Source organism: Dendrobates tinctorius, unplaced genomic scaffold (genome assembly GCF_039654945.1).
Source record: "Dendrobates tinctorius isolate UK_male_01 unplaced genomic scaffold, ASM3965494v1 ptg000107l, whole genome shotgun sequence".
Lineage (NCBI taxonomy): Eukaryota > Metazoa > Chordata > Amphibia > Anura > Dendrobatidae > Dendrobates > Dendrobates tinctorius.
The window spans coordinates 23,273,459-23,402,500 of NW_027361775.1; the positions used below are offsets into that span (position 1 = coordinate 23,273,459).

The window sequence follows — 129,042 nt, forward strand, 5'->3', positions numbered from 1 at the left end:
GAGCCACAGATTATCTAGATGATCAAATTTGGGATATATTGGACATACTTAATACTACTGTTGCTGTCCAAAATCAACTTATTATAGTCACTAATCAACATCCTATAGTGCTGGACTACTTAACAGCAGCGCAAGGTGGTATGTGTCAGGTCATTGGACCGGCTTGCTGTCATTATATAGATCCTAACAGTACTATGAAGTTAAGGTTAAAGTTAGAAGACATTCAAAGACTCAGAGATCAATATGATAAAGACAATGATCGTAATAAGGACAGTTGGTGGTCAGACACCTTCTCCTTTCTCAATCCAGCCAATTGGTTTAAGGGAATTGGGGTCTGGATAGCTGGGATCTTAAAGAGCTTATTACACATTGCTACCTGTATCCTTGTTGTACATGTGATACTAAAACTTGTTCTTTGGTGTATTTCTGTATTTATTAGGAAATTCTGCACTAAGCCAGATAATGATGATACCAAAGGTGTCGTTGCCCCTGCTCTTCTCTGCACCGATCTTAAAAGGCTACTTGATGAAGATGTTGAAGCCAAGCACATGGCTACCTACAAAAGATCCCCACCACCGTCATCAAAAATTGTTATTCGTAAATTGTAGTATACAGGGGGGACGGGGGCGCCACGACCTGCCATGACTGGTAACACGGCATCAGTCATGTGAAGACCAGTACCCCTCAAGCTGTTAGCTTGGGATAGCACCTCTGATGCTGCATATGTGTTATCAAAATTTATCTATGGGGGAATTGTGAAGGACAGTATTCAGATGCACAGGACATCTTGTTCTCCGGGATCCATTTTTTGTGCTTGCGACGCCATTTTGCTGTTTACGAGTTAAATTTTGTAACTTAACTAGATGAAAGTTCACGGCTGTTATGAAACCAGACTGTTCCAGCTTGTACAAGATATGAGATATGAGATGAGACCCTAAAAGAATGTGCTATTGTTCTATATTCTACGTCATGCAGCTAGGGGCATATTCTGATTTTCTTGCAATACTATTGGCTTAAATGTATTACGATTCTATTGGTAGCTGTATACTTTGCATAATTAAGCAGAATGCTATGTAATGTGAGATTCAGTAAAGGGGCTCAGTGATCTGCCTCGATCCTCCCGTACAGAGACCCCCGTCTCCGTGTGGTCATTCCCAGTTGCTAGCAACGCCCTGTGAATTAATTTGGAAATCACTGGATCAACCGTGAAGGGTTAATTTAGCCCTACCTCAACAAGACAATGTTTTTTGTTGACCCTAATGAAGCCATGGAGGAGGTGAAGTGCACCTCCTGAGCCTCTTCTCCGGCCACTTGATTTCAATTTCATGGTTTTTGTAATTTTTTCTAGTTGATAGCCATGTTACATCTCTGTTTATATATACCTGCATGACTAATCTTTCGGTTTCCACATAATGCACGTTGTTTGTTATTTTTTACTGCATTATGATTATGGGAGGTCTTAGTCGAGATACTGTTATATGTTTATTGTAGTTTCTCTATTGCTTGTGAGTTTGTTGGGGGGGTGGGGGGTGGGCTCTTCCTCCCTAGGCACGATTTTTTTTTTTCTGGGTGTTAGGGTTTGTTTGCTGGGACCGACCTTTTCCCAGTTCTTTCCTCTCTGATAATAAGGCCCCGTCACACACAAGGCCCCCCTGCCGAGTATCGCTGATCGTGCTCGAACATCCTGGGCCATTTTTTGATCATTGGTCTCCCGCTGGCCAGCGCGCATCACTGTGTGTTAGCGAGAGACCAACAATCAGCGACGCTGGGAGCTGGTTTCCAATGTAAACAGCGGGTATCTAAGAGCCGCACGGCTCTTGAATACCCGCTGTTTACATTGGATACCAGCTTGCTCGCTGGTCCTAATCTCTGGTAGGTCTGTCTATGTGACAGCTCAATAGTGATCAGCTAACTATGTCGCAGCGATCCCATCCACGTCGGATCGTTGGTGGGATCGCTGGGACATTGATGCGTATAACGGGGCCTTTACTCTTTCAAGGCTTAAATGTGGCATCGGCTAATAAGGCTGACTCTAATACTGTAGCTCCTCACATTAATGTAGACTCTCTCAAATTGTTATCTTGGAACATGGCTCGGCTCAATATTCCGGTGAAACGCAGGAAAGTTTTAGACCATGTTACCCGTATACGCCCACACATTGTGCTTTTGCAGGAAACTCACTGGATTCGTGGAAAACATCCTCCACTCCATAACAAGCATTACCCGGACTACATAGAGGCCTCTTTTTCAAGGAAGAAAAGTAGGGTTGCCGTACTGTTCCATAGAGACCTTGAATACTCCATTCAAGATGTGGTATGAGAAAAGGCGGGACGATATTTGCTGATTAGGATCCTTGCTGAGCAGAGGGAATACTGCCTTATTAATGTTTACGCACCTAATGCGGCTAGCCCTTCTTTTTTTCTATGCTTGTAGATGTCATCCATAGCTGGCATCATACTAATATTCTATTAGGTGGGGATTTAAATGCTCTTCATGATATCTTTTTAGATAGGTCTACTCCACATCCCTTCACATCCCTCTCCTCTATTGGAATGATTCCCATCTTATTAGATAGGCTTGACTTATTGGATTCCTGGAGATGCTGCCATCCTACGGAAAAAGAATATACGTTTTACTCTAGGTTTCCCGATGTACACACTCGCATTCATTACTGGCTGACATCTACCCTTCTTTTTTTATCTTTAAAATCGGTTGAGATTCTTCCAATGGTTATTTCAGATCCCTCTCCTGTCCTACTTACCCTAGACCTTCCCACAAGGAAAACTTTCTCCTTTCGTTGGCGTTTTCCCTCATATCTTTATACGTCGGATGATTTAAAAAATTGCTTGACTGGCTGGTGGGGACTGACTGTTATACTGAATAACCCCGTCTTCTTTTGAATCTTTCAAGCTACACTTTCTGGATATTGTTATGTCCTTCTTTGTCTTTATATGCTATGTATGGTACTGATTCTTATCTTGTTTGTAGACGGTTATAAATAAATATAAAAAAAAAATTAAAAATAGAAAGGGACTATCAAATAAAATGTACTTGTTATATTTTAAATTAGATATAAGCAAATAGATGCAATGCAAATAACATTTGTGCTTGTAGTGCGTCAGAAATAACAAAAATTGTGCTATTAAGACAAATCAACCAATTCACAGTCACACAGACTCTTCAGATCCTGCACCTCCCTATCATATAGATATGTATATTATAACTCACAGACTGAGTCTACCATTCCCGGTTTCTATGTTATTCAGAGCTGCAGTAGCACACCACACTTTTGTTGAGGCCTTTCCATTCCTTCTGTAATGATGAGCTGTGCTTCCTGACCTCTTATAACAAGGCTGTAAACCCTTAAATTACCACTGCTTTCCCTGCTTTTATCTACTATAGTGCCTGTCATAGTCCGTCCTGATTGGCTGCGGTACACCATGCGATGTAAGGCATTATGGGGTAGACCGAATCAGATGTCAAGTGAGCCTGCCATTTGGCTGACGACAGTTTTTTGCGATACGTGCAAAATGATTAGCAAATTCACTGGGACCTGTGAAATTCAAGAAATGTGACACAAAGTCGATCATCTCTACTATTAAAATATGCTGCATAAAGAAACAACTAACTGTCCCTTAAAAAATAAATAATTTAAAATCCACATAGACAAACTAACCAAATACAGATTTACTGTAGAGCCAGTTAAACATAATTATGACTATGCTGGTTCTATTAAACAATTTCTGCCAGAGTATTCTAAGGTAACTTTTGTGGTCAGATATTGCAGAAAATCAAACTAACATTTCACAGATAAAAGGTAAAAATTAGAAATTGGCACATCAAAAAGTAAAGTGGACCACTAGATGGCACCAAGTCCACATAGCTAAGCATTATTCATTTACCTAGTTTTTATACTTGATTCTTTTGCTCACTGTTGGACTAATATATACAGCTCTGGCAAAAATTAAGAGACAACTGTACAGTTATATAAAAATCAGCTTCTACATGTCTGACAGCCATTCCATCCCAGTGTCAGTTAAATTCCAACCAGAGAAAAAAGACCAAGCAAAGAATGGCCTGCACACCAATTAAATCTGATAACACATAATAACAGTAGAAAAATGCTTCCCCTGATGAAGCTGCTTTAAGCAAGTGATACGCGTGGGGTTGCTCCTCACACCCCTGCTCCATGTCTTCAGCCCTGTGTTAGCTTTATTTTGGATGCCTATGGGCATTATTCCCTTGGCTATCCACAGACTTCATGGGTGCCTGGCCATCCACCAGCACATCATCTGGCAATATTGAGCTGGCTTTCAGGGTTTTTGCTCATTAGGTGGTTCAGTGAGTATGTAGCTACAACTTCTCTTACATTTTAACAGCCTTATTTGTTTGCAGGCTCCTGAATTGTGGTCCTGGAAAGTTTGTACATTGTGCTGATATATAGGAATCAATTTGGAGACTACATATGTCTCAGAAAAAACTCTGCACACATGGTGTATTGTGATGGCTTTTCATTGTCTGTACTCTTAATGATACAAAAAGGGCTCTATACCTATTATGGCTGTATGTGATTATTATATGCAGGGGTGTTAGATGGACTTCCTTTGTCCTTTTTAATTGTTTTTAACACGTGTGTTGTGTTTTCCAATAAAGCATTTTTCTACGGTTATTATGTGTTATCATATTTCATTGGTGTGCAGGCCATTCTTTGCTTGGTCTTTTTTCTCTTACATTTCATGGTTCTCTCCATGCAAGGCTTTTGCACCCTCATATATAGAACCCATTGATTGTTTGGTGCACTCCACACCTTTTTATATAACATAAATTCCAACCAGAGGACACCTCATTCTACTTAATTTGCTTCTGATTAGGTGATCACCTGAATCAAATCTTATTTAACGAAGGAAAGTATAAATACCCTGCTGTGCTGTTCACAATCCTCTTACAATAGGACAAGCTGGATGGCAAAACAAGTACTTGTAATATCCCAAAAAGTAATAGGAATGAAAAAATGATTTTTAACCATGCCAAAGGAGTTGAAAAGAAAAGTCTTGAGTGAGGAAAAGAAGGGCTTAATGCTGGCTACTAGCAGTGGGATACAGTGAGCATCATGCTGCCTCCATCCTAAAAATTTCTAAGATGGCAGTCCATTACAACAAGGTCAAGCAGCAGACATTGGAGACAACAAAGCTGCAGACCAGCAGAGGTCGAAAACGACTCTCCACTGACCGGGATGACCGTCATCTTATTCGAATGTCACTCAGCAACGGCAGAATGACATCAAGTGACCTACAAAAGGAATGGCAAATGGCAGCTGGGGTGAAGTGCACAGTAAGAACAGTTCATAACAGCCTCCTAGAGGCAGGGCTCAAGTCATGAAAAGCTAGAAAAAAGCCTTTCATCAATGAGAAGCAAAGGAGAGCCAGGCTGAAGTTTGCCAAAGACCGTAAGGATTGGACCATAGAGGACTGGAGTAAGGTAATCTTCTCTGATAAGTCTAATTTTCAGATTTGCTCAACACCTGGTCGTCTAATTGTTAGAACTCGACCTGGAGAAGTGTACAAGCCACAGAGTCTTGCACCCACTGTGAAATTTGGTTGAGCATCGGTGATGATCTGGGGATGCTTCAGCAAGGCTGGAATGGGGCAGGTTATTCTTTGCGAAGGACGTATGAATCAAGCTGCATACAAGCTTAACCTGGAAAAACATCTGATTCCTTCTGCTCAGGCAATGTTCCCCAACTCTGAGGACTGTTTTTTCCAGCAGGACAATGCACCATGCCACACAGCTAGGTCAATGAATGTGTGGATGAAGGGCCACCACATCAAATCCCTGTCAGGCCAGCCCAATCTCCTGACCTGAACCCCATTGAAAACCTCTGGAATGTAATCAAGAAGAAGATGGATAGTCACAAGCCATCAAACAAAGAAGAACTGCTTAAATTTTTGTACCAGGAGTGGCATAAGGTCACTCAAAAGCAGTGTAAAAGACTGGTGGAAAGCATGCCAAGACGCATGAAAGCTGTTTTTAAAAATCATGGTTATTCCACAAAATACTGATTTTTGATCTCTTCCTGAGATAAAACATTAGTATTGTTTTTTTTCCCAATGATTATGAACTTGTTTTCTTAGCATTATTTGAGGTCTGCAAGCACTGCATTTTTTTGTTATTTTGACCATTTCTCATTTTTTGAAAATAAACACAAAGTTTAGTGCTTCGAAATTCGAAGACATGTTGTCAGTAGTTTATAGAATAAAAGAGCAATTTGCATTTTACTCAAAAATATACCTAATAAAGAGAAAAATCAGTCAAACTGAAAATTTTGCAGACAGAGGAGCCTCTTATAGAAGAAGTTACAGGTTTGTGAGAGCCAGAAATCTTGCATGTTTTTAGGTGACCAAATACTTATTTTCCACCATAAGTTGCAAAATAAATCTTGCCAAATAAGACAAGGTGATTTTCTGGATTTGCTTCTCATTTTGACTCTCATAGTTGTGGTCTACCTATGATGTCAATTACAGGCCTCTCTCATCTTTTTAAGTAGGAGAACTTGCACAATTGGTGGCTGACTAAATAATTTTTTTTCCCCACTGTATACGTGTATATACACAGTACCAGTCACAGGCTTGTACACACCGGTTCATGCAATGGTTTTCCTTGCTCTTATTGGGATGTGATTCAAACTGAATGCATCGAAACCACATGAGGGGACACATATGGACATAAGCTGGAATATGTGTTACACCTTAGCGTGCTTTCACACGTTCATTGGTCTCGTTGGGGCTTACGTCAGAACCCCCCGCAAAGCGGGATTCAGGCATATACGCAGACAGAGCCATAGACTATGATGATGCTGACAAAGTGAACGTGTTCTCTGTTGCGCATCATTTTCAGGCATGCAAACCTACTGGAGGTGGAAACTCTGACTTAGCGAAAACCAAGCCTGCATCTTTCCTGGCAGATGATGGCTGATTTAATCAGCCATCACATGCCTCTAACAGCCCCGGGTGGAGCAGAGCTACGTCCACGGTTATTAAACTAAAGCCTGTGCCGCTGCTGTAATAGTGCACAGTGCCAGCTGGCACATTCCCTGAGTTTTTCCAGCAAGACGGTGCACCACCACATTATGGGTGTCAGGTCCGAACATTCTACAAGGAATCTGCCCCCTTTAGACTAGCATTTCTTCTGCGGTGTTGCTATCAGTGTGTCAAGAGTGGGAGAAGAGGGTTGCATTGACAATCCAACACAATAGGCAGCACTTTGAATACTTTTATAAGTGGTCATAAACTTGTAAATAACTCAAGAATAAAGTTACGTTAAAACCATGCACACCATTATTTTTCTTGTGAAATTCTAAATAAAGTTTGATTTGTCACTTGACCCTCTTCCCATTGGAAAAAATAAAGTTGAATCCAAAATGGCCGACTTCAAAATGGCCACCATGCTCACCACCCATCTTGAAAAGTTTCCCCCCTCCCATACACTATATCACCAACCATTCCCATTTTATTTAGGAGTATCCATATAAATGTCCCACCCTGTACATTAGCTGAAATAGACTGAATAAAACACTATCTTTTGTGTAGAAGCATCTAATGAGCATGTGTAGAGGTCAGTGTGAACAGAAAGTCATTTGTTGATGAGAAATTTCCTTTAACGACAATGCTACCAAATTCTAACCTTCTCACCCACTGGAATTGTGAAGAAAAATGAAAAAGGAAATACATTTCATATTTTTTAAATATAATTGACCACAAAGAGGTAATGTGTACTAGGATTAAATGCCAAGAACTGGGAAAAACTCAGTTTTAATGAATGTGTATAAGGTATATGTAAACTTATGACTTAACCTGTAGATAAAGGTAGGTAGGTATACTATGCTTCTACATACAGAAACATTGCTTGAAGCCCATATGCCACAATTAGAGTTGGTACAAATCTATTCACAGAACCAGTCCATCGGCCACATCATTAATCTATGGTCACTTGATGAAAACCCTGAGAACTCCTTTCTACCTCCTGGCAATTGTCAAAACCTAACATAAAAACAAAATGAGCAAATACCCAGGAGTAAAAAAAATAAATAACAACAGTGCATGATAATAATATAGGGAAGTAGGTTAAAATAATTTTGAAAAAAAACCTTAAAAACCATCTCACCACATCATGGGGACCCACCCTCTTTGGGACGGCCCTAACTTCTAGCATTAAAACCTTACTGTGTATCCAATGACGTAAATATGGATAAGTGCTGAGAATAATCAAGACCCCAACTAATGGACATCGAGCAATGAGCAGCTATATTAATGTAATGTTCAGCTCAAATAAAAGGGAGGCCACCCTTTTACATCATTAGACACATGGTAAGGTTTTAATACAAGAGGTTAGGACCATCCCTAATAGGGTAACCGTGATGTGGTGGGATGGCTTTTACGTTTTTTAATCAAAATTATGTTAACCAAGCACCCTATATTATTCTCATGCACTATTGTTATTTATTTAATTATATATTTTAGTTTATTGCTGTTGGTTTTTGCTCCTGACAATTGTGGCTCCTCTTTTTAATTAGCCAGCTTGACACAATCTCACATGTACTAATCAAAAAAGAGTTGGGGATGCCATCAGGTGAGAAGAGGCCATTCTCAGGTCTCACATTCAGTGGCCACAGATTACTGTCATGGCCAATGTACCAGATTCTGCAAATTACATGAACTCTAGCTGCAATGCGAAACAGGGCTCCCAAAGCACATACCATGAACATGAATAATAAGCATTTCTTCTTATGTAACAGAGGGCCTTTCAGCTGAATTAGGCACAGCCTCCTGGTTGATATTGCTACAACCCTGCCTTCTGCACCTTGCTGTCATGTACACAAGCTATGGCACAACGGTCTCAAGCTTTAATTATTTCAAGTCTAAAAAAGGCGACTAGATTGTAGGAGGGCGAACAAGTGAAACATTTCCAAATCTTTCCTTTGTTTCTAGCTACTTCAGAATTTGAAGGTTGAATGGTGCCAAAGTCTGTGGAAGTGTGGGAGGTGGGTGGTGGAGATACATGCAATATGCCACACAGGACAACTCATGATACTCATATATGGTACTGAGGGAGCTGAGTGTGTGGAACTGGCATGTGACCTCTGTGTAGGCTGCATTGGGATATTATTTAGACTCTCTATGTTGGTAATAGTAGTCTTTATATAGTCCTTCTTAATTTCAGTATGGCAGTATAGTCCTTGTGTGGTGGTAAAATATGAAAATGATTTGATGGGATGTGATGGTAGAGAGTCGTGTTCGTATATTGGTATTTAATCAGCATGTAGCAATAATATTTGGTCATCTCATGGTGTATTCAAGAGTCAAGGTACTGTCACACTTAGCGATGTACCAGCGATCCCGACCAGCGATATGACGCGGTCAGGATCGCTGGTACATCGCTAAGTGGTCGCTAGTGAGCTGCCACACAGGCAGATCTCACCAGCGACATCGCTGGGGACGGGGGTCGCTACTTACCTGTCACACTAGGCGATCCTGCGTCCTCCCGCCCGGCTCCACGCTCGTCACTCGTCTCTCCACAGGAAGCGCCGCAGGAAGCTGACGACGAGAAGCGGTCCTAAACGCTCTCGCGCGATCAGCGATAACCAGGGGGGAGCGGGTCGTAGGTAAGTATCAGACATAGCGATATTGCTAGCAATATCGCTATAACGTCACAAGTTATAGCGATATTGCTAGCGATATCACTTAGTGTGACAGTACCTTTACAGTGGGGAAAGAAAGTATTTATTCAGCCACCAATTGTGCAAGTTCTCCCACTTAAAAAGATAAGAGAGACCTGTAATTGACATCATAGGTAGACCACAACTATGAAAGTCAAAATAAGAAAACAAATCCAGAAAATCACCTTGTCTGATTTGGCAAGATTTATTTTGCAAATTATGGCGGAAAATAAGTATTTGGTCACCTAAAAACATGCAAGATTTCTGGCTCTCACAGACCTTCTTTAAGAGGCTCCTCTAGCCTCCACTCATTATCTGTAGTAATGGCACCTGTTTGAACTTGTTATCAGTATAAAAGACAACTGTTCACAGCCTCAAAAAGTCACACTCCAAACTCCACTATGGTGAAGACCAAAGAGCTGTCGAAGGACACCAAAAACAGAATTGTAGCCTTGCATCAGGCTGGGAAGACTGAATCTGCAATAGGAAGCAGCTTGGTGTGATGAAATCAACTGTGGGAGCAATAATAAGAATTTGGAAGAAATAAAAGGCCTGATAATCTCCCTCGATCTGGGGCTCCAAGCAAGATCTTACACCATGGGGTAAAAATTATCACAAGAAAGGTGAGCAAAAATCCCAGGAACTCACAGGGGACCTAGTGAATGACCTGCATAGAGCTAGGACCACCGTAACGAAGGCTACTATTAGTATCACACTACACCGCCAGGGACACAGATCCTTCAGTGCCAGATGTGTCCCCCTGCTTAAGCCAGTACAAGTCCGGGCACGTCTGAAGTTTTGCTAGAGAGCATTTGGATTATCCAGAAGAGAACTGGGAGAATGTTAAATGGTCTGATGAAACCAAAGTAGAACTGTTTGTTAGAAACAAAACTCATCATGTTTGGAGGAGACAGAATGCTGAGTTGCATCCAAAGAACACCATACCTACTGTGAAGCAGGGGGTGGCAACATAATGCTTTGGGGCGGTTTCTCTGCAAAGGGACCAGGACAACTGATCGTTGTGCATGAAACAATGAATGGGGCCATGTATCGTGAGATTTTGAGTGCAAACAACCTTCCATCAGCAAGGACATTGAAGATAAAACATGGATGGGTCTTTCAGCATAATAACGATCCCAAGCATACCGCCAGGGCAAGGAAGGAGTGGCTTCCTAAGAAGCATATGAAGGTCCCACTGCACGGATCATGCAGTGCTGTAAGGAGTATGAAGGTGAAGCAGAAGTCCAGCGAGGGTGATATCCATAAAAAAAAAATGATATTTGAAAGGGGAGCAAGATCGCACTAAATATCAGAAAAGAAGCAACAAAGATGAGCTCACCTCCTCTCCAGTCCCACCGTGCGGATCATGCAGTGCTGCAAGTAATATGAAGTTGAAGCAGAAGTCCAGCGAGGGTGATATCCATAAAGAAACAAATGATATTTGAGAGGAGAGCAAGATCGCACTAAATATCAAAAAAGAAGCAACAAAGATCAGCTCACCTCCGCTCCAGTCCCACCGCGTGGATCATGCAGTGCTGCAAGTAGTATGAAGGTGAAGCAGAAGCCCAGCGAGGGTCATATCCATAAAAAAAACAAATGATATTTGAGAGGGGAGCAAGATAGTCCTAAATATCTTAAAAGAAGCAACAAAGATTAGCTCACCTCCTCTCCAGTCCCACTGCGTGGATCATGCAGTGCTGCAAGTAGTATGAAGATGACGCAGAAGTCCAGCAAGGGTGATATCCATAAAAAAACAAATGATATTGGAAAGGGGAGCAAGATCGCACTAAATATCAAAAAAGAAGCAACAAAGATCAGCTCACCTCCACTCCAGTCCCACGGCATGGATCATGCAGTGCTGCAAGTAGTATGAAGTTGAAACAGAAGTTCAGTGAGGGTGAAATCCATAAAAAAACAAATGATTTTTGAGAGGGGAGCAAGATCGCACTAAATATCAAAAAAAGAAGCAACAAAGATCAGCTGACCTTCTCTCCAGTCCCACAGCGTGGAACATGCAGTGCTGGAAGTAGGATGAAGGTGAAGCAGAAGTCCAGCGAGGGTGATATCCATAAAAAAACAAATGATATTTGAGAGGGGAGCAATATCGCACTAAATATCAAAAAAGAAGCAAAAAAGATCAGCTCACTTCCTCTCCAGTCCCACTGCAAGGATCATGCAGTGCTGCAAGTAGTATGAAGGTGAAGCAGAAGTCCAGCGAGGGTGATATCCATAAAAAAACAAATTAAATTTGAGCAGGGAGCAAGATCGCACTAAATATCAAAAAAGAAGCAACAAGGATCAGCTCACCTCCTCTCCAGTCCCACCGCGCAGATCATGCAGTGCTGCAAGTAGTAGGAAGGTGAAGCAGAATTCCAGCGAGGGTGATATCCATAAAAAAACAAATGATATTTAAGAGGGGAGCAAGATCGCAGTAAATATAAAAAAATAAGCAATAAAGATCAGTTCAACTGCTTTCCAGTCCCACCGCGCGGATCATGCAGTGCTGCAAGTAGTATGAAGGTGAAGCAGAAGTCCAGCGAGCGTGATATCCATAAAATAAATAAATGAAATTTGAGAGGGGAGCAAGATCGCACTAAATATCAAAAAATGAGCAACAAAGATCAGCTCACCTCCTTTCCAGTCCCACCGCGTGGATCATGCATTGCTGCAATTTGTATGAAGGTGTAGTAGAAGTCCAGCGAGGGTGATATCCATGAAAAAAAAGCAAATGATATTTCAGAGGGGAGTAAGATCGCACTAAATATCAAAAAAGAATCAACAAAGATCAGCTCACCTCCTCTCCAGTCCCACCGCGCGGATCATGCAATGATGCAAGTAGTATGAAGATGAAGCAGAAGTCCAGCGAGGGTGATATCCATAAAAAAAACATGGATTTTTGTGAGCAGTCACCGTAAAATCCTTTTCTCCGAGACGCTCATTGGGGGACACAGGTACTGTGGGTGTATGCTACCGCCATCTGGAGGCTGACACTAGGCAAACAACACAAGGTTAGCTCCTCCCCCGCCGTATACACCCTCGCCCTGATTGCGGGCGGAAGCCAGTTTAGTGTAAAAGCAGTAGGAGAACAACAACAATCAGCCTTAATGCAGTAAACAATATGTCTGGCAAGGGACCACCCTGATACTTATGAAAAAAGACACATTAATTTAATAAACATGAGCCAACCGGCTAACAGGGTGGGTGCTGTGTCCCCCAATGAGCGTCTCGGAGAAAAGGATTTTACGGTGAGTACTCACAAAAATCCATGTTTCTCCTTCATTTCATTGGGGGACACAGGTACTGTGTGACGTCCTAAAGCATTCCCTGGGTGGGAGATTGACTCACCGATCCCAGATGCATGCACCTCTTTTGTTCAAAGGTGCGCCACTGCTGCTTGGAGTATCGTTCTACCCAGGCTCGCATCCGCCGAAGCCTGAGTATGGATACTGTAATGTTTAGCAAACGTGTGCAGGCTGGACCAGGTTGCTGCCTTGCATACCTGTTCCGCCGAGGCCTGATGCCGAAGCACCCAAGAGGCGCCCATCGCCCGAGTAGAATGCGCTTTGATCCCTGCTGGAACTGACGCTCCTCTGATATGATAGGCCTCCTGAATAGTTAAACGGATCCATCTGGCTATGGTCGCCTTTGAGGCCGCGAGCCCTCTCCTGCGCCCCTTAGGGAGCACGAACAGCGTATCCGTCTGGCGGAAAGGTGCCATCCACGAGACGTACCTGAGTGCTCTCACTAGGTCTAAGGTGTGAAGCGCTTTCTCTACGCAATGCATCGGTGCCGGACAGAATGAAGGCAAGACAATATCCTCATTGATGTGAAAAGAGGACACCACCTTCGGAAGAAAGGGGTGAGCTGGTCTAAGCACCACCTTATCCTTGTGGAAAATGAGAAAAGGTGCTCGGCAAGATAGGGCCACCAACTCCGAAACTCGCCTAACGGAGGTAATGGCTACCAAAAATACCACCTTCCAAGAAAGGAACGATAAGGAAATATCCTGCAGCGGCTCGAAGGGCGCTTCCTGCAGAACCCTCAGGACCAGGTTAAGATCCCAGGTGTCCATCGGCGCCTTATAGGGGGGTACTAGATGAGAGACTCCCTGGATGAAGGTCTTTACCTGCATATTAGTAGCAATCTTTCGCTGGAACAGGACGGACAGTGCCGATATCTGTCTCCTAAGGGAGCTCGGGGCCCATCAGGGCCAGTCTGGTGCCAGCAGAATTGCTGGGATCCCCTCTGCTTTGATCTTCCTGATGGCCCTTAGAAGCAATGGCAACGAAGGAAACAAGTATGGAAGGCGAAACTGGTTCCATGGTAAGGCCAACGCATCCACCCCGAACGCTCGTGGGTCTCGTGACCGAGCGACGAACACAGGCACCTTGGCGTTCGTTCTGGACGCCATCAGGTCCACATCCGGTGTTCCCCACCGTTGGCAAATTTGCTGGAAGACCTCGGGGTGCAGGGCCCATTCCCCAGCCACGACCTCTTGTCGGCTGAGGAAGTCCGCTGCCCAATTTTCTATGCCTGGGATGTAGACTGCCGAAGTTATCGACTGGTTCTTCTCGGCCCAATGAAGCACCTGTGCTATCTCGCGCATGGTTGCCCTGCTGTGCGTGCCCCCCTGATGATTTACGTAAGCCACAGCCGTGGCGTTGTCTGACTGTATCCGAATGGACTGTCCTGCTAGGAGGTACTGGAAATGCTGCAGCACCTGCCAGATCGCTCGTATTTCCAACAAGTTTATCGAAAGACGAGCTTCCTGTTGCGACCACTGGCCTTGTGCTGTGTGGTGGCGAAAAACCGCTCCCCAGCCGAGGAGACTGGCATCGGTCGTGACCACTAGCCAGTGGTCTGGGGGAAACAGCTTCCCCTGAAGAAGGGAGGATCTGGTCATCCACCACTCCAGCGATTGCCTGACCTGAGAGGATATCCGGCACCGCTGATCGAGGGTGAACAGATTCTTGTCCCAGGCTGACAAGAGCGCGTGCTGTAGGGGTCGAAGATGAAATTGAGCAAACGGAATTGCTTCCATTGCTGCCACCATCTTCCCCAGTATCCTCATCCCAAACCGAATGGTGTGAGGGACCGGCTGCTGGAGCTTCAGGACTCCCTGTCGGAGCGCTAGGGCCTTGTTTTGAGGGAGACTTACCAACCCTTGGGAGGTATCGAAGACCAGTCCTAGAAAAACAATCCTCCGAGCTGGGACCAGAGATGATTTCTTCCTGCTGACCAACCAACCTAAGCGGGAGAGTGTATCCAGTGCAATGCTGACATTCTCCTTGCACGCCCGAAAGGAGGGACCCTTCACCAAGAGGTCATCTAAATATGGCAAGACGACTATGCCCCTCGAGTGTAAGACGGCCATCACAACTGCCATTACCTTCGTGAACACTCTGGGGGCTGTGGCTATCCCGAATGGGAGTGCTGCGAATTGAAAATGTCGCCCCTTGATGGCGAACCGAAGAAACTTTTGATGCGGAGGAAAAATGGGAACGTGCAGGTAGGTATCCTGAATGTCAATCGAGGCTAAGTACTCTCCCTGCTCCATGGCTGATATAACAGAACGGAGAGATTCCATCCTGAAATGTTTGACTCTGATGAACCTGTTTAAGAGCTTCAGGTCCAAAACTAGATATGGCGAAAAAGGAGCAGGCGGCCCCCCACCCTGCTGCTGTCACCTACCAAAGGCTCTGAGTCATTTGGCTGAGGGTCTCTGGGCCCTGGCTCCTCTCGACCTGGGCTGGCGAGTGCGCATCCTTCCCACCGGAATGGGTCTATATGAGACCTGTTGCTCCCTATCCTGGTTGAAGCAAGGTGGGCCGGTCGAACTGGCTGCTGCCATCCATCCGGTGTTGCGAAAAGCTCGAAAATGTGTCGGGACCTGACGAAAAGGCTGTTTCGCCTTTTGCTGCGGGAGGAAGCTACTTTTCCCTCCTGTCGCATTGGAGATGAGCCGATCCAACTTCTCCCCCGAACAGGTGGCCTCCCTGATAGGGCAAGGAAGTCAAGGACTTCTTGGAAATTGAATCGGCTCGCCAAGTTCTCAACCAGAGGGCTCTCCTAATGGCTATCGCGTTAGCGGCCGCAAATGCTGCACAATTAGCCGCATCCAAAGACGCATTAATTAAGTAGTCTCTAGCCATAGCAATCTGACTTGCGACCTCAGACACCTCCGCAGGTAGTCCTCTATCCTGCAAGGCGTTATTCAAAGACTCTGACCATGACATCATGGCCTTGGCTACCCACGTCGCCGCGAACGAAGGGGCAAGCGCCGAACCTGATGCCTCAAAAACTGATCACGCCAAACCCTCTATGAGCTGATCTGTGGGGTCCTTAATGGACGAGCCGCTAGGCACCGACAACAAGGACTTCGAAGCCAGACGTGACACTGGCGGGTCCACCACTGGGGATTCTGCCCATTTCTTACAGAGTTCCGGGGAAAATGGGTATCTCGCCTCTATAGGTTTCTGACCTGAGAAACGCTTTTCTGGGCGTTCTCTGTGGCGCTGCACTATATCCTCAAATTCTGGGTGAATGCCAAATACTCTATGCGGGTGCTTGGCCCGCTTAAAGGCTACCTTATGGTTCGCGGCCAAGGTAGCATCATCTTCAATCCCCAGGGTTTGATTGACTGCTTCAATGAGGCTGTCCACTGTCTCCCGGCATCCCGGGGTATCTAGATCAAGTGGCTCGTCTGAGTCACGATCCAAACTCTGCCTGCTCCCGCTCGCTGGTGGAAGGGAGCGTGATGCTGAACTACCCGATGCCGAGGCACCGGATAAGCCGGGAGACCTCGTATGGGTTCGTTTCCTTCGCCTCTGTCTGGCATGGGAACGGCCCCTGCAGGCCGAAGGTTCCTGTGAGGTGGAGGACCCTTCCCAGATAAGCGAGCCACTATCCTTGCCTTCCTTTGGGGCCTGAAGGGACTCGATCGCCTTTGTAAGTGAAGCCATAAACTGGGATAATGATAGCGCCCATTCCAGAGGATTCGTTTCTCTGGATTCAGTCGCCGAGGGAGGCTCCTGGGCGCGTTCGGAGTCGCAGGCCTCGCACACTTTGGCGCTCTGCGCTCGTGGAAACGGGGCCTTACAAGAAGTGCATGCAGCGTAGAGAAAAGTGTGCGTCTTCCCTTTCCCGGCCATATTGAGCCTGCTAGGCGTTTTATATATCCAAACCAAAAAAAAAATGCTTTTTTTTTCCCTTCCTATATGGGAAGGGAGGGGTGGGGGAGGAGAGGCCCCCTTGCTGTTTTAGCGGCCTCCGCAGCCTGCACTTACCCGATCTATGCCCCCCGACTGCGTGCCCGATCTGCTGTGTCTCTGTGGGGTAAGCCGACCTCTTTCCTGGTCGCAGCCTACCCCGCACTAAAGCCAGGGCCTGGCTTTATCCGGCGCCTGCCCAGCGCTCCAAGGGGTGGGCCACCAGAAGTGACGCATCGCGCCGAGGGTGGTACTTCCGCCGCGGCCTACACCGGCAAAAAGCCAGGGGCTCAATTTTTCCCCCACCGCCAGCGGTGCTGCAGCGGCGACGACTACTGTCTGCCGCCCCGCGGCGCCGCGCGACGCAGGGGCGGCGGCGGTGATGGCGCGCCGCGGCCTAACAGTGGCAAAAAAGCCGGGGGCTAAATTTTTCTCCCCCGCCCGCGGCGCCTTGACGCAAGAACCGCCTCTTCCTCTGGATACGAGGCCCTAGGGAGACGCACACCGCTGCCTGCCGCTGCTGCCCAGGAGCCCCCTGCACGCCCGTACCTTGAGCTGAAAACAGGATCCAGGTAGGCCCTTTAGGGCGGACAACCAGGGAGCGGGGGCTGGTGAGGGGATCCTGGACGGGGCAGGAACCATAACTCCGTCCAGCTTCAGTCGAGGAGAGGGACCTTCCGCCTACTTGCAGCACCTTCGTCTTGTGTTGGTGGAGCAGTGGGGGCCGCTCGGACCGTCTTGTGCCTCTGAATAGCCCAAAGTTTCTCTACCTAGGGGTGGTCAGGGCTAGGTCCGGCATCATGTCCCATGTCGCGGGAAAGGATACGTGGAGACGACACTCACACGTGCTCGCCCGTTGATGGTTTGGGGAAATCGGACCCTTTCAATAGGATCCGTTGCCCCTGTCTCCTCTTCTTAGAAAAAATAAAGAAAAGAAAATAAAAAAGTTCTGGGGAAAATGCCCAGATTTGTCCCACGTCGCGGGAAAGGATACGTGGAGACGACACTCACACGTGCTCGCCCGTTGATGGTTTGGGGAAATCGGACCCTTTCAATAGGATCCGTTGCCCCGGTCTGCCCCTCCAGCGAGGGTGATAGTCATAAAAAACAAATGATGTTTCAGAGGGGAGCAAGATCGCACTAAATATCAAAAAAGAAGCAACAAAGATCAGCTCACCTCCTCTCCAGACCCACTGCACGGATCATGCAGTGCTGGAAGCAGTATGAAGGTGAAGCAGAAGTCCAGGGAGGGTGATAGCCATAAAAAAGCAAATTATATTTGAGAGGGGAGCAAGATCGCACTAAATATAAAAAAAGAAGCAACAAAAATCAGCTCACCTCCTCTCTAGCCCCACCGCGTGGATCATGCAGTGCTGGAAGCAGTATGAAGGTGAAGCAGAAGTCCATCGAGGGTGATAGCCATAAAAAAACAAATTATATTTGAGAGGGGAGCAAGATCGCACTAAATATCAAAACAGAAGCAACAAAGATCAGCTCACCTCCTCTCCAGTAACACCACGCGGATCATGCAGTGCTGGAAGCAGTATGAAGGTGAAGCAGAAGTCCAGCGAGGGTGATAGCCATAAAAAAAAATGATATTTGAGAGGGGTGCAAGATCGCACTAAATATCAAAAAAGAAGCAATAAAGATCAGCTCACCTTCTCTCCAGTCCCACCGCACGGATCATGCAGTGCTGGAAGTAGTATAAAGGTAAAGCAGAAGTCCAGCGAGGGTGATATCCATAAAAAAAAAAAATGATATTTGAGAGGGGAGCAAGATCGCACTAAATGTAAAAAAAGAAGCAACAAAGATCAGCTCACCTCCTCTCCAGTCCCACCGCACAGATCATGCAGTGCTGCAAGTAGTATGAAGGTGAAGCAGAGATGCAGCGAGGGTGATAGCCATAAAAAACAAATGATATTTGAGAGGGGAGCAATATTGCACTACATATCAAAAAAGAAGCAAAAGATCAGCTCACCTCCTCTCCAGTCCCACCGCACGAATCATGCAGTGCTGCAAGAAGTATGAAGGTGAAGCAGAAGTCCAGTGAGGGTGATATCCATAATAAAAACAAACGATATTTGAGAGGGGAGAAAGAGCGCACTAAATATAAAAAAAGGAAGAAACAAAGATCAGCTCACCTCCTTTCCAGTCCCACTGCATGGATCATCCAGTGCTGCAGGTAGTATGAAGGTGAAGCAGAAGTCCAGAGAGGGTGATATGCATAAAAAAAATAAATGATATTTAAGAGGGGAGCAAGATTGCACTAAATATCAAAAAAGAAGCAACAAAGATCAGCTCACCTCCTCTCCAGTCCCACCGCACGGATCATGCAATGATGCAAGTAGTATAAAGATGAAGCAAAAGTCCAGCGAGGGTGATATCCATAAAAAAACAAATGATATTTGAAATGGGAGTGAAATAATTTTCATGTGTAAATAATATGATAACAATTTGTCCTCAAGCCCCCGTCACACATAGCGATCTCGCTGGCGAGATCGCTGCTGAGTCACAAGTTTTGTGACGCAACAGCGATCTCATCAGCGAGATCGCTGTGTGTGACACTGACCAGCGACCGGCCCCCCTGCCAGTTATCGCTGATCGTCCTGGAATAGCCAGGACTTTTTTTGATCGCTGGTCTCCCGCTGGCCAGCACGCATCGCTGCGTGTGACAGGCGGGAGACCAGCGATCAGCGCGCTGGTAACTAAGGTAAACGCAGGGTTTCCAAGCACCGTGCGGTGGTTAGAAACCCGATGTGTACCTTAGTTACCAGCACGCTGATGCAGGGAGCTGGTAACCAAGGTACACATCGGGTTTCTAAGTAACGCACGCCGCTTAGAAACCCGATGTGTACCTTAGTTACCAGCTCCCTGCATCAGCGCGCTGGTAACTAACGTACACAGCGACACTGTGCGCTCGGCATCACTGGTGCTGATCGCTGGTGAAGCGGTCTGTTTGACAGCTCACCAGCGATCATGTAGCGACTCACCAGCGATCCTGACAAGTTGATATCGTTGTCGGGATCGCTGGTGAGTCGCTATGTGTGACGGGGCCCTCAGAGACATATAATTCTTCAGCTACAGCTGGATGTGATTCATAAGGCTTTAAATATGGCCTTTATATATGTCTAAAATAAAACTGGATTATATAATGGGATCTGTGTTTTTGATGAAGGATTTTGGATTCTTTCCTTCAAAGCAGGGCCGGACTGGGACAAAAAATCAGCCCTCCCACACAAATTCCACCAGCCCACAAACTATAACACTCCTCACCCCGAGCAGTAAATTTTGCTTTACTTTGTCGTGCCCCTCACTCTCCTAAAAGGAGATATTTGACGAGCCACATGTGAATGGTGCCACAGTGCGTATGATCGACCACAGCTGCATTTACATGATGCTCTACAGAGCTCTGATTTTCAGGATAATGGGCGTCCCAGCAGTCAGATCTCCAGCAATTGGAAAGTTATCCCCTATCCAGAGGAGAGCGGATTACTTGGGATAATCCATTTAAACAGGTTTTCCAATATTTTGTTTTTATTTGGCCATAGTAATATTGGAAATAATAAACCAATATTGACCCTCCCAAAGTCCAATGTTGCCTCTTTGACAACTAGACAGGAGAAGTGGTACTGTGCAGTGCATACAGGGCTGGCTCCAGGTTTCTCGAGGCCCCGGGTGAAAGTCTCAGTGAGCCCCTTTAACACGTACCACAATTCATAATGCACAGATACAGCAGAGAAATATAGGTATACAATGCCAAAGATTTCACTTCTTACATTACATGAGTGATAACTATTGTACAATAGGTCAGAAACAAGACAGTATATTGCTCCATACAGAATAATGAGCCCCATATAATGCTCCATGCAGAATAATGAGCCCCATATAATGCTCCATACAGAATGAGCCCCATAGAATGCTCCATGCAGAATAATGAGCCCCATATAATGCTCCATACAGAATAATGAGCCCCATATATTGCTCCATGCAGAATAATGAGCCCCATATAATGCTCCATACAGAATGAGCCCCATAGAATGCTCCATACAAAATAATGAGCCCCGATATAATGCTCCATACAGAGTAATGAGCCCCATATAATTCTCCATACAGAATAATGAGCCTCATATAATGCTCCATACAGTATTATGGGTACCACATAGTGCTCCATACAGTATAATGAGCCCCATATATTGCTCCATACAGAATAATGAGCCCCATATATTGCTCCATACAGAATAATGAGCCCTATACAATGCTCCATCTACTATATAATTGTCTAATTCTGTCTGTCTCTCTGTTTGTAACGGAAATCTCGTGTAGCTAATTGGTCGCGACCAATCAGTGACAGGTGCAGTCTTGTCGTGAATTGGCGTAGAATTCAAACGACGCACACAACTGCTACCGTTGGGAGATCTGCGGCTGCGGAAGTATCCTGACCGGCGCTAGTGATCTCGCCCAGTGTGAGACGCAGCAGTGACAAGGCCCCCGCTGTGAGATCGCCGATCGTGGTGGATCATCTTGAACCATCTTTTGAACGTCGGTCTCCAGTTGGCCAGCATGCATCGGTGTTAAACTACATATATATTCTAGAATACCCGATGCGTTACAATCAGGCCATCATCTAGTACAGAATAATGATCCCCGTATATTGCTTCATGCAGTATAATGAGCCCCATATAATGCTCCAAACACTATAATGAGCCCCATATAATGTTCCAAACACTATAATGAGCCCCATATAAAGTTCCAAACAGTATAATGAGCCCCATAAAATACTCCAAACAGTATAGTGAGCCCCATACCTTGCTCCATACAGAATAGGTCCCATATAATGCTCCATACAGAATATGGTGGGGCCCATATAATGCTCCAATATATGAAGGGCCCTGTATATTGCTCCAAACTCCAAATAGAATGGGCCCCATATAATGCTCTATACAGTATATGATGGACCCTATATATTGCTCCAAACAGAATTTGCCACATATAATGCTCCATATATAATGGGCCCCATATGATCATCTATATATATAATGGGCCTCATATGATGCCCCATATATAATGGGCTCCATATATAATGGGGCCCATATGATGCTCCGTATAGAATGGGCCCCATATGATGCTCCATATAAATGGGTCGCATGTGATGCTCCATATATAATGGGCTCCGTATTATGCTCCATGCATAATGTTCCCCATAAAATGCTCCAGTTTATGATGGGCCCCATATATTGCTCAAAAGATAAAATAAAAACTGAAATCCTCACCTCTCCTCGCTGGCCGCTGCTCTGCTCCGGACTCCTCAGCTTCTACGCCTTCTGGCTCTCTGCACTGTGACTGTTTAGACAGAGGGCGCACAGACGTGATGTCACCGCACCCTCTGACATAAAACGTCACAGTCAGAAGACGCCGAAGCGGAGGAGCGGGAAGAGGTAAGTATCGCAAGTGCTGGGGACCTGAGCATGCGGGGAGAGGTGGACTCATTATTAGCCCATGTGGCAACATTTCAGTTCCACAGCAGAGAAAGAATGTTATTGCCACAAGGGCTAAGAAAGAGTATATAGTGTAGAGATGTGCCAGTGTATATAGTGTGGATTCCACACTACTGTACCATACACTGCTAATAGGAGGCTAGCATGGCAGGCTACTGTACCATACACTGCTAATGGGAGGCTAGAATGGAAGGATACTGTACCATAGGCTAGCATGGCAGGCTACTGTACCATACACTGCTAATGGGAGGCTAGCATGGCAGGCTACTGTAAAATACACTGCTAATAGGAGGCTAGCATGGCAGGCTACTGTACCGAACACTGCTAATGGGAGGCTACCATGGCAGGCTACTGAAACATACACTGCTAATGGGAGACTAGCATGGCAGAGTACTGTACAGCGACGGTCTGGGATCTGGGTGAGTCAGAGTGAGAGTGAATGAAAGTGTAATATTCCCCCAGAAACACGTTAAATTAAAACACATCAGCCCCAGCACATGTAATAAAGGTGCTGTGGCCCGGGGCCTGGGCTGGTGTATATACAGGTGCTGGGCTGCAGTGAGGCTGGTGAAGTATATACAGGTGCTGGGCTCAGTGGGCTGGTGATGAGATGTATATACAGGTGCTGGGCTCAGTGGGCTGGTGATGAGATATATATACAGGTGCTGGGCTCAGTGGGTTGGTGATGAGATGTATATACAGGTGCTGGGCTCGGTGGGTTGGTGATGAGATGTATATACAGGTGCTGGGCTCAGTGGGCTGGTGATGAGATGTATATACAGGTGCTGGGCTCAGTGCGCTGGTGATGAGATGTATATACAGGTGCTGGGCACAGTGCGCTGGTGCGCTGGCGGCCCTCATCAGCTTGTGTGTGCATGTGGCTGCGGCACCGTCAGTGTGTGCAAGCAGGAGAGTGCGCGCACACAGCGCCTTCTGTCACAAGATTGAAAGGGCCGTCGAGGCAGTCTGACGCTGGTCGGTGCCAGCGACAGAGCAGCTTTTTTTTTTTTTTTTGCTTCCTGCGCTACTTACCACCAGCCCCAGCCAGGGATCCGCTCCTCTCCATGGCCAATGATGGACCCCCCTCAGCTCAGAGCTCTTCATCCTCCCCCCATCTCAGGGTTCTGGGTGAGTCCCAAGATGGAAACTTTGCTTTCTGTATGTACAGCACTTGCAGTGCCACCTGTATACTGTATACAGACTGCTGTGTATGCATTACATAGGTGATACTGGCTGCTAAGGCTACTTTCACACTTGCGTTTTTTTGTGCTGCATTTTTTGCGCACACAAACGCATAAAAAAACATACAAACACTGCGTTTTTTTGCAGCATTTTCGTGCGCATGAAGCAAAAAAACGCAGAGTTTGTATGCGTTTGCATGCGTTTTAAATGCGTTTGCATTTTTTGCACAGTGTTTGTCTTCACCAAAAAAAAAACTAGATAACAATCTTGCAACACACACCACCAATGGGACATCAGTGGCGGTGTGGTATGGTAATACATAGACCCTGTCTACATCCGTATTCTTCACATTTGCTTGATTTTTCTCGTGTCAACATGGATCTGCGCTGGAAGAGTTTTCACGTCAACTTGGATTTGGACATCACGATGGCTAGGGCATATGCAGTTGCTTGCCATGAACAAAGGAAGAGGAGAGATACAGCGAAGACGGCAGCGGCGGCGCTTGTGGATACATCCGATTGTTGAACTCCGGGAGAGCCGTGGGGCGTACCACACCCTCTACAGCGAGCTACAGGCAAACCCAGATAAAGTTACAGATTTTATCCGGATGTCCCAAGAAAGCTTCAGGGATTTGCTTGCTCGTGTCCAAGAATCCATCCGGAGAAAGGACACAGAGCTCTGTCGTGCGATTCCTCCTGAGGAACGGCTCCTGGTCACATTACGATACGTAATAATTAAAAACCAAGGGAGTGTGGCTGCTTTTTTTTTTTTAACATGTACTATTCAAAACCTGGCCTAATTATTTTTCGTGAATGTACGAATTTTTTATTTTATTGTGTTAAAAAAACATATACAGAAATATTAATCTTTCTTCTTTCTCTGTTTCACAGATTCCTGGTGACTGGAGAGACCCTATCTTCACTACACTTGCAGTACCGTATTGGAATCTCCACCTTGTCTGGAATTGTTGCGGACACCTGCCGGGCTCTCTGGAACGTTCTTTGTCCAGAATTTATGCCCCTGCCCAAAGCTGAAAAGTGGATGGAAATTGCTGATAAATTCTGGACAGTCTGCAATTTCCCCAACTGTTTGGGAGCTGTTGATGGTAAACACATACGTATCATCAAACCCAAAAGAACTGGATCAGAGTACTATAATTACAAAAAGTACTTTTCAACAGTACTCATGGCCATTGCAGATGCCGGGTGTATGTTTGTAGCAGTGGACAATGGAGCATTTGGCCATGGTAATGCCTCCCATGCTTTTAAAAACTCAGACATGGGCTGGAGGTTGTATGGCAACCAATTTAATTTCCCTATGCCACGGCCTCTTCCCCCCACCGAAGCTCCGCCACTGCCCTTTGTAATGGTTGGGGATGAGGCTTTTCAAATGTGCGCAAACCTACTGAAGCCCTACTCCAGCCGTGACTTGGACCACACCAAAAAAATCTTTAATTACAGGTTGACCAGGGCCAGAAGAACTGTAGAGTGTGCTTTTGGGATTCTTGTCTCCAGATGGCGAATTCTCGGCACAGCCATTAATCTTTAACTTGAAACAGTGGATGAGGTGGTGAAGGCGTGTGCGGTTCTACTTCATTTTGTGATAGCTAAAGAGCACCCGACCTTTGAACTCGATGCTGCTCCTAACCCATTGCCTGAATTCACTCAGCACCCTCTCAGGTCTTCCGTTGAAGTTGGCCAAATGAGGGACCAATTTGCGGCCTACTTTATCTCTGATGTAGGACGGGTGCACTGGCAAGATGAAATGGTGTAAAAATGTTTTCGTTTGTGTTTGTTAATAAAAAACCTATTTTGATACCTGTACCGAGTGCACTATGTCTTTTTACACTCCAATAAAATAAACAACTTCCCATGTATACCTGTGAATTCATGATGTTCTCACACCTGGGCAGATAAATACACATACGAGTTAAACTGCAGCATTGCTAGTCTGCGTGAAATATATTGGTACGTAAGCGACGCTGCAGGTTAAACATCATATGTGTATTCACCTGCCCATGATTGATAAATAGTTATGATACTAGGCCTGGGTATTGGCCATATGAGGTGTATTTTACCAATCAGTTGGTTCAACACACACTTAGTAAGAGTATGTTGTTAATTACAAGGTATATCTATAATCCCCCTGGCCTAGTATCACAATAAGTGAAATGAGGATGGTAAAAACAGCCCATCCTCAAAACACTTTTTATGACACCTTGAAAAGTTTAAGGCGCATTGTGTGTACGGCGCAGTGTGTGTAGGTGGCGCAAAAAATATTAATCAAACTTTGTTATGGTAAACCAGAAATTTAAATTTATTTTTAAACAAAAAAGTTATAACAAACTTTATTTTTTTAGGCGTTTGGTGGCAGATGGTTGCAAGTTGGGGGTGTGCAGTGATGAACAGCTTATAGTGGATGAAGGTGTTCTAGGGGAAGGGGAAACAAAACTTGTGGGGGAAGGGAGGCCAGTGATGGGAATGGAGCTAGACACACTAGGAGGAGAGGACAGAGGATCAGTGACAGTGGTCCTAACTGTTTTTTGTCTCCTTAAACTGGCCTGCCTGGACCTCCTTGAGCCCAATACTTGCCTTGATTGTTGGCCCCGCCTGGAACTTGGGGCAAATAAGGAATGTGGGTCCCCCGTCTGCTGCTGTGGCTGCTGCTGTGCCTGCTGTTGCTGTGGCTGCTGCTGATGCTCTGTGGTGGCGGTGGCAGTGCTCGTCCTTGCAGGAGGACTGGTGGCGGCAGTGATGGTCCAGGTTTGTGGAGTGGTGGTGACAGGGCTAGTACATGTTATAGTGTTGGCGGCAGGGCTGTTCCATGTTTGAGGAGTGGTCACGGCGGCTGTGCTCCAAGCATGCATGGGGGTGGCGGTGGTGCTCCAGACAGGAGCAGCGCTTGCCATGGTGGTGTCGGTTAAGTGACCAGCAGCACTCAGACTTGTAGTGGTGTAATGGTGGGTGTCCTGGCTTTGAATAGAGGTGTCCGTGCAGTGGTATGCAGCACAAGTCGGTAGTGAGGTAAAGCGAGTCAATGGTGGCACAGTTGGAAATGACACCACTGACTGCTGCCCGTACCGATTCTGCTGCATAACCTGCAAGAAAGCATTGTTGCAGGACTGCAGCACACTCAGCTGTTGCTCTGGACTAAGGTGTTCCGCCATGCCCTTTTCAATTTTACTAAAAAAATGGTGCGCTGGTCTGTTGAGGTCGGCCTCCAGACGGTCAAGGCGCTGTTCGACAGAGTGGAAGCGGTATTCCATGTGGTTAAAGCCACGTTCCATGAGTGAAAACCGCTTTCAATTCTATCTGACAGCGACTTGAGGCTGGCATTAAAGGCCTCGCCTAAGTGCATAAACTCGGGCAAGACATTCCTGTCCAAGGCCCTCTGCCGCTGGCGGGTAACATAGTAACATAGTTTTGAAGGCTCAAGGAAGACTTTATGTCCATCTAGTTCAGCCTATTTTTAGTGCAGCTGTTCTGCATTGTTGATCCTGGGGAAGGCAAAAAACCCACAGAGTAGAAGCCAATTTTCTCCATAGGGAAAAAAATTCCTTCCCCTAAGCTGGGTCAACCCATCTACCTATAATATTCTGTTATTCGCAACCTTCTATACTGTTACTCGCAAGAAAAGCATCCATTCCTTTCTTAAATTCATTCAGTGAGTTGGCCATCACCACTTCCTCAGGAAGAGAATTCCAGAGCCTCACTGCTCTTACCATGAAGAACCCTCTTCTATGCTGGTGCAGAAATTGTCTTTCCTCCAAACGAAGAGAATGTCCCCTTGTTCTTGTCACAGTCCTTGGTACAAACAGTTCATTGGAGAGACCTCTGTATTGCCCTCTGATATACTTGTACATATATATTAAGTCTCCCCTAAGTCTTCTCTTTTCTAGAGTAAGTAGACCTAATTTTAATAACCTTTCTGGGTATTGTAGTGAACCAACTCCATTTATCATTTTAGTAGCCCGCCTTTGAACCCTTTCAAGTTCAGTAATGTCTTTCTTGAGCACCGGCGTCCAAAATTGCACACAATACTCCAAGTGTGGTCTGACGAGTGATTTGTAGAGAGGGAGAATTATGTTTTCATCTCGTGTCCCCAGACCTCTTCTAATGCATCCCATGACCCTATTTGCTTTGGTGGCAGCTGCCTGACACTGGGCACTCCAATTTAGCTTCTTATTGACTAAGATGCCTAAGTCTTTTTCCATGTCTGATTTCCCCAGCAGTTTCCCATTCAGTAAGTAATTATAGTATCTGTTTCTCCTTCCCATGTGCATAACCTTACACTTATCTGTGTTAAACCTCATTTGCCATTTTTCAGCCCAATTCTCCAATTTACTCAAATCTGTCTGTAGTTGCAAACTGTCTTCCTTTGTGTTAATTACCTTACATAGTTTTGTATCATCTGCAAATACTGATATTTTACTGTGTAAGCCATCCACTAGATCAATAATAAATATATTAAATAGTAGCAGGCCTAATACAGAACCCTGTGGTACCCCACTAGTAACCCTGGCCCAATCTGAGTATGCCCCATTAATAACCACTCTTTGCTTTCTATCACTAAGCCAGCTACCTACCCATCTACACACATTTTCCCCTAGCCCAAGCGTTCTCATCTTACTTACCAATCTTTTATGTGGGACAGTGTCAAATGCTTTAGAGAAGTCGAGATAAATGACATCCAATGATTCTCCTTGGTCCATTTGAGAGCTTACATCCTCATAGAAGCTGATCAGGTTAGTTTGACAGGAGCGATCCTTCATAAATCCATGTTGATATGGAGTTAAACATTTATTAACATTGAGATATTCCATAATGGTATCCCTTAGAAACCCTTCAAAAATTTTACCCACAACAGAAGTTAAGCTTACCGGCCAATAGTTTCCAGGTTCCCTTTTACACCCCTTTTTGAATATTGGTACCACATTTGCTTGCCGCCAATCAAAAGGAACAGATCCTGTTTCTATAGAGTCTTTAAATATAATGAATAGAGGCCTGTCTATCATATTACTTAACTCCCTTAATACCCGAGGGTGAATGCCATCAGGGCCTGGTGATTTGTCAATTTTAATCTTGCTAAGGTGGTTCTGCACTTCTTCCTGGGTTAGGCAGGTAATACTTAATGGGGAGTTTACATTATCACTCTGTATTTCACCTGGCAAATCCTTTTCCTGTATGAACACTGTTGAGAAAAAAAGTATTTAAAACATTTGCTTTTCCCACATCACTCTCTATGATTTCACCCTCATTGTTCTTTAAAGGGCCGACACCATCAATTTTAATCTTTTTTCTGTTTATATAATTAAAGAATAGTTTGGGGTTTGTTTTACTTTCCTTAGCAATGAGTCTCTCAGTTTCCACTTTTGCTAAATGTATTTGTTTTTTTACACATTTTATTTTTTTCTCTATAATTTTTAATGCTTCTTCATTGCCTTCTTGTTTTAGCTTCCTAAATGCCTTGTTCTTGTTATTTATTGCCCTTTTTACATCCTTATTTAGCCACATTGGTGTTCTCCTGTTCCTAGCCCTTTTATTTCTGTACGGTATGGCTAGCTCGCAGTGGGTGTGTAAAACTGATTTAAATATTTCCCATTTATTTTCTGTGCTCCTTTTTTTGAGGACATTGTCCCAATCAATTCGGCGAAGGTCCTCTCTAAGCTGATCAAACTTTGCTTTCCTGAAATTCAGCGTTTTTGTAACCCCCTTCCAGGGCACCGTACTGAAGGACAAGTAGAATTGTATGATATTGTGGTCACTGTTCCCTAGGTGCCCATCGACTCATACTTCTGTTATTCTATCTGGCCTGTTGCTTAAAATTAAGTCCAGAAGGGCTGTCCCTCTAGTTGGTAGTGCCCACATAACCAGTGGCAGAGACCTGGGACAGGGAAACACCTGACTGACCAGCCTCCTGGTCAGCAGCAGTCCGTGTTGCAGACGTGCAAGGTGCTTCCTGGCTGTCGGATGGCTGAGACGGGTCCGAGGTCATCCGATGAAGGACCACTCCAGGGGCAGATTTCAGGGTGCTGCTCCAGATGCTGTGGAAGAAAGGAAAAACATTACTATCATGCATTTACAAGAAGCATCAGCTGTGGAATAGAAAAACACTGATTAATAAAAATAAAAACCAAAAAATTATAATACTTACGCTGTGGTGGCAAGGACTGGTCTTAGGAACTGCAAAGCTTGATAGTACTGGTATTTTGTTCTGGTCCTTGCCGTTGAACTACTGCGACCCTGCCCCTCAGCATGAACATCAGCATTGAAGCGGTCCTTGATCGAGCGCCAACGTGTTCGGACTTTGTTCACTGTTGGAAAAACAAACAAACAACATTTAACAATTGTGTATGATGCACGATATATGCTATCATTAAACCCAACAGTGCCATCATGAACAAGAGTCAATGCGGCACAATACAGCAATACAATACCCAAAGCAGTCACTGTTGAGCCAGATGACACTGTTGGGTTTCCTGCTAGAATATATCTAGCAGGAAACTCAACAGTGACATCACGGACAAGAGTCAATGCGGTACAATACAGCAATACAATACCCAAAGCAGTCACTGTTGAGCCAGATGACACTGTTGGGTTTCCTGCTAGAATATATCTAGCAGGAAACCCAACCGTGCCATCACGAACAAGAGTCAATGCGGTACAATACAGCAATACAATACCCAAAGCAGCCACTTTTAAGCCAGATGAGACTGTTGGGTTTCCTGCTAGAATATATCTAGCAGGAAACCCAACAGTGCCATCATGAACAAGAGTCAATGCGGTACAATACAGCAATACAATACCCAAAGCAGTCACTTTTGAGCCAGATGACACTGTTGGGTTTCCTGCTAGAATATATCTAGCAGGAAACCCAACAGTGCCATCAAGGACAATAGTCACTGCGGCATAACAGAGCAGGGAAATACTTACTAAATGCCTTTTTGGAGGTTGCAGCCATCCATCAATGCTGCGGCCACCTCATTCCATAGCCGCCGGGTCACCACATTGTCCTTGTACAGCTGGTCACGGCTGTCCCACAACGGGGCACGCTCCTGGACCAGGGGGATAAGGTGCTCATTATCCAGGTAGACATCTTCATCCCGTTGTGGAACCTAGAGAAAAACATTCATTATAATATTTGAATTTTGTGTGAATAAAAATTTAAAAAAATCCAGAAAAGAGGAAAGCTAGAAGATAAAAAATAAAGGACATTACAAATCATTTGATACTTACATTCCGTATCACCACCGGGACTTGGCTTGGCTGCTCATGCCATTCGCCCTCACTAGTCGCGTCCGCTGAAGATGACGATGTCTGAAAAAAAAAAAAGTTAAATATTTTGAGAAGCAGCAGATATACATACCAAACGCATGAAAATAATCACCTCACGGTCTGCTTGCGCCAGTTCCTGCCGGGATGGTGAATATTCCAATTCCGAAGACATACTGCATGAAAAAATAATACAAAGCATTAGTACATATACAATTTAAAAGGACAGGCATACATTAGATGTAATAATACTCACATTCTTGCCGCTGAAGCTGGAATTGAAAATCGTGTCTTCTTTTGCTGTCTGCTCTCTAGGCTGTCTCTATAGTTGTGGTACAGTTCTTGCAGACACCTACTTTCATATGTCATGTTTTTTTTGGAGGGGGTGGGTTTTATCATGTGTCTAGATAATCTTGACCTAAAAACCGCATGCGCAAATAAACGCATATGTGCGCATGCCAATAGACTCTAATGTTAATTTTTTGCGCAAAACGTGCGCATACTTGTGCATGCGTTTTTTTTTAAAGCGGTTGGGTGGACCAAAAAATGCAACATGTAGCGTCTAGAAATTATGGACGCACACTGGAAAAAAACGCAGCGCACGAAAAATGCGTACAAACGCATACCAATGCGCACCCATTTTAAATATAGGAAAAAAACGCAGCGCAAAAAGCGCAAGTGTGACACCAGCCTAAATCTGTGTATAATCACAGTATCACCATGTATATAATGCATATATAGCAGTGTATATACAGTATACAGGTGATACTGTGACTCTGCTGTATATACATTATATAGGTGACACTGACTGGTGTGTATAGTCGCAGTATCACCTATATAATGTATATACAGTAGAATCACCTATATGATGTATGCAACATAATATAGTATAATGTTTTCTTAATATAGTGCATAATGTAGAGTTGTGTGTATATATATATATATATATATATATATATATATACAGTGCCTTGCGAAAGTATTCGACCCCCTGGAACTTTTCAACCTTTTCCCACATATCATGCTTCAAAACATAAAGATACTAAATGTAAATTTTTGGTGAAGAATCAACAAGTGGAACACAATTGTGAAGTTGAACGAAATTTACTGGTTATTTTAAATTTTTGTGGAAATTCAAAAACTGAAAAGTGGGGCGTGCAATATTATTCAGCCCCTTTACTTTCAGTACAGCAAACTTACTCCAGAAGTTCATTGTGGATCTCTGAATGATCAATGTTGTCCTAAATGACTAATGATGATAAATATAATCCACCTGTGTGTAATCAATTCTCTGTATAAATGCACCTGCTCTGTGATAGTCTCAGGGTTCTGTTTGAAGCACAGAGAGCATCATGAAGACCAAGGAACACAACAGGCAGGTCCGTGATACTGTTGTTGAGAAGTTTAAAACCAGATTTGGATACAAAATGATTTCCAAAGCTTTAAACATCCCAAGGAGCACTGCGCAAGCGATCATATTGAAATGGAAGGAGTATCATACCACTGCAAATCTACCAAGACCCAGCCGTACCTCTAAACTTTCATCTCAAACAAGGAGAAGACTGATTAGAGATGCAACCAAGAGGCCCATGATCACTCTGAATGGACTGCAGAGATCTACAGCTGAGGTGGGACAGTCTGTCCATAGGACAACAATCAGTCGCACACTGCACAAATATGGCCTTTATGGAAGAGTGGCAAGAAGAAAGCCATTTCTCAAAGATATCAATAAAAAGTGTTGTTTAAAGTTTGCAACAAGCCACCTGGGAGACACACCAAACATGTGAAAGAAGGTGCTCTGGTCAGATTAAACCAAAATCGAACTTTTTGGCAACAATGCCAAACGATATGTTTGGCGTATAGGCAACACAGCTCATCACCCTGAACACACCATCTCCACTGTCAAACATGGTGGTGACAGCATCGTGGTTTGGGGCTGCTTTTCTTCAGCAGGGACAGGGAAGATGGTTGCAATTGATGGGAAGATGGATGGAGCCAAATACAGGACCATTCTTGAATAAAACCTGTTGGAGTCTGCAAAAGACATGAGACTGGGATGGAGATTTGTCTTCCAACAAGACAATGATCCCAAACATAAAGCCAAATCCAAATGGAATGGTTCACAAATAAACATATCCAGGTGTTAGAATGGCCAAGTCCAGACCTGAGTCCAATCGAGAATCTGTGGAAAGAGCTGAAAACTGCTGTTCACAATCGATCTCCATCAAACCTCACTGAGCACGAGCTGTTTCCCAAGGAAGAATGGGCAAGAATTTCAGTCTCTCGATGTACAAAACTGATAGAGACAGTTTGCTGTGCATATAGTATATAGTGTGGAATCCACACTATATACACTGGCACATCTCTACACTATATACTCTTTCTTAGACCTTGTGGCAATAACATTCTTTCTCTGCTGTGGAACTGAAATGTTGCCACATGGGCTAATAATGAGTCCACCCCTCCCCGCATGCTCAGGGCCCCTGCACTTGCGATACTTACCTCTTCCCGCTCCTCCGCTTCGGCGTCTTCTGACTGTGACATTTCATGTCAGAGGGTGCGGTGACATCACGTCTGTGCGCCCTCTGCCTGAACAGTCACAGTGCAGAGAGCCAGAAGACGTCGATGCTGAGGAGTCCGGAGAGGAGCAGCGGCCAGGGAGGAGAGGTGAGGATTTCAGTTTTTTTTTATCTTTTGAGCAATATATGGGGCCCATCATACACTGGAGCATTTTATGGGGAACATTATGCATGTAGCACAATATGGAGCCCATTATATATGGAGCATCATATGGGGCCCATTATATATGGAGCATTATATGGGGACCATTATATATGGAGCATTATATGGGGCCCATTATATATGGAGCATCATATGGGGCCGATTATATATGGAGCATCATATGGGGCCCATTCTATATAGAGCATCATATGGGGCCAATACTATATGGAGCATCATATGGGGCCCATTATATATGGAGCCCATTATATATGGGGCCTCATATGAGGCCCATTATATACTGTATATAGATGATCATATGGGGCCCATTATATGTGGCAAATTCTGTTTGGAGCAATATATAGGATCCATCATATACTGTATAGAGCATTATATGGGGCCCATTCTATTTGGAGCAATATACAGGGCCCATCATATATTGGAGCATTATATGAGGCCCACCATATTCTGTATGGAGCATTATATGGAACCTGTCCTGTATGGAGCAAGGTATGGGGCTCACTATACTGTTTGGAGTATTATATGGGGCTCATTATACTGTTTGGAACATTATATGGGCTCATTATAGTGTTTGGAACACTATATGGGGCTCATTATAGTGTTTGGAGCATTATATGGGGCTCATTATACTGCATGAAGCAATATACAGGGATCATTATTCTGCACTAGATGGTGGCCTGATTCTAATGGATCGGTTATTCTAGAATATGCATGTAGTTTAATATTGATGCATGCTGGCCAGCGGGAGACCGACATTCAAAAGATGGTCCAGGACGATCCACCACGATCGGCGATCTCACAGCGGGGGCCTGGTCACTGCTGCGTCTCACTCTGGGCGAGATCACTAGCCCCGGTCAGGATACTTCCGCAGCCCGGTGATGACCGGCTAGCGCCGGTCATCTCCCTGCTGTGTTACCACTGACCTCCGTGTGGCAGGAAATGACCCGCGACAACCGTCGGGAGATCAGCGGCTGGCGCCGCAGATCTCCCGACGGTAGCGGTGGTGTGCGTCGTTCAAATTCCACGCCAATTCAGGGCCAGACTGCGCCTGTTGCTGATTGGTTGCGCCCAGCCGCGACCAATCAGCGATGCAGGATTTCCATTACAAACAGAGAGACAGACAAACAGAATTAAACAATTATATAGTAGATGGAGCATTATATCTGGCTCATTATTCTATATGGAGCAATATATGGGTCTCATTATACTGTATGGAGCACTATGGGGTACCCATAATACTGTATGGAACATTATATGGGGCTCATTATTCTGTATGGAGAATTATATGGGGCTCATTATTCTGTATGGAGCATTATATGGGGGCTCATTATTTTGTATGGAGCATTATATGGGGCTCATTATTCTGTATGGAGCGTTATATGGGGCTCATTATTCTGTATGAAGCATTATATGGGACTCATTATTCTGTATGGAGCAATATACTGTCTGGTTTCTGTCCTATTGTACAATAGTTATCACTCATGTAATGTAAGAAGTGAAATCTTTGTCATTGTATATCTATATGTCTCTGCTGTATCTGCGCATTGTGAATTGTGGTATGTGTTAAAGGGGCTCACTGAGACTTTCACCCAGGGCCTACAGAAACCTGGAGCCAGCCCTGTATGCACTGCACAGTACCACTTCTCCTGTCTAGTTGTCAAAGAGGCAACATTGGACTTTGGGAGGGTCAATATTGGTTTATTATTTCCAATATTACTATGGCCAAATAAAAACAAAATATTGGAAAAGCTGATTAAATGGATTATCCCAAGTTATTCGCTCTCCTCTGGATAGGGGATAACTTTCCAATTGCTGGAGATCTGACTGCTGGGACCCCCATGATCCTCTGTAGAGCACCATGTAAATGCAGCTGTGGTCGATCATACGCACTGTGGCACCATTCACATGTGGCTCTTCAAATATCTCCTTTTAGGAGAGTGAGGGGCACGACAAAGTAAAGCAAAATTTACTGATCGGGGTGAGGAGTGTTATAGTTTGTGGGCTGGTGGAATTTGTGTGGGAGGGCTAATTTTTTTTTGTCCCAGTCCGGCCCTGACAGTAGCCTGCCTTGCTAGCCTCCCATTAGCAGTGTATGGTACAGTAATCCTGCCATGCTAGCCTCCCATTAGCAGTGTATGGTACAGTAATCCTGCCATGCTAGCCTCCCATTAGCAGTATATTAGCCTGCCATGCTAGCTAAGCCACCCATTAGCAGTATATTAGCCTGCCATGCTAGCTAAGCCACCCATTAGCAGTATATATTGTAGAACTCTTGCCTGGCTTTAACAGCTGGTGGGATTCATTTTGCATGACTGCTTGCCTCAATAAATAATGGTGAGTGTTATTGCAGGCGCGCGCGGGTAGGCCGGATGTCCTGGCTTCTGATGGGTTCAGCGCTGCAGCCTGGGGCAAGAGAGCAGAGTGTGCTCTCTCTGCCCACAAAGAACGTCTTAATGTGCAAACGTCACAAGTTCTTATCTTAACTCACTACGTGCCTGCCTTGCCTAGTTGCAACTGACTGATACTTGCTTCACCTGTAAAATTGCTGTGCCCGCAGATTAAATGGGTCGGTGGCTGGAATTTTAAAACGTGCCAGAGCCCGGCGGTGGCCGCATCGGTGGGCAAGCGGCGGCAGCCAGATGAGCGGGTGGCAACATCCAGCGGCCCAATAATAGTCAACACATCGCGGCCCGGAGGGAAAATGCCTGGTTGGGCAGATTAGCAATCCGGGCCTGCTTCAAAGTCACCAGACCCTGGGATAATCTGTGCAACCTGAGAAGTTCCTGCAATATAGCATAGCAGCTCCTTACAGAAAAAATACCAGAGGTGGACATATCATTGGTGGAACCTGTGCTGCTGCCAAGAGCCCAAGATGTTAGGGGGCCCATTTCCACCTCCAAAACAGGTGGAATTGTGCTTTATAATGATCTATTGGACTGTAAAGGGCCATATATTGTTGATGCACAGTGGCCCTCTTTTGTCTGTATCTGCAAGTGAAAAATACAGTCTAGCTTCTACATTTACACCTCCTTTATGACTGCTTAGACATAGCAGCTCTATCCATAGGATCCATAGGATTACTGCAGTAAATTTCATATGTGCATGATGATTGGGCAAGCAGAAGTTTGCCTGAAGTCTCTTCACTTCTGTGACTGGAATGGACCATCATGGCAGTAAATAGAATGGGTTGACTGAAGTACCTGGAAAGACTATCAGTGTTAGGCCTCATTCAAACGTCTGTTTTTCACATACATATTCTATCTGTGATTTTCAGGGATAGAGCACGCACCCATTATTGCCTACAGAGATATTCAAATGTTCGTGGTTTTTTGCGATATCACGAAATACTAGAAAAATGTCTATGGGTGTGTGGAAATCAAGGACAGCATACAGATGGCTTCAGTGTACAGTTTGTGAGCTGTCTGTGATTAATTATAGGCTAAAAGAGCGTAAGATAAGGCATTAACCAGACAAAGGGCGTTTTGGTGCTGTGGTACCTGTCTTGTGGTCCTCCTGATGAAGGAGTGAGTTGGACTTCGAAACGCGTAGAGATTAAACCAGAATACTTATTCTAATTCCTTTTCTGCACATTCCCATTGATTGAGGTGCCAGCAGTACATCATAACCACCTCTCCACACCATTTGCTGTCCATGATTAGCATAGTAATGTATAGGAGGAGGTATGGTAAAAACTGATGTATCTACCAAGCACTGGTGAGATCCAAATCCAAAGCACTGATGAACAATGCTCCATGTTTTTACATACAAGAAAAATCATGGATGTCATCTGATTTCTTACCATGAAATCTGACCGCAAAAGTAGGTAGGGATTCCAGCGATGTATCACCTTATTTACTGGGTGCAACAGAGAAAACTTATTAAGATTTAGCGGAGCACTTTATATTCCCGTCCACACCACAGCTTTCTGTGTACATTGTATAGTGACAGAGAGCTGCTAATCAGTAGGGAGCTAGTGGTTGGACCAGGAGGCACACTGATTTTCTTGAAACAGTAGCCTAGTAAGTTACGCATCCCTGGATTCAGGGTCTCTGCTCCTACATTATGATGCTCTCAGATTATATAGCAAACACCTGACAGATTCCCTATGACGGTATTTTTTTCAAACTGTTATTTATACCCAGGAATGTAACTATAAGGCCGGGGTCACACTAGAGAGGAATACGGACGAGTGAGAGGCGTTAAAAGCACGCATTACACACGGACAAATGATTCTCTATGGGGCAGCTCCCATCAGCCATATATTTCTCGTCTGTATTCTATAGTCCGTGCCAATCGCAGCATGCTGCGATTGTCAGCGTACTACGCCCGTACACTGTGTTCCAAATTATTATGCAAATGATATTTTTCTCTGATTTTCCTAAATAGTCGGTACAAATGACAGTCAGTCTAATAAAAGTCATCACCGGTTAGAGTATACATCAAATTTTATTGAAGAAACCTCCCAATAATAACAGTATAATCTCCAAAATGAATAAAAACTCAAATTGCACTGTTCCAAATTATTAGGCACAGTAGAATTTCTAAACATTTGATCTGTTTTAAAGAACTGAAAATGCTCATTTGTGGAATTTGCAGCATTAGGAGGTCACATTCACTGAACAAAAAGGATATTTTGGAGTTAAATAGCTTAACAGGCCAAGTTACATGTTAATATAGGAACCCTTCTTTGACATCACCATCACAATTCTTGCATCCATTGAACTTGTGAGTTTTTGGAGAGTTTCTGCTTGTATTTCTTTGCATGAAGTCAGAATAGCCTCCCAGAGTTGCTGTTTTGATGTGAGCTGCCTCCCACCCTCATAGATCTTTTGCTTGATGATACTCCAAAGGTTCTCTATAGGGTTGAGGTCAGGGGAAGATGGTGGCCACACCATGAGTTTATCTCCTTTTATGCCCATAGCAGTCAATGACTCAGAGGTATTCTTTGCAGCCTGAGATGGTGCATTGTCACGCATGAAGATGATTTTGCTCCTGAAGGCACGTTTCTGCTTTTTATACCATGGAAGACAGCTGTCAGTCAGAAACTCTATATAATTTGCAGAGGTCATTTTCACACCTTCAGGAACCTTAAAGGGCCCTACCAGCTGTTTCCCCATGATTCCGGCCCAAAACATGACTCCTCCACCTCCTTGCTGATGTCGCAGCCTTGTTGGGACATAGTGGCCATCCACCAACCATCCACTACTCCATCCATCTGGACCATCCAGGGTTGCTCGACACTCATCAGTAAACAAGACTGTTTGAAAATTAGTCTTCATGTATGTCTGGGCCCACGGCAACCATTTCTGCTTGTGAACACATTTTAGGGGTGGCCAAATAGTAGATTTATGCACCACAACAAGGCTCTGAAGGATCCTACACTTTGAGGTTCGAGGGACTCCAGAGGCACCAGCAGCTTTAAATAACTGTTTGCTGGTTTGTAATGGCTTTTTAGCAGCTGCTCTCTTAATCCAATGAACTTGCCTGGCAGAAACCTTCCTCATTCTGCCTTTATCAGCACAAACATGTATGTGCTCAGAATCAACCACAAATCTCTTAACAGTACAATGATCACGTTTAAGTTTTTGGGAAATATCTAATGTTTTCATCTCTTGACCAAGGCATTGCACTATTTGATGCTTTTCAGCAGCAGAGAGATCCTTTTTATTTCCTAAATTCCTTGAAACCTGTGCCCTGCTTAATAATGTGGAACATCATTCTTAAGTAGCTTTCCTTTAATTGAGCTCACCTGGTAAACTAATTATCACAGGCATTTGAGATTGATTTCAGTGATCCAAAGAGCCCTGATACACAATACCATCTATGAGTTTAGTTGATAAACAAAAAATTACATCTTTATGACATTTAAATCCAATTTGCATAATAATTTGGAACACAGTGTAGTACGCCAATGCAAGTCTATAGGTGCGCTAAAAATATGCATTACACACGGACCACACATGTGACTTGCGAGAAATACGCACCTAGTGTCCTTTAGAAAAGCCGGCAATTCAGTGCGCGATACAGTAAAATCACACTGACAGGTTTAATAAAGAAACGAAAGAATAGATATAGACACATAGAATACATATATATATTTACATATATATATATACACATGTCATTGAGACACATGTATATATATATATACAGTCATATGTTAAAGTTTGGGCACCCATATTAATGTTAACCTTTTTTCTTTATAACAATTTTGGTTTTTGCAACAGGTATTTCAGTTTCATATGTCTAATAACTGATGGACTCAGTTATATTTCTGGATTCAAATGAGGTTTATTGTACTAACAGAAAATGTGCAATCTGCATTTAAACAAAATTTGACCGGTGCAAAAGTATAGGCACCCTTATCATTTTCTTGATTTGAACACTCCTAACTACTTTTTACTGACTTCCTGAAGCACTAAATTGGTTTTGTAACCTCATTGAGCTTTGAACTTCATAGCCATGTGTATCAAATCATGAGAAAAGGTATTTAAAGTGGCCACTTGCAAGTAGTTCTCCTATTTGATTCTCCTATGAAGAGTGGCATCATGGACTCCTCAAAACAACTCTCAAATGATCTGAAAACAAAGATTATTCAACATAGCTTTTCAGGGGAAGGATACAAAAAGTTGTCTCAGAGATTTAACCTGTCAGTTTCCACTGTGAGGAACATAGTAAGGAAATGGAAGAACACAGGTACAGTTCTTGTTAAGCCCAGAAGTGGCAGGCCAAGAAAAATATCAGAAAGGCAGAGAAGAAGAATGGTGAGAACAGTCAAGGACAATCCACAGACCACCTCCAAAGACCTGCAGCATCATCTTGCTGCAGATGGTGTCACTGTGCATCGGTCAACAATACAGCGCATGCATAACGCCTTTTTGTATGACCAAACAACTCAATCTTTGTTTCATCAGTTCACAGGACCTTCTTCCAAAATGTAACTGGCTTGTCCAAATGTGCTTTTGCATACCTCAGGCGACTCTGTTTGTGGCGTGCTTGCACAAACGGCTTCTTTTGCATCACTCTCCCATACAGCTTCTCCTTGTGCAAAGTGCGCTGTATTGTTGACCGATGCACAGTGACACCATCTGCAGCAAGATGATGCTGCAGGTCTTTGGAGGTGGTCTGTGGATTGTCCTTGACTGTTCTCACCATTCTTCTTCTCTGCCTTTCTGATATTTTTCTTGGCCTGCCACTTCTGGGCTTAACAAGAACTGTACCTGTGTTCTTCCATTTCCTTACTATGTTCCTCACAGTGGAAACTGACAGGTTAAATCTCTGAGACAACTTTTTGTATCCTTCCCCTGAAAAGCTATGTTGAATAATCTTTGTTTTCAGATCATTTGAGAGTTGTTTTGAGGAGTCCATGATGCCACTCTTCATAGGAGAATCAAATAGGAGAACTACTTGCAAGTGGCCACTTTAAATACCTTTTCTCATGATTTGATACACATGGCTATGAAGTTCAAAGCTCAATGAGGTTACAAAACCAATTTAGTGCTTCAGGAAGTCAGTAAAAAGTAGTTAGGAGTGTTCAAATCAAGAAAATGATAAGGGTGCCCATACTTTTGCACCGGTCAAATTTTGTTTAAATGCAGATTGCACATTTTCTGTTAATACAATAAACCTCATTTGAATCCAGAAATATAACTGAGTCCATCAGTTATTAGATATATGAAACTGAAATACCTGTTGCAAAAACCAAAATTGTTATAACGAAAAAAGGTTAACATTAATAGGGGTGCCCAAACTTTTACATATGACTGTATATATATTTATATTTCACAGAGTTCTTCATAGCAGAATAGCCGCTAATTCAATTGCCGGCTTTTGTCAAATCATTCCCCAACCCGACATGAAATGACACATGGTTTACATACAGTAAACCATTTTATTTCATGTTTTTTTGTATGTCTTTCATTAGTAACTAGATGAGGGTTGATGTGTAAAATTTGGGAGGTGTAGGTGTTAATTTAAGGGGTTAATTCGTTGTAAAAAAATGTGTGGGCTCCCGCATTGACAAATTACCGCAGGAGCCCACACATTTTTTTACAACGAATTAACCCCTTAAATTAACACCTACACCTCCCAAATTTTACACATCAACCCTCATCTAATTAGTAATGAAAGACATACAAAAAAAAACATGAAATGAAATGGTTTACTGTATGTAAACCATGTGTCATTTCATGTTGGGTTGGGGAATGATTTGACAAAAGCCGGCAATTGAATTAGCGGCTATTCTGCTATGAAGAATTCTGTGAAATATAAATATATATATATATGTGTCTCAATGACATGTATATATATATGTATTCTATGTGTCTATATCTATTCTTTCGTTTGTGTTATAAAACCTGTCATAGGGCTCCATTATATGTCCATTTTGCAAGTCGGCGAGAAAATCTCAGCATACGGATGTAATACGGATTACATACGGAAGCTTACATGCGCAAAATACGCAACCACACCTTGCTTACGGATGACATACGGAGCACTATTTAGGGGTCATTCATCCGAATTACGCCTGTAAACTACGGACCGTATTTTGCGTCAGTTAGGCTACTTTCACATGTTCGTCGGTGGCATTCCGGTGCCGTGCGGCAAAAAGATGGAGTGCCGGATCCTGCCGTGAACGGAGGGACCGGCAGTATATGCGGCGCATCTTACGGCGCCTGACACGGCTATGTTGAAAAGGAGTCGCCGGGGAAGAAAAGGATCTACGAGCCGGTGAACCGGGTATGAAAGAGAGAGAGAACGGGGTATGAAAGAGAGAGAGAACGGGGTATGAAAGAGAGAGAGACTGGGGTATGAAAGAGAGAGAGAACGGGGTACGAAAGAGAGAGAGATATACGGGCATGCGCACAGGGTAAAACCGTGCATGCGGTGGCCGGATCAGGTAGAAGCCTGATCCGGCGGCCGGAATGTGCCATTGAGAAACATTGTCCCGCAGAGCCAGAAGGGCCGCATACGTCCATGTCCGGCTTTTTTCGCCGGCCAAAAAAACGCTGCAGCACCCGTCCTGTCCGGCCGCCGGACAGATGAATTCAGCCGGATCCAGTAAAAACCGGCACAAACGGAAGCACATGCGGCGCGATCCGGCGCATGTGCTTCTCAATGACAAAAAAACGCATCCGGCGGTAAAAAAAAATGGATCCTTTTTTTACACACATGCCGGATTGTGCCTGAAGGCACAAACCGGATGTGTGAAAGAGGCCTTCGTGTGACCCCGGCCTAAGGAACATTTAGTTTTTTTTGTATTACTTTAGGAAACATAGAATCAAAAGAGGTAAAGGGGTTGTCCAGGTTTATGATATTGATGACCTATCCTTGGGTAGGTCATCAATATGACACCCGCCACCCTCATTACTCAGCAGTGGTTGGATGCAATCAGCACAGCTCTGCTCACTGTACAGCCATTACTCAGAACTGCAGCTCAGCTTCTATTCACTACAATAGTATCTGATCTGTCATTCTTGGCTAAAGCTGAGCTGTTCAGCTCCGTACACTCATTACATCTGGCCTCCACCGACGCTGATAACAGCTACTTTCTGGTGATGCAGCGTGTTGGACCCCAGACAATTTTACATTGATGACCTACCATGAGGATAGGTGAGGTTAGCTAATCCTTATCATTAACCTGGACAACCCCTTTAAAAGCAACTTAGGCTAGTTTTACACTAGCGTTCATTCCACGCAGCGCACGGCGCCGCTTAAGGCTAGTTTCACACTAGTGTTTATTCCACACAGCGCACGGCGCCGCTAAGCCCCGCCCCCTGCCGTCTCCCTGCCCGCCCCATCCGGTCATCGCCGCCTACTATCGCACATGGACGCTTGTGATCTGCGCACCCTATCTTTAGCATAGGGTGCGCAGATCGTGCGCTGGCCGTGCGCTAGTAGTATTTTGGCATGCGCTGCGCACTTTTGAAGGTGCGCCCGTGTGCGCCGAACGCAGCATGTTGCATTTCGGCGCACCTTCAAAAGTGCGCAGCGCACACCAAAATCCTACTAGCGCACGGCCTGCGCACCCTATGCTAAAGATACACTTTGCCCTCAACAGCAGACAAAAGGAACTGTGGCAGACAACATATGGCCAGAATTACCTTTTTTTTCTCATTTGTAAAGGGAATAGATGTAAAAAGTTGCGTTTCACTATATAAGTGGTATATAAAATAATATTTATTGAACTCTCCAGTATATGCCCTTGAAATACGTGGAAGCATTTTCCATATACAGAAATTGAAGGGTAATATACAATGATATTGACTTTCCCATGAAACCACTCATTTTCATGATAAAATACTATGGATATAGTCCATCCATCTCTTAACAGGGACCAGAAGTCAGTGGCAGCGAGGGCCAGAAACAGAATATTGACCATCACAGAATTATTTATTTCTCTATCCTTTACTTTTTTACAAGTTGGGCTAGTAAGAAAAAGTGTAAATCTTGGACAATCCCTTGTAGATCTGAAACTGAAACTGAACCTGTCAAAGACTGAACTCCTGGTGTTTCCTCCCTCTACTAATGTACCTATACCCGACATTGCTATTTCTGTGTGTGGTTCCACTATTACTCCCCAGCAACAGGCCCGCTGTCTTGGGGTCTTACTTGATTCCGAGCTTTCCTTTGCCCCCCACATTCGATCACTGGCTCGCTCTTGTCATCTGCACCTCAAAAACATTTCTAGAATTCGACCTTTTCTTACTTTTGACTCTGCAAAAACTCTTACAGTTTCTCTTATTCATTCTCGACTATTGTAACTCTCTTCTAATCGGTCTCCCTCTTACCAAACTCTCCCCTCTCCAATCTGTCTTGAATGCTGCAGCCAGGATCATATTCCTCACCAATCGTTACACTGATGCCTCTACCTTGTGCCAGTCATTACACTGGCTACCCATCCACTCCAGAATTCAGTATAAACTTATTACCCTCACCCACAAAGCCCTCCATGGCTCAGCACCACCCTACATCTCCTCCCTTGTTTCAGTATATCACCCTACCCGCGCCCTCCGTTCTGCTGATGACCTGAGGTTAGTGTCAAGGTGAAAATATATTTTCTTATATAACTTTTATATTTTTATACTGTGAAACAATAAGTTTTTCCTAATTGCTTGCTAATGCAAATGTAACTGTATTAAAGATGGCTGGCAGTGTTCACTTTCACTTAAATTCAGTGTCTAAAGAGTTAAGTTAAGTTTCATTTCTCCTAAAAAAGATAACTCAGGAATGTGAAGAAGGAGTAACCATCGGGAGACGTTTTGACGAATCAGAGAGAGACTGGACACTAGATGTATACTGCATAAACCCCGCCTAATGCACGCCTTCCCCTAACACTCAATATAGTATTGTGTATTTGTAAATAAAAGCCAGTTGTTGTACTGCTCCTGACAGGTGTGGATGCAGGACATTAGCTAAGACTGAATCAGCTGCGTGTCTGAGTCATTCTTAATCGGTACCAGATGTTTTGCGCTCGCACAATGATTTGGAATGACTGGTGAATGAGGATTCATTGTCGTTTACGACCCCGACAATTTGGAGCCCAACGGGGGGCGTGGACAGTGATCCGAGGCTCCTCTGGACCCATGCCTGGATGTCTGTGGATGATACCTGTAGTGGCTGACCTCGAGGACTGATCACCCTCCAAAACACGGTAAGTGAGATCATATACACTGTATGTGTCACACTTGCTAGTGTCTCAGCCGTTATTGGTTTGTCTGTGGTCTCCTTGGGTCTGAGGGGTGACCGGTCGAGTGGTGAGACTGAGTGCGATCCTGTGCCACGCTCTGAACCAGCAACTGAGAGACGTCGCATTCTGCGCGTCCTCGTGTACACCACACCTCCTCCACCGGTCATTGTACTCCATTCAACCACCCTACCCGTGACTATTGTCTAGTAGTGAAGTGGAGTGATAAATTGAGCTAGTTGCAGATTGTGGGGCAACCTAGAGGAAGGGATAGGAGACGCAGCCTCTGTGATATTGTACCAGCTAGGTAATTAAGACGTCCCGAGAAGGGACCACCTGTATTTCTGTGGAGGGCTCTCACTAGGAGACCGCCTCCCGACTGTTGGAATATCGTGGCAGGATAATCTGTTAATCACTGCTGTTCAAGGTTAGGGAAAGGAAATATTGAGCGCGAGGCTCTTTTCCTAGTACGTCGAACGTGAGGCTCCGTACTGTGGAACATCAGTGTTGATATCGCTACCAGTGGTTTTTCTGCAGAGAACCATAGTATTCTGTAAGAGTCATGCTGCGTATCTTAAAGCAGAAGAAGTCTGTGCCCCACAAGTTAGATGAGGATGCTGTGGAGGTCAAGGCAATAGTAGCGTCACGGGAAGGCAAGAAGGCAGTCAAGAATGTTGAGAGATTGTATAAGCATGTAGGATTGCCCTCGTCAGGGAGATTACAGCCGGCTATGTGGCATAATCTCATAGAGAACAAACGAGGCATGTTGAAAGATAAAGGATTGTTAGAACAAGCACAAGCTCATCTGCGAGTTGTGCGAGGCTTGAAGAATGAAGGATGGAAAGAGATTGATGGGGAAGGAGGATCAGACAATGCGGAACCTGTGTTTGGTTATAAAATGCCTTTGAACTGTGATCTTATAGATTGTAAAATGGCCGCCGTGCCACTGATGATGAAAATGCAGTCCCAACCACCGCCCTATAATGGCGACAAGACGAGCTCTCCAGAAACGTGGGTGTGTCCTGTTTGTGGCGTGCAGAATCCAACCTGGGTGGAAACCTGCCGTGTGTGTGGGGCGGGCCGTCCTTGGGGTTCCGCCCAGACCATGGACGGAAGTGGGGCATGCCACGCCTCCACCGGCAGCCATCTTGGTGCACCCGGAATTCCTCCCCAGCCACTATGTCCGCTGGTAACACTTTCCGGCGAGTACTATCAGGGACCACCACTTCCTGAGAAACCTCCGGCACCGACCGATGCTGTTCCCACCTCTAATGTTCCTGTTTCTGTTCCGGCCTCTGGGCCTAGTCTCCCGGTGCAACCCACTGTGATATTTGTAAATACACCTGGTCAAGGTCCCTTCACTCTTGATGCCCTGACCGGCAGTACGGCTTTCCGGTCCGTAATGCGTATGAGGCGCCAAGCTATCGGAGATGATGAGGGATCAGAAGATTCTGACAATCAGGTTGCTACAATTCCCCCTGCCCCGCCACTGCTATTAGGTCCGTTCGAATCCCCCCGGCCCGGAAGGAGCCCACTACCTACCCCTCTCAACAAATCCTCTAGGTTGCCCCATGACCCTGAAATCTGGTTCCCCTGTCATTCACGCTATTACATCACACCTCAGGGCTCCCAGGTTCTTTTCTCAGTGGGGTATGGGGACATAGTTACCCACCAGGTAGGAGCCATAGTGAACCCAGCTAACTCTACCCTGTCGCATAGAGGTGGTTTGGCCCAACAGATAGCTAAAAAGGGAGGCCCAGCCATAACCCAAGAGTGTCAGGCCTACCTTGCCAGTTGTGGCCCCTTGCATCCAGGAGACGCTATGTCCACCCAGGGAGGGAATTTGCCCTGTGATATAGTGTTACACACTGCAGGCCCTATATATGATTACAGGACACCCGAGCATTGCCGTATCCTGGACAGATGCGTTATAGATATTTCAAATCTACATCTGAGACTGAATGAATTGAGTAATGATATAGTTCGTGTTATATGTGGCATTACATTGTAAAGTTTCCTGAATGCATTTGGCCAGAAAAAGGGCAAGGCATGGTTAATCTCATTATACAGTTATCTGCTCTTACAGTGAAATCCCGTGATTTTGAGTTTCTTTGTAGAAATTGATTTTGATAAGTCTAAAGAACTACAGAATTCTGTGAAGGACGACGCTGCATTCTGACGGGAGGGGTGAAGGATGGCGCTGCGTAGTTTCTTCTCCCTTCGCTCTTATCTCTGCTGAGTGTGAGTTGTGCTCAAAATTCTCTGTAATTCTATCCGTAAGGTACAAGCTGAAAGATTTGTGCATTTTAAAGCAACAGTACTTAATTGAAGATTGGAAGTTAAAAGTAAAATATGGTGCCTAATTTAGAAGGGAATTGTAAGTGATTGCTTGGTCATTAATGTGTTTGAACCTGCTTCTAGTTGTGTGATTGATTTGTATAGCAAATTGTGTCAAATTACAAGAGACAGAGAAGGAAGGAAGCAGTAAAACAAGTGGGACAAATATTGAAAAAGGCAAAAATACCAGAGTGTGAATGTTTGGATGTACAAAAAGGCACAGACAAGGGAAGAAAATAGCAAGTGAATAAACGATGCTTGAGAATGTGCAGCAGTATGAAAGGTGTATTATGAATGTTTGATTGACAAAGTGTAACCAGAGACCCAGACAAAACAGATGGACTTGTAAACACTGTGGTCAGACTCAGACAAATCCAGACTGAATAGCTACTTGTGTGACCTGTGCTACTGACCTAAGAGAATTGCACTAAATCCTATCCAGACAAGATCATAAGAAGCTGACATAATAGTGTGGATAGTGGGTAGTGGGGACATTGGCCCTTGAGGAGTAAGCTGACAGTAGACATCAGACGGCCAACCCCATCAGGACCTAGAAGTGTGACTAGAATAAGAAAGATACAGGTGTATTATCCCTGGAGCCCCTCTGACCAGCTAGCTTTGCTGAAGCAGCTGCCTGCCCCTGAAGACCAACCATTCCCGTTTTACAGACACATAAAGGAAGTACAGCAAACATATAAGTGTACCTGGGCAGACCTAGAGAGGTTGGTGAGTTTAAAGGCAGGTGACGCACTAGATCATATAATTAAGACACACAGATGTGACAAAGAATCAGGCTTGGGGCATGGATGATAAATCTGCACGATCTGGGGAGACGTACCGTGAGTCACTAAGACAATGGGCTGCAGTGGAACAATCAGAGCAGTCTGTACTCCTGACTAATGTGACACAGCAAAGAGGAGAGAGAGTAGAGATATACCTTGGACGGTTACAGCTGAAATGGGCAGACATGGGGTACATTTGCATAAATCCACTTGATGTTAGAATACTGGTGGATGCATTCATTGACGGTATGAACAAAGACTTACGAGACGCAGTACAGACAGCCAGACCTGAATGGAGACATGTAGATCCGAAAGACCTCCTTAAGGTAGCTAAAGAAATTGAGCAAACAAGGACAATAAAACGACCTGTCATGTATGCTGGAGCACAAGGAAAAAAGTGGAGACGTAATAGGAAAGGCATGTGAGATGACACTGACGTTTCTTTTGACAATCTATTCCCCACATGACATCCATGCCATACTCCTACAAGTTCAACCAAAACATCTGTCTATGGCCAGACAGCTCCGACTTGAGTGTGCTCTACTAATTCCTGAGTATGTCACTCCTCACAAGATGTAACGTTCTGAATCCAGCCACCCTCCTGCCTGTGGATTCAGAAAAGGGGGAATTGGTGACCGTATTGGCAAGTGAGGAAGGATACTTTGACATGACGCATGAACATATCTGCATAGAACTGATGAGTCAGGAGACAGTTGGGTTTGCACACATTCATGAAAAACCTGTTCCTAATGCAGACTTTGAGTTTTTTTTTTTGTAGATGGCCCCAGATACCACCAGGATGGACGATTCTACACTGGATATGCAGTAGTATCCTCACATGAGGTAATCCGAGCGGAACCACTCTCTCCTCACATGTCGGCGCAGGAGGCAGAGTTGAAGGCACTCACTGAGGCGTGTAGAGCCGCTGCAGGTAAAGTCGCTAATATTTTCACAGATTCGAAGCCCATTAAAAATGCAGAGCTGGTGAAACAATTGATGGAGGCATTGATGTTACCAGTCCAGGTTGGCATTGTCAAGGTAAAAGCACACACAAAGGTGACTCCGTGGAGGTAGAGGGCAATAGAAGGGCGAACGAGGCTGCTAAAATAGCACAAGGCGGCCTAGAGAGAGCAGTGGACGGTGGCGGGGAGTCAGCGTATTCCAGCCACATTGGGTCTAGATGTCCTGAAATCCATCCAGCAAAAGGCTGCCCAAACAGAGAAGGTACACCGAGGGAGACTGGGAGCTGAGCTGAACTCAAATGGAGTATGGGAGAATAAGGATAAAATGTGCCCACCAAAGTCCCTGTTCCCAATCATGGCGCAAGCAGCACATGGCCCCAATCACACCTCAAAAAGTCACATGTGTGCCATGGTAGATGCCTTCTGGATCGCTCCTGGCTTCAGTTGCGCAGCCGCGAAACTTGTACAATCATGCCTCATCTGTGCACAGCACAACCCAGGTAAAACAGTAAAAGTCCCTAAGAAAGCGACACCTAGGCCTCTCTACCCGTTTCAGAGACGGCAGATTGACGACATACAGCTACCAAGGTAGGAGTGTATGCAAATATCCTAGTATGTGTAGATCTCTTCTCTGGATGGCCAGAGGCCTACCCGGTGAAAACGGCTACAGCTCGAGCTACTGCAAAGAAACTGGTGATGGAACTAGTACCACGATTCGGTGTCCCTGAAACAATTGAATCAGACAGAGGTACACACTTTACTGCTGAGGTAATGCAAAATGTAATGCAAATGATAGGTGTAGAACAAGCATTTCATACACCCTACCACCCACAGAGTTCAGGGAAGGTAGAGAGAATGAACTGGACACTAAAATTGAAAATACAGAAAACCATGGAACAAACCCATAAACCATGGCCAGAGTGTCTCCCATTAGCATTATTCTCAGTAAGGTACACACCCACGGGGAAAACTAAACTGTCACCCTTCGAGATACTGTTTGGAAGACCACCGAACACAGGGTTGTACTACCCACAGGTCTTAACACTCAATGTGGATAATTTGACAAGTTACGTAATCCAGTTGCAAAAGCATTTAACTCAAATGCATTCTCTAGTTCTCTCTTCCATTCCAGATCCAGATAGTGTGGAAGGAACTCACTGTCTACAACCTGGTGATTACGTATATGTCAAGAAACACTCCAGAAAGACCCTTGAACCCCGATATCAAGGACCTTACCAAGTACTCCTGACAACGCCTACTGCTGTTAAGTTGGAAGGACGACCAACCTGGATCCACGCATCGCATTGCAAACTAGCCACAGGAATTAACAAAGCATAAGAGTGCATAATGTTTTGGTTTGGTTTTGTTGCATTATCTGTAATAATGGTAGCTGCGTGGGACAATCTAAATTCTCCAATGTCCTTGAATAATAAGTTTATACAACATCAGGAAAAAATACTAAATGATTGGTCAAAAGACACTCAGTCTCCAGCAGATTGCTGGATCTGCACACATTCACCAGTATTAGCCACTAGTATTCCATTCCTTGTTATTCCTATGCCACCCGAGGAATTATTTGCCTGGACCAGTTGTTCTGATACACTCGCTAATAATGCCACAAATAATGTGAAGTTATGGAACACAACTGTTGGAATACCTATTGTGGGATGGGTAGGATACCCTTGGTGGCAGGGTAATCTTTCAGGAAGTAACACATACCTTCAATATCTGGCATATAAAGGGGGGGCTTGGGTACCCAGGAATAGAACTCGGTTAACCTACCTGGGGCAAATTCCAATGTATGGCCTACAAGTTAGTTTTAATGTAACTTCCCACTCTACTGATGCCTTCAAACCAATACTGCTAGAAAGAAGGTTGCATAACACGTCCTGGAAGTATTCCAATTTATTTCCCCAGGGCAATAATGAAACTTGTTTTAATATTTCAGGTAATATACCTTGCAACGAGTCATCTGGATATGAGAAAGGAACTCCCACCTGTAGAAATCCCGATGTAGGGTATTGTAGCCCTTTAGGACAACTTCCAAATTGGTGTATGCTTCAGAATGTATCTGCGTTCATAGATTTAGTTCATAGACTGGTATTACAACATTCAGCCCTATGGGACCTACCTAGTGACATGTTCTGGGTATGTGGAGACAATGCATATAAATGGTTGCCAGTAGGGGTAAAAGGTGCTTGTACTCTGGGTCGTTTGACTCCAGCTACCTTTGTTATTCCGAATGACCAGTTGAATACTCAGAGCATACCTAAACACCACTGCCTGTGTCATGAATTTGTTGAAAGGTTTGAAGCCCACTGATTGCCCAGATTACGTCCCACTAATTCATAAGGAACCCAAACTAAAGGTCCCAGGAGAAGTAACTGTATTAGCTGACAATTACACCTGCTATAATTCCCACGACACCACAGGTACACCAGTAGGGATCTTCGAGACAGGTTTCTGCAAAGAGAATAGTTCTCTAGATACTGACTTGTTAATCAAACATACACAATATATGTATGACATTTATTGGTTATGTGGAGATGGTAAGCTCCGTCCTAGGTTGCCAAATGCCTGGACAGGCCAATGCACCCTTGTTAAACTAGCTATGCAGTTCAAGATTCTACCCTGGGATCCAAAGATACCTGATGAACCTACCAGGAAAAGGAGAAGCCTCGATCAGCTCCATATGAGTTATGAAGAAGATCCACTAGTATATATTGATGCTATTGGAGTGCCAAGGGGGGTGCCTGACCAATTTAAAGCCCAGAACCAGATCTATGCTGGCTTTGCTTCTATAACCCACAGGTGCAGATTAATAAAAATGTTGAATGGATCAATTACATATATTACAGTGAACAAAGGTTTGTCAATTTCAGCCAAGATGCCTTCCAAGGTATAGTTGAAGAATTGGGCCCTAACACTAGAATGACACTCCAAAATCGACTAGCCCTTGATATGATATTAGCTGAGAAAGGAGGAGTTTGTGGGATGGTGGGAGAGGAGTGTTGTACCTATATCCCTCAGAACTCTGGAGTGAATGGAAAAACCATGATAGCCCTTAAAAAGATAACTGGGTTAGCAGCAGAATTGAAAACTAATGCTGGAGTAGACACATCTTTCTTTTCCGGCTGGTTGGGTGGACTCAAGGGATTCCTTCAACAAGCTTGTATAGTACTGATTGCCCTCCTTGTAATTGGATCAATAACTCTTTGTTGTGTTATTCCCTTGTATAAAAAGGTTATTGCCAAAGCAACTCCGACTGGCACCTTCCTCAATCAAGAAGTAGACCCACCAGAGTACGATGGTACTGATCTAGGGAAGATCCCTAAGTATATTCCCCTCAAGAGAGTAGACAAAACCCCCCATTCTCAGATGATGTTAAGAGACTTAGTTTAGGGACAGCGGGAGAACTCCATGTGAGGTTAGTGAAGGGTTCAGCTGCCTGGAGGCCTCTCGCTAGGGGAGAGCTTCTGAGGTGTCTGGATGAAGAAATCCACCTCCCCTTTTCCCATCACATGGACAGTCTCGAAGGATCTTTCATTAAGGGAAAAACTTAGTGTTTAGGGGGGATTGTCAAGGTGAAAATATATTTTCTTATATAACTTTTATATTTTTATACTGTGAAACAATAAGTTTTTCCTAATTGCTTGCTAATGCAAATGTAACTGTATTAAAGATGGCTGCCAGTGTTCACTTTCACTTAAATTCAGTGTCTAAAGAGTTAAGTTAAGTTTCATTTCTCCTAAAAAAGATAACTCAGGAATGTGAAGAAGGAGTAACCATCGGGAGACGTTTTGACGAATCAGAGAGAGACTGGACACTAGATGTATACTGCATAAACCCCGCCTAATGCACGCCTTCCCCTAACACTCAATATAGTATTGTGTATTTGTAAATAAAAGCCAGTTGTTGTACTGCTCCTGACAGGTGTGGATGCAGGACATTAGCTAAGACTGAATCAGCTGCGTGTCTGAGTCATTCTTAATCGGTACCAGATGTTTTGCGCTCGCACAATGATTTGGAATGACTGGTGAATGAGGATTCATTGTCGTTTACGACCCCGACATTAGTATCCTCAATAGTCAGAACCTCCCACTCCCGTCTCCAAGACTTTACACGTGCCGCGCCAATTCTTTGGAATGCACTTCCCAGGTCAATACGATTAGTCCCCAATCCCCACAATTTTAAGCGTGCCCTGAAAACGCATTTATTCAGACTGGCCTATCGCCTCAACACATTAACCTAATCTATCCATGTGTGGCACAGCCAAAAGTTTTACCATAACCAGATTTCCTGCACCATGTTCCCACATGCTTTATGCATCCATTAGCCCTCTGTATCTGTACTGTCACACACTTAACAGTATGGCTGGTCCATACAATCAGGGCAACTGTTACCACCCACCTTTCGTGTCTACCTCTTTCCTCATAGACTGTAAGCTTGCGAGCAGGGCCCTCTTTCCTCTTGGTATTTGTTATAATCTATGTGATTATTGTTATGCTGTAATGTCTATTGTCTGTACAAATCCCCTCTGAAATGTAAAGTGCTGCGGAATATGTCGGCGCTATAAAAATAAAATGTATTATTATTATTATTGTAGATCAGAATTCTAGTTAACTGTTTAAGGAATGCCCTAACTTTACAGGTTCACAGGTTTTCTTAAGTCTTTAGCCAATCATTATATACACTGAACAGCCATAACATTTTAATGGAACCTTTCAGGTTGGATAACTCTATTAACCTGAATCTGTAGGGTAAAGCCCCCGTTACACACTGCGATATCGCTAGCAATATCGCTGTAAAGTCACCGATTTTGTGACGTTGCAGCGATATTGCTAGCGATATCGCTGCATGTGATACTTACCTCCGACCTGCTCCCCCGCTGGTTACCGCTGATCGCGCGAGAAGCTGCTGGATCATTTCGCGTGGAGCCGGGCGGGAGGACGCAGGATCGCCGCGTCTGACAGGTAAGTAGCGATCCCCGTCCCCAGCGATGTCGCTGGTGAGATCTGCCTGAGTGGCAGCTCACTAGCGACCACCTAGCGATGCACCAGTGATCCTGACCGCGTCATATCGCTGGTCGGGATCGCTGGTCCATCGCTAGGTGTAACGGTACCCTTAATCTGTATGTTAATTGCTATCTAATGTTTTGTTGGATAGCACTAGGTCCAGGGTTATACTATGGGGCAGTGCAGATCTGTGATATTTTGTCGGATAGCACTACAGTCATGGCCAAAAGTTTAGAGAATGACACAAATATTATATTTTCACATGATCTGCTGCCCTCTGGTTTTTATGTGTGTTTGTCAGATGTTTTTATCACATACAGAAATATAATTGCAATCATATTATGAGTAACAAAAGGTTATATTGACAGTTAGAATGAGTTAATGCAGCAAGTCAATATTTGCAGTGTTGACCCTTCTTCTTCAGGACCTCAGCAATTCTCCCTGGCATGCTCTCAATCAACTTCTGGATCAAATCCTGACTGATAGCAGTCCATTCTTGCAAAATCAATGCTTTTATTTTGTCTGAATTTGAAGGTTTTTGTTTGTCCACCCGTCTCCTGATGATTGACCACAAGTTCTCAATGGGATTAAGATCTGGGGAGTTTCCAGGCCATGGTCCCAAAATCTCTATGTTTTGTTCCCTAAGCCATTTAGTTATCACCTTTGCTTTATGGCAAGGTGCTCCATCATGTTGAAAAAGGCATTGTTGATCGCCAAACTGCTCTTGGACGGTTGGGAGAAGCTGCTCTTGGAGGACATTCTGGTACCATTTTTTATTCATGGCTGTGTTTTTAGGCAAGACTGAGAGAGAGCCCATTCCCTTGGCTGAGAAGCCACCCCACACATGAATGGTTTCAGGATGCTTGACAGTTGGCATGAGACAAGACTGGTGGTAGCGCTCACCTGGTCTTCTCCGAATAAGCCGTTTTCCAGATGTCCCAAACAATCAAAAAGGGGATTCATCAGAGAAAATGACTTTACCCCAGTCCTCAGCAGTCCACTCCCTGTACCTCTTGCAGAATATCAGTCTGTCCATGATGTTTTTTCTGGAGAGAAGTGGCTTCTTTGCTGCCCTCCTTGAGACCAGGCCTTGCTCCAAGAGTCTCCGCCTCACAGTGCGTGCAGATGCACTCACACCTGCCTGCTGCCATTCCTGAACAAGCTCTGCACTGCTGGTAGCCCGATCCCGCAGCTGAAACACTTTTAAGAGATGGTCCTGGCGCTTGCTGGTCTTTCTTGGGCGCCCTGAAGCCTTTTTGGCAACAAGGGAACCTCTCTCCTTGAGGTTCTTGATGATGCGATAGATTGTTGACTGAGGTGCAATCTTTCTAGCTGCGATACTCTTCCCTGTTAGGCCATTTTTGTGCAGTGCAATGATGACTGCACTTGTTTCTTTAGAGATAACCATGGTTAACAGAAGAGAAACAATGATGCCAAGCACCAGCCTCCTTTTAAAGTGTCAAGTGGTGTCATTCTTACTTAATCATGACAGATTGATCTCCAGCCCTGTCCTCATCAACACCCACACCTGTGTTAATGGAGCAATCACTGAAACGATGTTAGCTGGTCCTTTTAAGGCAGGGCTGCAATGATGTTGAAATGTGTTTTGGGGGATAAAGTTCATTTTCTAGGCAAATATTGACTTTGCAAGTAATTGCTGTTAAGCTGATCACTCTTTATAACATTCTGGAGTATTTTCAAATTGCCATTAGAAAAAATGAAGCAGTAGACTTTGTAAAAATTAATATTTATGTCATTCTCTAAACTTTTGGCCATGACTGTAGGTCCAGGGTTATACTATGGGGCAGTGCAGATCTGTGATGTTTTGTTGGATAGAACTCGCCCCAGTGTTATACTATGGCTTAGTGCAGATCTGTGATGTTAAGGCTAGGTTCACATTTGTGGATGGCTGAGCTGCAGAGGTCAGCGGACTTCCTCTGTGAAGCTCCACCCACTGTCACACCTCCTCCATCAAGCTCTGCCCATTTCCGCATACTTTTGCATGCGGCCTGCATACCCTATCTTTAACATTGGGCACGCAGGTCGTGCGAATGTATGCGAATGCCTCCACATGCGTCGTTTTGACGATGCGGGGACCGCATCAAATTTCAACATTTTGCGTTCGACGTGGGTCGCCGCATTGTCAAATCGACACATGTGGAGGCATCCGCATACATCCGCATGACTTGCATACCCAATGTTAAAGATAGGATACGCAGGCCGCATGCAGAAGTATGCGGAAGTAGGCGGAGCTTGACGGAGGAGGTGCGGCAGTGGGCGGAGCTTCACAGAGGAAGTCCGCAGCCCTCCGCATCTCGGCCATCCGCAAGTGTGAACCTAGCCTTAGTGATGAGTGTGTATGCTCGTTACTCGAGTTTTCCAAGCATGCTCGGGTGATCTCCGAATATTTGGATGTGCTCAGAGATTTAGTTTCTGTCGCCGTAGCTGCATGATTTGAGGCTGCGGCCTGAATACATGTGAGGATTTCCTAACAAACAGACAATCCCCGCATGTATTCAGGCTGTCTAGCAGCCGCAAATCATGCAGCTGCGGCGACAGAAACTAAATCTCCGAGCACACCCAAAATACTTTGATATTACCAGAGCATGCTCAGAAAATTCACGAGCACACTCGCTCATCACTAGTGATGTTTTATTGGATATGGGACGCCCTCACACCCAGGGCAGTGGGGTACTCGGTACCGGGCCCGATGGTCCTCAATGGGAGATGTCACGGTAGCTGGAACCCGGCCCATGGCCCTGGGCGCCCATTGTAAATGTTCAGCGCCCATTGTAAATGTTCAGTGTCAATGTGTAAGTCGTGACGCGACCTGTGGTGTTCGGCAATGAAGATGTAAGCCGATGCTGCAGACAGATCCTCTGGGACAGATGGTGTGGCGCAGCAGTGATGTTATAGCCCTCCACAGGCAGGGCTGTAGTCCCAGGGCAGAGTAGGTGAAGTGACACATAGATGGTATAGTGTCAGGCGCAAGGGATGTAGCAGTGCTGGGCAGGTTGGCGCAGGAATAAGTGGAGGACACCAGGGCATGTAGTTCCAAAGCTTTACTCACAGTCTGTTGTACAAACAGGTGCCTGCCTCCGTGCCGTGTCCTCCGGGTCAGGGACTCAATCAACCTCCAGGCCAGATGGAATACTCCTTTCCAACACTCCGCCAACATGTGCCTTTCTGAACGCCTCCTCTTATAGCGCTTTTAAATGAAGTACTCCTAGTACTGAGTTACACTGGAGTTCCTCCTGTCCGATGTTCTTATGAACTCTACTTGTACAGCAGACAGCTGTAGCCTGCTTCGGGGACTTCATGCTACTAAGTCCCGGCTCACTATCCAGTTGCTGTTGTGCCCCCAAGTCTTGTGTGGGAATAAAGTGGTCACTACTTCTATTCCTCCGATGTCTGCTGCAGGACCATTAGTATCCATACAACCTCGGGGACCGGGCTCCGGCCTTGCGCTTGGAACTTCTAGTAAGGGTTCTCTTCTAACCCACGTCCTCTGTTCCCTTTTACTCCTCACGTTCCGTACTAGTCTTTCTTTCTATGGAGAATCAGGCTTTCAGTCTATGTTGCTCTCTCTCTTCCTTTCCCGTGCCAGCAGACCCAGGTCACTGGGATCTGCTGCAGCACTTCCATCCATCTATCCCTCTCTCCAGGGATCTTCTTCTCTCCAACTCTCTAACCAACTGACTGACTGTTCTAAAGTCTTCTCGCTCCTTGTAATGTAATCTAACTCCACCCACCTCCCAGCACGTTTCGTGTTCCAAGCAGGGAGCCACCAATGGGTGCTTTGCTATACTCCAAGCAGGGAGCCACCGAAGGTGCTTTGCTACACTACTTTGTGGTGTGGGGTGCAGGTGTTGGAGCGTGGTCAGGAGTCTCCACTTTACCTGGATGGTGGGATACCACACCTCAGGAGGAGGTGCAGTACCTCTGTGGCGACTGAGCCTCAGGGGCGCCACAGATACCACTCGTCCCAATGCTATATTATGGGGCAGTGCAGATCTGTGATGTTTTGTCTGATAGCACTCGGTCCAGTTATACTATGGGGCAGTGCAGATCTGTGATGTTTTGTCGGATAGCACTCGGCCCAGTGTTATACTGTGGGGCAGTGCAGATCTGTGATGTTTTGTCGGATAGCACTCGGCCCAGTGTTATACTGTGGGGCAGTGCAGAACTGTGATGTTTTGTCGGATAACACTCGGCCCAGTGTTATATTGTGGGGCAGTGCAGATCTGTGATGTTTTGTTGGATAGCACTCAGTCCAGTTATACTATGGGGCAGTGCAGATCTGTGATGTTTTGTCGGATAGCACTCGGCCCAGTGTTATACTGTGGGGCAGTGCAGATCTGTGATGTTTTGTCAGATAGCACTCGGCCCAGTGTTATACTGTGGGGCAGTGCAACCTGTGATGTTTTGTCGGATAGCACTCGGCCCAGTGTTATACTGTGGGGCATTGCAGATCTGTGATGTTTTGTCGGATAGCACTCGGCCCAGTGTTATACTGTGGGGCAGTGCAGATCTGTGATGTTTTGTCGGATAGCACTCAGCCCAGTGTTATACTGTGGGGCAGTGCAGATCTGTGATGTTTTGTCGGATAGCACTTGGCCCAGTGTTATACTGTGGGGCAGTGCAGATCTGTGATGTTTTGTCGGATAGCACTAGGCCCAGGGTTATATTATGGGGCAGTGCAGATCTGTGATGTTTTGTCGGGTAGCACTAGGTCCAGGGTTATATTATGGGGCAGTGCAGATCTGTGATGTTTTGTCGGATAGCACTCGGCCCAGTGTTATATTGTGGGGCAGTGCAGATCTGTGATGTTTTGTCGGATAGCACTCGGCCCAGTGTTATACTGTGGGGCAGTGCAGATCTGTGATGTTTTGTCGGATAGCACTTGGCCCAGTGTTATACTAAGGGGCAGTGCAGATCTGTGATGTTTTGTCGGATAGCACTAGGCCCAGGGTTATATTATGGGGCAGTGCAGATCTGTGATGTTTTGTCGGGTAGCACTAGGTCCAGGGTTATATTATGGGGCAGTGCAGATCTGTGATGTTTTGTCGGGTGAAACTCGGCCCAGTGTTATACTATGGGGCAGTGCAGATCTGCAATTATTTTCTCATGCCCATTTGGCAGCATGCTACGAGTGCATCAGATATCGTCTCACGCACAACCCGCACTGAGTGGTGACTGTAGTGCGCTGACACACCTGTATGGATGAAAGAGAAATCAACTGAAGAAAAAAATCAGCGCTCCATCCTCCAGGATGAACTCTTGTTTCTTTATTCAAAATTCATGTGCATAGACAAGGTTAAAAGAAAGTATCAGAACATCTTGGAACGCATTTGGAACGCATTTTGAAATTAAATTTCTTAATCATAGCTGTTGTATACATGTTACAATCACCATTAAAAAGGTTATATCATACCACTCCCCTTTTTGGATGAGTGCACACGCTGCGGATTCACCTGCGGATTTGCAGGTAAAACCGCAGGTAAAGTTACCTGCGGCCTGCGGATTTGCCAGCGGTTTTCCCTGCAGATTGACACCTGGACAATGGAACAGGTGTCAAACCGCTGCGGAATCCGCAGAAAGAATTGACATGCTGCGGATTTAAAACCGCAGCAAATCCGCGCGGAAAAATTCGCAGCATGTGCACTGCGGATTTGAAATCCCATTGGATAACATTGTACTGTACAATGTCTGCGAAACTGCTGCGGATCCGCAGGGCCAAATCCGCTGCGGATCCGAAGCAGAATCCGCAGCGTGTGCACATACCCTTAGCATCCTTAAATCAGGTCACAGTTGATTAGTGGGTGTGAATTCTCCATATGGAGATAATGTACACGTATAAACTACAGACTCAACATACAAACATGCAGACAAAAAAAATCAAAAATATCACTTAAAAAAATATTAAAAACAACAAATTTTGATTGTTTTTTTTTTCAATATTTTTGTATTTTGTGTTTGTGGTTTATACGCATAGGTTATCTCCATATAGACAATGAGCATTTGCTAATAAACTGTGACCTTACTTTTAACAGAGGATGAAGTGACGACTTTCTTCAGTTGATTTATCTTTATACCTGCTCTGGTTGTTGAGCCCTCAGAATCTTGGTGATGCAGGTGCCGTGAGATATTCTGTTTGCTTTTGATCTGACACAAAGCATCTTCAACATGGCCGACCTTGTGGAGTTATTCCAGTACAAAATGGTTAATATGTACTAGTAGTCCAAGGAAGAACAAATGATGCACTGGCAGCAAGGTCATAGGTAACACTCTCTGATATGTTTTGTATTGATGTCTATCCCATATAATTCAATTGCATAGAAAAGCAACTCGAACACAAATTGGTGAAAACGTTAATGCTGGACACCCTCAGGGGTGTGGAGTCAGAACAGTTCTGGTTGCAAAAGGGATACTTTTTGCTGCAAAATCACCAAAAACAGGAAACAAAAAAAAAATAAAAGTTTAAATTTGGATTTTCACAGTGAGATTTTGGAAATGCTAGATGACACGGAGGTTCCATGACCTTCCCCCCAGGGTTAGAATTCCCTGGCGAATTACACATGTGTAGCGTCCTTGGGTAAACACTTGTGCTTGTATGGTCAGACTAAGTAAAGACTTCTTGGCAACTCCAGCAGTTGACAAATTTAGACGACTACCATCCTTGTACCAACTACAATAAAAAGTAAGATAAAAGGCATTTCAGACATGACGATGGTAAGAAATAATCAAACATCTGTATGATGTTTGCAATTTGTACATCATATACTTTGTGGTTGCAATTTGTAAAATAAAGTGATTATTAAGCTCCTCGTTTATTTCTAGCTGTGTATGAGTAAAATAAATAGTGTAGTCAGTGGCACTGTTTTTTTGCCTTCCTATAGTACCTATGCTCCCTATTGAAGCTGTGGCTCCTGTCTGCTGAGCTGTGCACTCCTGTCTGCTGAGGTGCGCACAATTAAAGGGTCTATTGAGCGATCTCTGGACCCAGATTCCCACTAATTCCCACAATAAAATTGCCTGCCAAATGTGAAAAAAATAGGTTCAAAGTTTAGTTACTATTTAAACAAAACCTCTCACAAATCCTTTCATGTTGAACTGGACATAATGTGATAGTTGCTGCAAAGTAAAATAAAACATTTCTGTGTTGTGATTTTTTTAGTTCGCCTTGCGGAGATATTAGTAATCAAATATTTGGCACCTAATGAGTCAATTTTAGGTAAGTCCAAGAGGGTGTTATTAAATAGTTTTCACTGGGGGCGTGTACTTCTTCCTCCTGTATGACACTGACCAATCATAAGCAAGCAGTTACATTGAAGTATAGAAGGACCTGTGATAACATCAGAGTCACATGACCACAGGTCCTGTGACTTTTGTGCCTACCCAGCACAAAAATGTGGAAAAGTTAACAGGAGTGAATAGGTCCACAGTTTTATGTTGTAATATTTCTTCAGCACTTAGGCTGCACACTCCAGCTGGCTGATCCTGTGATGTCATCAATTATTATTATTATTATTATTATTTATTGTTATAGCGCCATTTATTCCATGGCGCTTTACATGTGAGGGGGGTATACATAAAAACAAGTACAATAATCTTAAACAATACAAGTCATAACTGGTACAGGAGGAGAGAGGACCCTGCCCGCGAGGGCTCACAATCTTCAAGGGATGGGTGATAATACAGTAGGCGGGGGTAGAGCTGGTCGTGCAGCGGTTTGGTCGATCGGTGGTTACTGCAGGTTATAGGCTTGTCGGAAGAGGTGGGTCTTCAGGCTCTTTTTGAAGGTTTCGATGGTAGGTGAGAGTCTGATATGTTGTGGTAGAGAGTTCCAGAGTAGGGGTGATGCGCGAGAGAAATCTTGTATGCGATTGTGGGAAGAGGAGATAAAAGGGGAGTAGAGAAGGAGATCTTGTGAGGATCGGAGGTTGCGTGCAGGAAAGTACCGGGAGACGAGGTCACAGATGTATGGAGGAGACAAGTTGTGGATGGCTTTGTATGTCATGGTTAGGGTTTTGTAATGGAGTCTCTGGGCAATTGGGAGCCAGTGAAGGGATTGACAGAGGGGAGAAGCTGGGGAATAGCGGGGGGACAGGTGGATTAGTCGGGCAGCAGAGTTTAGAATAGATTGGAGGGGTGCGAGAGTGTTTGAGGGGAGGCCGCAGAGCATGAGGTTGCAGTAGTCAAGGCGAGAGATGATGAGGGCATGGACTAGGGTTTTTGCAGATTCTTGGGTGAGGAATGAACGGATGCGTGAAATATTTTTGAGTTGAAGTCGGCAGGAAGTGGAAAGGGTTTGGATATGTGGTTTGAAGGAGAGATCAGCATCAAGGATTACTCCGAGGCAGCGAGCATGTGGGACTGGGGAGAGTGGGCAGTCATTTACTGTAATTGATAGGTTCGTAGGGGGGGTCACGTGAGATGGGGGAAAGATGATGAATTCTGTTTTGTCCATGTTGAGTTTCAGATATCTAGTGGAGAAGAAGGATGAAATAGTGGACAGACATTGAGGGATTCTGGTTAGTAGGGAGGTGATATCTGGTCCAGAGATGTAGATCTGTGTGTCATCAGCATAAAGATGATACTGAAAGCCATGAGATTCTATGAGCTGTCCCAGGCCAAAGGTGTAAATAGAGAACAGCAGGGGCCCTAGGACTGAACCTTGTGGGACTCCGACAGATAGGGGGCGAGGTGAGGAGGTGGTGTGTGAGTGGGAGACGCTGAATGTCCGGTCTGTTAGGTATGATGAGATCCAGGAGAGGGCCAAGTCTGTGATGCCGAGGGATGAGAGGGTCTGTAATAATAGGGAATGGTCCACTGTGTCAAAGGCAGCCGACAGGTCCAGGAGGAGGAGGACAGAGTAGTGTCGCTTGCTCTTGGCAGTTAAGAGGTCATTGGTGACCTTAGTAAGGGCAGTTTCAGTGGAGTGGTGTGACCGGAAGCCAGATTGTAAGCGGTCGAAGAGGGAGCAAGAAGAGAGATGGGAGGACAGTTCAAGGTAGACGTGTTGTTCCAGTAGCTTGGAGGCGTATGGGAGAAGTGATATAGGGCGATAGCTAGATACAGAGGATGGGTCAAGAGAGGGCTTTTTGAGGATAGGTGTGATGGAGGCATGTTTAAAGCTTGAGGGGAAAACACCAGTTGTTAGTGATAGGTTGAAGAGATGGGTTAGGGTTGGGATGAAGACTGTGGTGAGGTTTGGGATGAAGTGGGATGGGATCGGGTCGAGTGCACAGGTGGTGAGATGTGATCTTGAGAGTAGAGTGGAGAGTCGATCTTCTGTAATGGTGGAGAAGTTGGTTTTGAAGGTGGAGGGCTGGGAAGTCGGGAGGAAGGGCTCTGGGGGTTGTTGACCAAAACTGTCCCTGATGTTATCAATTTTCTGCTTGAAAAATGAGGCAAAGTCTTATGTTGATGTCTGCTTATGATTGGTCAGTACCATACAGGAGAATGAAGTACACGCCCCCAGTGAAAACTAATAACACTCACTGTACTTAACTAAAGTTAATGCATTGGGTACCTGTGGTGTAGTAACCACTGTGTCCACTGGGGGCGCGGTGTGGATGTCCCAGGAGAAAGGATGAATGGCAGAATACTGAATAGCCATTATGTATCTCAAAGTGGGTGGCTTTGAGATGGAGACTTATGTGATGATCAGCAGTGATACTGCTGAGGTGCTGCTTTAATGTGACAGGGAGAAGTCTCCAGGTAACTAGGGAGATGGGCGGGCCAGTTACTTACAAACCCACCCAGGGGGTGTGTTTAAAGCACTGTTAGAAAGAGTGTGTAAATGCTTGAAGGAACTGTGATGAGGTCAGAGTCATGTGACCCAGTGGGCGTGGCTATGAACCATATAATGTGGCCAGGGTAGGTCACAGGCGGTGAATGCTGGGACCTGATTGGTCCGTTTGAAAGGTCTCGTGTGGCTACCTTCCTGACAGCACGTGTGGACGCTGGGAGTAATGGCTGCAAGTGCCTGAGAGTTCCCTGGAGGGAATGAATGTCTGCAGTATGGAGAAGCAGCCATGAGAGAACCCTGACGGGGTGAGATATAACTGTGAGGCTGAAAAGCCTGCGTATTGGACATTGCTTACAGAGTGAAGCTCTGTCATGGATGCTATGCCATTTATATATTGCTGGTCATGGTTTATGATGTTTAATAAACCGCATGGACCGTTCTGAGTTTATGGAAAACCTGTGCCGGATCTGATTTTGTGGCTGCCAAGCGAGTGATCCCCTACTTAAATGACATCGCTACCTCACATTTGGTGGAGAATGCCATGGGCATTGTTGTAGCCTTGTTGCTAGGAGCAACAGAAGAGGACTGCAAAGTCGGTTGCTAAGGGCAACGCTGAGGCAGGAAGGCTGACGTTTGGGGAAGCCACTGCCCAGCTGTGGTTCTGGAACCGTGGGGCGGCCTAGTGAGTAAGGCACTGTCCGGATCAGTAAGCCCAGTGCGGCCGTTTCCCCAGGAGAAAGAGACTTATAGGATACCTCTGCGGTAGACGGGTCCAAGAACCTGCGCGGCCAGCAAGTGACGGTCGTGAAAATCGTGTTGTACTGACCGGGGTCAGTGTGAAAGAGACTGGTGATTGATAGGGTGCCTCTGTGGAGAAGAGGTATCCGAGGACCTGTGGGGCCGACACAGGTAACGGACAGGTGTTCGTGTTGTACTGACCTGGGTCAGTGAGAGAGACTGTGTACCTGGAGGGTTCAGTGAGCAAGGTCCTGGAGGGTCAGTGTTGGGAGATTCTAGGAGAAGAATCGGATCCCTGGAGCACGTGGTATGACCTTGGACCTGGTGAGGCGTGAGTGTTGGGCAGTCTCAAGAGGAGATGGATGTCCTGAAGAGCACCCGCAAAGCCCCTGGACCTGGTGAGGCCGGTGTGTTGGGAAACCCTGGGAGGAGGGCCGCTCCCTGAATAGCACCCTGTGCGCCCTGTGTGTTGGACGGTCTCAGGCGGAGACGGAACGTCCTGAATAGCACACAGACAGGACACGTGAGTTTTGTGTGGTGTGTTGGTGTGGCCGGTGTGTTGGGAAACCCTGGGAGGAGGGTCGCTCCCTGAATAGCACCCGGTGCGCCCTGTGTGTTGGACGGTCTCAGGAGAGGAGACGGAACGTCCTGAATTGCACACAGAAAGGACACGTGAGTTTTTTGTGTGTTTTTTTTCTTTTCTCAACTCAGCCTGCGGTGGCTCAGTGGGAGTCAAGAAAGTGACAAGCGGCTTCCTGTAACTCAGCGGGGTTACAAAGGGGACAAGCGGCTCCTGGTAACTTGGCGGGGTTACGAAGGGGACAAGCGACTTCCTGTATCTCGGTGGGGTTACGAAGAGGACACCAGCCGCTGTGTGTGAACAGCAGCCGGTGGTGTCGGTGATCGGTGACAGCAGGAGCTGTGGTGGTGCCAGCAAGGACTTGTGTGGTATCGCTAAAAGACATAAACAGTGTTGTGCGAACTGTGGTCAGAGAAGACCGGTATAACGGACATGGGGAAATCAAGGAAGGGGGCGGTGGCCAAACCGGGGTGGTAGCCCAAAAGGGGGTGGAGTCCCAGAAGGGGGCGGTGACCCAAATTGGGGTAGTAACCCAAAAAGAAGTAGCGCCCCAGAGGGGGCAGTGACCCAAATTGGGGTGGTAACCCAAAAAGGGGTGGAGTCCCAGGAGAGGGCGGTGACCCAAATTGGGGTGGTTCAGGAAATGGCAGCACTAGTTGCCTCAGTGGGTATGTCTGGGGAACCGCAGTGTGTCTGTATGAGTTTTGAGGAGTGCAGCATGTATTTTCCGGATAATGACGGGCCACAGGTGTGTACCGTGATGCTGCATCGGGAAGGAGTCTCTGGTAGACTAGACTCAGAGAGTCAGGTGACTGACAGGAACTCCTCTCGTTTTGTCTCTGACCGAGAAAAACGCCAGGGTTCGCTGTAAACATGGGGTCACGGTGAACTATGCAGTAGACCGAGTAATGTTCGAGGGGACCAAAGGTGGTGCGTGCCAAGGGGGCGGGATACCACGTGACTGTCTATGCCTTGGAGAGAGGCCAGGACTTTGTGTTGTTTGATGATGTATGGTCGAATGAGGGAGAAGTTTCTACTGTTGGATTAACAGACGTTGAGACGGTGACGCCTCCTAAAGTGGACAGGTCTGATGTAGAAGTGACTGGAAGAAGAAGTACATCTGCCCAACTGACGGACCTGACGTCTCGTGATAAGACAGATGGTGGGCTGGGAGATGAGGTGACTGGAGTGGACACACGGTCAGAGGGTAGCTGGAGGGTTGACTCGGATGATCGGCGTGACTCAGACTCTAGGGGTGACTTTGGCTCTGAGAGAGAAAGGGAGCACAGACTAGATGACCTAGAGAAAGAAGTCTTTGAGCTCAAAGGTCACCTGGCATCGTGGTAAGGTCTGAATAAGTCCCTCAGAGAAGAGGTAGGAGTACTAACAGAAACTGTAAGAGGTCTTCTGCGGGAGAAGAAGTGGGACTAAGACTTACAGCGGCCAGGCCTGAATGAGGAACAGTGTGAAGACAAAAAGAAACTGAAAAGTATGGAAGTGTGGCGCCCCTGAGTCTCAGTCGCCACAGAGGTACTGCACCTTCTCCTAAGGTGTAGTGCCCCACCATCCAGGTAAGGTGGGAACTCCTTTCCACGCTCCAACACTTGCACCCCACACAACAGGGTAGTTCTGCACAACCACATTGCGGCTCAGTGCTTAGAGAGTGGCAGAGCACCTCTGGTGGTTACCTGCATGGAACACTGGATGTGCTGGGAGGTGGGTGGAGTTTAGATATATAAAAGAGTGGGAAAGTGTAGGATTAGAGGTCAGTCAGTCAGGACAGTCAGTGAGTGAGGCTGAGAGAGGAAGCCACTCAGGGGGAGTGGGGATCCCTGGAAGAAGGGATGGAGGAAGGAGTGCTGCAGCTGCCTCAGTGATCTGAGCCAGCTGGCACAGGCAAGGAACAGGAGGAGAAAGACGTAGAACTGCAACTTAAGCTTTCATAAGAGAGAGAAGGATCAGTGCGGAACGAAGGAGTAGGAGAACAGAGAGGACACTTGGGTTGGAAGAGGAACCCTGCCTATAGGTTCTCAGCGCAAGGCCGGGGCCCGGTCCCCGAGGTTGTATGGACACTTATGGTTCTGCAGCAGACACCGGTGGAGTAGTTGGCTGTAAATGCACTACTCTCAACTAAGACTCGGGGCACAACAGCAACTGATTAGAGAGCCAGGACTCCGGAGAAGGGAGTCCCCGAGAGAGGCTACAGCTGTCTGCCATACGAGTAGAATTGTTAGGAACATTGGACAGGAGGAACTCTAGAGTACCACGGTACTGGAGATCTTCACACCTTAAGGCGCAATAGAGGAGTCGTTCAGGAAAGGTACATGTTGGCGGAGTGTGTTGGAGAGGAGCTTTCCATCTGGCCTGGAGGTTGGCTGAGTCTCTGACCCGGAGGACACGGCCCGGAGGCAGGCACCCTTGTGTATCGCAGACTGTGAGTAAAGCTTTGGAACTGCAAGCTCCGGTGTACTCCATTCATTCTTGCGCCAACCCACTCAGCACCACTACATCTGGGTACCATTCTTTACACTGCCTGTGCCTTTCCACAACCCTTACACCTACACTGCCCTGGGACATCAGCCCTGCCTGTGGAGGGCTATACCATCACTGCTGCACCACACCATCTGTCCCAGAGGATCTGTCTGCAGCGTCGGCTTAACACCTCCCTTGCCGAGCACCACAGGTGGCGTCACAAACTATTAACTACACATACATTCCGCCATTGACTTGGGCGCCCAGGGCAACGGTCCGGGTCACCGATGCTGTGACACATTCCCCTGACACCGGCCCGGTACCGAGTGCCCCACAGCCCTGGGAGGGCGACCCAGAAGCAGAGGTGACTCGTTTGCAGACGGAGCTTGTGCTAAAAGCTGTGTGCTAAAAGACAAGCACAGCAGGAAAGAGATGAACTGACTGATGTGATTGCCAACAACAGAGGTGAAGGTGCTCTGGCTTTGGAAGAAAAGAGGCGGTTAGAGTCTCGCATTGTTCAGCTTGAAGAAGAAGCGGAAGAAGAACACGACAACGTTGAATTAGCCAATGAAAAGCTGAGAAAGGCCACACTTCAGGTTGACCAGGTGGATGCTGATCTGAAGACAGAACGTAGTAATGCTCAGAAGAATGAGAGTGCCTGTCAGCAATTAGTTCGCCAGAATAAGGACTTAGAAGCAAAGGTTGCACTACTGGAGGAACAGCTTGATGCAGAAATTAAAATGCGACAATCTGCAAGCAAACAAGTACGTCGTAAGGAGAAAAAACTGAAGGTTGTACTAAGGCAAATGGATGATGAAAGGCGTAATTCTGAGCAGTACAAAGGCCTGGCGGAGGGAAATGATGTGCGTCTGAAACAGTTGAAACTCCAGGTGGAAGAAGCAGAGAAAGAGGCTCAACGTGCCAATACGTTGCACCATAGATTACAGTGTGAACTGGAGGTTGCTACGGAGACAGCAGATGCAAAGAACTGTGAGGTTAATGCACTGAAAAGTAAACTTAGATGTGGTGGGGTACCATTTGTTACAAGATGCTTAGATAGAAAAAGGATGGTGACTAACCAGTGTCTGACGACGCAGACAGACCGTGACTGGGGGGGTCAAAGCCAATGACCGATATTATGACCGCTGGAGGCAGGGGAGGTCTAACGTAGGAACGAGGCCATATGACAGATGGAGACAGTTCTCTCGACCTGTGGGGCAAGGTGTAGTGAGTGCCCGGTCGCAAGACCCTTTTGTAATGTGGTGTGTTCAACCCCACAAGTTTGAACAGAGGGGGAGGTATGTGGTGTAGTAACCACTGTGTCCGCTAGGGGGCGCTGTTTGGATGTCCCAGGAGAAAGGATGAATGGCAGAATACTGAATGGCCATTATGTATCTCAAAGTGGGTGGCTTTGAGATGGAGACTTATGTGATGATCAGCAGTGATACTGCTGAGGTGCTACTTTAATTTGACAGGGAGAAGTCTTCAGGTAACTAGGGAGATGGGCGGGCCAGTTACCTACAAACCCACCCAGGGGGTGTGTTTAAAGCACTGTTGGAAAGAGTGTGTAAATGCTTGAAGGACCTGTGATGAGGTGAGAGTCATGTGACCTGGTGGGCGTGGCTATGAACCATATAATGTGGCCAGGGTAGGTCACAGGTGGTGAATGCTGGGACCTGGTTGGTCCAGTGTGGAAGGTCCCGCTGAGATGGGGCTTCCTGCCTGACAGCACGTGTGGATGCTGGGAGTAATGGCTGCAAGTGCCTGAGAGTTCCCTGGAGGGAATGAATGTCTGCAGTATAGAGAAGCAGCCATGAGAGAACCCTGACGGGGTGAGATATAACTGTGAGGCTGAAAAGCCTGCGTATTGGACATTGCTAACAGAGTGAAGCTCTGTCATGGACGCTATGCCGTTTATATATTGCTGGTCATGGTTTATGATGTTTAATAAACCGCATGGACCGTTCTGAGTTTATGGAAAACCTGTGCCGGATCTGATATTGTGGCTGCCAAGCGAGTTAACCGCTACTTAAATGACAGCGCTACCTCACAGTACCAAATATTTGATTGCTAATATCTCTGCAAAGGAGAGGAGAAATTTTAACCCCTTAACCCCCAAGGGTGGTTTGCACGTTCATGACCGAGCCAATTTTTACAATTCTGACCACTGTCCCTTTATGAGGTAATAACTCTGAAACGCTTCCATGGATCCCGGTGATTCTGAGAAAGTTTTCTCATAACATATTTTACTTCATGTTAGTGGTAAAATTTCATTCATATAACTTGCGTTTATTTGTGAAAAAAATGGAAATTTGGCGAAAATGTTGAAAATTTCGCAATTTCCAACTTTGAATTTTTATGCCCTTAAATCACAGAGATATGGCACACAAAAAAACATAATAAATAACATTTCACATATGTTTATTTTACATCAGCACAATTTTGGAACCAATTTTTTTTTTTGTTACGAAGTTATAAGGGTTAAAAGTTGACCAGCGATTTCTAATTTTTGCAACACCATTTTATTTTTACGGACCACATCACATTTGAAGTCACTTTGAGGGGTCTATATGATAGAAAATACTCAAAAGTGACACCATTCTAAAAACTGCACCCCTGACAGTACTCAAAACCACATTCAAGAAGTTTATTAACCCTTTAGGTGCTTCACAGGAATTTTTTGAATGTTTAAAAAAAATGGTAACAGGAGAAATTGGACTGCAAACATTATTGTGCAATTTCTCCTGAGTACGCTGAAAGCTGATATGTGGGTGGGAACCACTGTTTCGGCGCATGGCAGAGCTCAGAAGGGAAGGCGCGCCGTTTGACTTTTTCAATGCAAAATTGGCTGGAATTCAGATCGGACGCCATGTCACGTTTGGAGAGCCCCTGATGTACCTAAACAGTGGAAACTCCCCACAAGTAACCCAATTTTGGAAACTAGACCCCCCAAGGAACTTATCTAGGCATGTGGTGAGAACTTTGAACCCACAAGGGCTTCACAGAAGTTTATAACGTACAGCCGTACAATTAAAAAATCATATTTTTTCCACAAAAATGATCTTTTCACCCCAATTTTTATTTTCCCAATGGTAACAGGACCCTAAAAGTTATTGTGCAATTTGTCCTGAGTACGTTGATACCCCATATGTGGGTGTAAACGACTATTTGGGCGCATGGCAGAGCTCGGAAGGGAAGCAGCACTATTTGACTTTTTTGGCTGGAATTGAGATTGGACACCATGTCGTGTTTGGAAAGCCCCTGATGTACCAAAACAGTGGAAACCACCCACAAATTACATACACCATTTTGGAAACTAGACCCCCCAAGGAACTTATCTAGGCATGTGGTGAGAACTTTGAAGCCCCAAGGGCTTCACAGAAGTTTATAACGTACAGCCGTACAATTAAAAAATCATATTTTTTCCACAAAAATGATCTTTTCACCCTCAATTTTTATTTTTCCAAGGGTAACAGGACCACAAAAGTTATTGTGCAACTTGTCCTGAGTACACTGATACCCCATATGTGGGGATAAACCACTATTTGGGCACATGGCAGAGCTCGGAAGGGAAGCAGCGCCATTTGACTTTTTTTTTGCTGGAATTGGGATTGGACACCATGCCGCGTTTGGAAAGCCCCTGATGTGTCTAAACAGTGTAAACCCCCCACAAATGACACGATTTTGGAAACTAGACCCCCCAAGGAACTTATCTAGATGTGTGGTGAGCACTTTGAGCCCCCTAGGGCTTCACAGAAGTTTATAATGCCCAGTCGTGAAAATAAAAAAATCATATTTTTTCCACAAACATGATCTTTTAGTCCCCAATTTTTTATTTTCCCAATTGTAATAGGATAAATTGGACCCCAAAAGTTGTTGTCCAATTTGTCCTGAGTACGCTGATACCCCATATGTGGGAGAAAACTACTGTGTGGATACACGTTGGGGCTCGGAAGGGAAGTAGTGACGTTTTGGAATGCAGACTTTGATGGAATGGTCTGCGGGTGTCATGTTGCCTTTGAAGAGCCCCTCATGTACCTAAACAGTGGAAACCCCCCACAAGGGACCCCATTTTGGAAACTAAACCCCCTAAGGAACTTATCTAGATGTGTGGTGAGCACTATGAACCCCACAGTGCTTCACAGAGGTTTATAACGCCCGGGCGTGAAAATAAAAAAATAATTTTTTCCCTTCGTCATGACAGCACCGCAGACATGAGAGAGATGGTATCCGCCCCCAGGAAACAGGAAACCTGTAGCAGAGACATAAGAAGGGGGCGGCACCTCTCTCCTCAGTTTGGTTTCCTGTTTCCCACAGGCGGATACCTGGGGCAGAGTCCATACCTCCAGAGGGATCCCCCTCAGATGTTAGCCGGCCAGGAGGCCGAGGTCCGCAGGGAGAGGAAGGCAGCGGGGCGCAGTGGCGCGTGCCTGTCAGCCCGGCCCGGTGGGCACTGCAGCGGCCTCCTCGTGAGTCTCCCCGGCGGCCGCTCCTGTGGGAGGCTGGGCCGATGGAGGCGTGGCCACCACGACGCTGGCGCCGACTGAGTGGCGACAACTTCCAGGGTCGCACCGGAAGTGACGTCACACGCCGGGGGAGCGGTGTACTGGGCACTTCAAGGAGGGAGCGGTCCCAGAGGCGCGCACTGCTCCTCCATAAAAGAAGGATAAGGCAAGGTGCCACTGGTCCCTGAGAGGCTGCATACAGGCTCCGGAGTAGCAGAGCCTGACCAGCAGCCAGGCGGCTAAAGCATCAGATGGATCCTGAAGGCGAGATGCGCGCACAGAAGGAAGAGCCACAGGCGACCAGGGTACCCAGAGGGCCGGGTGAGTGCCTTTGTAAGGCAACACATAATATTAACAACTGCCCTATGTCATGTCTCTCTTAGGGAAAGGCCACATCAAAGCAAAAGAATAAGGAATGTGCATTATGCAAAAAGGCCCTAGCTAAAACTTATGAGAAGCGACTCTGTCGCTCATGCATTAAAAAAACAGTGGCCGAAGAGTCACCGTCTCTACTCCAGAGCATTAAAACTATGATCCGGGATCAAGTAAAGTCGACAGTCAAAGATGAATTGAAGGAACAGACTACACTTAGCTCCAACGTAACACCTGCTTCACCCCCACCTCCTCCTCTTCCTCCCGCAGAAATAACTACCGACATAGAGTCTGAGGAAGAACAAGGGGAAATAGGGGCCTCGGACTCAGACCTAGACTCCTCGGACAAGGAAAAGGATCGTCCATATTTCCTATCCGAGGATATTGGGAAGTTACTAAAACTTGTAAGGTCCACAATGGGACTTGAAACACCTAAAGAACCAAAATCAATTCAAGAAACTATGTTTAGTAATCTTGAGGGGAAAAAACAAAGGGTTTTTCCCTTTCATGATAACCTGTTAAATTTAATTAAGAGGGAATGGAAAAAACCCCCCCAAAAAATGTCCATACCGCAGGCGCTCAAACGTAAATACCCGTTTGATGAGGAGGTATGCGATAAATGGGAAAAAGCTTCCAGGCTAGATGCCGCCATTGCTAGTACCTCCAGGGGGATAGCATTGCCATTTGAGGACATGGGCGCCCTAAAAGATCCCGTTGACAAGAAAGCGGATGCTTTTCTAAAATCTGCTTGGGAGGCATTGGCTTGGTCGTTCAAACCCGGGGTAGCCGCCACTTGTACAGCACGTGCTATGGTCAAGTGGGTGGACGAATTAAGTGACCAAATTAAAAATAAATGTCCAAGAGAGACACTACTGGAGGCAATACCTTCCCTACAGAAGGCAGCGGGATTCCTGGCTGACGCCGCAGTAGATTCCGTCCGAGGTGCCACCCGTGCATGCGCCCTTTCGAATTCATGCCGCAGAGCATTTTGGTTAAAAACTGGTCGGCAGACTTCCAGTCAAAGGTCAAACTCTGCGCCGTCCTTTCGTGGAGCAGGGAACAAAGGGAGCCGGGGGCGGCCAGACGATAGAGCCATGCGGGGCAGACCCTGGAAGGAAAGGAAGGAGAAAGGATTCCTCTTTAGCAAAACCACCCCGAGACCCAATACTAAGCAATGACGCCAGGGCAGTTGGAGGAAAGCTTCAGTTCTTTGTCCATCAATGGGTAGCATTGCCCGCCTCAAAGTGGACAACCGACCACTGGGGCCTACGACTGGGGGCCTACGACTAAGTTTTCTAAGCCTTCCACCGCATCGAGTAAAAGTGACCCGGGTAGCCAAAAAGAACCAGGCCATGCTGGAAAAGGAGATTCAACTCCTCATACAAAAAGAGGTACTAATAAAAGTACCGTATCATCAAGTAGGGAAGGGGTTTTACCGCACTCTGTTCCTCACGCCAAAAGCAGATGGGTCACTAAGAACAATATTCAATCTCAAAGCCCTGAACCAGTACATCAGAACAGAAAAATTCAAAATGGAGACCTTGGGATCAGCAGTGAAGCTACTCGACCCAGGCTGCTACATGGCAGTAATAGATCTTACCGACGCCTATTACTATGTGCCAATATGGGGAGAACATCAGCAATATTTAAGATTGGTAGTAGAGATTGCTCAAGTCCCCACTCATCTCCAGTACCAATGCCTACCCTTCGGGGTATCAGTAGCCCCTCGTATATTTACAAAAATCATCGGGGAGGTAGCGTCCTTTATAAGAAGGGAAAATAGTCTGTTGGTACCCTATTTAGACGATTTCCTCGTCATAGCAAACAGCAAGCAAAGTTGCGAAAATGCAGTTACGGAGGTTCTGGAAATATTAACCAGGTTAGACTGGATGATCAATCTAAAACAATCCAGATTAACTCCAGTTCAGTCACAAGAATTCCTTGGAATTCAATTGGAATCATTAAAACAGCAGTGCATTCTTCCAGAAAGGAAAGTTGGGGCTATCCAACAAAAAATACAACGGATACAATCCGGTCGAGCCATATCAATAAGAGAGGCAATGTCGCTCCTGGGCACTTTGACAGCAACAATCCCAGCGGTCCGGTGGGCACAAGCCCACACGAGAGAACTACAGTGGCAGATCCTATCCGAGCAGGGGAGGGGTCCTTACAATTTAAATCGGGAGATCATTCTCTCACCTCAGGTGCAGGATTCCCTAAAATGGTGGCTGAGCACCGAAACCTTAAACAGATCAGTGCCCTGGACTACTCAAAACTCGGTGGTACTAACCACGGACGCAAGTTCATGTGGTTGGGGGGGCACACATAGAGAAACAAACCCTACAGGGCCAGTGGGAACCCGTAATGAGGGATGCATCCTCAAATCTGAAAGAACTGGCGGCTGTAAGGTGAGCCCTTCTCCTAGTAAAACAAGTAGTGCAAGGGAGGCATGTCACAATATTATCCGACAACACGGTCATAGCATACATAAACAGGCAGGGGGGTACAAGGTCGGCAACCCTTATGGCAGAGGCCAGGGAATTATTCGCATGGGCGGAAAACAATCTTCTGTCCTTATCGGGTACACATTTAAAGGGGGCAGACAATTATCTGGCCGATTATTTAAGCCGTCATGTACTACACCAGTGAGAATGGTCCCTAAATCAAAAAATATTTGGGGAAATCTGCGCTGCCTGGGGCACACCGGAGGTAGACCTGTTTGCTACAAGACAAAATCGGAAAGTGGACAGGTTCTACTCCCTAAATCCAAGAGAACGACCAAAGGGGGTGGATTCGCTGCTACACCGCTGGAAATTTCGTCTGGCCATGCGTTCCCCCCGTTTCCATTGATTCCAGTAGTCTTAAAAAAGATCCGACAAGACAAAGCTCGAATAATCCTGGTTGCGCCCTTCTGGCCGAAAAGGGCATGGTTCACATAGCTCAGACACATATCTATCTCGGACCCATGGATCCTCCCAGATACCCCGAATCTGCTATACCAGGGCCCAGTAGAACATCCCCGAGTTCACAGGCTGCACCTCACTGCGTGGAACTTGAGAGGGGACTCCTTCTAGCAAAGGGTTTCTCAGTCCCGTTAGTAACCACTCTGCTCGCTAGCAGGAAAGAGGTAACTTCACGTAAATACCAGAAAATTTGGGAAAAATTCTTACAGTTCACGGGCCGACAATGGACTAGGACAGGCCAAAAAGTACCAATAAAAGAGATCCTAGAGTTCCTCCAGAAAGGACTAGGAAAAGGACTGACCACAAGCTCCTTAAAGGTGCAGGTATCAGCCCTGGGGGCGTTGTTTGATCAGAAATTGGCTGACCACCCATGGATTTATAGATTTATTCGGGCCTCCTTTACATCCAGGCCCACAAAATTGCCAACAAAGGTAGCTCCCTGGGATCTAAATTTAGTGTTACAGGCACTGACATCGTCTCAATTTGAGCCTATTGCTTCCATCTCAATAAAGGTGCTAACGCTAAAAACAGTACTCTTGGTGGCCCTGACTTCAGCTCGTCATGTCTGCGAGCTGCAGGCAATATCCGTAAATCCACCATATACCACCTTTTTGGATGATAGAGTGATCATAAAAACTGATCCGGCCTTCCTACCGAAGGTTAATTCCAAATTCCACAGGGAGCAGGAGATAATTTTGCCCTCGTTTTGTCCAAACTCCAAATCCCAGGGAGAGAAAACCTTCCATTGCCTAGATGTCAGACGTTGCCTGCTTCAATATATAGAAGCCTTAAAATCATGGCGACAGTCATCAGCCCTTTTTGTCTCCTTTCAGGGGACAAACAGGGGTAAGAAAGCTTCAAAGTCAACGATTGCACGATGGCTACGTATGGGTATTGCCTGGGGGTGGATGCCATCTCTCTCATGTCTGCGGCGCTGTCATGGCTCTGGAAAATCAAATTACCGGTAAGTAATTATCATTTTTCCACAAACATGATCCTTTAGTCCCCAATTTTTTTTATTTTCCCAAGGGTAACAGGAGAAATTAGACCCCAAAAGTTGTTGTCCAATTTGTCTTCAGTACGCTGATACCCCATGTGGGAGAAAACTACTGTATGGGGACACATCGGGGCTCGGAAGGGAAGTAGTGACGTTTTGGAATGCAGACTTTGATGGAATGGTCTGCGGGTGTCATGTCGCGTTTGGAGAGCCTCTGATGTGCCTAAACTGTTGAAACTCCCCTCAAGTGACCCCATTTTGGAAACTAGACCCCCCACAGAACTTATCTACCCCCAAGTGCTTAACAGAAGTTTATAACGCCCGGGTGTGAAAATAAAAAATTCATATTTTTTTCCAGAAAAATTATATTTTTGCCCCCAATCTTTTATTTTCCTAAGCGTAACAGGAGAAATTGGACCCCAAAAGTTGTTTTGCAATTTGTCCTCAATAGGCTGATACCCCATATGTGGGGGTAAAGCACTGTTTGGGCACATGGCAGAGCTTGGAAGGGAAGGAGCACCATTTGACTTTATCAACGCAGAACTGGCTGGAATTGAGATCAGACACCATGTTGCGTTTGGAGAGCAACCTGATGTGCCCAAACAGTGGAAACCAACCAATTCTAACTCCAACCCTAACCCCAACACACCGCTAACCCTAATATCAGCCCTAACCCTAGACCTAACCCTAATGGGAAAATGGAAATAAAAACATTTTTTATTTTATTATTTTTCCCTACCTAAGGGGTGATAAAGGGGGGTTTGATTTACTATATATGGCGGGTTTTTATGTTTGGCAGCTGTCACACGCTAAAATACGCTTTTTATTGTAAAAATAGTTTTTGCATCACCACATTTTGAGAGCTATAATTTTTTCGTATTTTGACCCACAGAGTCATATGAGGTCTTATTGTTTGCGGGACGAGTTGACGTTTTTATTGGTACCATTTTTGGGCACGTGACATTTTTTGATCGCTTTTTATTCTGATTTTTTGGACACAGAATGAACAAAAAACAAAATTTCAAGAATTTCTTTTGGGGGGTGCGTTTACACCGTTCTGAGTGCGGTAAAATTGATAAGACGGTTTTATTCTTCGGGTCAGTACGGTTACAGCGATACCTCATTTATGTCTTTTTTATGTTTTGGCACTTTTATGCAATGAAAACAATTTTATATGAAAAATAATTATTTTTGCATCGCTTTATTCTGCAAGCTATAACTTTTTTATTTTTGCGCTGATTATGCCGTATAGTGGCTCGTTTTTTGCGGGACAAGATGACGTTTTCAGTGGTACCATGGTTATTTATATGCGTCTTTTTGATCGTGCGTAATTGCACTTTTTGTTCGTCTGTATGATAATAAAGCATTATTTTTTGCTTTGTTATTTATTTTTATTTTTTAAGGGGTTCGCTAAGGGGGTTAACTAATGGGACAGTTTATAGGGCGGGTCATTACGGACGCAGCGATACCAAATATGTGTACTTTTATTGTTTATTTTTCCAAAAAAATGAATTTATTAGCGAATTTTTTTTTTATTTATTTAGCGATTTTTTTTATAAATTAGTTTTACACTTTTTTTTTTTTTGACTTTATTACATTGTCCCAGGGGGGGACATAACTGTCATGTGACAGATCGCTGATATGTCACATAACAGATCGCTATGACAGATCAGCGATCTGTCACAGGCAGTGCAGAAGGCTTCCTCGTGCCTGCGCTTTGCAGGCATGAGGAAGCTGGCTCCCTGCAGACCCCCGAAGGTCCCCGCCGCCATTTTGGATCTGGAGACCTGCAGGGAAGGAGGCCCCCGCAACAGCGCTGCACAGCACGCTGCTCTGGGGGGCTCAGGGAAGCACGGAGGGAGCCCCCTCCCTGCCGATGCTTCCCTAAACCCCCAGTACACTGATCGTGTTTGATCGCAGTGTGCCAGGGGTTAACATGTTGGGGGCAGTCCGTGACCGCCCCTAACACATAGTGCCGGGTGTCAGCTGTGATAATCAGCTGACACCCGGCCGCGATCAGCGGCGCTCACCACGTGAGCGCCGCTGATCGCTATGATGTAATATCCCGTCCCTGGGAATTAAGTCCCAGGGCACATGGACGGGATAGTACGTCATATGGCAGAAAAAAAAAAAGTTAAAAAAATTCTATTCCGCTCTGAAGTCACTATTATGGTGTGTCCTGTACAACATGAAAAATAAGGTGAAAGATCCTTTTTTAAGCATCGTTTTAAGAAATGTGTACAGGATTAGGACTGGAAAGGCTGGAAAATATACAATATTCCTAAAAGAATGCTCATTTTAAAAATAAAACACCTTCCAAACCAAGCAAATTATCCCTTTGTCCAGGATTACAGGACAAATTAGAGAAGTAGAGGATTGTTAAACCCCTTCCTGATATGCACCGTACTAGTACTGCTCTGTGGGAACTGCATTCCTGCAAACAGCAGTACTAGTACAGTGCACCAATCGTGCGGCCTTACACTAAGCGTCGCGGCTATCTGTTGCAGGTGTCAGCTGTATGTGACAGCGACATAGAGGGGCATCGCACAGGGAGGGGGCTTCCTGCGCACTTCCATCAAGACAGCGCGATCTTATCAGATGGCCGCGGGGTCCTTTCGGGTCCTGCAGGGAAGGTGGCTGGGAGCAGAAACTGGCATGCCTCCTTCGCTGCCTGTCAGATCTGTGATCTGATACTATGCAGTGCAGAGTGTCAGATGAGCGATTGGATGTTATATAGTAATGTCCCATCCTGGGACAATGTAAAAAATATATATATATATTACAAACTGTAAAAATATTTTTTTAAAAATCCCTAAATAAAGAAAAATAAATATTTTTCCAATAAATACATTGGAAGGAATTTTTTTTCCCCAATATGAAGCTTACTGTTTGCCACATGGTTTTTTTTGCCTTCCTCTGGATCAACATGATAGGGCAGGTTAGGTTAGGATCAGGGCCGACGTTAGGGACAGGCACACCAGGCAGCTGCCTAGGGCCCCCGCTCCTCAAGGGGCCCCCAGCTAGCGGCACATATGCCGCCGTTATGGGGCCCCTTTGGGGGCCAGCCTGCCCCCAGCGCAGATGGGTCGCCCCTCACACCCAGGGCTGTGGGGTACCCGGTACCGGGCCGGTGTCAGGGGGAATGTGTGTCACAGCAGCGGTGACCCGGTCTGTGGCCCTGGGCGCCCAATATCAATGGCGGTGATGTTAAAGGTGTAATAGTTTATTTGGATAGTTCGTGACGCCACCCGTGGTGTTTGGCAAGTAAGATGTTGAGCCAACGCTGCATACAGATCCACTGGGACTGATGGTGTGGTGCAGCAAAGATGGTGTAGCTCCCCACAGGTGGAGCTGTAGTCCCAGGGCAGTGTAGGTGCAATGGATGAGGAGAGGCGCAGAATGATATAGAGGCTGGTACCCAGGTGTAGCTGTGCTGGAATAACTGGAGGACACCAGAGTATGCAGTTCCAAAGCTTTACTCACTGTTTGCAGTTCACACAAATGCCTGCATCCACACTGTGTTCTTAAGGTCAGGGCCCCAGCCAACCTCCAGGCAGGATTCTCCCCTCCACGCTCCGTCAATATGTACCTTACTGAACGACTCCTCCAATGCGCCTTTAGGTGCGAAGCACTCCAGTACTTAGTTACCCTGGAATGCCTCTCTCTAGGTGTTCCTAGTCTCTACTTGTATGACAGACAGCTGTAGCCTGCTTCGGGGACTCCTCTCTGCGCCCCGGCTCTCTATTCAGTTGCTGTTGTGTCCCAAGTCTATGATGGGAGTAAGGCGTTAGTGGCTCACTACTCCTCCGGTGTCTGTTGCCGGACATAAAGATCCAATCAACCTCGGGGACCGGGCCACGGCCTTTGCTCTCTGGACTGGAAGGGTTCTCTCTCTTTCTCAACCTACTTCCCACCGTCCTTCTATTCTCCTTCGTTCCGATCTGTTCTATCTCTCTTATGGAATCTGTAGTCTCCAGTCTACGTCGCCTTCCTTCTGTTCCTTTCCCGTGCCAGCTGGCTCAGGTCACTGAGGCAGCTGCAGCACTCCTTCCTCCATCCCTCTTCCAGGGATCCTCACTCCTGTCTGAGTGACTTCCTTCTCCTCTGACCTTCTGTCAGACTGACTTCTGACTGACTTGAAATCCTACACCTTCCCTCTCTTTTATAGCTAACTCCACCCGCCTCCCCAGCACCTCTCGTGTTACAAAGCCAGGGACCACAAAAGGCACCCTCTGACCTTTCCAGCATAAAGCATAGATGGGTCCCTGCTGAACTATCCTGTGTGTGGGGTGCAGGTGTTGGATAGTGAAAGCGAGTTCCCACCCTACCTGGATGGTGGGGTACCACACCTTAGGAGAAGGTGCAGTACCTCTGTGGCGACTGAAGCTTCAGGGGCGCCACACAGACTCCCCCCGCCGCCGCATTGAAGGAGGCAGTGATGGAGGAGGGGAGCGTCAGCTGACGCTCCCTCTCCCATCATTCCCCGTTCTGCCTCTGACACACAGCGGGGCGCGATGATGTCATCGCTCACTCACTGTGTGTGTAAGGCAGAGCAGGAGACAGGAGCTGGGAGCAGCGCAGGCACAAGGAGAAGGTGAGGAGTGTTTTTTTTTTTTAATCAGTGTGAGTACTGAACTGTGGGGCCACTCTGGGGGAGCTTTATACCATGCAGGCCTGTATTACACCATGCTGGGGGGGCTATATACCATGCTGGGCTGTATTACACACTGTTGGGGGGGCTATATACAATGCTGGGCTGTATTATACCATGCTGGGGGGCTATATACCATGCTGGGCTGTATTATACCATGCTGGGCTGTATTACACCATGCTGGGGGGACTATATGCCATGCTGGGCTGTATTACACCATGCTGGGGGGGCTATATACCATGCTGGGCTGTATTACACCATGCTGGAGGGCTATATACCATGCTGGGCTGTATTATACCATGCTGGGCTGTATTACACCATGCTGGGGGGACTATATGCCATGCTGGGCTGTATTACACCATGCTGGGGGGGCTATATACCATGCTGGGCTGTATTACACCATGCTGGAGGGCTATATACCATGCTGGGCTGTATTATACCATGCTGGGCTGTATTACACCATGCTGGGGGGACTATATGCCATGCTGGGCTGTATTACACCATGCTGGGGGGACTATATGCCATGCTGGGCTGTATTACACCATGCTGGGGGGGCTATATACCATGCTGGGCTGTATTACACCATGCTGGGCTGTATGATGCCATGGTGGGCTGTATTATTCCATGCTGGGCTCTTATTATACAGCCCACCATGGTATACAGCCTGTATTATATAGCCCACCATGGTATACAGCCTGTATACCATGGTGGGCTGTGTTATACCATACTGGGCTGTATTATACCATGTTGGCCTGTATGATACCATGCTGGGCTGTATACCATGGTGGGCTGAGTTATACCATGATGGGCTGTGTTATACCTTGGTGGGCTGTGTTATACCATGGTGGGCTGTGTTATACCATGGTGGGATATATACCATGCTGTGCGGTATACCATGGTGGGCTGTGCTTTATACCATGGTGGGCTGTGCTATATACCATGTGGTGCTGGGCTATATACCATGGTGGGCTGTGCTAGATAGCGTGTGGTACTGTGCTAGATGACGTGTGGTACTGTGCTAAATGACGTGGGGTACTGTGCTAGATGACGTGTCGTACTGTGCTAGATACCATGGTGAGCTGCGCTATATAACATGTGGTGCTGGGCTATATACTATGCAGCTGTGTTATATACCATTTTACATTATATTCTATGGGGGGAGGCTGTGTTATATATTATGGGGGTCTACATTATATTCTATGGGGAGGTGGGCTGTATTATATTCTATTTGGGGCTACATTATATTCTATGAGGGGCTGTATTATATTATATTCTATGGGGGCTGCATTATAATATATGAGGAGGGCTACATTGTATTCTATGTAGGGGCTACATTATACTATATAAGGGGCTGCATTATATCCTATAAGGGGGTTGCCATATATTCTATGGAGGGGCTGCATTATATTCTATGGGGGGTTACATTATATTCTGTGGAGTGGCTGCATTGTACTCTGGGGTAGCTGCATTATTTTCTAAGGAGTGGCTGCATTATACTATAAGAGAAGTGCTGCATTATATTCTATGGGGGGTTACATTATATTGTATGGCAGGGCTGCATTATACTCTGTGCGGTGGCTGCATTATACTATATGTGGGCTGCATTATACTGTATCAAGAACTATGTGGAATACATTATATGAAGAACATTATACTATGGGAAGTGAATTGTACTACATGGGTGACTATGGCAGTGCATTATACTATATGGAGAACTATGAGGAGTGTATTATACTATATGGAGGACTGAGCAGTGTATTTTAATATATGGAGGGCTATGAGGAGTGTGTTATACTATATGGAGGGCTATGAGGAGCGTATTATACTATATGGAGGACTGAGGAGTGTATTATATTATATGGAGGACTATGGGGTGTAAACTGTAGATGTGCTGCTGATAACATGATACTGTATGGTGATCCATTAGTGATTGTTCTGTCCCCATCATTCTTTCTCAGACGGTGGAAAGAGGCCCGTAAACAAGTGTTGAACGACTTCTTCAGTTTTGTCGATCACACTCATTTAGCGGCCTGAACTCAGCGCATGTAAATACAACCGAAATGCTTCTGTGTGATGTGCAATATGTTAGCGTTTGGGGCCCCATTTTAAACTAAACCGGCCCTGATTAGGATATGGGTTGAACTAGATGGACTTAAAGTCTTCCTTCAACCTTAATAACTATGTTACTATGTTCCATTTATTTATGTAAATAAAAAAAACAATAAAAGTTCACATATTTGGTATTGCCGTGTCCATAACATCCCGCTCTATAAAACTGCCCCACTAGTTAACCCCTTCCGTGAACACCGTTAAAAAACTCAATATAAAAAAAGAGGCGAAAATCAATGCTTTATAACCATACCGTTGAACAAAAAGTGCAATAAAACGCAATGAAAAAGACGGATATAAATAAACGTGATACTGCTGAAAACGTCATCTTGTCCTGCAAAAAAACAAGGTGACATACAGCTCTATCAGCATAAAAATAAAAAAGTTATAGCTGTCAGAATAAAGTGATGCAAAAATAATTCTTTTTTCTATAAAATAGTTTTTATTGTGTAAAAGCGCCAAAACATAAAAAAAGATACAAATGAGGTATCTCTGTAATCGTACTGACCCGAAGAATAAAGCGTTCTTACAAATTTTTCCACAGGCAGAACAGTAAAAAACAAACAAAAAGCAATTCCTGAATTGCTGGTATGTGTTAATTTTCTCTCCCAAAACTCAGAATAGAAAGCGATTAGAAAATGTAATGTGCCTGAAAATGGTACCAATAAAAAAGTTAGCTCGTCCCACAAAAAAAAAGCCCTCACTTGACTCTATGGACCGAAATGTGGAAAAATGATAGCTCTTAAAATATGGTCATTCAAAAACTAGTTTTCACAATAAAAAGCGTATTTTAGTGTGTGACAGCAGCCAAACATAAAAACCCGATATAAATCTGGTATTGCTGTAATCGCACCGACTCGAAGAATAAAGTCATCTAATCACTTATACCGCACGAGCAATGGCATAAAAAAAAAAAATAAAACCAATTCTTCACATGCTGTTGATTTTTTTCATTCTGGATTCCAAAGATCACAGTAAGGCACATTTATCCTGTGCTCTATGCTGAGCGCTTACACTGGAGTATCCATGTAAATCTCTGAAATACGTGGTTCAGACCGAACCCCTGGTGGAAGATTCTCTATAATGAGGCAGATGGAGGCTCCGTGGATGCCATAGGACCTGTGATCCGACAGTGTCCGTTTTTTTAGGATTGCAAAAAAATGCTGTTGGCCACAGTTTTGTGCACTTCTGAGAAGGACACCGCTGAACAGAGGCCAGACGGAGTACAGAGTAAATCTGCTGCCTCATTATAATGAATGGAACCCTCGGTGGTTTCATCTGAATCACGACAATCAGAGATTTAGATGGAAAACCCAAAGTAAGTGGTCAGCGTAGAGCGTCAGTTAAATGTTATCCCAAACTTTATGTAAAATGTTCCCAATAAAAGCTTCAACTCAATCCACAAAAAAAGAAAGTCCCCACTCATCTGTTAATGGAAATATAGGGGGCTTCCAAATTACTGGTAGCACAAAGACTCTGGAAAAGTGAAATGGCTCCTCTCTCCCCCAAAAGAAATTCAGCAAATTCTCTGCTCCCAAATCCAAATGCCCCCTCTCCCTTCTGAGTCCCAGTGTGCCTAAAGAACATTTAGCGCCCACATGTTTGGCATTTCTGTAGTGGTGAGAGCCCGCCTAATTTGCAGGTGCATGTCTCCAAAAACACTGGCTGGGCATAACGTACTGGTCACTACAACGGCAGTTTGCCATTTTCACTCAGCAACATCCACTGCTGCTTGTTTCTGGAAAATACCCATGGAGTCAAAATCATCACTACACCTGTAGCTAAATTCCCAAAGGGTTATAATTTCCAAAATGTGGTTACTTGAGGGGGATTCTGCTTTTCTAGCACTTAGGGGCTCTTTATATGGAATCCGCAAACTAGTCTAGGAGAATCTGCGCTAAAAGAGGCAAATACTGCTCCCTCCCTCCCGAGTCGCTTCGTATGGCAAAGTAGTACTGTGCAGCCATATATGGTGTATTTCTACATTCAGCAGAAATTGTGGGACAAATTCTGGTGCAATTTTTACCCATTTCCCAGTGTGAAAATGTAAAACTTGGGGATAACACACAATCTTGGTGGTAAAAATGTAAATTATTTTTTCTTCCGGGCCCAATGGTATAAAAGTGTGTGACACACCTGTGGTGTCAGTATAATCATTGCTCCCCTAGATGAATTAACTGAGACTTTTAATTGGTAAAATGGGGTCACTTATGGGGGGTTCTGTTGTTCTGGCTCTGCCAATGTAACATGGCACCCTCAAATAAGTGCTTCAAAATCTGCACTGTAATATGGCGCTACTTCCCTTCTGAGCTTTGCACTGTGCCTCAAAAGTAGTTTTCAACCACATATGGGGTATTGATGAACTCATAGTCAGGAGAAATTACACAACAAACTTTGGTGTCCATTTTCTCATTTTGCCCTTGTGAAAATACAAAATTTGTAGCTAAAAAAGATTTTTGTGGGAAAAATTTGATTTTTTTTTTTTTTTATTTTCACGGCTTAACTTTATAACCTTCTGTGAAGCACCTGTGGGTTCAAGGTGCTCAATACACATCTAGATAAGTTTAATAAAGGGTCTAGTTTCAAAAATGGGGTCACTTGTGGGGGGGTTTCCACTGTTTAGACACATCAGTGGCTCTTCAAACGCGACATGGCGTCCGCTAATTATTCCAGCAAATGTTGCATTCCAAAAGTCAAATGGCACTCCTTTCCATCCAAACCCTACTGTGCACCCAAGCAGTTGTTTTCCTCCAGATATTGGGTATCTGCGCACTCAGGAGAACTTGCACAACAAATTGTATGGAGCACTTTTTCTTGTTACTCTTATGAAAATGCAATATTTGAAGCTAAAAAAAGATTTATCTGGGAAGAATGTGAGTTATGACCTCATAAAGTGACAAAGGTCATAATTGTAAAAATTGACCTGGTCAGGAAGGTGAATACAGGCTTCAGGGTGAAGGGGTTAGCTGATGTATAAGGTCTCTGGAAAAAAAAGTTTCCCAAACATTTAATGGGGTATTCTCAAGTTTGAAAGTTATCCCCTATCTATGAAAGTTATCTGTTATTCCGATCGTTGGTGTCAATGTGAATAGAGGTTCTGAAGTGGACTGGTTGAATGAAGCAGTGGGCAATCATGGGCTGTGCTTAGATGATTTTTATCCAAGAAGTATCATTTCTCCTTGCGGAGAATGACATGCTAAGCATGTCGAGGTGAGGAGACTTAAAGCCGCAGTCATGTAACAAGGCTCGTTAAAGGGTTGACGTTGACTTTTAGGATTGCTACCTCCAATAGGTGGCACTAGAGTTCTAGTCCTCTTCCTCTCTGAAGAGACAATTTGCATAATTAGCATATTTCCCAGAGAAGCATTGCGGCTTTAAGTCTCCTCACCTCGACATGCTTAGCATGTCATTCTCCGCAAGGAGAAATGATACTTCTTGGATATCGGTCAGACGCCTCTCTCACAGCCAAACCAGATCTTCTCCCACTTTGCACTGATGAGGGGCAGTACCCCGAAACACAGTGTCTGCAAATGGAGATTCTGGCTTGGCTTTTATCCTAAGTCATGTAACTAGGCTCGTTAAAGGGTCAACATTGACTTTTAGGATTGCTACCTCCAATAGGTGGCACTAGAGTTCTAGTCCTCTTCCTCTCTGAAGAGACAATTTGCATAATTAGATGATTTTTGGCACTCGTATTACAATTAATGGAGAGGCAGTGTGCATTATCAACCTATGCTCAATTCATTCCGGGCCTTTTCAGCTCTCAAGATCGTTGGAGGCCACAGCAGTCATTTTCCCAACAATCATGAACTTATCCTGTGGATAGCAGATAGCTTTCAAATTTGAAAATACCCATTTAATGTAATCTTGAGACCATCTAAAAGTAAAAGGGCCAGATAATTCTAAGACCAAGGATTGTGGAAGGGTGAAGTTAGGCACTTTTTATCTCTGATAATTTATCTTGATTTAAGACAATACTTCATATGTTTTGATCCATATGTTTCCTTCATTTATGTTCCTTAGGTTTTCTTCTTTCTTTCTTACCTGATTCTCCAACGCATTGGTGATGCATTATGAGTACAGTTTAGGGTGACCATCTGACCCTGGGAGGCATAAAATGTCTTCACCTTGACTTTGTGTGATTTGGGTCCTTCTTCAGATACCTCTTAATAAATAGAAAATGATAACCATGATGTGATACTGTTCCACAGATTACAGTGGCATGTGTGAGATTAGATTATTTTCTTACCCTGACAGCTATTACACTTTTGGTAACATGGAGTCTGTAACCCACAGCTTTGCTGTTCATTTAGTGCCTCACAGCTGGATCTAGAAGCTGGACAGCCTGATAAAAGTATTATTATAATTATTACAATCCCATTTTTTCTAATATACTGTATATCTTAGCTAAGTGGGAAGTTCATGCCTGCATAAATTAACATTTCAGTTGTATCTCTCCTGTAACTTGATTCACAGTAATGGATCCACATCTAGCTAGCATAGGCACAGTGACATAGATACTTGCCATAGAGATGCTGTATTGCGAGAATATCATCTCGCGCCAAGCGACGAGTCCGTGTATATGTAGCATTAGGATGCATCAGTGCAAAGATATCACTAGAGTGCCATAAGCCAAGTGCATGACCAATCTCATGAGCTGCCACCTGGACCAGATCATTATACCACACGCCTGTTGAGTAGTGAAGAAAGCGGTAAGAAGAAATAATAAGGATATTGGAGGATAAAAAAGAAATGATGAAATGACGTAACTGAAATGCTCACTAATAAAACTCTGTTCACCTCTGTGTTGAATGTTCTGTCGTTGCAGATTTGGCTAAAATATCAGACAAAATAGATAAGCATGTTTCACCATTTTATCAAGTAAAATAACAAAAGGACCCCAATACAATTAATGGGGTCCATATGGTCTGGAATGCAGGGGGTCCAGCATTTATTATATTTTCATATATCTGTTCTGATAGAGCAGAGGTGGGAACCACGAGGTCCACTGGCCTTTTGACATAATTTGCTCTGGTCCTTGGGCACATTCCTGGGGACCACCAGTCCTTAAATCCTTCTCTATAGTGTGTGTATGCAGCGCTCACTATTGAACGCCGTGGCACATGCAACAATGGATTATGTCCTGACTCTGGTCAGTGCCAGCGTCAGGATGTTCTTTGTGGGTGGAGATAGCGTGTTCTGCACTCTTTGCCCGCTCTATGTGTTGTATTCACCAGTTGCATTCTTCTGTGGCATGTATACAGCAGACACAGCATATCCTATGTGACATAAATATCCTTGCCTCAGTGTCTCCTATATAATTTATGTATACCAGTGTCAGTGTCTCCTATGGGATGTATATACAGTGAAGAGTAAAAGGGTAATAATGTTTTGAACTTTAGATTTTCAGGCTCCATATCTCACCAACCACTAATCATCTTGACTATCTCATACAAAAATTTGACTTGCAACTATTTAGCATATGATTAGTTTTGCTGATTCTTGTCATGTCACTGCATTGCTACTGTTTTGCTCTTAGTGGTGGAAAAATATTTTTCTTATTGAATACTACAAAATACAGCCTGTTTTCACATTCCCTAATACTTGAGTGTGATATTAGGTTGATTCCCAAGTGAAAGGTCACTAGTTTGAATTGAGGAGCAGCCATTAAGATTTCCCAAGAAAAGAAAAACAGCATCACCCAGCTCATCGATAGTCTCCTGGTCAAGAAAATTAGCAAACTGCATCATGTGAGTGCCATGACAGTTGGAAGAATACGAAATGAAGTCTGCCCATCCATTCAGAAGCCAAAAGGTGTACATCCAGGCAAAATATCGGAGTCAATAAGTCGGCTCATCCCAAGGTCTATCCGTTCTGGAGCAACAAACACGGTAGTGGAGGTGGCTCGTATGCTTCATAATAGTGAGATCACAGATGTCGATGCAAGCACTGTGTGACGCACATTATACAAGTATGGAATGGTGACCCGAAAAAGGTGAAGAAGCCTCAACTTCAATATTGTCATAAGAAGTATTGGTTCGAGTTTGCAAACAAGTATGCAAAGTGGATAGTTAAAGATTTGAAACGGGTGATTTGGAGCAATGAAACAAAAGTAAATATACCAGGCTCTGATAGGTGCTAATGGGTCTGAAAGAAACAAGGAGAAAAAGGGGCTTGAGAAATTGAAGAAAATGTTCGGTAGAGGAAGCCTGATGATATGGTGTTGTTTCACAGGCAAAGGCATTGGATACTTAAAAATGATCGATGGAGGTCTCAATGCTGAGCTATATGTGAGTATCCTACAAGAAGAGTTACTTCGTACACTCAAGTACTATGGGTGTGAAAAGGACAACATAGTGTTCCAACAGGACAACAACACGAAGCATACGTCGAGATTGGCGAAGAAATGGTTCAATGGCAATGAATTAGAGGTGCTGGAATGGTCCCCACACCTCACTCCAATCAAACACTTGTGGGTAGAATTGAAAAAAACACTGTATACATACCCAAGTGAGTAGACAGTATGCGCCGCCAACTTTGGGAACATGTATAAGAGACCTGAGATCAAATTTCACATGCTTGAATCTGATCGAGAGCATGCCCAGAAGGACTGAGGCAGTGTTGAAAGCCAAAAGTGGATTTACAAGATGCTAAAAATTTTCATTCAGATCTTTAGGAGCAAAACAATAACAATGCAGTGGCATGACAAGAATCTGCATATCTAAACATATGTTAAATAGTTGCAAGTCAAATTTATTTATGATATATCCAAGATGATTGTCTATAAAATGATGGCAGTCTCAAGTCCAAAGCAGAAATGGATAATGAGGAATGGAACCTGAAAGTCAAAAGTTCAAAACATTGTTACCCTTTTGCTCTTCACTGTATAGCAGCCTCAGTGTATCCTATCTTATGTGATGTATACAACAGTCTTAGTGTCTTTTATGTGATGTAAGGACACCAGCCTTAGTGTCTCCTATGTAATGAATGTATACCAACTTCTGTGTGTCCGATGTGATGTTTATGCAGTAGCCTTAGTGTCTCCTATGAAATGTGTATACAGCAGTCTCAATGTATGCTATGTGATGTCTGTATACCAACCTCAGCATTTCGTTTGTGATGCATATACAGTGGGGGAAAAAAGTATTTAGTCAGCCACCAATTGTGCAAGTTCTCCCACTTAAAAAGATGAGAGAAGCCTGTACTTGACATCATAGGTAGACCACAACTATGAGGGTCAAAATTGAGAAAACAAATCCGTGGCTGGCAGGCTGCGTCTGGTAGCAATAGCATGTGTGTGGCTGATAAGGGAAGGTGAGTGGTGACTGGGGGCCCGCGTCCAACAGGGCCCAGCCCCCAGTATGTGTGGAGAAAACCAGGCACTGCTCATCACCTGCCCATTACAATCCCAACAGTGAAACATGGTGGTGGCAGCATGGTGTTTTTCAGCTGCAGGGACAGAACGACTCGTTGCAATTGAAGGAAACATGAATGCGGCCAAGTACAGAGATATCCTGGATGAAAACTTCTTCCAGAGTGCTCTAGACATGTAGTAGTTCTCCAGGAAGCTTGCGCTCCCGGAACACAGTAGGTGGGATACGGTGATATATTCCAAAAACTAAGTTTTATTAACACAGCATACAATGCGTTTCAACTCTTATGAGTCTTCTTCAGGTATTACATATAAACTATTACTGCTTTGTGCAGTTTACATACAAAAGTCAGTGCACATCATTTTTGGGTGGGTGCCATACCAGGGTTTAACCCTTTTCAGACACACCCATATCACTCCAACTTTATCCAGAGCCTGGTTTTCTCCACACATACGGCTTAGAATTATCATCAAAAAGTTCTATTTTCGTCTCATCAGACCAGAGAATCTTATTTCTCATAGTCTGGGAGTCATGCCTTTGTTTTTTAGCAGGCTCTATGCGGGCTTTCATATGTGTTGCACTGAGGATAGGTTTCCTTCAGGACACTCTGCCACAAAGGCCCGACTGGTGGAGGGCTGCAGTGATAGTTGACTTTGTGGAACTTTCTCCCATCTCCCTACTGCATCTGTGAAGCTCAGCCACAGTGATCTTGGGGTTCTTCTTTACCTCTATCACCAAGGTTCTTCTCCCACGATTACTCAGTTTGGCTGGACGGCCAGGTCTAGGAAGACTTCTGGTGGTCCCAAACTTCTTCCATTAAAGGATTATGGAGGCCACTGTGCTCTTAGGAACCTTGAGTACTGCAGAAATTCTTTTGTAACCTTGGCCAGATCTGTGCCTTGCCACAATTCTGTCTCTGAGCTTCTTGGCCAGTTCCTTTGACCTCATGATTCTCATTTGGCCTGACATGCACTGTGAGCTGTGAAGTCTTATATAGACAGGTGTGTGCCTTTACAAATCAAGTCTTATCAGCTTAATTAAACACAGCTGGACTCCTGTGAAGGAGTAGAACCATCTCAAGGTGGATCACAAGGAAATGGACAGCATGTGACTTAAATATGAGTGTCTGAGCAAAGGATCTGAATACTTATGACCATGTGATATTTCAGGGGTGTTTTATAATAAATTAGCAAACATTTCTACATTTCTGTTTTTTATTCAGTTAAGATGGGGTGCAGAGTGTACATTAATGAGAAAAAGGACCCTAAGCACACAGTTAAAATAACAAAGGAGTGGCTTCAGAACAACTCTGTGATGATTGACTGGCCCAGCCAGAGCCCTGAACTAAACCCAATTGAGTATCTCTGGAGCAGAGGTCTCAAACTGCATTCCTCAAGGGCCGCAAACAGGTCATGTTTTCAGGATTTCCTTGTACTGCACAAGGTGCTGGAATTATTATCTGTGCAGGTGATTATATTATCACCTGTGCAATACAAGGAAATCCTGAAAAGTGAAAACATGACCTGTTTGCGGCCCTTGAGGAATGCAGTTTGAGACCTCTGCTCTGCAGAGACCTGAAAATGGCTGTCCACCAATGTTCACCATCCAACCTGACGGAACTGAAGAGGATCGGCAAGGAAGAATGGCAGAGGATCCCCAAATCCAGGTGTGAAAAACTTGTTACATCATTCCCAAGAAGACTTATGGCTGTACTAGCTCAAAAGGGTGCTTCTACTCAATACTGAGCAAAGGGTCTGAATACTTATAACCATGTGATATTTCAGTTTTTCTTTTTTAATAAATTTGCAAAAATTTCTACATTTCTGATTTTTTTTCCCCAGTCAAGATGGGGTGCAGATTGTACATTAATGAGAAAAAAAAAAGTACTTTTTCGAATTTCCCAAATGGCTGAAACAAACAGTGAAAAATTTAAAGGGGTCTGAATACTTTTCGAACCCACTGTAAGTTCTAATGTATGTGTGTTCTTCAAGGATAGAACTCGTAGCCATACTAATTTATGGGGATGTTCACATGTCCTTGTATTTTTGTGGCCCAAATGGTCTTCACCAAAACATGGCTTTTATGATTTCACTTTAGAATGATTTTTTAGAATTATATCACAATTATTAGACAATTTATAATTTGATGACTAATTTTATTCTTGAACAACTACACCGCTGTCGGTCAATCCAAAAGGTTAATAACCCTGAAAAACCTGAATATTTAAGAGAGAAAAAGTGAGGTTTTGTCTTTCATAGGGTTCATGCACACAACCGTATTTTTGGTCAGAGTGCTATCAGTTAAAAAAAAAAACGGATTGTACTTTAAGGCTATGTGCACACATTGCGGATCCGCAGCAGATTCTCCTGCGGTGTATAGTACCATTATATTCAATGCAAAATAAAAAACGCTGTGCACATGCATGTCAATTCTTTGTGCGGATTCCGCTGCGTTTTTACACCTCTTCCATTATATGAATCTGCAGGTGTAAAAACGCAGGTCGAATCCACACAAAAACTACAGAAAATCCACAGTAAATCTGCACTAAATCCGCAGGTAAAACGTAGGTAATTTTACTCATTCTGCTGTGGATTTTTCAGCACAGATTTGCGAAATCCGCGTGTAAAATGACCTACATTTACCTGCGGATTTCGCAAAATCTGCGCTGAAAAATCCGCAGCAGAATCCGCAACGTGTGCGCATACCCTAACCAATGTTATTCAATGGGGCAGTACAGATGAACGATTTGTTACACTAACTGAATCTGCATGTGAAAAAATTGCAGCACGCATGATTATCCTGTGGAAATCAGATGAGACTCACCCATTAGTGTCTATTAGATTGAGAATATAATCAGATGCCATAGTATAGCAACCAATTTTTATGGATACATTGCAATTCTGTAGAAAAGGAAACTGTAAATGGTCTTGTAATTAATGAATAGGTCCTGAGTAAGAGAACAGAGTTCACATGGGTGACAAATTAGATAAAAAATCATTCCACTTTTCTGGATGCCACTCTCAACTATTTTTTACACAGTCATGTGAACCATGAACCTACCTTTAGGAGGTTAATTTTCCCATTTCAATTGAATTGTTTCTTTCATCTGTTAAAGTGAGAATAATAACCAAACTACTCAAAATGTATATAAAAAAAATAAAATATCAGTGACCAATATAGTCATCTTTCTTTTCAATAGCAGCCTTAAGCCTTCCCTCCATGGAGTCTGTCCGTTTCTTAATATGTTGAAAATCAACTTTTTGGGCAGCACCAACCACAGCCTCCCAGACACTGCTCAGAGAGGTCACTGTTTTCATTCACTGTAAATCACCCATTTAAGAAGGGTCCACAAATTCTCAATAGGGATTAGGTCAGGTGAGGAAGTGGCCAGGTCATTATTCTTTCATCTTTTAAGGCCTTTATTGGCAGCCAAGCAGTGGAGAATTCAGTGCATGTGATGGAGCATTGTCCTGCATAAAAATCATGGTTTTCTTAAAAGATGCAGACATTTTCCTGTACCGCTGCTTGAAGAAAATGTCTTCGAAAACCTTACAGTAAATTTGGGAGTTAATTTTGAATCCATTAGCCTTTTGAAAAAGTCCTACTCTCTTAAATAATACCAGCCTATAGCAGTACCACATCTCCATCTTGCAGGCATGAGTCAAAGTGGAGGTCTGTGCCCATTACTGATCCAGCCACAGGTCCATCCATCTGGTCCATGAAGAGTTACTTTCTGCTCATCAGTCCATAAAACCTTTGAAAATCTCATCCTCAGATATTTTTTGGACCAATCTTGATGTTACAACATCTATGTCTCGCTCAGTGCTGGTCAGGTTTTCTGCCTTCCTTGGGCCGGGGTCACACAGCGTTTAGGCAGTCCGTTAGATGGACTGCGTTACACCGTGGTATAACGCGGTGTAACGCAGTCCGTTAACGCTGCCATTGAGCCCCATTGTCGGGCGCAAAGCGACGTATGCCGTAAAGCGTCACGAGTTCACGATGTGCCGTCATTCAGTGACGGAGCCTCGGACACGGCCTGCAGCGTCTGAGGCTCCGTCACCACTAGCACAGATGATTCATCTGCGTTATGCTATAGCGTTAACGCTGTCCGTCAAGCTATGCGTTCAACGGGCTGCTTAACGTAATGTGAACCTAGCCTTACCTTGGCCATGCTTCACAGCACTGAACACCTTGTACTTCTGGGCACCACAGGGAGGTTGCAGTTCTGGAATATGACAGCACTGGAGGATTATGGGTTCCTGGTTACTTCACTTTTGATTATTCACAAATCTTTGGCATTTAATGTGCATCTTTTTTTTCTCAACACATTTTTTGTGACAATATTTTCTATTTCCAACAAAACTTTAGATGGCTCTGTGATCATACCCCAGTAACTTAGTAGTTTAGAGAGTGCCGCATCCTTATATTAGACTTGTAACAATTTTTGACTTTTCAGAGTCAGTTAAGTCTCTTTTTGGCTATTTTTCCTAAGGAAAACAAGCTGTCTAATATTTCTGCACACCTTGATATAAAGGGTGGTGATATCCTTAGGCATCACTCTCCCTCATTACACAAATACACATCACCTGATCGGCTTCATCCAATAAGCATTCAAGATTATACAGCTTGGAGATGGAAAATCTGCATAAAAGGATAATATAGTCAAAATACTCACTTGACTAACAATGCACACTAGTTTCCAAATCTAGTTTTTTTTGTGTATTTATTAATAGTAGATAATGTTTCTGGCTCCTACAGACTTTTGAGATTTAATTCCAATGCAGCTTGGGGCACATTAGCTTTATCTTAGTAATCAAAGAGAAATTACCCTGTTTCCAGCTGAAACGTGAAGGTCCAAGTATCCAGAACTCATGGTTATCGAAATGAATCTCTCCTCTAGGTGGCAGAAAAGCATGAGCCAGTTCTCCATTCAGACCATCAAAGCATGGGTGCAATGGGGATCCCCAACAGTCACTGTGATTAAAGGAGTAAAATCCTGGAAAATGAATAGATGCATAAAAAAAAGTGTAGACTTTTAGGTATTATTGAGATTTTATTCAGCCTTAAGACAGGGGTCGGTTATAATGAAGGCAATCTTGACTACTTCAAGGCTCCAACAAAGCCCTTAGACAGATTGCCCTCATTATTTTATTTTGCAACACCATTGGCAGTGTGCATTCCCAAGAAGAGAATATTCCTGCAGCTCTGCTACTTTCAGTAGAAAATAGCAACATGTTCACTCTTGGCTTCTAGCTGGGCACTTTCTATATGACTTAAGTGTCAAGATGACTTCATTATGCCACCTGTCTCCTCAGCAACTATCCAGCCAGGAGCTATCAATACCGCTGAGGGAAGCAGCGCTGCAGGAGATCGTCAGGAGAGGTACATGATTCTTTTTTTAAACATAAAAATTTTACATATTGTCTTCTCTTATACAGTATATAGCACCATACCTTATTACACAGTGTCCTCTCTTGTTATATGTAATAATGTATCTTATTAATGTCCTCTCTTAATAATTATGTATAGTGCTATTTCTTTTCACATAGTATTTTCTCTTGTTATCTTTCATTATGGATAGTGCTGTCCCTTATCACACATCGCATCCCTTATTACATAATGTCCTCTTTTATTTTGTATAGCGTCGTCTCTCATTACATAGTATGTTCTCTTGTTATGTATAGCACTACTGCTCTTTCTCTGTCACTTTTCATCTGCAAATGTCCACCAGAGCACAAGTGTGTTCTTCACATGACTTATCACATGACCCACACAACATAAACTGTCTGAGGCCCTGGCTATATGTAATCTTCTCCTTCCTCAAGGATAAACTAGTGTTCCGTCCTGCAGAGTCAGGCATCACAAATGTCTGTGAACTCTGATGGAGTGAGAAGCCAGCTGTTCAGCCATTTTAACACAAACAAATGTAATAGTGTAAGGGCCATTGTGAAGTCTGGTGGGTAGCAGCCCACATAGGAGAACTATCAAAGCCCAGGAGAAGTAACCCTGTGCCCTTGGGAATGAGTGGTGTTGGAGATCAAGTAGGCCAGCCAGCGCCTTCGCTGTAGTTGCTGTTGGGACTCCAGCGAAATCTGTACAGCCGCGTGGAACATAGTTTCGTGCATGGTTTAAGTGCCCAACTGCCAGATGACGCCAGTTAGGGATCAGAAGAGGGAGGTCTTCATATGATCCTTAGTTGCCAGCTGTGGGAAGAGAGCTGAGGTAATTTCCTGTAAGCCCGAGATGCCATGAATGCCAAGGTCCAGGCTGAGAGAAGTTTTAGTGCATGTATAGTACTGTATGCAGCAGGAGTGAGGAGAGCTACTACACATTGCCAGAAAAGATCTGGTCTAATCACACCATGACGGGCTGTTGACTCAGTGTAATGAATAACTGTGGAGAGCTGTAATCATCATCATCATCATCATCGACTGCTCCAGTAAAAGCAAGGTTTTTCCTGTTGCACCTGAGGTCTGGACATTGTTTATTGAGACAAGCCGATTCTGCATCCCTTCCACAACGTCTCCCCTTTTATTCTGCTGGTCCGCTGGCCAGCAAGACCACTGTGACCGTTGGCCACTTTAATTCATAAAGCCTATTGTACTTCTTAAATTGTATTCTGTTCTGTGTTTCATATTTAAAGACATATTTTTTTAGTTAGCTTTAACCTGGGTCTATGAGTATTTTGTATATTTACCAACAAACATATCAATGAAAACGTACATCTAGGCATAGCCGCATACCCTCATATCCTGCTGTTTTCAATATATAGAAAGCACCTTAAAGAATGGGCCATATGTTCAATGTGTGATATGTTTGATGTGTGTCACAGTATATATATATATATATATATATGCATAGTAATCAACTCTGCTTTTCATTACAGTTAAAAAAAGATGCAAAACACTCCCCTAACGTAACCTACCGCAAAGAACTATATCCATCTTAAGAATCAGGTCCCAGCATGTGCGGTCAAGAATAGAGGGGTCGCTGCGCATGCTGGACTCTCACACTCATTTCTATTGAACCTCATTCAACTGCCAATACCTTGACAATTTTCTGACAAAGCCGTTTTCACACAGATTGAATTATATAGCTCTTGTTAAAGATGTTTTTACTTTTTCTCTTATTTGTTTTTACATCAGCATTAAAGTCACAGAATGGGAAAATGCTGTACACCCATTTGGGCTACCACCAAATCTGGCATTTTCATCATTCCCCTGAAATATTATTATTATATTACTTTAAACATGAGTTTGTGATAAAGGGCATCACCTAATTCATTTTATAATGATTAAAACCAACTAGTGAAACATTGTTCTAAAAGTCTTTACAATCTCTTTTTATTTCATGTTTGTAGATTTTTTATATTATTTTTTTGTACGTGATTATTAGTAAAGTAGCCTGAACTTCTGCTAACTGCATTTAGAAATCTTTTTTTTACCAGCATATAATCTATCTATCTAGTAATAAAAAGGTAGGCAGAACTCCAATATTTACCAAAGCAGGTGGACTTTATTTTGCCCATACGGCGTGGTGATGTTTCGGCAGACATGAGCCTTTCTCCTGTGAGCCGAAACGTCACTATGCCATATGGGCAAAATAAAGAACACCTGCTTTGGTAAATATTGGAGTTCTGCCTACCTTTTTATTACTATATATTAACAAAACATGAATATTTTGTTTGGGAGGTGTTTTTTGCACCCACATTACACTTGTCAAATGTGCTATTCCGTTTTTTACTTTTTGACATCTATCTATCTATCTATCTATCTATCTATCTATCTATCTATCTATCTATCTATCAATCAATCTATCTATACACACAGAGTGCCTTGAAAAAGTATTCATACCCCAGGAATTTTTCTACATTATACTCACTAACATAAATTATTTTTTTTATTGGGATTTTATGTGATATATCAACACAAAGTAGCAAGTATTTGTGGAGTGTAAAATAAAATGATACATGGTTTCTTAATTATTTTAAAAATATCAATTTGAAAATTGTGACGTTCATTTGTAGTCAGCACCTTGTAATCTGGTACCCCTAAATACAATTCTGACTAACCAATTGCTTTCAGAAGTTACATACAGGTAATTAGTAAATTGATTCCACCTGTGTGTAATTTATTCTCAGTATAACTACAGCTGTTCTATGAAGGCCTCAGAGGTTTGTTTGAGAACATTAGGGATCAAACAGCATCATGAAAACCAAGGAACACACAAGACAGGTCAGGGATAAAGTTGTGAAACAGGGTTAGGTTATAAAAAAAAATAGCCCAAGCTCTGAACATCTCACAGAGCACTGTTCAATTCATTATCCAAAAATGGAAGGAGTATGGTACAACTGCAAACCTACCAAGACAAAGAGTATTCAGAGTCGATGATGGGTCTTGGAGGTGTAACATGGCGCGGGGCGGTAGCTATGGGTGAGGCATTCGTCTGAAGCGCCCCTGGCATGTTATATGAAAGTGGAGGTCCTGGCTGGGTGTGTGGACTTGTGCTGTGAGGGCCTTACATCTGTGCAGGCTGGATGTCACTGATATTGCTGGTTTGCAAGCCCGGATGTTTTACAGTTTAATTAGAGAGATTACCATCCTAAAATAAACTCTTTACCGAATGGTAACTTGGAAAGGATTTTGTACAAGGGAAAGCATGAAGCATTTTCCACACAGTATCCTTCCTTTGTTATATACTCCGATTCAGTCTATGACCACTGTTTCTCCCTACTTCACCACAACTCAGCTTTAACGCTATAGGCCTGATTAACAAGTCTCCTTTACTTGTTTAACGGTTCTGCATCCTATTTCTTCCACTACTTGAACCCTGGAACTCCTGTTTGGGACCCTTTACTAGTCCCAGTCCCTAAGTCCTGTTAAGGCCTGTTACCTTTTGTGTTGCAAGCCCAAGGTGTTGTGACTAAGCGTCCTCTCCTAGGACCCATCTCCGGAAGGCCACTGTCTAAGTCGCTTATTCTCAGGATCTTGCTATTCTTCCTCTTCGGTCTCCTTTCACTCAGAGTTACTCTCTAATGCGGCGCGGTGCACGTTTTACTCTCTGTCCTTTCACTTTACACTCTCGACCCCATCTGCCTTCCTAGCAAGAAGCAATCACTTTCCCTTTTCACTAACCCATCCTACTGTGGGCTATTCCCAACTGTTAACCGTCAACTTAACCTTCAGTCAACTATATACATCGTCTCATAACACTACACCTTACACTATACATTACATTACTTATCTTACTGTACTACACACTATACAGGACACACTGTATTATCAATGCTTATCACAATCTATATCACCATACAGTTGTGGCCAAAAGTATTGACACCCCTGCACTTTTGACAGATAATACTCAGTTTCTTCCTGAAAATTATTGCAAACACAAATTCTTTGTTATTATTATCTTCATTTAATTTGTATTAAATGAAAAAACACAAAAAGAATTGTCCTAAAGCCAAATTGGATATAATTCCACACCAAACATAAAAAAGAGGGTGGACAAAAGTATTGGCACTGTTCGAAAAATCATGTGATGCTTCTCTAATTTGTGTAATTAACAGCACCTGTAACTTGCCTGTGGCACCTAACAGGTGTTGGCAATAACTAAATCACACTTGCAAACACTTGACATGGATTAAAGTTGACTCAACCTCTGTCCTGTGTCCTTGTGTGTACCACATTGAGCATGGAGAAAAGAAAGAAGACCAAAGAACTGTCTGAGGACTTGAGAAACCAAATTGTGAGGAAGCATGAGCAATCTCAAGGCTACAAGTCCATCTCCAAAGACCTGAATGTTCCTGTGTCTACCGTGCGCAGTGTCATCAAGAAGTTTAAAGCCCATGGCACTGTGGCTAACCTCCCTAGATGTGGACGGAAAAGAAAAATTGACAAGAGATTTCAACGCAAGATGCGGATGTTGGATAAAGAACCTTGACTAACATCCAAACAAGTTCAAGCTGCCCTGCAGTCCAAGGGTACAACAGTGTCAACCCGTACTATCCGTCGGCGTCTGAATGAAAACGGACTGCATGGTAGAAGACCCAGGAAGACCCCACTTCTTACTCGGAGACATAAAAAAGCCAGGCTGGAGTTTGCCAAAACTTACCTGAAAAAGCCTAAAACGTTTTGGAAGAATGTTCTCTGGTCAGATGAGACAAAAGTAGAGCTTTTTGGGCAAAGGCATCAACATAGAGTTTACAGGAGAAAAAAAGAGGCATTCAAAGAAAAATACACGGTCCCTACAGTCAAACATGGCGGAGGTTCCCTGATGTTTTGGGGTTGCTTTGCTGCCTCTGGCACTGGACTGCTTGACCGTGTGCATGGCATTATGAAGTCTGAAGACTACCAACAAATTTTGCAGCATAATGTAGGGCCCAGTGTGAGAAAGCTGGGTCTCCCTCAGAGGTCATGGGTCTTCCAGCAGGACAATGACCCAAAACACACTTCAAAAAGCACTAGAAAATGGTTTGAGAGAAAGCACTGGAGACTTCTAAGGTAGCCAGCAATGAGTCCAGACCTGAATCCCATAGAACACCTGTGGAGAGATCTAAAAATGGCAGTTTGGAGAAGGCACCCTTCTAATATCAGGGACCTGGAGCAGTTTGCCAAAGAAGAATGGTCTAAAATTCCATCAGAGCATTGTAAGAAACTCGTTGATGGTTACCGGAAGCGGTTGGCCGCAGTTATTTTGGCTAAAGGTTGTGCAACCAAGCATTAGGCTGAGGGTGCCAATACTTTTCTCTGGCCCATTTTTGGTGTTTTGTGTGAAATGATCAATGTTTTGCTTTTTGCTTCATTCTCTTTTGTGTTTTTTCATTTAAGACAAATTAAATGAAGATAATAATACCAAAGAATTTGTGATTGCAATCATTTTCAGGAAGAAACTGAGTATTATCTGACAAAATTGCAGGGGTGTCAATACTTTTGGCCACAACTGTACATCATAACACTATTCACATGGAGAAGTATTTACAAAAGATGCAAGACATTATACATGTTATAACACACAATGCGATTAGTGTCTTCAGGGCCATGGACAAGAGCCATTGTCCACCACACTTACAGAGGCATCAGAGCAATACTCACCCTCCTTCTTGTTAATTAACAAACTTGTTGTTCAAGTGTGGGAGAGCCATCGGAGGATGATTGGAGCGATGCCTTCACCTCCCCACAATATGTCTCACCGGTAACTAATAACAAGCTAATACAAATGTATATAGTCCATTAATGCTGTCTTCATTAAGATTATACAATCACCTGTTCCATTCTGCTCTAAGGGATGTTTATTGGGAATTCTTGATAAGGAGATCTGGCCTCACTACCCTAGCACTCTTCTCAGGGAAACATTGTTTTTGTCTCGCAAGGCTATCGCCATGAGATAGGTGGATAACAGATCCCAACAAAATTCACACTGGGTCAATATGGTGGACATTGACCTGAAAAATGTGATAAGCTATGGAAACCTTGGTTTGATTCCCCTCTGATTTACATTAGTCCCCAGGCGATGAGGAATATTCTCTCATGATAAAGTATGTGATATTTGGTACCTGACATGGGTGTCTCATGGTTTTGGTTAAGATATTAGTCCCATGGTATGTTAAGCGCAAGTTTATCTTTGCCAGGCAGTATTAATGAGCAATGAGAAATACTGCTTGTTCTTTTGTTCTATGATGTAACCTTGTTATGTTGTATAATCTAATATATAAAGCTCAATGTGGGTGTGTATGTATGTATGTCTGTATGTCCGGGATTGGCATCCGCACCGTCGCAGCTACAGCCACAAAATTTGGCACAGTCACACGTCTGGACCCCGAGAGCGTCATAGGCTATGTTGTGAGGCAAAATTTTAACCCCGCGCGTTCCAATTCACCAAACAATTTTGCCCCTATCTACATAATGGGGAAACATGGATTCTTGTGAGAACTCACCGTAAAATCCTTTTCTCCGAGACGCTCATTGGGGTACACAGAGACTGTGGGTGTATGCTTCTGCCGCTAGGAGGCTGACACTAAGTGAAAAAAAGAGGTTAGCTCCTCCTCCGCAGTATACACCGTCGCCCCTATTGCGGGCGGAAATCAGTTTGGTGCCAAAGCAGTAGGAGGACAACAAAATCAGCCTTAATACAGGTACAACATGTCTAGCAAAAAACACCACCCCTTTATCAAATAAGTAAACATATATTAATTTAAACAAAACAAGAGCCAACTGGCTAATAGGGTGGGTGCTGTGTCCCCCAATGAGCGTCTCGGAGAAAAGGATTTTACGGTGAGTTCTCACAAAAATCCATGTTTCTCCTTCGCCTCATTGGGGGACACAGAGACTGTGGGATGTCCAAAAGCAGTCCCTGGGTGGGAGAGTGACTCACCGATCCAAGCTACATGCACCTCTTGTTTAAAGGCTGCGCCACCGCTGCATGGAGAATCCTTCTACCCAGGATCGCATACGCTGAGGCCTGAGTATGGATATTGTAATGTTTGGCAAATGTGTGCAGGCTGGACCAGGTTGCTGCCTTGCAAACCTGTTCTGTCGAAGCTTGATGCCGAAGCGCTCAAGAGGCACCCACAGCCTGAGTAGAATGCGCTCCGATCCCTGCTGGAATCGGCGTGCCTCTAATGCGATAGGACTCCTGAATAGTCAAATGAATCCATCTGGCTATGGTCGATTTTGAGGCAGCGAGTCCCTTCCTGCGCCCTTCGGGGAGCACAAACAGCGTGTCCATCTGACGAAAGGGTGCCGTCCTCGACACATACCTCCGGAGGGCTCTTACCAGGTCTAACGTGTGAAGAGCCTTTTCCACACGGTGCACCGGTGCTGGACAAAAAGAAGGCAAGACAACATCCTCATTAATGTGAAATGAGGACACGACCTTCGGGAGAAAAGGAGGGGCTGGTCTGAGCACCACCTTATCCTTATGGAAAGTGAGGAACGGAGCTCGGCAGGATAGGGCTGCCAGCTCCGAGACCCGCCTGATAGAAGTGATGGCCACCAGGAACACCACTTTCCAGGAAAGGTACCTCAAAAGCACATCCTGCAGTGGTTCAAATGGAGCTTCCTGCAGAACACTTAGTACCAGATTAAGGTCCCAGGCGTCCATAGGTGCCCTATAGGGAGGTATCAAATGGGAGATTCCCTGGATAAAAGTCTTCACCTGCAAATTGGTAGTAATTCTGCGCTGGAACAAAACGGATAAGGCCGATATTTGTCTCCTGAGGGAAGTCGGGGCCAAGCCCGAGTCTAGGCCCGACTGGAGAAAAGCCAAGATGTTGGGGAACGAGAATCTCATCGGAGAAACACCATGGCCTCGACACCAAGCGAAGAACACCTTCCAGGTGTGGTGGTAAACTTGTGCTGAAGCAGGCTTCCGGACGCTAATTATTGTAGCAACCACCTTGCTCCCGAACCCTGCCTGGGTTAGAATCCAAGATTCAACGGCCACGCCTTCAAACACAGGGCCCCTGAGTTCGGGTGGCAAATCGGCCCTTGAGAAAGTAGATCCGGGCGCTCTGGTAGACACCAAGGGACGTCGGCAAGTAGCAGCATTAGATCTGCGTACCACGCTCGATGGGGCCAATCTGGGGCCAGCAGAATTGCCGGCACCCCTTCCGTCTTGATCTTCTTGACGACTCTCGGAAGTAGTGGCAGAGGGGGAAAGAGATATGGGAGGCGAAACTGGTTCCATGGCAGAACCAACGCATCCACCGTGATTGCCTGCGGGTCCCTGGCCCGAGCGACATATGTGGGCACCCTGGCGTTCACTCTGGAAGCCATCAGGTCCACATCCGGTGTTCCCCACCGCTGACAAATCTGTTGGAAGACTTGGGGATGTAGAGACCACTCTCCGGACGCAAGACCCTCCCGGCTGTGAAAGTCTGCTGCCCAGTTTTTCACTCCCGGGATGTGAACTGCTGAAATCACTGAGTGGTTTGCTTCAGGCCACTGAAGAACATGCCCTACCTCGCGCATGGTTGCTCTGCTGCAAGTGCCCCCTTGGTGATTTATGTAAGCCACCACTGTGGCGTTGTCCGATTGAATTCGGACAGGGCGGCCTGCTAGGAGGTGATGAAACTTCTGGAGTGCCAGCCGAATTGCTCGTGTCTCCAATAAATTGATCGGGAGGCGTGCCTCCTGTGGCGACCACCGTCCCTGGGTTGTGTGGTGGTGAAACACCGCTCCCCAGCCGAGGAGACTGGCGTCGGTTGTCACCACCAGCCAATGGTCTGGGGGAAATGGTTTCCCCTGGGTCAGAGAGGAACTGGTTATCCACCATCCGAGAGACTGTCTGACATGAGAGGACAGACGACACTGCCGATCGAGCGTGAAAGGGCTCTTGTCCCAAGCTGACAGGAGGGCGTGCTGCAGGGGGCGAAGATGGAACTGGGCAAAAGGTATCGCTTCCATTGCTGCCACCATCTTTCCTAGAATCCTCATCCCAGATCGGATGGTATGAGGGACTGGTTGGCAAAGTGCCCGGACTCCCTGCCGGAGAGCCAGTACCTTTACCTGAGGGAGAATCACTAACCCTTGGCAAGTGTCAAAGATCATTCCCAAGAAGGAGATCTTCTGAGCTGGCACAAGGGATGACTTCTTCGCATTGACCAACCACCCTAAGCGGGCAAAAGTATCCAGCGTGATGCTGACATTTTCCCCGCATGCCCGTATTGAAGGGCCTTTGACCAAGAGGTCGTCCAGATAAGGCAAGACGACTATGCCTCGAGAATGCAGTATGGCCATGACAACTGCCATAACCTTTGTGAACACTCTGGGAGCCGTGGCTAGCCCAAAGGGTAGCGCTACGAACTGAAAATGTTGATCGTTGATGGCGAAACGTAGGAACCTCTGATGAGGAGGAAAAATGGGAATATGCAGATATGCATCATGGATGTCTATTGAGGCCAAGTATTCTCCCTGCTCCATGGCCGATATGACTGAGCGGAGAGACTCCATCCGAAAATGTCTGTTCCTGACGAATCTGTTCAGAAGCCTCAGGTCCAACACAGGCCTGACCGACCCATCCTTTTTGGGAACCGCAAAGAGGTTGGAATAGAATCCCTGAGCTCTTTCGTGTTCCGGCACTGGAATAATGACTCCGTTGTGCTGGAGCGATTTGATGGCTCCCAATAGAGCCCATGCCTGGGCATCTACCCTGGGAAGCCGGGAAAGAAAAAACCGTCTTGGAGGGCATCTGACATATTCTATTTTGTAACCTGAGTACACCAATTCTTCTACCCATGCGTCGTGAGCGACGTTGGCCCAGACGTGGTGAAACCAGAGTAGGCAGCCGCCCACCCTGCTGGTGTCGTATGGTAAAGGCCTCAAGTAATTTGGCTGATGATCTTTGGGATCTGGATCCTCTCGATCTGGCCTGTTGAGCACGCATTCTCCCCAATGGGTCGGCTCTATATGAGACCTGCCACTCCCTATCCTGGTTGGGGCGGCCTGAGGCGGCGGAATTGGGCCCTGTAGTCCACCCGTTGTTGCGAAAGGCCCGAAAACGTGCCTGAAACGGGTGACGAAAAAGCGGTTTGACCTTTTGTTGAGGGAGAAACCAGCTCTTTCCTCCTGTGGAGTCGGAGATAAGTTAGTCCAACTTTTCCCCAAATAAGCAGCCGCACTGATAAGGCAGGGAAGTCAAGGACTTCTTAGAAGTAGAATAGGCTCGCCATGTCCTCAACCACAGGGCTCTTCTGATAGAGATTGCATTAGCGGCAGCAAATGCCGAACAATTGGCCGCATCCAAAGACGCATTAATTACATAGTCTCCGGCCATCGCCATCTGACCTGCGACCTCCAAAATCTCTGCAGGTAGATCCTGTTCCTGCGCGATCTTGTTTAATGTTTCTGACCATGATATCATGGCCTTAGCTACCCAAGTTGCTGCGAACGAGGGAGCGAGTGCAGACCCTGACGCCTCATATACTGACCGAGCTAAACTCTCAATAAGGCGGTCCGTGGGATCCTTAATTGAGGAAACACTAGAAGACAGATAACAGGGTCTTAGTGGCCAGGCATGAAACCGGCGGATCCACTATCGGGGATTCCATCCGTTTTTTACGGCGGTCCGGAGTAAACGGATACCTTGTTTCGAGTGCCTTTTGACCCGAGAAACGCCGGTCTGGACGTTCTCTATTCCACTGCACTATGTCCTCAAACTCAGGGTGAGAGGAAAAAATTCTGTGCGGGCGCTTCACTCGCTTAAATGCCACCTTATGCCCCGTAGCCGCTGCGGGATTATCCTCAATCTCCAAGGTCTGATTGACGGCTTCTATGAGGCTATCCACTATTTCACGTGACCCTGGAGTATCCAGGTCAAAGGGCTCATCTGAGTCGCAATCTGAGGTCTGCTCGCTATCAACCACTGGTGACGGGGAGCGAGAAGCAGAGCTTACGGATGCCAAGGCACCGGATGGACTGGGCGACACCGTGTGGATTTGTTTCCTCCGGGTCTGCCTGGAGTGAGAGCGGCCCCTGCAGGCTGGAGGCTCTAGTGAGGTGGAGGTTCCTTCTAAAGACAGCGAGCCACAGTCCCTGCCCCTATCTGGGGCTTGAAGGGACTCTATTGCTCTCATAAGCGATGCCATGGATTGTGACAGTGATCGGGCCCACTCCGGGGGATTTGACTCCTGGGCACGTTCGGAATCGTAGGCTTCGCATAAACGCTTGCTCTGCGCCCATGGAAATGCAGCCCGACAAGAGATGCATGCAGCGTAAAAGAACGTGTGCGTCTTTTCCATCTCGGACATGCTGTATCTGTCCGCTGCTGGGTCTACGGGGGGAGGTAGCACCTCGTTTTTCCCTGTAGCGTGGCCTCTCGGGCACTTACCCCAGTCCTGCGCCCCCCCCCCGACGTGGATCTTCCTTCAAATCGTGCGCCGACATCTGCGGTGCGCGCCAGCCTGTGAAAACGGGCCTAGGGGCAGTACTTCCGCTTTGCGGCCTAGCCGCGCTCCGAAGCCAAGGCCTCGATTTCTATCGTCGCCCAGTGCAGAGCGGGCGGAAGTGACGCGCGGTCTCGGGGGCGGGACTTCCAGCCGCAGCCTAGCTCCCTCAATTTTTCCCCCTACCCGACCCTTCGGTATGGCGCTACTGACTGGTGCGGCATTCCAGGTTGCCACCTGACGTATCCTCTGCATGGCTAGCGCTGTGGGCTCCAGCCCGAAGACTTCCAGGAGCCCTCCCAGACCCTCTCTCCGATGATCCTCTTCCGCCTGCAGCGCAGGTATGTGAGGGGGTCTTTGGCAAAAAAAACAGATAGGACGGTGCAGGCACCCTAGCTCCATCTAACCCCTTCAGTGGGTGAGGAGAGGGACCGTCCGCCACCTTGCAGCACCGCAGTCTGAGCATTGGTGGAGCAGTGGGGGCCGCACGGACTAGTCTTGTGCCTCTGTACAGCCCATGGTTTCAATACCTAGGGGTGGTCAGGGCTAAGTCTGGCATTGTGTCCCACGTTGCGGGAGAGGATACGTGGAGGCGACACTCTCACGTGCTCGCCGTTGTTGGTTTGGGGAAATCGGACCCTTTCAATAGGATCCGTTGCCCCTGTCACATCTTCATGGGAAAAAGACGAAGAAAAGGTCTGGAGAAAAACCCAGACGTGTGCCTCCATGGACATTAAGCAAAAAACTGATTTCCGCCCGCAATAGGGGCGAGGGTGTATACTGCGGAGGAGGAGCTACCCTCTTTTTTTCACTTAGTGTCAGCCTCCTAGCGGCAGAAGCATACACCCACAGTCTCTGTGTCCCCCACTGAGGCGAAGGAGAAAAAGTTTATGTATGTATTGGTATATGCACTGTCGTAGCTACAGCCACAAAATTTTGCACAGTCACACATCTGGACCCCGAGAGCATCATAGGCTATGTTGTGAGGCAAAATTTTAACCCCGCGAGTTCCAATTCAACAAAAAATTTTGCCCCTATCTATATAATGGGGAAAAAGTGAAAGGAAAAGTGTTGGAGGCAAATTGACAGCTGCCAGATGTGAACAAGGGGGACTTATAGAATGAGAGCGATGGCGCCAAACAGTATATACCGTACAGTTGCTAAGCTGGGGCCCTGACATGGGATACTCACCACACACGGGTATATGAACACACACACACAAAATGCGCCACACACTACCACATGCTTCAACACATATACCACCCTCAGCACACATTTCACCACACGTACATCAACCTCACCACATAAAAGTCGAAACACAAAAGTCGCCACTCAAAACTCGCCATGCTGTCCCAGAGCTGTTTAAAAGATGAAAAATGAGCTGAGATTGGTTGCTATCAGCAACAGTTTTCTTTGTAGACAGTTGTGGCAACTGAGGCCTATTATTCTTATCATTTCTATGGTGTTATCGTCCTTCTGTAAAGTTGGAAATAACACAATTTATTACCGTGCCAACACAGACCACCCTCTGACACGGACTGCAGGGGGAGCCCAGTATCACACAGGATAGGATTAGATACACAGCTCAGCAGTCAGTATCACACAAGAGGATTAGACACATGGCTCAGTAGGCAGTTTCACACAGGATAGGATTAGATACACAGCTCAGCAGTCAGTATCACACAGGATAGGATTAGATACACAGTTGAGCAGACAGCATCACACAGGATAGGATTAGATACACAGCTCAGCACACAGTATCACACAGGATAGGATAAGATACACGGCTCAGCAGTCAGTATCACACAGGACAGGATTAGATACACGGCTCAGCAGTCAGTATCACACAGGATAGGGTTAGATACACGGCTCAGCAGACGGTATCACACAGGATAGGAATAGATACACGGCTCAGCAGACAGTATCACAAAGGATAGGATTAGATACACGGCTCAGTAGTCAGTATCACACAGGATAGGATTAGATACATGGCTCAGCAGTCAGTATCACACAGGAGAGGATTAGATACACGTCTCAGCAGTCAGTATCACACAGGATAGGGTTAGATACACGGCTCAGCAGACATTATCACACAGGATAGGAATAGATACACGGCTCAGCAGACAGTATTACAAAGGATAGGATTAGATACACAGCTCAGCAGTCAGTATCACACAGGATAGGATTAGATACGCAGCTCAGCACACAATATCACACAGAATAGTATTAGATACACGGCTCAGCAGACAGTATCACACAGAATAGGATTAGATACACAGCTCAGCAGTCAGTATCACACAGGATAGGATTAGATGCACGGTTTTTATGTGCAATATAATCATTATAATTTGTTATAACTAACCACAGTTGGTTACTATGCCCAGGCAACGCCGGGCTCTTCAGCTAGTCTTCAATAAAATGAATTTTAAAAAAACCTACCAAGACATGGCCATCCACCTAAACTTACATCCCAAGCAAGGAGAGCACTAATTAGTGAAGCAGCCAAAATGCCCATGGACACTCTGGAGGAGCTGCAGAGATCCACCGCTCAGGTGGGAGACTCTGTCTACAGGCAGGGCCGGTTTTAGGCAAAGTGGAGCCCTAGCAAAAGTTTAAAATGAGGCCCCAAATGCTAACATATTGCACATCCCACAGAAGCATTTCGGTTGTATTTATATGCGCTGAGTTCAGGCTGCTAAACGAGTGTGATCAACAATACTGAAGTCATTCAATGCTTGCTTCCCGGCCTCTTTACACTAAGGCCTCTTTCACACATCCGGTTTTTGTCATCCGGCACGATGCGGCGAAATTTTTAATAACCGGATCCAGCACCGGATCCGGTTTTGTCCCATAAGCTTTCATGGCGCCGCATCGTGCCGGATGGTTATGCGTCGTGTCCGGTTGTTGCTGGACACGGCATAAATTATCCATCCGGCATCTGCAAAAAACGTTCCCTGCAACGTTTTTTGTCAGCGCCGGACCGGCTTTTTCCACAGCGCATGCCCGGACTCTGTGAATGTTAACCCCACAAGTGCCCGGCGAGAGAGAGAGAGATCTCTCTCTGTCACCCGGACACTTGTGAGAGATCTCTCTCGCCGGGCACTTGTGGGGTTAACACTCACAGTGTCTGGGTGAGAGAGAGAGATCTCTCTGTGGGGTTAACCCCATAAGTGCCCGGCAAGAGAGAGAGATTCTCTTGCCTGGACACTAAGTGTTAACCCCCCATGTCTCTCTCACTCCACCCCCCTCCCCTCTCCTCCCCTGTCCTATCCTCTCCTCCCCTCACTTCCCTTTCAGCAGCTGTCTCATTGGCGGCCTCTGTCCACCTCGTCCTGCGGCTGCTTTAATAATGTCCGAGCCGTATCGTCTCGCCGCACACACATCCGGTGTCACGGCTGCAGGCCGGATCTGGCGGCCCGGCTTTTCGCCGCACGCCGCCGGGCCCCACACACCGGATGTGTGAAAGTAGCCTAACAAAAACAATGATGGGAACAGAAAAATCACCATTAGATCAATCTGTCCCCATACAGTATCATGTTATCAGCAGCACATCTACAGTTTACACCGGCGATGTGCTGCTGAGAACAATGATTTTTGTTCCAGCATAAACAATCCAATCACTCGATGAATATGTAGCATTTTGCTTGTTTAGCCCCTTAATGACCGCCAATACGTCTTTTAACTGACGTGAGATAACAGAATAGCATCCCCGTATAGGTAACAATCCAGTAGCTGTCGGCTGTACGCTATAGCTGACAACTTGCTGCATCAGCCACGATCAGTGTTTGCACCGTCCAAATCTTTTTAACCCCTTAGATGCTGCTGTCAATAGTGACAACATCATATAAATGGTTAACAGAGTGCGGGGGGGCTTCCTCTTTATCCTCATCGGCACCCTGAGATCTTGATTGTGTGGTCCTGATGTTTGCCATGGCAATTCACGCCCAAATAGTGGCCTTAGAGTCTGACGGCTGTTGTAACCTGTACAGAAGTTAGCGGCATTTAGGTGGTATAAATACACATTTTCATTTCTGTCATGCCACTTTGCATTAATTCCTGAAAATCACCTGAACGGTTAATAAACTACCTGCAGTTTTCAATGTGTCAGGGGGTGCTGTTTTTAAAATGGTGTCACTTTTGGGGGTTTTCCAATATATAGGACCCCCAAAGGCACTTCAAACCTGGATAGTTCACTAAAAAAATTAATTTTGTAAATTTCCTTGATAAAATGAAAAATTACTGCTCCATTTTTAAACCTCCTAAAATGCTAACAAAATAAAAGAACATTTTACAAATGGTGCTGATGTAAAGCAGACATGTGGGAAATGTTATTTATGAATGTTTTTGTGTGGAATGACTATCTGGATTAAAGGGATAATCATTCAAAGTTTGAAAATTGCTAATTTTTAAACATTTTTCTCAAATTTCTGATATTTTTTATAAATAAAAACAAAACATATTGACCTAAATTTACCATTATCATAAAGTAATGTGTCACAAAAAAAACAATCTCAAAATCACTGGGATTTGTTGAAGTGTTCCAGAGTTATTACCACATAAAGTGACACTGGTCAGATTTCAAAAATTTGGCTCCGTCACTAAGGGGTATAATACATCCCATAGACCTCCACAAAATATGTGTCCACTTCTCCATGTATTATAATGTGCCCCATAGTTCTCTATATAGTATAATACACTCCCCATGGTCCTCTATATAGTATAATACACGCCCCATGGTCCTCCATATAGTATAATACACTCCCTATAGTCCTCCATGTATGAAACTATACTCCTCAGTCCTCCATATAGTATTATACACTCCTTATAGTCCTCCATATTTTAAAATACACTCCTCAGTCCTTCACATAGTATAATACACTCCTCAGTCCTCCATATAGTATAATAAACTACTCTACCCTCCATATAGTATAATACACTACTCAGCCCTCCATATATTAAAATACACTCAGTCCTCCATATAGCATAAATACACTCCTCGTAGTGCTCCATATAGTATAATTCATGGCCATAATCATCTATGTAGTACAATTCACTTCCCATAGTATAATGCACCCCTTAGTTCTTCATATAGTATAATGTATTCCCCATAGTCCTTGATACAGTATAATGCAGCCCACATATAGTATAAAGCAGCCACGCCACAGAGCATAATACAGCCACCCCACAGAGTATAATGCAGCCCCGCCATACAATTAGAATATAATGCAGCCCTCCTCATATAGTATAATGCAACCTCTACATAGAATATATGGTAGCCCCCTCATAGAGTAAAATGCAGCCCCCTTATATATTATAATTTAGCCCCTCCATAGAATACAATGTAGCCCTCCTCATAGAGTATAATGCAGCCCCCGCATAGATTATAATGTAGCCCTCCTTATATAGTATAATGCAGCCCCTCCATAGAATATTATGTAGCCCCCTCATAGAATATAAAGAAGCCCCCCATAGAATATAATGCAGCCCCCTCATATAGTATATTGTAGCCCCCTCATAGAGAATTTTGCAATCACCACTCATAGAATATAATAAATCTAATACAGCCCCCAATAGAATATAATGTAGCCCCCCCACAGAATATAATACAGCCCACCCATAGAATATAATGCACCCCCATAGAATATAATACAGCCCACCTATAGAATATAATGTACCCCCCATTGTATATAACACAGCCTCCTCCATCCCCTCCATAGCACCACAGTCCAGTACTCACGGCTATATTAAAAAAAACACACACAATCCTCACCTCTCCTCATGCTCCGCGCTGCTCCCGGCTGCAGTCTGCCTGGCACACAGTGGGTGCGCGATGAAGAGACGTCATCGCGCACCTGCAGTGTCAGAGGCAGAGGGGAATGATGGGAAAGGGAACGTCATCTGACGTCATTGCTTTGAACTGTACAGGCGTCTATGATGCCGGAATAGTTCAATGCGGCAGCAGGGGGAGTCGGCGCTGGCGGCAGGTGGGCCCCCCTGCCTCACAGGGGCCCCATAGCGGTTGCGTGATATGCCGCTAGCTGGGGGCCCCTGGGGGAGCGGAGACCCTATGCACATGCCCAGTCTGCCTGCTGCTAATGCCGGCCCTGTCCACAGGACAACTATTAGTCGTATACTCCACAAATCTGGGTTCTGTGGAAGAGTGGCAAGAAGAAGGCCCAGGGCCGCATCTATAATGGGGCAATTTGAGCCGTCGGCTCAGGCGGCATCAAGTCCCTGAACAGAGGGGGCGGCACCGCGTTGCCGCCCCCTGCAGTCAGTCAGATATCGTGCCATGCAGCCAGCACCTACAAATTAGCCTCGCCCTCTTCACGCTGGGGCTGCAGTAGCATGCAGAGTCTTGTAATTGATGCGGTCCCTGATCATGTGACCCCTGACTCCTCCCCTCCTGTGACCTCATCAAAGGTCTTGTGCTTATCAGCCATCGGTCTATCGATCATCTCCATCACTGCTCTGCTATCTTCTCTTCTCTGCCACAGGACCTGTGATGAGGTCACAGGAGGGGAGGAGTCGAGGTCACATGATCAGGGGCCTCAGTGTACTATGCAAGACTCTGCTGTGCTGCGTGCTGAATAAGGGAAGTTTTGTGTGTGGGGTCAGGGGGGTTTACAGGGTGGATATAGCAGAGCTGCACGTGTGCGAGGTGTACGGAGCAGAGCCATGTGTGTGCGAGGTGTACGGAGCAGAGCCATGTGTGGGCGAGGTGTACGGCGCGGAGCCATGTGTGTGTGAGGTGTACGGAGCAGAGCCATATGTGTGTGAGGTGCATGGAGCGGAGCCGCGTGTATGAGGTGTATGGAGCAGAGCCGCACGTGTGCGAGGTGTACGGAGCAGAGCCATGTGTGTGCGAGGTGTACGGAGCAGACCCATGTGTGTACAAGTTGTACGGAGCGGCGCGTGTGAGAGGTGTACGGAGCGGAGCCGCACGTGTATGGGTTGTACAGAGTGGAGCAGCTGTGTGTGTATGGGGCATACAAAACGGAGCCCTGTGTATATGAAGTTTACGGAGCTGAGCCATGTGTGTATGGAGCGGAGCAGAGCCGCGTGTGTACGGAGTGGAGTCACGTGTAGGGAGCGGAGACGCGTGTGTATGGAGCGGAGCCGCATGCGTGCAAGGTGTACGGAGCAAAGCCGCATGTGTACTGAGTGGAGCCATGTGTGCACATGGTGTACAGAGCGTGGCCACGTGTGTAAAAGGTGTACGGAGCAGAGCCGCATGTGTGTACGAGGTTTACAGAGTGGAGCCGTGTGTGTGCGAGGTGTACAGAGCAGAGCCGCGTGTGTACGGAGCGTATCAGGGTGTGTATGGGGTGTACGGAGTGGAGCCATGTGTGTATGGAGCGGAGCCGCGTGTGTGCGAGGTGTACGGAGCAAAGCCGCATGTGCACAAGGTTTACTGAGTGGAGCCATGTGTGTACAAGGTGTACAGAGCGTGGCCACATGCGTAAAAGGTGTATGGAGCAGAGCCGCATGTGTATGAGGTTTACGGAGTGGAGCCGTGTGTGCGAGGTGTACAGAGCAGAGCAGCGTGTGTACGGGGTGTACGGAGCAGAGCCATATGTGTACGGAGCGGAGCCGTGTGTGTACGGAGTGGAGCCGCGTGTGTGCGAGGTGTATGGAGCAAAGCCGCATGTGTACAAGGTTTACGGAGCGGAGCATGTGTGTACAAGGAGTACAGAGCGTGGCTACGTGTGTAAAAGGTGTACAGAGCAGAGCCGCATGTGTACGAGGTTTACGGAGTGAAGCTTTGTGTGTACTGAGTGGAGCCGTGTGTGTGCGAGGTGTACAGAGTGGTGCCACGTGTGTCCGAGGTGTACGGAGCGGAGCAGCATGTGTACGGGGTGTACGGAGCGGAGCCGCGTGTGTACGGGGTGTACGCAGCGGAGCCGCGTGTGTACGGGGTGTACGCAGCAGAGCCACGTGTGTACGGGGTGTACGCAGCAGAGCCGCGTGTGTACGGGGTGTACGGAGCGGAGCCGCATGTGTACGGGGTGTACGGCGTGGAGCCGCATGTGTACGGAGCAGAGTCGTGTGTGTACCAGGTGTACGGAGCGGAGCCGCTTGTGTAGGAGTTGTACGGAGTGGAGCTTTGTGTGTATGGGGCGTACAAAACGGAGCCCTGTATGTACAAAGTATACGGAGCTGAGCCGTGTGTGTGCAGAGCAGAGCTGTGTGTGTATGGAGCAGAACCATGTGTGTACGGAGTGGAGCCACGTGTGTATGGAGTGGAACCGCGTGTGTACGAGGTGTATGGAGCAAAGCCGCATGTGTACAAGATGTACAGAGCGTGTGTAAAAGATGTACGGAGTAGAGCCGCATGTGTACGAGGTTTACGGAGTGGAGCCATGTGTGTACTGAGTGGAGCCATGTGTGTGTGCGAGGTGTACAGAGTGGAGCCGCGTGTGTACGAGGTGTACGGAGTGGAGCAGCGTGTGTACGGGGTGTACGGAGCGGAGCCGCGTGTGTACGGGGTTTACGGAGCGGAGCTGCGTGTGTACGGGGTGTACAGAGTGGAGCTGCGTGTGTACAGGGTGTACGGAGCGGAGCCGCGTGTGTAGGGGTTGTACGGAGTGGAGCTGTGTGTGTATGGGGCGTACAAAACGGAGCCCTGTGTGTACGAAGTGTACGACGCTGAGCCTTGTGTCTACGGAGTGGATCCACGTGTGTATGGAGTGGAACCGCGTGTGTACGAGGTGTATGGAGCAAAGCCGCATGTGTACAAGGTTTCCGGAGTGGAGCCATGTGTGTACAAGGTGTACAGAGCGTGGCCACGTGTGTAAAAGATGTACGGAGCAGAGCCGCATGTGTATGAGTTTTACGGAGTGAAGCCATGTGTGTACTGAGTGGAGCCATGTGTGTGTGCGAGGTGTACAGAGTGGAGCCGCGTGTGTACGAGGTGTATGGAGTGGAGCAGCGTGTGTACGGGGTTTACGGAGCGGAGCCGCGTGTGTACCGGGTGTACGGAGTGGAGCGGCGTGTGTACAGGGTGTATGGAGCGGAGCCGTGTGTGTACCGGGTGTACGGAGTGGAGCCGCGTGTGTAGGGGTTGTACAGAGTGGAGCTGCGTGTGTACAGGGTGTACGGAGCGGAGCCGCGTGTGTAGGGGTTGTGCGGAGTGGAGCTGTGTGTGTATGGGGCGTACAAAACAGAGCCCTGTGTGTACGAAGTGTACGAAGCTGAGCCGTGTGTGTACGGAGTGGATCCACGTGTGTATGGAGTGGAACCGCGTGTGCACGAGGTGTATGGAGCAAAGCCGCATGTGTACAAGGTTTACGGAGTGGAGCCATGTGTATACAAGGTGTACAGAGCATGGCTACATGTGTAAAAGTTGTATGGAGCAGAGTCGCATGTGTACGAGGTTTACTGAGTGGAGACATGTGTGTACTGAGTGGAGCCGTGTGTGTGCGAGGTGTCCAGAGCGGAGCCCTGTGTGTACGAGGCATAAAAAGCGGAACCGTGTGTGTATGAGGTGTGCAGAGCCATACATGTACAAGGTGTATGGTGGGGAGCATCCATACCTCCCAGCGGGACAGTCCCGATTTTGAGAGAGAGTCTGCCCCTCTGCCCCGGCCGGGAGCTTACTTTTCCCGCGAACACAGGAGTATACGGCGGAGGCCCGAGGAGCACTTTAAAATTCGCACATGACGTTCCACCGAAAGTGACATACTAGAAGCTTACCGGAAATTAGGTAATTTCAGGAGGAGATTGTGACAGAACCAAGGAGGCACTTTGGGGAATGCTTCAGATACATCACCGTGTCATCCAACAGCGCGGACAGCGGGATCACCTTGGACTTGGGGATGCCGGCCATGTGAGCAGATCATGATATGTCCTGCATCGGGAGGATCAGGAGGGCACTACAATGGGAGCTGGGCTGCTATAGTATCTTTATAGAATCTTTCTTTCTCTCTCCTTTCTTTCTCTCTCTAATCTTTCTTTTTTTCTTTCGCTCTCTCTATTCTTTCCTCTCTTTCTCTCTCTTCTTTCTTTCTCTCTTGTTCTTTCTTTCTTTCCCCTCTTTCTTTCTCTCTCTAATCTTTCTTTCTTTTTCTCTCTGCTTTTTCTTTCTATATCTGTTCTTTCTCTCTCTCTGTTCTTCCTTTCTCTCGCTCTGTTCTTCCTTTCTCTCTGTTCGCTTTCTTTCCCCTTATTCTTTCGTTCTCTCTTTCTCTGTTCTTTCTTTCTTTCCTCTTTTTCTCTCTGCTCTTTCTCACTCTCTGTTCTCTTTCCCATCTTTCTTTCTTTCCCCTATTTATTTATTTCTCTCTCTCTGTTCTTTCTTTCCCCTCTTTCTTTCGTTCTTTCTTTCTGCTTTTTATTTATTTCCCCTCTCTTTCTCTCTCCCTCTCTGTTCTTTCTTTCTCCTCTTTCTTTTTTTCTCTCTGTTCTTTTTTTATGTCCACTCTTTCTTTCTTTCTTTGTTCTTTCTCTTTCTTTTTTCTTTCTCTCTGTTCTTTCTTTCTTCCGCTCTTTCTTTCTTTCTCTCTCTGTTCTTTCTTTCGCTCTGTTCTTTCTTTCTCTTTCTTTCCCCTCTTTCTTTCTCTCTGTAATCTTTCTTTCTCTCTCTAATCTTTCTCTCTCTCTGTTTTTCCTTTCTTTCTCTCTGTTCTCTCTTTCTTTCTCTGTTCTCTTTCTTTCCTCTCTTTTTTTCTTTCTTTCTTTCTTTCTTTCTTTCTATTCTTTCTTTCTCTCTTTGTTCTTTCTCTCTCTGTGTGTTCTTTCTTTATTTCTCTTTATTTCTCTCTCTGTTATTTCTTCCCCTCTTTCTTTCTTTCTCTGTTCTTTCTCTCTCTGTGTGTTCTTTCTTTATTTCTCTTTCTTTCTCTCTCTCTGTTATTTCTTCCCCTCTTTCTTTCTTTCTTTCTCTCTCTGTTCTTTCTTTCTCCTTTCTTTCTTTCTTTCTCTCTCTCTCTATCTGTTGTTTTTTCTTTCCCCTTTCTTTCTTTCTGTCTTTCTTTTTTTCTGTCTTTCTTTCTCTATCTGTTCTTTCTTTCCCCTCTTTCTTTCTTTTTATTTCTCTCTCTGTTCTTTCTTTCTTTCCCCTCTTTCTTTCTCTCTCCCTCTCTGTTCTTTCTTTCCCCTCTTTCTTTCTCTCTCTGTTTCTTTCTTTCTCTCTGTGTTCTTTATTTCCCCTCTTTCTTTCTCTCTCTTTGTTCTTTCTTTCTCTTTCAGTTTTCTTTTTTCTCTCTCTCTGTTCTTTCTTTCTTTTCCTGAGTACCAGTCAGTGTGCCCATAGTACCGGTAGAATAAGAGGGGTAGGAAACTAGGTGGCACTGGTCACATTGAGCCTTTCATACTTTTTACTGGTCTATAATCATATGCCCTGATCATTATACTGTATGAAGTAATATATGGGGCCCACTATGCTGTATGAAGTAATATATGGGGCCCATTATGCTGTATGAAGTAATATATGGGGCCCAATATACTGTATGGAGCATTATATGGGGCCCATAATACTGAAGGCAGTAATATATGGGGCCCATAATACTGTATGGAGCATTATGTGGGGATAGGGGATGAATTTCTGTTTGTTGTGGATCAACAAACAGACCTCCATGTTGGGACCTCCATGATCATGGGAAACGTAGCTTTGAAGAGCACCATGTAAATGGAGCTATGGTCAATCATTCGCACTGTGGCGTCATTTACATGTGGCTCTTCAAGTAACTCCTTTAAGAGAGTGATGAGGGGACGACAAAATATAGCAAAAATTCACTGATTGGGGCTGATGAGTGTTATAGTTTGCGGGCTGGTGAGATTTGTGTGGAGAGCTGAATTTTTGTCCCAGCCCGGCAGTCCGGCCCTGTGCCAGGCCTACCATTGCCATTAATGATCCTTGTTCTGGATACTTCTGTGTTGTTCTTGTATGTGTGTGTGATGACACTGACATCCTTGTGTTTGGACACCTTTTTTTTCTATTTATCTAAATCAAAATGTCCACTATTGTACTCAGTTTTACATATAGATATAAAAATGTACTTTGTGTGCGGGGGGGGGGGGGGCGTAATTTTGCTGTTCCCCTCAGGCAGCAGAGAGGCTAGGTTCACCCCTGAGAAGGCCAATTTTGAAAACAAGCCATGATAAGTCCCTTTTGCAGTTTGCAAAAAGCCATGTAGGGAACAAAGCTAGCATGTGGAAGAAGGTGCTCTCAGATGAGACCAAAGTGGAGCTTTTTGAGTTAAATGCGTAACGCTATGTGTGGCAGAAAATTAGAATTAACAATGCACATCACTCTGAAAACACCATCTCCATTACAAACATGGTGGTGGCAGCATCATGTTGTGGGGATGCTTTTCTACAGTAGGAAAGCTGTTCAGAGTTGACAAGTTGATAACAATATGGATAGAGCTAAATAAAGGGTAATCGTGGCAGAAGACAGGTTAGAGGCTGAAAAAGACTTGAGACTGGGGCGTAGATTCACTTTCCGGCAGGACAATGACCCCAAACATACTGCCAGAGCTACAATGGAAAAGTTTAGATAATAGCATATTCATGTGTGTGAATGGCCTAATCAATGTCCAGACCTAAATCCCATTCATAATCTGTGGCAAGACTTGAAAATTCCTGTTCATAGACGCTCTCGATCCAATCTCACTGAGCAAGAGCTAATTTGCAAAGAAGAATGGGCATAAAATGCAACCTCTTGACGTACCAAGCTGGTAGAGACATACCTCAAAAGACTTGCAGCAGAGATTGCAGTGAAAGGTGGTCCTACACAGAAATGACTAGGGGGGGCTAAATACAAATGCACATCACAATTTTCAGATTGATAGTTTTAAGATAGTTAGAAAACCATCTATAATTTCTTTGACACGTCACAAATACTTGCTACTTTGTGTTGGTAGATCACGTAAAATCTAAATAAAATACATCTCAGTTTGTGAATGTAGCGTGAAAAATGTGGAAAACATTATGGGGTATGAATACTTTGTCAATGCACGGTATGTGTATATGCCTCACTGCCTGTGATGATAACGAGATATCTTCTGAAAAGTGATTTCTATATAAAAAGAAGAGCCAGCCTAATATTAGGCTTAGTGGCCAGAGTGAAAAATTGCAAACGTTTCCGAGAAGTCATTGAGTAAGTTGACCGTTCTTACCAATACTTAGGTCCGATTCGTGTTTAGGGAGCACACGTTGAAAAGTTAGAGGGGAAACCTTACTCCACATGCTGAAGGCGATCTCTAGAGCTTTATTTGTGTTACCTCTGTTTAAGGTATTCGGATATTGGACAATCCTGCAAAAAAACGAAAAAAAAAAAGTAATTATGGAATTTTGTCTATACTGATATGATGAGTATTATTTACAATTCATTAACACATTGTGTCCTATTGGTAGATTACCCGATGTAGAGGGAAGAATGACCTCTTCATGTAGAATTACTTGAAGTGTATGAATGAAATTGAGTAAGTAGTTCATGTACACAACAGGTAAAGGAAGAGACAATGAGCTCACCTGTATGTCAGGTTCAAATGATCCCACTTGTATCCCAGCGGGTTTAAAGTGTAACGTTTCCATCTGCCATTCTGTGATGGGAAGACAACACCACAGGCTTTTCTATCACTCTGCGTCTGTACAAGAGTAACCCAAATGGCCAAATATCAGAAATCTATTGATATCATTGGAGACAGGGATTGATGATCCCTGTACAGCGCTGCAGAATATGTTTGCTCAATTATATATATATATATATATATATGACTCGAATATAACCAATGTTTCTGGTGAAAGCTGCTACTCACCATGTCAGGTAAGGAGCCCTGCTGATGCCAAATGCCAATACTGAGCAAAAAAAGGAAAGCACCAGTGACAACATACACAGACATACTGGCGATGCCATCAATAACCGTCCAACGCATCCTGTGCATACGAGAGGCTCCGGAGACAAGCGCCAGCTGCTACGCTCCGGTTCACTATCCCAGAATCATTGCAGTGATATCAAAACATTGCAAACTCACACAGGAAAAAATGTGGATAAAAGATGAGAGATCAAAGAAACAAATATTCTAAGGCAGGAGGGCACAAGGAAGCGCCTGAAAGAGGAAGGAAGTATAGATAAAAGTCTGAGACCTAAACTAAAGCAGACAAGCAGAATATAGTGGGAAAGGGAAAGTGCAGGAGTGAACGAGGGGCTGCAGAAGGCATGTGTGTTTTGTTAGTGGACACGTGGAGAAACGAACAACCCGCTCTTTGTCTGGGAATCCAATGGGCCACTTTTAACCATATGTTACATTCAACACCCTCCACACTGACTTCAGTGCAGAAAATGAGATTTAGGCTGGACTCACATGATTGTATGAAAAAATCAGTCTGTTGTTGATCCAGAAAAGTACAATGAGTTGTCATGTGAGGACAATGCGATTTTTCTCAACTAGTTTTCGTATGACATGCATAGGCAATCTGTATGCAGTGCGTTTTTAACATCATCTTTTACATACAGTAATCTCTATGTATTTTAAAGCTAGTTTTCTAAGTAATAAAGTAATCTTATATACAGATATAGGTAGATCGTTAGATATGGGGTAGAAGATAGACAGACAGGTAGGTAGGTAGATACTGTAGATAGAAACCAAATATAGATATGGGATAGCTAGAGAGAGAGAGATAGATACATAGATAGATATGGGATAGATAGATAGATAGATAGATAGATAGATAGATAGATAGATATGGGATAGATAGATAGATAGATAGAGGGATCGTTACAGAAACGATATGGATGATCCTCAACCGTATAGGCGCCACCGCTTGGGATGTGTCAACCGCCGTGATGCCACGGAAGTGATCATGACAGACGGCTCGAAGCGGAGATCTTTGCCCCAGCACTATTGGTGCTCGGCATCCGTAGAGGCGTCAACCATGTGGCTGGTTCACCCCCCGTGATGAGGTATGCGGATTTCCGGCAAGTTATTTCCGATCACCTCCGCTGGCGTCTTTCACGTGTGGCTGACTCACACCCCGAGGTGCGCACGGGTTACCGGACTGTTATGCTGGACACTTCAAAATGGAGCGGTGAGTAGAAGACATTCGTCCACCACATATAGACATATGACATACGTGCAGGGAAGGTGACCGGTTCTATTGCTTGTATCCCCGCAGTCACCCCCGGACTCCACTTACATGTCCCGTATGCCACAGAGCAACGAAATACTTATCCACACATCTTAGGAGGACATGTCTGAGGACCCAGAGTGATTCTGATATAAAAGCTGCCCTTGCATCAGCCAAGTTTCAGCTCAAATGCATTGCCGAAAGAGGTACAACTATCCGCTTCAATGACCTCAAGCCTCTCCAGTCCTTGGAGGAGACTGTATCCTTCTTAGAAGGTCGCGGATTTTTAATAGCCAACAAGCCTAGGTTTGAGCATCAAATCCCGCCACTGAGCTCTGAAGAGCCCGCTCAGGTACCACCAGCCATTTTGGAGCTCTGCCCAGGCACTATGCCCCTGACGGAGCTAGATTCGGATGAGATCGATATCCCTTTGCTTTTACGGCCTGCAGAAAGCCCCCTGCCCCTGGCAGAGCTAGCTTCAGATGAGATCGATATACCTTTGCTTTTACGGCCTGCAGACAGCCCCCTGCCCCTGGCAGAGCCAGATGCATCGGATGAGGCTTCACTTTTACAGCCTGTGGAAAGTTTTCAAGAAAGCCCTCGCTCAGAGACTGCCCACACAGGGGCCTGTTCTGACCCCATGGAAGATGAGGTCGTCACTGACGGTAGCGATTTAAGAATTCAGAAAAGGCAGTGGAAGGACAAAAATCGCACCGCTACAAAGATGGCCGGCTTGTATAAGCGACACTCAATGAACGACGCTATGTTCAAAGGTTTCCGCTCATACCTAACCATTACACACGGGGTGCCAAACTGCCAACAGGAGGTCTCAAATGTTTCCAGGTTCCTCTTCTTTGTGAACCCGAGAAGAGTAACCCTGGAGTACCTACTGAAGCCAAATAAAATCAATGAATTTTTTGAAAAACTCGGAAACCTCCAGCTATCGAAACAGACCTCCCTCAGAATGCTGAAGCATATACGGAGATTCACTGTCTATCAGATGAGGGCCACGGGACTGAGAATAGAAAAGCCAGAACTCTACAAGGCCTGTGAGGTATTCATGAATCACACTGAGGACCTACAGAAGACATTGTACAAGGGCGCCTGCAAGGAGTCTGTTAGTAAGCGGTACACACCCTTCAAAGTATCGCATATGCGGCTTGATTTTTGCCATGTATGTTCAATAATTCCTCTTATTTTTCCCCAGGTACGATCTACTGAGGAAGCCGCTAAAATCGCCCGTGGACTGCCAGATTATTCTGGAGGAGGCAAGGCCAACTTTTCTAGCCAGCATAGCCTCTGTGGAAGAGGGCGGATCAAATGAAGAACGCCGGGAAATTGCACTCTACCTCCAGGCCCTGCTGGTTCTGAAAAATCTCCAGAGACCAGGTGTCATCCGTAACATGACGGTAAGTAGTCAGACCCTGTGGGTCAGCGGTCTCCCATGCACCAGTTCAATAACTTTCCACATCAGGTTTCAGAGTGGACCGAGAGGATCCATCACGTGTACCACGACAGACAGATGACAGTTGTCGGTGTGAAGACTCACAAATGTTCCACCACTCAGGTCGCAGTGTTCGTACTTTCAGAGGAAGAAGAATCGGTAAGGGACTCAACCAGTCAGGGAGCCCAGGCAACACCACTCCACATGGGGAGCAAACCCCTCTCTTTTTCCTTTTTCAGTGGTTCAAAGTGTATGCAGAACATGTCCGACCTGTCTATACCGCTGGCCGAAGGAAGGTCACTAATTTCTTTGTGACGTGTACGGGGAAGGCCATAGCAAATCCATCCGTGGGCCTCAGGCAATACCATTCGAGGTAAGACGGCCACGAGCCGAATGATGCATGGGCATGTGTAGAAACAGGTACTGACATTATGATTTCCTCCATAGCTACAACCTCCCGAACATCACTAGCCACCTAGTGCGACGGGTATGTGAAACCTGGACAACTTCACAATACACGGACTGTGAAAAGCGACTGTTTGCACGGTACTTGGCACATACAAATGACATGGCTGAGAGAGTGTACCGGGAGAAGACTCTGACAGATATGTGTCATGCCCACGAGCTGGTGGTAAATGCAGGAAAGAAGGATGAAGCCGACAATCAGTCACCAGTGATGCCTTCAAGCAGTGCATCAGAGAATGAGCAGGGAGGCAGTATGGAAATCGATCCGGAGGGTAACAAATCATACTACCTAAGAACCATCAAGCCTGCTCTGAGGTGACATAGGCAGAAAGGGCGTCCGCCTACCAGAGTCCCCCTTCCCACAAGGACTCCAGATTTGCCCCCACTGACATCCATCACCTCCAGAGAACCAGGGACCACCGAGGGAGGGTCTGGTCAAGCTCAGGTACCCCATGATCACTTCTCATGCTTGGGCATGGACCACCAGCCATTGCCGGGGACTGAGAACCATCGAGCCTGCTCTGAGGGGACATAGGCAGAAGGGGCATCCGCCTTCCAGAGCCCAAGCTCGGCTATGGACTCCAGATTTGCCCCCCTGACAGCGATCACCTCCAGAGAACCAGGGACCACCGAGGGAGGGTCTGGTCAAGCTCAGGTACCCCATGATCACTTCTCATGCTTGGGCATGGACCACCAGCCAATGCCAGGGACTGAGAACCATCGAGCCTGCTCTGAGGGGACATAGGCAGAAGGGGCGTCCGCCTACCAGAGTCCCCCTTCCCATAAGGACTCCAGATTTGCCCCCACTGACATCCATCACCTCAAGAGAACCAGGGACCACCGAGGGAGGGTCTTGTCAAGCTCAGGTACCCCAGGATCGCTTCTCCAGCTTGGGCATGGACCACCAGCCAATGCCGGGGACTGAGAACCATCAAGCCTGCTCTGAGGGGACATAGGCAGAAGGGGCGTCCGCCTACCAGAGTCCCCCTTCCCATAAGGACTCCAGATTTGCCCCCACTGACATCCATCACCTCCAGAGAACCAGGGACCACCGAGGGAGGGTCTGGTCAAGCTCAGGTACCCCATGATCACTTCTCATGCTTGGGCATGGACCACCAGCCATTGCCGGGGACTGAGAACCATCGAGCCTGCTCTGAGGGGACATAGGCAGAAGGGGCGTCCGCCTTCCAGAGCCCAAGCTCGGCTATGGACTCCAGATTTGCCCCCCTGACAGCGATCACCTCCAGAGAACCAGGGACCACCGAGGGAGGGTCTGGTCAAGCTCAGGTACCCCATGATCACTTCTCATGCTTGGGCATGGACCACCAGCTAATGCCAGGGACTGAGAACCATCGAGCCTGCTCTGAGGGGACATAGGCAGAAGGGGCGTCCGCCTACCAGAGTCCCCCTTCCCATAAGGACTCCAGATTTGCCCCCACTGACATCCATCACCTCCAGAGAACCAGGGACCACCGAGTGAGGGTCTGGTCAAGCTCAGGTACCCCATGATCACTTCTCATGCTTGGGCATGGACCACCAGCCAATGCCGGGGACTGAGAACCATCGAGCCTGCTCTGAGGGGACATAGGCAGAAGGGGCGTCCGCCTACCAGAGTCCCCCTTCCCACAAGGACTCCAGATTTGCCCCCACTGACATCCATCACCTCCAGAGAACCAGGGACCACCGAGGGAGGGTCTGGTCAAGCTCAGGTACCACATGATCACTTCTCATGCTTGGGCATGGACCACCAGCCATTGCCGGGGACTGAGAACCATCGAGCCTGCTCTGAGGGGACATAGGCAGAAGGGGCGTCCGCCTTCCAGAGCCCAAGCTCGGCTATGGACTCCAGATTTGCCCCCCTGACAGCGATCACCTCCAGAGAACCAGGGACCACCGAGGGAGGGTCTGGTCAAGCTCAGGTACCCCATGATCACTTCTCATGCTTGGGCATGGACCACCAGCTAATGCCAGGGACTGAGAACCATCGAGCCTGCTCTGAGGGGACATAGGCAGAAGGGGCGTCCGCCTACCAGAGTCCCCCTTCCCATAAGGACTCCAGATTTGCCCCCACTGACATCCATCACCTCCAGAGAACCAGGGACCACCGAGGGAGGGTCTTGTCAAGCTCAGGTACCCCAGGATCGCTTCTCATGCTTGGGCATGGACCACCAGCCAATGCCGGGGACTGAGAACCATCGAGCCTGCTCTGAGGGGACATAGGCAGAAGGGGCGTCCGCCTTCCAGAGCCCAAGCTCGGCTATGGACTCCAGATTTGCCCCCCTGACAGCGATCACCCTTCAGAGGACCAGGGACCACCGGGGAGGGTCTGGTCAGGCTCAGGTACCCCGAGATTGCTTCTCTCACTTGGGACTCACGACCAGCAAAAGTCCCTCCTGGAGCTGTGGAAGTTCAGTCTCGGCCGTATTTTGCAACTTCCACAACAAGAGGGACCACCTTCTAAAGTCGCCTACCCGAGCCGGAGAACCAGAGAAACAATCGCCATCCATCGGGGTAGAGAGAGCACTCTCTCCTGTATTCTGCCGCAGGTGCGCATTCCTATGTATATGCATTGCGGGACAACGTCCCCACTTTAAGGGGATGAAGTCAGAACTGTACCCGGCCTCCAGTCACTGTAGGGCGGATGCGGCACCCAGAAAATTCCTCATTCCGGTTCTTTTTCACTTAGTCGTTTTTTTTTTTTGCAAGAATGTACCCCAGGGATGGCCCACAAGCCAAAGCCAGGGACTGAGAACCATCGAGCACGCTCTGAGGGGACATAGTCAGAGGGGGCGTCCGCCTTCCAGAGCCCTCCTTCCCACGAGGACTCCAGATTTGCCCCCCTGACGACAGCCATCGCCTCCAGAGAACCAGGGACCACCGAGGGAGGGTCTGGTCAAGCTCAGGTACCCCAGGATCACTTCTCATGCTTGGGCATGGACCACCAGCCATTGCCGGGGACTGAGAACCATCGAGCCTGCTCTGAGGGGACATAGGCAGAAGGGGCGTCCGCCTACCAGAGTCCCCCTTCCCACAAGAACTCCAGATTTGCCCCCACTGACATCCATCACCTCCAGAGAACCAGGGACCACCGAGGGAGGGTCTGGTCAAGCTCAGGTACCCCAGGATCGCTTCTCATGCTTGGGCATGGACCACCAGCCAATGCCGGGGACTGAGAACCATCGAGCCTGCTCTGAGGGGACATAGGCAGAAGGGGCGTCCGCCTACCAGAGTCCACCTTCCCATAAGGACTCCAGATTTGCCCCCACTGACATCCATCACCTCCAGAGAACCAGGGACCACCGAGGGAGGGTCTGGTCAAGCTCAGGTACCCCAGGATCGCTTCTCCAGCTTGGGCATGGACTACCAGCCAATGCCGGGGACTGAGAACCATCGAGCCTGCTCTGAGGGGACATAGGCAGAAGGGGCGTCCGCCTACCAGAGTCCACCTTCCCATAAGGACTCCAGATTTGCCCCCACTGACATCCATCACCTCCAGAGAACCAGGGACCACCGAGGGAGGGTCTGGTCAAGCTCAGGTACCCCAGGATCGCTTCTCCAGCTTGGGCATGGACCACCAGCCAATGCCGGGGACTGAGAACCATCGAGCCTGCTCTGAGGGGACATAGGCAGAAGGGGCGTCCACCTTCCAGAGCCCAAGCTCGGCTATGGACTCCAGATTTGCCCCCCTGACAGCGATCACCCTTCAGAGGACCAGGGACCACCGGGGAGGGTCTGGTCAGGCTCAGGTACCCCGAGATTGCTTCTCTCACTTGGGACTCACGACCAGCAAAAGTCCCTCCTGGAGCTGTGGAAGTTCAGTCTCAGCCGCAACTTCCACAATAAGAGGGACCACCTTCTAAAGTCGCCTACCCGAGCCGGAGAACCAGAGAAACAATCGCCATCCATCGGGGTAGAGAGAGCACTCTCTCCTGTATTCTGCTGCAGGTGCGCATTCCTATGTATATGCATTGCGGGACAACGTCCCCACTTTAAGGGGACGAAGTCGGAAATGTACCCGATCTCCAGTCACTGTAGGGCGGATGCGGCAGCCAGAAAATTCCTCATTCCGGTTCTTTTTCACTTTTTTTTTTGTCCTCAAGAAACATTTTTGTTCTCAAGAAACTTTTTTGTCCTCAAAACTCAATTACTTCCAAAATTCGACTTTCACCCCAAAAGCCACACATTCTACCCTCATGGGAGGCACTCTCCCTCGGGTCCCCACATCATATTGACGCCCCAGAGCGGTGGGAGAAGGGAAAATTCGATTTTTGCACAA

At 45.7% G+C, this 129,042-nt stretch overlaps 1 protein-coding gene across 1 annotated transcript; it reads right to left on the reverse strand.

Moving 5' to 3' along the window:
- Nucleotides 1–60,036: 60,036 nt before the first annotated feature.
- On the reverse strand, nt 60,037–121,676 carry LOC141100649 (matrix metalloproteinase-23-like). Its single transcript, XM_073589260.1, has 8 exons — nt 121,549–121,676; nt 121,262–121,377; nt 120,907–121,043; nt 95,732–95,899; nt 88,056–88,220; nt 87,780–87,875; nt 87,575–87,695; nt 60,037–61,077 (listed from the first exon to the last, which is right to left on the reverse strand). Exons 1-8 carry the CDS (start codon nt 121,672–121,674, stop codon nt 60,906–60,908), a joined length of 1,101 nt encoding a protein of 366 aa, XP_073445361.1. The 5' UTR covers nt 121,675–121,676; the 3' UTR covers nt 60,037–60,905.
- Nucleotides 121,677–129,042: the final 7,366 nt, after the last annotated feature.

What these genes read in the sequence shown, in the direction of transcription:
- LOC141100649 (XM_073589260.1), bottom strand. Translation starts at nt 121,674, where the DNA reads ATGCACAGGATGCGTTGGACGGTTATTGATGGCATCGCCAGTATGTCT. An exon ending in AGGGCTCCTTACCTGACATG is followed by an intron (nt 121,378 to 121,548) that starts GTGAGTAGCAGC and finishes ACTCTTGTACAG; the next exon opens with ACGCAGAGTGATAGAAAAGC. An exon ending in CCAATGCGTTGGAGAATCAG is followed by an intron (nt 61,078 to 87,574) that starts GTAAGAAAGAAA and finishes TTTTTATTGTAG; the next exon opens with TTGGTACAAGGATGGTAGTC.